General features: G+C 44.4%; 3 protein-coding genes across 7 annotated transcripts; 1 reads left to right on the forward strand and 2 right to left on the reverse strand.

The window, feature by feature from the left end:
• Positions 1 to 294: 294 nt before the first annotated feature.
• Positions 295 to 2,146, reverse strand: LOC120793962 (paternally-expressed gene 3 protein-like). Its single transcript, XM_040134435.1, has 4 exons — positions 2,011 to 2,146; positions 1,826 to 1,887; positions 458 to 1,423; positions 295 to 378 (listed from the first exon to the last, which is right to left on the reverse strand). Exons 1-3 carry the CDS (start codon positions 2,031 to 2,033, stop codon positions 459 to 461), a joined length of 1,050 nt encoding a protein of 349 aa, XP_039990369.1. The 5' UTR covers positions 2,034 to 2,146; the 3' UTR covers positions 295 to 378; position 458.
• A 6,726-nt stretch (positions 2,147 to 8,872) lies between these two features.
• On the reverse strand, positions 8,873 to 10,252 carry LOC120794652 (D(5)-like dopamine receptor). Its single transcript, XM_040135895.1, has one exon. The coding sequence runs from the start codon at positions 10,250 to 10,252 to the stop codon at positions 8,873 to 8,875; it is 1,380 nt and encodes a 459-aa protein (XP_039991829.1).
• A 2,540-nt stretch (positions 10,253 to 12,792) lies between these two features.
• Positions 12,793 to 68,788, forward strand: LOC120794554 (serine-rich coiled-coil domain-containing protein 2-like). 5 transcript variants are annotated; one of them, XM_040135714.1, is made up of 15 exons: positions 12,793 to 13,048; positions 34,219 to 35,618; positions 36,420 to 36,587; positions 36,782 to 36,958; positions 37,048 to 37,121; positions 38,295 to 38,459; positions 46,901 to 46,991; positions 48,027 to 48,111; positions 49,637 to 49,732; positions 50,224 to 50,338; positions 51,455 to 51,538; positions 51,737 to 51,823; positions 52,685 to 52,810; positions 55,299 to 55,404; positions 68,065 to 68,277. In XM_040135714.1, exons 2-15 carry the CDS (start codon positions 34,262 to 34,264, stop codon positions 68,157 to 68,159), a joined length of 2,826 nt encoding a protein of 941 aa, XP_039991648.1. In that variant the 5' UTR covers positions 12,793 to 13,048; positions 34,219 to 34,261; the 3' UTR covers positions 68,160 to 68,277. The 5 variants fall into 5 exon arrangements, with proteins under 5 accessions (XP_039991648.1, XP_039991649.1, XP_039991646.1 ...); XM_040135715.1 differs by lacking the exons at positions 55,299 to 55,404; positions 68,065 to 68,277 and adding exons at positions 58,429 to 58,514; positions 58,976 to 59,748; XM_040135712.1 differs by lacking the exon at positions 55,299 to 55,404 and having other exon boundaries at positions 68,065 to 68,788.
• Positions 68,789 to 144,179: the final 75,391 nt, after the last annotated feature.

Genomic DNA, 144,179 nt, shown 5'->3' on the forward strand with positions numbered 1-144,179 from the left:
AGCTATCCAGGTGAAACATTGCTTCTTTTAATCTAAAGATTTGAGATCAGAATTAGGACTGGACACTCACTGCAAAGTCGTTTTAAAAAGCTCAACCTGGCCCTAGTGACTTCAGGGTTTTAAAATTAAGTCAGAGCTAAGAGTGGGTCCAGCCCTTCAAGTACTAGATTAAAAAGAAGTCAGCATTGAAGCTGTACAGGAGTAGTGTGCTGTGCTGACTGAAGTCAAGCTGCATCATTTAGTCAGGACATTAACGAGATGTCTAAGGCAGAGTCAAAAAGCCCACAAATGTTGTCAGTTTGGTTTTGTTTTTTATTAACTTTTCAGATACTCATCCACATGTGGACATGGTTACAAAGATCTGTCACCAAGGTTACCCTGCAAGACATGGAGGATAATATCAGTCTCAATGACACTACAAAGCACATGGTAGTTCAGACTTGCGTTTGCCTTGTACCTTAAGCCTTTCCCCCTTGGGACCTGGTCATTGGTGGAAAGTTGCTCGCACCCTTGGCGTAGGAGGGAACAATGGGTGGCTGAGGGTACTCTGGGGAGTATTTGGTGTGGGAGAGGACCTCTCTCGCTCGCTGGTAGCCGTTCCTGGACTGGATGATGTAGGATGAAGGCGGCAGAGGGGACGTCTCACTAGTGCTCTGCGGCTCCTCTGCATTCGAGTCCCAGGCGCTGAAGTCTGGGAAAGGACGAGACGGCACCCAGCTGCTTGGACCGTAGGCTGAGGCGTAAGCTTCCCCTGCAGGCTGCTCGTCCCAAGAAGGTGATCCTGCACCAGATGGGTATCCGTAAGGAACGGGGCCGTCGCCAAACCCCAAGGAGGTAGGCTCGTTGGCGTAAGGAACGGGGCCGTCGCCAAACCCAAAGGAGGTAGGCTCGTTGGCGTAAGGAACGGGGCCGTCGCCAAACCCAAAGGAGGTAGGCATTTTACCAGCATTGTTTGCAGGGTATGCAAATGACAGAACTGGAGAAGCCTCGTAGACTGGGCTGGAGGTCACCCTATAGGAGCCCACATTTGGCTCTCCAGAAGTGCTGGAAACAGGCTGGGGTTGCACAGAGAAGCTGGGAGTCTTCCCAGCGCCAACGGGAGGGCTGATGTACCCTGCACCTTGGGATGGGACTTCAGGAGCACTGGCAGATTTGTCAGAGCTTGAGTCGTAAGACACGATAAACCTGTTCGGCTCATAATTCAGCGAGGAGACTGCAGCCACACTGGGAGCTCCCACTCTGGATGGAAACTGGTTTCCAGTTTCAAAGCTGGGCTGTTGGGGGGCTACTTCAGGCTGCTGACTTTTAGCAGATGGTTCATGCTGCAGGGACACCAGGGGATGACGTGAGCCTCCAGACTGGAGGTTTGATGATCCAGGACCACTGCTGGCACTCCAGGTAGCCGTGTAGGGGTATTTGTAGTCTATATAAAACAGTTGGACAGGAAGGAAGTATCAGAATTAAGTTTCTAGTCATGAAACTTTACATGCAAATAAACCTTTTCTTTAGCATTTTGATGACTTGCTTGAATTCAGAACCCCTTGAAGTTTTAGCATTTTCTGATAATGAGAACCAGAGGAACTAAATCCCTCTTGGATTTAGAACAAATCCAAAGAATCAGTGTTTGAAACAGTGCCAATGCAAGAAGGGCTTGTGTTTTTTGTATTTACTGGTTTGAGTTCAGTGTAATTAAGTTACTTTAATAAAATTAAAAGCAAAAAACCTGCTGAGTTTTGTTATATTTTTGGACTGTAGCCACCATGAAACTCAGTTGTTTTTGTTCTCTTTACTTCCTTGAAGTTAAGGACTGTCAGCTTCAATTTACCTCCTTTTGTTGCAGGAAAACAAGCACCACTGCTAAATAACAGCATACAGATCCAAGAAACCCTGAAATACAGCATTAGAGGAAGTTATTTCTGCTCCTAAAAGGTTAAATTGAGATGGAACTTTAATGACTGCTGGCAAACGTGAAAAACGCACACAAAAAAAAGACAACAACATTGAACTGACCTTAGAGAGAGTCCCAGCACCATGTTTGACTCAAAACAACAGCAGTTACACGACAACAGCTTGTCCTCAGCAGCCTGGTGACAGTTGCAGACAGAAGCTTTGTACTGTGAGCTGCATGTAGCTGCTCTGGTTTTATACCGGTGCTGCATATGGTCTCTGCTCTAATTAAACTCATTAATGACACCTGGAGCCAAGTCAGGGCCTGCAGATGCTCTCACTTTGGCCGTCAGTTAAATGATGTGGACTAATTGAGTAAAAAGTGCAGTAGTTCACTATAAATGTTGTGGGTCAAAGAATAAAGTGGCGTTAACCAAACATCATAAAGTGCCTCACAATAAAGGGCAAAAGCAAGATATAAAATCCAGACACAGTAAAAGAGTAATAAATAAGATAGGGGGGGAAGAAATACAGATTTGGAGTCCAACAGGAGAGAGTCATAAAGTTTAGGAGCCACAAGGTAAAGAACCAGGTGTTGGCAGCTGTTAACATATTTAGTTAGAGTTGTTAAAAGGAACGAGCGGGTCACGGCGGCGGTGGAAGACGTTTTCAGATCCTTTACTTGAGTAAAAGTCCTGCGTACTGAAGCCTGCTGAAGTAAAAGTACAAACGGATCATCAGCTAAATGTTCTTTAAGTGTCAAAAGTAAAAGTATCGTGATCAGATCATTGATCCTGAGTCACGGAGGCTCCGGCAGCGTTTTACTGCCGGAGCTGCTCCAGGTGGAGCTGCTTTTAGCTACGTCAGAGACAGGGAGAGAGTTCAGTCCACTGGTTCCCAACCCGGGGGTCGGGCCCTTCCAGGGGGTCACCAGGTGAACCTGAGAGGTCGTCGGATGCTTAGCGAGAGAAGAAAGAAGAAGAAGAACACAGGGTTCTGTCTTCAGTTTTTGGACTTTGCTCTTCTCTTTGATTTTGAGTTAAATATTGGATCATTTCACCTCTTTTGGAATCAGAAAGTTACTCAAATGAAACTGTTTGGTAGAACTTCTACAACTCATTGACATCTGAAACATGACAAAGAGACACAACTACTCTCTGGTGTTGTAAGGGAACACAAGCCAGAAATGCTGGGAACCAGTGGGAACCAGTATGCTGATAATCTCTGAACAAGGTTCGGTGTTCAATCGAGTGTTGCTTTGTATAAGATTACGCAGTTTTATAATCTCATTGTGCGGTTTTTATGTAAAAATTTTAATCTGGAAAGCAACTAGTAAGTAAAGCTGTCATAGAAACGTGTTGGAATAAAAAGTGCAATATTTCACTCGTCGCTTCAGAAAAGAAGAAGCGGCTCAAAACTCTACTTAGGTACAGTACTTGAGTAAATACACTTAGTTCTGTTCAACCACTGGTTTCTGGCTCAGTTTTACCAAACGTATAATGAGCTCAACATGAAATAAACACATTAATGGGATTATTTTTTATGCAGGAGTTTTAAGGCAGATAAGAGGATAGTTTGTGTGTGATACCACTTATGATCTCAACAGCGTGCGAAGGAGTTTTTTCCTCCGCCACTTTCAGGTGTGGCGCTCACCTACAGAACCAGAACGCAGGCTGACTGGGACTGACTGGGACCGATTGGACAGCAGGTGTGGTTAATGAGTTTCGTTGGTGCAGACAGCAGGTGGAGCACCACCATAAGACCAGCCGCTAACACTGTCACCTACTCTTCTTTTGAGAGTTCAGCATGGCGTTTGCGTCTGAGGTGAGTTTCCTTGTTTCATGCGTAAGGGTTCAACGTTACGCGAAGCAGTCGTCCTGTGTAGTTTCGGGGGTGTAAACTTGAACCTTGACGGGGTTTCCTGGGTTCGTTTCTTGCTCTTTGGTCGCGGTGCTGCTTCCCCTGCAGTGAAAGCTGGTAAGTCTCCCAGTTGTCTCCTGTGGTTTGTAAAGACTGGATAGATCAATGAGCAGCTGACACATCATCGGAGGTCTGCGGACCATGAGGAGACCGTGACGTTCCTCGGATTGATATCAAATCACATCTTCCACGCAGTGGTCCATCATTTGAGCTCCGACTGGAGCTCTTTAATCGCGTCCCCTGGTTGTGTCCCCTTTCTGCAACGGTCTAGCACCCACGCCCAAGAGAACTGGTGCCATCAAGTTTCACTTGCTGTGTTCAACCGCTAATATGTGGATTAACTGTAGTAGATCAAAAGGCACATTAACCTGCATTTTTCGCACATTAACCTGCAGAGTTCTTGAAGTTCAGTTGGACTTTTCACTGCACTTGTATAGAAACTTGACTGTCTTACTGTATCAAGACAACATGATTCGAGCCTCGACTACCGAGCTTTATTTGCTCTTCTACTTAAGCATTCTTTTTTTTTTTAACTCTCCTATTAAAAGCTGTGAAGTGACTGAAAGGTGTCTCTGGTAGTAATGAGATCTAGCAGCTGAATCTGGGCCCCCTCCCATGTCGCTCTGCTGTGGAAAAGGGCAGCTATTGTGCTGATAGGGCAACGCTGTGCTCTCTCTTACAGCTGAGAACAAGCAGGCGAATCAGATACTGCAGGTTTGAGAACTTCAAGCATTAAAATATCAGAATTTGCAGCGGGATGATGACGTTTGTTAAATAATGTAGCCAACGGTGGATAATTAAGCCCCTGGTTAGTTTCAAAGAAGTGAAATCTCCGGCGCTGCCTCTGACAGTCACATGACCCTTGTGTTGGTGTTTGCACTGCATCACCATCTACATTAAATCACAGAGAGCTTGAGCAGGGACTTTTCCATCTGGAGCGAAGCAGTAAGTTTCCTGCGACACGCTCACCCCTGCCTCACGTTGTTTGGAGCTTTTCTTCCTCTTGTAGAAGCGTCGCTGCAGCCGCACGGCAGCGAGGTCAAAGGTCAGGGAGCAAAACGGTCAACGCAACCGGCCCCAAGAGCCGTTTCTAACACACACTCCGCTTTCATCTCCGGGAGAAGGCGGCCAGGATTGTGTTGGCGCCGCTTTCATTCGCTCTCTGAAGCTCAGTCTGACTGCAACACCGGCTTTTAAATGACTGTTCAGTCGCTCCTCAGTGACGCACTGAGACGCTGGATGATAAAACAATATTTATCCTCTTGGGGATGTTTAGGTTGAAAGAAAAACACACAGTTTTCAGAAATCCAGTGTTAAACAAATTTCATCTTGTGACATTCTAGTTATATTTCAAAGACATTTATTTTTTTTTATTTCTTTAAAAACCTCCTCCATCCTTTCTTCGTGTCCTCCCTCTCGCTGCCTCAGTGTCTGGCACCAAGTTGAATGCTAATCAGCTCTGACCTCTCCATCTGGCTCCAGTCACAGCACTGCACCTGTTCTACCCAGGGCCACTTTCATGAAGCATCCTGGAAAATATAGTGTTGGTCTGTCTTTTTTCCCTCAGATCAGAGGCTCGGTCCTCACGATATGACCCTGTGTGTCCCTTCAAAGTGACATTGAAACATGCTCTACAAAATAAATGTCTCTAGTCTGTGTCCTAGCTTCTGTTACTCGCACAACTTCACATGAAAATTATTAGTAATAACTGCACTTTACTGAGCCCGCTGCCATGCTAGCAGCTCTGTGTGGCTCTGTGTGGCTGTCAACATGTTCATAATAACAAGGGTAACATGCTGATGTTTAGCAGGTACAATGGTAACCATGTTCATAACTATCTTAGTTTAGCGTTTTAGCATGCTAATATTTGCTAAACAGCACTAAACTGTCATTAGTTCTGCAGGTATTTGGTCATAAATCGAAGTAATGGCTCCATCCTGATGGGAACATGAATGTCTCAACCAAAGTTCATGTCGAAACTTAACACATTTCACTCTGAACTGAAGTGGTGGACTGACCCACCGACAATCAACCAGCTGAGCGTGGCTGCAAATGCCGGAATTAATACCAAACTCAGTGTTTTCAGTAGAGTGAAAGAAAAGTAGCAGCTACTGTGACGGTCATGGTCTGGTATTTTGTGGTCGCTGCACTCGTCACGAATGACGCGCCAGAATGAGCCCAAGTACACCTGGAGATCAGATTTCAGATGACGTCAGTGACCCGTCACTGGCCCATCACTGGCCCGTCACTGGCCCATCACTGAGCCAAATCTGGCAGCCAAATTTTCTCAGGCTGGGGCCAGGTCACATTTGATCCAGACAGCAGCCAAGTCTCAGCCACAATTCCTGTGTCCCGATGTGTGCGTTAGTCACAAATCTGTCCTCTACTAACTGAAAATAAAGTTAAACAAGAGATATTACCCATAGTATATTTTAGTTATTTTTAAAAATATCAAAACCTGGTCTGAAAGTGACAAAAAAAAAACTTGGAAACAATCAAAACTGGGAATGTCTGGACCCAGGCGGCTAGAAAATGTACATGCTTGCTTAGAGCAAGACTGTAGAGAAACTTGCAAACAGTTTTCCCAGGTGATATATCCTTGTACCACCGGCAGGTTACAGTTTTGTACCAATCCATCAAGTAGACGTCGAGCTAAAGGAAATTAAAGGAGCACAACAGTCATTCGACTTTTTCCTCTCAGGACCACGAATGTCTAGTCTCTAAGGACATTTCACCGCAACCCAACGTTAAAACCGGTACCTGGTTTTAATGCTGTGGCCGATCGGGAACTTGAATATCTGTGGAAAGTTTCGCAGCCGTCCATTTGATCACTGTAGCGATATCTCACCCTGAACCGCAGCGTCAACCGAAGCCCTTCGGATTCATCCTCTGGGGATCACGAATGACTGTGAGAACCTTGATAACAGTCCGTGCAGCGTTGGTTTGGATATTTCAGCGTGGCCAGAGTTTTGGATTGACAGACAAACGCGGCCATCCATAGAGCCGTACTGGCCAACATGGCTAAAATGACATGTTCTTAGTCAGCTAATGATTTAAAAACACAGTTTTTAAGATATCTGGTGAAACGTAAACATGGAATAAGAACCAATTCCGTCTGATAACGTTTGAGTCTAAATATGCCCTCGAGATTCAGTTTTATTTTGCTGTTGTTCTCACGAGCTGTGGACCTTCAACAACGCCGCCTGTCCTCTACAGTTTCCGGGCAACAGTTCGGCATTTGTTGAGTGCCGCCGGCCGAGAACCGGCAGACAAAACCCACGTGAAGGACCCTCGAGGGGGTACGAGAAAGGCCGTCCGAAATAATCCAGCAACCTTAGGCTGAACCGCGCTGAAGCATTTACCACGCTCACCGTTGGACCTTCACCACCCACTTCAGTCTGAATGGACACAAACACTCGAGGCGCCGCGTCTGATCTCTAGCTCCACTCAACGTTTCATCCGGCTCGGAGCCTCCGCAGGCCCCACAGGAGGTGGACGAGCGCTCAAACAGAAACCGCCTGCAATTACCCGAAGGGCCAATCAAGCATTTAAACTAATGACGCAATGGTTATCACTTATCCATCGATCAAAGGCCGGCTCAGGGAGCACTGCGGGGCGGCGGCCGAGCCAGCCTCAACCCTCACATCCATCAACGTTGGCTCCGCTCGATCCCTAGGGTTAGGGTTAGGGGCTACGCGGACAAGTGGCTTTTACTGCCGCCGACAATCAGCCAGGCTGAGAGCGTACGGTACAGGCCGTGACGCGTAGCTCGTGAACCCGCAGTCGGGGCTGGGTGATGTGGTTGAAACTGGCATCAGCGTATTGAGTGGGAATATTTTTGTAACGCCGACGTAATGTCACTTTGGGGCAAACGTTAGCAAAAGTAGTAACTAAAGTAGTTCAACTGATGTTCTGTGCAATTTACCGCCTCCGGCTTCTGTGTTACAAATGATTAATGTACAGATTCTTGCGTTTTACCTCTTCGTTTGTTGGACAACAGAAGAACAACAGAGGTTTTGAGGGTCTGACCCCGTTGAGGGGATAAAACCAAGCCTTTACGACAGGATGAGTCCGGTGTTCGACTGAACTGTTGCCCTCGAGTTTGACCCGGCAGGTGTCCCCTCCAACGGGAACGTCTCCCGTCGCCGTCGATCAGATCAATAAAGAGGCCGCTTGATATTTATGTCACCGACGTTGTGTTGATGTGTGTGACGTCACCTGCTGCAGCAACTTTCAAATCAGTTTTTCTTTTTTTTTGAGAATTGACTCACCGTTTACAGCACGAGACCGTTTATTAAAGAGCCGAGGTCCAATAATAGACACCGCTGCATGTATTTGACACACATTTCAGTTTTCGACAGAAATATATCACATTTGATTTGTAACAGATCCGGGTGCTGTGGCGCAGAAAGTTCGGATCTTCTCGCAGCTCAAAGTCTCTGAGCTCGAACGTCAAAAGAGACAGACGCGGGGACAGCAGAGAGCTCAGAACATGGATCTGAGGGGAAAACGAAGCAACGTGCCTGTGTGAGAAAACGACTACACCTGAAATCTGTCTGCGCGCTGCGAAGCTCCTCTCCAGAAAAACGCAGATAAGTTGGGTCAGTGGCTCCCAACCTGCCGGAGGTCCAGCACCCAAGAGAGGCCCCCAACGTAAATCCGCCGGGTCAGAAGACGACGACCAAGAACATGGAAGTAAAAAAACATTTCTGCTGCCCAACATCATGTCAGGTTTTTCTGTGTTTTCTCAAATCGTCGCTTCCCTGTCGTACAATACGTGTGTGTCTGTTTGAACTCACTGGGCCTCTGAAAATCCCTCACATCAAACCTTTTTGCTGGAACTCCTCGTGTCCACACTGAGACCACCACTTTGCGTTGGGGGACTGAAATCCAGGAGGGCTGGGAGCATTTTGGCATCTGCACCTTTAATAGTATCGTCAACAGGAGGTCAAAGGTCACCCACTTAACGCCTTGCTCCCTGGCACATGGTGCGGAGGGAGGCCCCGGATGAACAGTAAAACTGAACGGGGCCCCTGCATCATGCAAAAAAAGGGGGCCAGTGTGCTCACGAGTCCTGGATCTGACCCGGGATAACATAACAGTCGGAGGGTCCGGACGAGTTGAAGGGCATCATGTCTAAAGAAATCTCTGCCTCGCATTCATACTGCAGGATGGCGGGAAGCAGTAGGTTCCCGCGGTTCTGGGAATCGTCTGAAATCACAGACCCTCTGTCAAAGTTCTGCTCCAGACCTCCTCCCGTGTGAGGCGGCGGCGGCGGCATGCTGGGGGCCAGTCTCTGCGCCCCGGGGCCCGGCACGGCGCAGGCTTCCTTCTGCATGGTGGTGTCGTGGTGATAGGACACCAGCTCGTTGCTGAAGTCCACCGTCTCCACCGTGGAGGCGGAGCAGTATTTATTACAGCCCAGGATGGTGGAGAAGGCCTTCCTGAAGTCGGCGTTGAAGGCGTAAATGACCGGGTTCAGGGACGAGTTGGCCCAGCCGAACCACACGAAGATGCTGAAGGTGGTGTCGCTGACGCACGGCGGCTCTCCGACCTTGTCCAGGGCGCAGAAAGGCACCACGCAGTTCAGCACGAAGAACGGCAGCCAGCAGAACACAAACACCCCCATGATGATGGACAGAGTCTTCAAAACTTTCGTCTCTCTCTTAAAAGACGTCTTCAGCGAGCTCTCGTCGTGCGTGGACGCGCGGGGGCCCGCCGCCCTCTCCAAAGAGGAGATCCGCCGGATCTGGGTTTGCGCGATGCGGAAGATGCGCGTGTACGTCCCCACCATGATCACCACGGGGATGTAGAAGCTTATGAGGGACGAGGAGATGGCGTAGGTCCGGTTCAGGCTGGCGTTGCAGTTGTCCGGGTTGTGCGCCGTCGAGTCGTCCGCGTCCGCGCGGTGCCAGTTGAGCTGCACCGGGATGAAGGAGATGAGGATGGACAGAGTCCAGGCGACCCCGATCATCAGGAAGGCGAACCTGCGCGTCATCTTGCGCTCGTACCTGAACGGGCTGGAGATGGCCCAGTAGCGGTCCATGCTGATGACGCACAGGTTGAGGATGGACGCCGTGGAACACATGATGTCGAAGGCGACCCAGGTGTCGCAGAAGCGGCCGAAGAGCCAGACGCCGGCGACCTCGGACACCGCCCTCCAGGGCATCACCAGCACGGCCACGAACAGGTCGGACACCGCCAGAGAGATGACGAAGGAGTTGGTGACTTTGGAGCGCAGGTGGCGGAATTTGATGACCGCGGCGCACACCAGAGTGTTGCCCAGCAGGGTGGACACGATCAGGACGCACAGGACGCAGCCGGTCAGCGCGCGAAGGCTGAGACCTCCACCGGGCCCGGGGCTGTCCGCTCCCGCCGTGACCACCTGGTACCGGCCCCGATGGTGCTGCTGGTGGTTTTGGCTCTCGTTGTAAACACTCTCCATGGGTGTCCGGTCCCGACGCCTGCTCACGAAACTGTCGCTTCCATCCTCTCTCCACCGTCACCTGCCGCGCGCCTCGGCTCCGGACCCCCTGCTCAGGCGTTTCCAACGCGCAGACAGGAAAAAGCTCGCGGAGAAAATCCACCTGCGGTCCCGACAAACCAAAGCCGGCAGCGCGGCGTTCCTGCGGGAGACGCGCCCGGATCGTCCGGTCTCCCCGCTGCTGTCCGCTCACACTGACCGAGGCTGCACGCGTCGACCCTCAGCGCCGCAACGCAGCCTAAACTGCGTTTACCCGCTCCAGCCTTCAACACATTCAGCCGCAGAAAAGACCATTACAACGCATTAGTCTCACTGTCTCCTGGTCTGTTCTCTCCCTGCTTTGATCGGTTCCTCCGAGCCTTTCAGTCCAAAGAGCCAGAGCACGACGCGGGGAGCTCTAAAAACAGCTTTAAATAATAAAGCAACTTTACTTTGTGTGAGGAAGCAGCAGGAAAAACTAAACGTATAAAAGGAAAAAGAAAACTTCCTCTGTAAACTCACTCCGCAAATAATTAATGAGGCCGGAGAATGTGAGACACGAGTCTGCCTGCATGAATAATAAAGCAAATACAGCCGGAATCAAGACAGGAGACTGGAGGAGAGGAGAACTGACAGGCTGCAAAGAAACAGACGAATCCAAGGATCTGACTCCTGATAAAACACCAGGGATTTCGGTTGTCGGACTAGAACAAGCTCCAGCTCGGCAACTGGTTGCGTTGCTCGGGAGGAGACGCTTCTGGGGTCCCACCGGGTCCGCTTCACCCGGTGCTCGTGTCTTCCTCCGCATTCGTGCAACTGGTCGGGGCGCAATTCAGGACCAACGGAGGAGACGCGTTTTAGTGTCGCTCGGCAACAGACGGCGAGGTTTACCGGTGTCACTCGGGCTGAAAACCGCAACACCGGCTTGGACCGGTGGCCCAGTGGCACCGGGTTAACGTGACCCAACACTGGGTCCGTGCCGAGCTCACCCTCCCCTCGCTGCCCCCCCCAGCCACCGCTGATGATCCGGTGGACGACGCGGGGCCTTCGGAGCAGGCGAAACTCTGCCCCCTGGTGGGCGAAGACTCGCATCACACACACACATGCTGATTCCCCTCGTCATGGGACAGTTTTATTTTATGTCCTGGAGGGAGACCTTCTGGTCTGCTCTGCCCAGGACGCCTCAGTGAGTGTGGGACACATTTAATTCAGACCCGAGCCAGGATGAGAGTTGGACATTAATGTTACTTCCCTAGAAAAATCCCACCTCATAAGTGTGTCGTTTTATTTCCCCTCACCGAGATGAGGTATAAACTTATGAGGTATTAACTTTAGCCAACTTTTATCACTATTTTCCTTTCTCACAAACGCAGGATTTCATTCCAAGCCGCAGATCTCTTCTGGAAAAACGGCTGTCGCCACGTCCCCGCTCTCCAAATGTGGACGAGATGGTACTTTAGTGTTGTACTTAGAGTCCACGTTAGAGAGCAGAGATTAAAACCCCTACACAGGTGGATTCACATGGAGGAGCGTGGGGTTTTCTTCTAGAAGGTGAGAAAAATCACATGTGAAAACAACAGTATCACACTGTCGTAACCCACAGATAAGCTCTTTTTTTTCTTCATGTCGATGGAAGCACATTTCTGCCCAGGGTGTCATTTAAAGTGTCCGGTTGTGGCCCCCGTGTTTTTCCTCCGCTGCAGAACCAGCAGGAACCAGTCGGTGTTTGACTGGCACCTGACTGATAACAGGCCGTTTCATGAAGAGTTTCCAGTGTTCGGATGCGAGACTTTAACTTTTGTAGTGGAGTATTGTAAAATTGTGGAATTGCTCTTTTCTTTTTCTTTTTTTAAATTGAAGTAAAGGATTTGAGTTCTTCCCTCCAACACTTGTGTTTTGGTAAAACGTGCATTAAGGCCCTTTAAAACTTTACATTTGACCTAAATCATCTACGCTGTTTCACTTTACATGTTTTAGCCGCTTTACATTTACGTTTTCTTTTTTCTCATTGTCCCAGCTAAAGGTAACTAGATGCTAATCAGGTGAACAAACAGGTGCGTTTTTGATTTGACTTTTTATCCAGATTCACGCGTGAGTCTGGTCACGAAAGGGTTATGTTTACAGCGCGGAGGTGACGTCAGTGTCAGCTGTGTGTGTGTGTGTGTGTGTGTGTGTGTGTGTGTGTGTCTAGATGATTCAGCAGCAGTCAGTCAGCCTGGCGCGTCCGTCGCACACGTGCAGCAGAGACGTACTTGTGGCGGACAAACGACTTTTATTTTGACGTTTTGCCTGTAACAGGGCACGAGGAGGAAAAAGGCGACCCCCCCCCCCCCCGTGCAGGTGACAAATATCCGTCGGAGACCCCGTAGTCCTGGGAAGTGTTTGGTTCGCAGAGGCCGCAGGAGCAGGAGCAGGAGCAGGAGCAGGAGCAGGAGCAGGAGCAGGAGCAGGAGCAGGAGCAGGAGCAGGAGCAAGAGCAAGAGCAAGAGCAAGAGCAAGAGCAGGAGCAGGAGCAGCGTACCGCACCGCACCGCACCGCACCGCACCGCAGAGAGGCTGCCTCTGCCTCTGCCGCTGCCGCTGCGTCCTCCTCGCATCTCCCCCTGGATTCGAGCATTATTCAGCAGGACTTTTTAGCGTCCGCTGTCCACCGCCGGACTCTCTCCTCTCGGATTTAACCAGAACCCACCGCGACTGGCATCCACCTGGTTTCGTTCACAACCGTCTCGACCTCGGCATTTCCGCATTTCGACGTCTGATGCTCCGTCTTCCCGGCAGGTGAGTTTCAGTCTCCTCGGTTCGAAAACCCGAACACACCGAGCGAACGCCGGCATTTGACTCTCGCCTCAGCACAGCCATGTTCATTTACACCGACACACACAACATCCCACGCATCAGCCGTGACTTACATAACCGCTCAAAGGGGGACACACACACACCTCCCAGCGGCTAGCTAGCTGTCGATGAAAATCGAGGGTTTTCTTAACGAGCTTCTGTATGACAGTGCACAACAGTCGACCGCTACATAGCCTGCTGCATGAGCTAAACTATGCTGGCCGGTGGTAGTGACTTTATATTATTCCGTGGTATCTTATAACGCTCTTGGATGATATTCCCCTCATCTGTTATCTATTATCGACCATCTAGAATATTTTTAAATCCCGTACGAACCCAGTTTTCAAGCCGCATGACAGATCCAGTGAGTCCAACGTCTTGTTTATGAAATAACATACAGGACACGCTGTTTCCCTGATCTGGTTCAGTCCAGCATTGTGCAAGTAATTTATCATTAGGCACATTTTATTTTATTTTACTGCCTGTAAATCTTAATAAAGGGTCAGGACAAATTTAAAATAAAATACATGTACAATAATATTTGAGCTGAAACAACTTATTGATTAATCCCTTAGTTGATTGACAGAAAACTTATCAGCAACAATTTTTATTTTATTTATTTATTTATTTATTTTTACAATTGATGAATCATTTCAGTCATTTTTCAAGCGGAAATGTCCAAACTGGTTTCCACTTCTCCGATGTGAGGATTTGATGCTTTTCTGTGTCTCATATGAAGGTAAACTGAACATCTTTGGGTTTTGGACTCTTAGTCTAACAAAACAAATAATCTTATGATTTTTGGAGAAATCGTATTGCGATTTTATCACTATTTCCTAACATTTTATAGACAAAACGATGAATTGGATGAATCGAGGAGAAAATCTGTAGATTAATCAATAATGAAATTAATTGTTAGTTGCAGCCCTAGTCAGTCTTCTGAGGGACTGGGTATTTGAACAGTAGATTCTGTGGTTGTTGTAGATGTAGAGTTATTAGGGCGGAGGCTAATGATTATTTTCATCCGTCGTTTTTTTGAGTATTTGATCCCACTAGAGTCGTGTTAAATTTCCCACAGAGAGAGAGAACCGGTGTTTTAGTGACGTTAGCGACGGTGTGAGGAATCTTCCCGGGGCCAATGACTGTTTTCAGCCTGTGGACATTCCACATGGGAACGGTCACATTCCTCACATCTTTAGCTCCATTGTTTCCGTTCCTTGGTTCCATTTGGTACAATTCTTCAGTTCCACTGGTTTCTTTCTAATGCTACCAAAGTGGCCTCTCACCAAGGATCACTGCCAGTTGTGTGGGATGGAGCACCTACCCAAGCACAGAACCCGGTTCTCCGTGGTGGTGTTCGATTGTTTGGTTTTTTTGTACATCTTGGGCCCCTTTGGTTCCAAACTTTACATCCATTTGGGTCTCATTCTTTCTTACCTTTATTATTTTTTGCTTATTGTTTCAGTCCTTTAGTTCTTTGTTTCTCCAGATTATGTTCTCTCGTTCTTGGGCTTCACTGGTTGTGCTCTCTGGTTGTTTTGGTCTTCATGTAGTTGTTTTGGTCTTTGGGTTCTGTGCTCCAGTTGTTTTGCTCTGTAAGTTTTGTTCTGGTTTTTTTCTGCAGGTTCTGTCCTCTAGTTGTTTTTGTCTCCAGGGTCTGTCCTCTGGTTGTTTTCTTCTGCAGGTTATCTCCTCTGGATCTTTAGTTCTACAGCTTCTGTCCTGTAGTTGTTTTCTTCATTAGATTTTGTTTTCTACTTGTTTTATTTTGCTGGATCCGTTCTTCAGATCTTTTGCTGTGTGGCATCTGTCCTCTAGTTTTGTTCTTGAGGTTCTGTTCTCTTGTTGTTGGTTCTGCTGGTTCTCTAGTTGTTTGGTTTTCCCCTCTTCAGTTTTGTGGTGCCCCTGGTTTGACGTCCCCTAGATCTTTTGGTTCTGTCCATTTGGTTTTTTCACTGACAGTAGTTGAACTGAAGCTGCTGCTCATCTGGTGTCGGTCCAGAGGGACCCTGCTGACATTGTGACCGATCTCTGTGTGTGTGTGTGTGTGTGTGTGTGTGTGTGTGTGTGTGTGTTTATTACAGTCTGGAGGGGGTCCAGTCAGTCTTTCCATCTGTCTCTCTCTAATGTTTCTCCTCTGAGTGATAATTCGTCCTCTGGCTGCCTGAATCCCTGCTGAGATGAAGAATCAGTTCTTCAGCAGACAACCGACTCCATAAACGACCACAGAGCAAAAACTGAAAAATAATGGTACAATACAACACAATGAAGTCAGAATCCGGTATAACTTCACAGCTTTGAGGGAGTAAAGAAAAAAACTTGCTGTAGTTTCACTGGTTTTGTGGGGAGGGGGGGCACAGGCGATGAGTGTGGGTCCAGCTGATCAAAAATTGATTGTTTCCAGACTGTTCTCAAAGAGCAAAAACATTCCATTTGGTGAATAATTTATGCATGAAGTGCTGTGTTATAACTATAGTCAGAGTAGGGATTTAACTTTTTTTGTCTTCTGTTTCTGGTAAATCACAAATTTCCCCAGGCTGTTTTCCCCAAACAGTAAACATGCCTTCCTCCAACAATGATTAGGGTTCAAACGCAGATAACTAGAGTTATTCTGCCAGTTCCAGTAAGTGCATGTAATGGGCCACTTTTTTGCCCAGCGTCCATGTTAGTAGGAAGCTCACAGTCTCCAAAATCCGAAGGTTTTTTCACGACAGAACACAGCAAATTTCCTGTTAACTTCACCTTATGTTATGGAGATGTTTGACTGGCTATCTGGCACCAGCAGAAAGAGTAGGGTTGACAAAATTAAAAGATTTGGTAATTTGGCATTTTGAATGTGCACATTGATATGTTTTTAGCCATTAGCTTTCTAGAAGAAGTTTTCAGCCAGTTTCCACTGGAACCATTTCAGGAACTCAGATATATAACCTGCATTTTAAAGCCCAACTAATACTTTATATTTGAGTTTAAAAAAAAATCTGATAATAATGTATCGGCCAAAAGTTTTTTTTTTTTTTTTTTTTTAACATGAGCACATTTTTTTGATAAGGATCCCTTAAATTTGGTCATTTAAAAAAAAAAAAGTGACCAAGATATGTACTGAGCAGAACAATTTACATTCCTGACATTTCTAGCTTCTGACATATATAACAGATATGCTGATGCTAATACATCTTCTATCAGCATTGGCCACTGTATTAGTCATGGTCTAAATTTAGGTCATCAGCTTGAGTTTCTGTTGCCAGAAAAGTCCCTCTTCCGGAGGTGGTGCTTTTCGATGGTCTAGTGGTGCTTTTTTTAAGGAATGGTTATTGACATCAAACCTGCCATAAATTATATTTTTTGGGGTGACAGCTGAAACAATGAACGCAACATTGACACATCTAATTTAAGTTGATATAGTTATTGTTAGTAAACTGCTTTTTCCACATCCAGCAGTTACAGAGCAACACGATCCTTCATCTGTAGCGTTGTTTGTGTCCACCTGATGAATCTAAGACCAGTATTCCCTCTATTTTAGCTCTATGTTTGGTCTCCACCAGCTCCTGAATTGTTACTGTACTGTCATTGTAAAATATCTCAATTAAAGCTGCTTTAAAAACCAAGTTACGTGTAGATTGGTTTCCCCTACAAAGCTAAAAAGAGCAAGATTTAATAAAGTCTGTTTTCTAACTGGTTGGTCCAATCTTCACAGTTCCTCAGATGCAGTGGAAAACAAACAAGAATGCCCAAAATGGACTTTAAGTTCCTAGTTTAGTTTCTGCGACTCCTCAGTACCCGGAACTATTCGGTCTAAAAGGAGCATAACTGATGGATGAAGTTGATCAAATGACCTTTTCTCCTTTTTTCAGGTCATGAAACAAATTCTGTGACATCTGGCATTTTGTTCACGACAGACAAGCAGTCTGTCTGAAACTACGCGTTTCATTTACACTAATATTTTTTGAAACTTAGACCACCTATGCATCAAAACAAGGAGGGGTAGACTTCTCTGCAGCCGTGAACTCTGTTCATCCCAGACAGGAAACTGACGTGTGACAGTGGCAAAAGCTACTACAGTAAAAGGTGCGTGATACAAATGTAAAACCTTAAGCTGTAACTCGTACTATACCCTGTGTAGCAGTAACCCTCTGAAGCTGGAATCAGGGTTTATCAGCTCTACACTGATAAGATCTAACTCTCCATTGATTCCTGGATTAGAGCACTTTATACCAAGTGAAAGTACGGTCCTGAAAGTCTCTGAAATGTTCTGTAACACCAAAAATGTCATTTGAAATCAGGAATTAAGACAGTCCCATGTACATCCGGCATTAACTGTGATACTTTAAACTCGAACCAGTGCTAGTCCATGAAACAGTCTTTAGCTTGTGACACAAATCCAGACTCACTCACATGTAGATAAGGTGACATTAAATAATAAAATGAGCTGATGTGAAGCTGAGACCTCTGTGTCCTCAGGCTTCGTTAGTCGTGGTTTATCAGTGAGAAGCTTCCAGCCTCCACTTTAACAACCTCAGTTTAAAGCAGAACCATCATTAAGCTTCCCGGCTAATGATTAATCCCGTTGAGCCGAGCTGGGGGCTCTGAGAGGTCCAGCTCTCTCTCTCTCCCTGTTGTTCTTTAATGACACGAACTTACTGACTTTTCCTTTTCTACATCACTGCATCTCTGCTGATTCACGGTTTCCCTCGGTAGCTGACTCTCCCTCTTTCTGTTTACCGTCTCTCTCTCTTGACCTCGCTCTCATTCCCCCACTGTGCAACTCTTTGTTTGCTCTCTGTCTTTGTCCTCTCTGTTTATATGGAGGTGTAAGTTGGCTGTAAATGTGGAATTTCAATTATTTGCTGTCGTTCAAAAATCCAAGTGGGGGATAAGAAACAGAGAAAGGCACAGTATGTTGTCAATGAATGAATGAATGTTGACTCTGCGCAGAGACTAAATAGCCCAAATTTGATTTGCTTCATGAGTTATGGAAGCAACAAGACAAAGCGGTCTCCTATTATTGTTATTGTTATTGTTATTTTTGTATTTTTTTCATAGATGTTGGGGATGGATCTGTTCGAGGGAATGGTCGAATAGTTAAGTCTGTTAAACTTACTACAAAAACAAATACACGATAAAAATTGAATGACGATGGCCTAACGTTTGTGTTTGTAAGTGGCCGTGGTATGAGGATTCACAGGAGGAATCAATCTGTTTTCTACTGTAACAATTACCCCACCTAAAATATTCCGTTAAAAAAAGCAGCTAGAAATATATCATCTTGCCAGTTAAGCATTTCATGTACCTTTGCCACATAGATAAACACGATGGAAGAGCAATGGATTCATGTTGAATATTTTCGAACAATAAAAGCTCAATCTTGAGACTTGACTTTTTTTAAAATTTTTTTTTAAAATGTATTTATTTTTTTACCCAAGGAAATTGTATGGAAAATTGTGACGTATTGTTTGATGAATTGGTGAAGGTGCAATGTGACGGATCAGTCAATGAACTCAGCTTGTTATCAATGTAGTTACTACATGATGGTTTAAGCAGTAGCCCCACTCATTGAATATGTGGTCTTGGCTGTGCGACGCAGGGCCGCTGCTCGGTTTCCTTTAAGCTTAATATACCTGACATTGGATGACATAAAAGTGTAGTTATTTGTTTTTGTGTTCGCAGAGGCCCAAACCAACCGGAACTGAAATCATAAGGATCATAACTTTAACGCTGGCCTGTGCTACAGGAGACAGAACGCACTTCCAGGCATCCTGAAATGAAAATACCGGAGTCTGTGGGGGGGGGAAACCTCTTTTGCCTCCTCGTTGTCTTTTGTGTTGCCACATTAGGACGCATTATTCTGTCCTCCCACGATGTTGATGGTCACTGATATAAACAATAGTAAATTTAAGGACTTTTTTGATTTTAATTCGCTACGTAGGAGGTAAAGCTGTGGTGATGAAAAATGTGCAGGCTTCCCATGATGTAAAAGAAAATCCCCTAATAATTTAATCCAGTTATAAAGCAAAGTCATGGAAAAGGTTGAAAATCACAAAGCTGTCGTCCTCCTCTGTCCCGTTTTCCTGTAGCTGCATCCCTTCTCCTCGCTCCTCTGAGTTTCCTCGACATCTGAGAGATAATTGATGCCCTCGGTTTCTCTCTCTGTCCCTCTCTCAGCTGATGGGTGTCGGAGGCAGGAAATGTTTGGTGAATCTCTTGATCTCTCTGTCCGTCCGCTCGTCTCTGAATGGGTGGTGACCGTCTGCTGTGTTTCCTCGATCTGATCAAATCATCTGGGCTGCTGATGATGTTGTTGGGCCAGTTGTATGTGTATGTATGTAATTTTCTAAAGTGGTTTGTGATAATTTTTCTGACCGAAACAAAGATTTTTTAAAATTGATTTTGTGTGTTTGTGTCTCAGCCAGACTAGTTGGTTCCTTTCTTCTTCATAATTCTGGATAATGTTTGTAGCGCTGCAGCTAGCATTTACTTTCAGTATCAGGAAATCTTTTTTTTTTCTTTTTTTCTTTTTTTTTTCCTGAATTCAAATGTAAATACCTTCCTCCAGCCCACTCACACACACACAGGCTACTGCAGTACCATAGAAATAAACCAAAATGTGTGACAGTGAAACTTAACATGCATTAAACAATTACAAACCTATCCGGCAGCCGTCATTGCAGACGGCACAGATGGCTGTGCGTCATCAAACGCCGTAACAACATCGGGAACAAACGATTGGTTTTGATCTCGTGTTGCGGTGGGGCTTAGCTTGATGGCCGCTGCGTTTTATAAAGCTGTGTGACTGATGTGTGTTTGATTTTCAATTGGCTAATTGGCTATGCTGCTTATGTGCAGGCACAGGCGCCTTGCCAGGGTAAGATACACTATACCGTAACCAAAATGATGATTTAAGTAATACATCAATAAATCTAAAGAATCTGACAAGACACTCACTGCCAACTTTCATTATTTGAGTTTTCCAAACTCAATGCTGCAGACGCATTTATTGATACTCAAAAATCTTTGCGTTTTAATACCCAGCCATGCTGCAGTGTGGCATCCCTGTGAATGCCCTGCTCAACGGCACAACAATAAGAGGGGAAAGGGTCTCGTGCTTTTCCTTTTAACCACTAAGAATTTTCTTGGCCGCCTCCGTGTTTAGACCACATTAGCTGCTTCTCCGGGTCTACCCGGTCTTCATGTGAAGTCCTGTTCTTTACAGACTACGCTTTTTGGCCCTCGGATACTCTAACAAGCTGCTTATCGGCCGCAGTAGCTGCTGGATTTCCAGAAGTACGTTTCCTGGCCTGTTTGGATGAAGTGTGGAGGATTAGAGGTGGGACTTTACTTGTCAGGAGTTTAGTCTAGGGCAGCAGGGAGAAAGAGCCGCTTTGTGGCAGATTAATAATGGTGGTGGTGGTGGTAGGAGGGGGTGTATTAGCGGGAGTGGAGGTCCAGAGCTCCCTGCACAACCGGTGATGTTGTCCATGTCAAGCTGCTATGAAACCCAGGGGGGTAGAGGGGGAGGGTACTGGTACTACAGGGCTCCCAGGGGACGAATGCTGCTTTGAACTGTAACTCCTGAGGTCATGCGTTTGACATGACCATCATGTGTTGTAACGGTTGGCCAATTAATATGCATCAATTTATTTTTTATTTATTTTTTTAAAGAAACCATTACTGTTTGCCTCAAAGTGTGAACTCCGTGGCTTCTCCCAGGAAACTGGCCAACGAAAGGCTTCATTGTGAGCGATTTGTGAGCGACCACTCTGGGCTGAGCTGAATCAGACAGATCCTGACACATCTCATCTCATTATCAGTGTAGTTACTAGAGGATGATTTCAACAATCGCCGCACTCCTTTAATTTGAGACCTGCACGTTTTCTCCGAAGGTTAATAAGCTGAATATTATATTTCATGGAAGTATAGAGCTGCAACGATTATTTGATGGATCAGTTGGTCGATCAACAGGAAATTAATTAGCAACTATTTGATAATCAATTAGTCGTCGTTGAAGTCATTTTTCAAGGAAAAATACCAAAAATTGCTGCATTAAGCCTCTAAAATATTAAGATTTTCTGCTTTTTTCTGTTTCACATCTTTGTGAACAGAATATTTTTGGATTTTAGACTGTTGGTCGGACAAAACAAGACCTGGGAAGCTGTCACCTTGGAGTCGGAGAAACTGGGTTGGATATTTTTTCTTCTACTTTCTGACATTTTCTAAAGTAAACCATTAATCGATTAATCGAAAAAATAATCAGAATATGAGTCGATAACGAAAGTGGGCCTAATTGTTAGTTGCAGCCCTACTTTCGACTTCATGTGTTTGAGATGGGAAGCTGAGTTTATGATAAACTTGCTGATCAAGTGTTTCGATCACAAACATAACTGTGCGTTGCCCTGGTTTCTACTTATACATTTGCCTACTATTTATCCAGTGATGTTGGTTTGATGTACACGTACTCAAATTAAAGCTGAGACTTGGCACTTTAATGTAGTAGCCATTGTTTTATTTCAAATTGAATGTGTTGAAGCTCCGAGCCAGAACAACAAAAACTGTGTAACTTCCCAAATACTTCCGGTCTCGACTGTAACACCACATCAAACCAGACCTGCAAACAGGTGAAGTGCACTGCTGTCAGCAGCTCTGAGTGTGGTGGAGGTGAAGCGGTGACTCCTGACTCTGAGATCAGACTGTTGTCAGTCTGCCCGTGGGCGAGGCTCATTCAAGCATGCTGCTGGTTCATTAAGCCATGCTGTGTGTGAGTGAGGAGGGTGTGTGTCTGTTGGATTAATGCCCAACAAGGCAGGGCATTCATGTTGTGTGTGTCATATCTGGCATGAAACTGGGCTCTGTGTGTGTGTGTGTGTGTGTGTGTGTGTGTGTGTGTGTGTGTGTGTGTGAACTCTCTCTCTCACACACACACACAGTGTTAAAGCCTTTGAAACACCATCATGCAACACAGAAACCAGAGTTAGTTATTTGAGGCCATAAATACATGTTTTGTGTGTGTGTGTATAAAAACATCTTGTTGTATTTATTTGGTTTAAACAAACTGCTGTTTTTGAGCAGTGAATTCAAGAAAGGACATAAATTGTATCTAGTAAGCTTCTGTTTGGGGTCTCGCACCCACTTCCATTTAAAATACATGAATGTTACAGCCAGTAAAGTGACACGAGGTGTTCGCTCTTCCTAATAATACAACGGAATCAGGTCTGAATTTTAGTCTGATGAGGTGAAAGGCTTCTTTGTCGTGTGTCTCAGGGTAGACTACAGCAACATGTCTCGATGTGCTGGCTGTTACTTTTTCTGTCTGACTGGATATTTAGGCTAGCGGTGAGCGTCTGGACATCAGGCCGGGAGGAAACCTGTCGCTCATGCTCCACGGATCAAATATCCTCCACGGCCTGATGACGCGCTCGGTCTACCAAACACCCAAACACACACCCTGCTTCCAACCAGCAGCCATGAATAATACAACACACCCGCTAAATGTGGCTTTTCTATTTTGATAAGGAGTCGCACTGACTGAGGCGGAGGAAAACTGTGTCCTTAACTGGCTGAAGACACCGATGATGACTATATTTTCATGCATATTTTCATAGGCAGCCAGTTTTTGAAATACTGCAGATCAGGGCTCCAGACTGTAGAACAGAGTGACTTAACAAAAAGTGTCTTTAATCCTTCGGCCCATTTCAGATGCCAGTTTGTGTCAGAACAAGTTAATTCTTCATTTGTTAAATCACTTTCCAGCCTATTTGTTGACTCATTTCCCAGTTTGCTAATAATACACTTTAATCTATGTAGCATATCTCAAATGATAAACATCATATTTAGGCCCGTACTAGATTTTGTAGACCAATGTAACATGTTAGCATAATAAAAGTCCAGTAATATTTTAGCCAATATTCTTTTTGTTCTACCGAAACACAGAAACTCAACTTTTATGTGTAGATTTGTATAAGCAAAGAGAGATAAAGATAAAAACAGATACTGCGGAAAGATAAGTGTTATTACCGAAGATGGCAGTAGCAGTAAATATAACAATACATTTTGTAATTAAATCATTCGAATAATCATAAATATAAACACAGAAACAAAATATGTTCAACTAGAACTGAGAAAAGTATAAAAAAAAAAAAAAATGAGAAAATTGATGCAGTAGACGCTGAAACAACACATCCTTGATACTGGCTGGTAATATTGGCCGGGAGTATATGAAAAAATAAAAAATGTTAAATAAGTCAGTGTCCTCTAGTAGTTTCTCAAAAGAGGTCGAAATATAAATTGCAGGAGAGTAGATTCAAATTGCTGTAGTACTAATGCACCGACCATAGAATATTAGAATTACTCATTGACACCAGTAAATCAAAATATAGATTGACAGATTTTTTTCTTTTTTTTTTTCTTTCCCACTATAAAACACAAAAGATGCAGGAGGTCGGGGGTGTATTTTCAGTAGTGTCCTCTGATCCTGCTCCCAAGCTTCCTCCGCTCATCAGAAGGTTTGGTGCAGCCTGCGTGTAGTCTGGAAAGCAGACCCCAGGGCAAGAAGAACCCTTAGCTTTCTGCCGGTAAAACCTATCGATCCGATCATGTTCATCAACTCAGAGCTTCTCTATTCCCATTTTTGTGGCTGGACAATCAGAGGATGTCGTTCAGAGAGATTTTAGTGAGTAAATCAAATTGAAACTGTAAAAACAGGAGCCCAGATATCGGATATTGAAAAGTGAGCCTTTCAGTTGAGGACATGGGAAGGGCCCTTTTTTAAAGTTCCTTTGTTTGGCAAATGAAGCAAGCTTATTGTGGTTCCCATTGTGGAACAGGAAATTCAGCACCTTCCAGCATTAATGAGAAATTGAAGAACAAACTGTCTCAAATATTTGCTATATTTAATGACTCATGCTGTCTGTACTCAAAGAAATGTTTAACTGTAAAAATGAACACCCGTCTAAAGTTGAAAATCACGAAGAAGGAATCATGTTGCGTCTTTTTAGTGCAGCTGTGGTTTCTGTAAAGCTGCTGACATGATTTGTACCAGTTGGCAGGAGCAGTACTTGCATAGCTTGATGACACTACAGCAAGGCACATTTAAGGTTTAATGTTGAGTTAATTATTGTTTCTTTTTATAAATGTCTTACGTGTTTTGATTTTTTTAACAAGATGGCAAAAAGAGTGAAGAAATGAAACAAAATCTTGGTAATGATGGAAAAAAAGAGAGGAGGAGGGGGGTTATGTTACTCTGCCCTCTGCTAAGAATGTCTGTCCTCTGGTGATTTGCATCTAGAGAGGCTGAGAGCACAAACGGCACAGAGGAAGAAAACAAGGACAAGACGGAGAGAGTTAAAGGGACAGATGGAGGAAGAGAAATGAGAGAGGGAGGACACGGTGGATGAAGGAAGACAGCTGAGGTTCATCGTTCAAATTGTTCAGAGTCGTTAACAGCACATGAGGACATCAGCATCGGTCCAGACCGGATTGTTTGCTCTGCCTGGCTTTTCGGCCATCTTGCCCTCTGTACCCACAATCCTTTGCTGTTTGGGGTTGGTTCAGATTGTGACCGCACTTCTCAAGAGCAGCACCACAGATCTGCCGTTAGGAGAAGAAGAGTCACATTTGAAGGTGTTCTGCCGCTGATACTTGAGGCCGTCGGAGTCATTTTTCTCACCTGGAAAAAAACGAAAACAGCATCAATTGCTAAACTTATCAGTCTCCAGAATGACAACACACACATACGTGTCCTCACGAGGGCAGTTACATCACATCTGGCCTTTAAACCCTCCACAGTGGTAAGAGTTCACTTTATCTTTGAGAAGGAGCGGTAGGAAGGTATTCAAATGTCATTGTTGAGCAACCAAACAGCTCATATCTTACGTAACAGACCGAGGCAGTGAAATTACTGAAAGTGTTGTTTGTCAGCATCTTATCCAGAATCTGTTGGATTTGATTCACACATTTATTTATACATGCAACTCTCACTGAAAGCAATCTCTGTTTTCCCGCTGATAAGTGGTGAAACGAGATGCAGTGACGAAACATAAATGCAACTAGACGCTGCATAAAGTAAAAAAAAGAAGGAAATAAAAAGACCATATTTAAAAGATGATGGGTAAAAATTCAGTCACATTCAGCCCCTGGTCACGTTTCAGTGATCCATGCAAACTGAAGTTATCGTTTCAGATATGGAGAATATTTTGATATTTTTGTAAAGTAGAAATTGACTAAAAGGGGATTTTCCTCAGTTAGTCAGAATCCGAGGAATTTTCAGAAATTAGACTGCATGGAGCTTGGACGGGGAAAAACCGCCCCCGGACCGAAGTAGGCTGATAAGACATGAGCATAGTTTTCCATCACGGCTTTATAAATGAGAAACGGGCCGTCTTGTTTGTCCAGTTTATATTCTGTGCGGAGTACAGTAATGAGTCGTATGTATTACTCGTAATGAATGAAATGGCAGTGATGGAGGGGATCGACAGCTAAAAGAATAAGGGTGAAGTGAGTCAGGACCAAAGTCAGAAATCAGGTACTAGGTAGACTGGACTTAATGTTTTCTAAAGCCATACCTTCTGTGTCTATGAAAGAAGCCTTTTTTAATTCAGAGTTATTGTCAATCAACCCATGTGGCAGTTGCATGTTTTTCCATCCTGGAAGGGGGTTTCCCTGTTACCGAATCAAGGGTCTGAGGATAGAGGGTGTGATTGGTTGTACAGCTTATGAAGGCTTCCAAAGGAACTCCTCCGGAACTCCTGGCGTTTTATGAGATTTAAAGTGGATAAATACACCCTGGGATGTTTGGCAGCGTCTTCGCTCGGTTGTGTTTGCGATTCGGACTGAGCGTGAGCCAGCCGATCAGGTTGCTATCGATTCATTTATCATTGAGCGATAATGGAAGATGATCCTGCTGCTGTTGGAGCTGCAGAACTTTGGCGAGTGAGCATTTTTATTTTCAGCTGCTGAGAGCTCGTCTTCCGTTATTAAAACATACAGTGGAGGAAACACACAGCAGAAAACTGCTCTGGAATAAGCGTGTGTGTGTGTGTGTGTGTGTGTGTGTGTGTGTGTGTGTGTGTGTTACTTTACCTACCACCCAAGATCGGTGGTGTCCAGTTCCACACGCACAGCGGGATCGGTCCCGGCCATCTGTTGTGCTGCAGGTCCGTCTGTAAGTTCTGCAGCTCTTGGCTTTTCTCAGCCTAAGACTGTTAATGAAGAAATTACCTCACGGGGTGGAAAGACTCAGCCGAGAGCCTGGAGCCGCTTTTAATATGGAGGGAACAGCATCTGTCGGGAGACAAAGGGATGGTTATCGCTGAGAAATAAACCCCGACAGGCAGAATCGTGAGTCGAACGGGACGTGGAGTCTAGCCGAGACACTGTCCTGCTCATTACACAGCAAAAACCTATTAAATCTTCAGCAAGAGTTCGATCTGCAAAACCAATCTGATTCGAGTTCATGTAACTTTACCAAAGCACGATGGTCTTATGGGCACTTTTTGTGCTCTTGTGCTCTCTGTGGTGTTCATTCTAGAGCTGAAATAATTACTCAATTTATCTATTAGTCGACTGACAGAAAACTGAACATCAACAGTTTTGTTTTCGATTGATCATTAAGCAAAAATCCCAAATGTTCTCTGGCTTCAGCTTCTCAGATGTGAGTATATGCTGCTTTTCTCTCTTTATATTTTTGTAAATTGAATATTTTTTGGATTTAGGTCGGACAAAACAAGCAATATTAAGACATTTATTTGATGTTAAGATAATACTAAGCACTCCCTTTTTTGTGCAAAAGCCTGAAAATGACATACCCAGGATAATATTGTTATTACTCTTGAACCCTATTTGATTACATTCATGATCCTGGTTTAATTTTAGGTGCTTTTGAGGTCACTGGACACTGGCACTGGTCACTGTGAAAATTCAAATGTAGGTCAAACGCTACATGGTCGGCCTTATAATTTTTGTTACTGTTACTTTAACTTCTGATTAAATTGATTTTAAATATGAAAACATGGTAAATAAGACAAAAAAAAAATCGAAACTAAAATATGAGGACCCATCTGGATGCATTTGAACTTTTCTGGCTTTCTAGCTGGCAGCCCACGGTTCCTCTCAGCTCAGTGAACAGAGAAATGGAGCATGAGGACATCGATAACTCAGTGTATGACTGAGTGATGTGCAGGCAGAAGGGGAGGAGGGGGAGATGTGGGAATAATAGCAGGCGAGGAGGAGGAGGAGGAGGAGGAGGAGGAGGAGGGGTCTGGAGGGAGAAGATGGGGGTCAAAAGGGAAGGAGAAGGAGGTCAAAGATGGGGGGGAGGAGGAATCGGTGAAAGAAGATGCTTCATAACTGTGAAGGAGAGGGTCGTGGTTTGAATTGGACTGAATCAGATAAAGTTTAAATTTCAACATTTGTAAGTTATTGAATTTATAAATAACTAAAGATTCAATTTACATCTTTAATTAGCTTTTGTTGGCTGAAAGTTGTTTTAGGCAGAGCCAAATTTTACACCTTATTTTTCATCAACTGTTAAGTCGATACGTTTAAGATATTTTTATGATCTGTGATAAAATAGTCTCCTTCACCTCCATAAAATTAGCTGAACGTGAACTTTGAGTGAAGAATATTTTGTGACAGAGAGGTGAATTTTTATGATATGCATAAACTAAGTTAAAAAAAAAAAAAAAAAAAAAAGGAGACTTGGACTCGTGAAATTGACATGACATGAACCCGTTGCAGTCGAGACAGGTCGTCTTTGCTGGTTTTGTCGAACTGCAACAGAGTCAAGTCAAGTCATACAGTGATTTTACAGAGTAACGTCACTCTTCCCCGACAAATGACCTTTGGTCGAGTGCAAGTACGAACACTTGTCTGCAGACAGCAGACCAAGCATTAACCAAGTTACCTATGATGACATAATAGAAACTGTAGTTGCCAGTTCATTTCGAATGAGCAACGGCCAATGGGGAAACCCCAACACTCGGCCAGCCGACCAATGGTGTAACTTCATCACTCAGTCCGTCAGTCAGCCACAGACTTTCGTGTTTGTAAGGCTGGACTCCCTGTCGCGGTTCAGCGTAAAACTGATCAACTTTTATGAAACGAAACAATAAAATTTAGGGAAAAAGAGTCAGTGGGTATCTCAGACAGAAAATGCTGCATATTAAATGAGCATGGCTGTTGTGGCTGTCCTCTAACTATAGTGACGGGGATATTTATCATTTCAACCGGCGAAAGTGACAGATAAAAGCCTGCTAACATGGCCTGAATGTTTTCTGCACTGCTCTTTGCTAAAAATAAATGAATGAGGAGAAATAAAAGATTTGATAAAATCAGAACTTTGGTGATCCTCTGACTTTTCATCTGGCGCCACCATCAGGTCAAAATAATCATTTGTACCAATACATATATACATACATTAGAAACCAATACTTTGGTTAACAACCAAATACCTGCGAAACTAATGACGTTCTAACCACGTTATCAGCCTCAGCCTCTGTTAGCATGCTAAAATGCTAAGCTAAGTTGCTGAACATAGTATACAATATACCTGCTCAACATCATGTTAAAAGTTAAGTCTGGTGTTGTTTGTCTTTTTTTTTGTTTGGTTTTTTTTTTTTTTTTTTAATGTTTTTCTCCTTGTCAGTCTCTCAGCACTTCCTGACTTCCCTCCTCTGTCTGTTGGTCTGAGCTCATTGGTTCCTGCTGAAGTTGTAAATGTAATGTAAACTTTTAAGAAAGTCTCGGTCATTTTCCGAAAGCAGCCGCTCACTGTAGTTTTTTAACAAACAGGAGGAAACAGTGAATGTGTTGGGGACTATTTTCAGCAGCGGATTAATCCACATCTGGTGCTGTAGCGAGTGTTTGGGGCAGCAGGACGGTGTGTGTGTGTGTGTGTGTGTGAGTGTGTGAGTGATTTGAGTCTAAATAAACCACGGTGTGTGTGTGTTTGTTCATGTTGATGAAGGAAAATGTCACCCAGAGCATCAGTGTGACTCACTGATGTGTTTCGATAGTTTCTGGAAACAGTGGAGCTCTGAGGCTCAGAGGAACCAGATACATCAGGTTATACACACACACACACACACACACACACACACACACACAGCTCTGGTTAGTCGGAGACGTTCAGCGTTGGTTTGGCTCTGCAGATGGGATTTAATGACAAGAAGAAAAACACAGAATTAATCTGTAGTGTTTTGGCATTATCATGATTTTCGCCTTCGCTGCTGTTAGTTTACCGGCTGCAGCTTTTCATTTCATTACCACACTCAGTCAGTGAGTGAAATGCTTCATGTCACCACCGTAATCCCAGTTTAGTAGTGTCTTATCCATTAAACAAATGAATGTCGTTGACTTTACACCTAGATTCTGAGTCATTCATTCAAATGGACTCTTGGCTCGTAGCCGGAGAGTGAAAGTTTCAGTGTTCGTGGTGAGACAGGAAGTTTCCCCTGTTGTTCAGAGTCAGCTGACTCATCAAAGTGCGTTTCTCTTATCTAAAGCAAACACGTCATCAGCATATGATTTTGAACGTCAGCAAATCTTCTGATTGCACTGATATGAAAGTATTATATTGCAGTCACTTCGGTGTCATTTTTTCTCCTTGCAGTTGATCGGGAACTTTAAATTGCTCCAGCGCTTCGCTGTGTACTGCGAGTGCAGTGACTGGTTCAAGTAAAGTGAATTAAGTGATTTAACTTTCCCTGTCAGAGGTCACTAACTGACACTTTGACCCCCGTGACCCCGTACCTCCGGCCCATATGTTCGATAGGAAAAGACGCCCTGTTTTCCCAACGTGCCTGAAAGCAACCCTTCACCTCGACCTATTTAAACCTCAGGTTGTCTGCGTGTGTGTGTGTGTGTGTGTGTGTGTGTGTGTCCAAAGACGTGTCTGTGTCATGTGTCTTTGTCATGTGTTGCCAGGTTGTTTTTTCTTCTGTAATTTCTGAAATGAAATTTAAGACCTTCTTTTTTTTTTTTTTTTTGTCGTCATAAACACATCACATAAACAAACACATATTGAAATAAGAATCCCTTGGATTTACTTTGTAAAGAGTTGTGACCAAGATATATCGTAAGTGGAACATTTGAGGGTAAAAAAGTCAACTTGTCAGTGCTCTCTGGTAGACAAACTAGACACTAAAATGCTCTGCCACCCTCCCCAGCCTGTCGAAAGTTTCTTTTAACTAACGCTCAGCTCTGTCACTGATGCTTTTGTGAGTACGTCTCCTTTTTCTCTTTTCTGTAGTTTTCTTTACGCCTCCCTACATTTAATACCGTGTCTTTCCTCCTGCTTTGTTTTTGCTAGTTGTTTATCTGTGCAAAGGATCTTGGATCGCTGTATGAATATAATTAACTATTATTAGTTATTGTTGTTATTTTTATTATTGTTTCTAAATGACCCGTAAATGTTACCTTTCAGCCAACAAATACTCCGTCAATATCGATCAGGAGTGGGAGGAAGAAATCGATTCAGATACGATTCTTATCTTCTACAGATCGACTCCCAGTTTCCAAAAATCTATTTTTGTACCTCGTTAATAGAGCTAGACCAATAAATTGGCCTGGTTTATTTATCGGCCAATATTCAGGTCAGGCGGAGATAATAAGTTGATTTTTTTGTTATTAATTGGATTTCAGAAGACCTGCGTCTGTACGGCGTTGTGGAGAACGAGGGGTTTCCCTAAGTTACTGCTCGAGTGTAGAGTTGTTCTCACTCTTCGGATCCCGTTCAGTTCTCCTCATATTCATTTTTGTACCCTAGAGTCAGGGTTTTTCATACACGCTGGACGTGATTGATTTGCAGATTTTAGATGTGACATTTCATGGTATTCTGGTCCATGTATTGTTCCTCGTGGTACTATTTCGAGTTCTAAAACATGGCTGCAGCATCTATGAGGTCATCATGACTGTAGGTTTTTGATGGCATATTTGAAAACCTGGAATTTGGTTTTACCGAACTCCAGAAACTGTTGATTACCTGTCGGCTAACTGCCACTGACAACTGTCAGGTAACAGTTACCTGTTAACCGGTAACTGGCTGGTAACTGTCATTTAACCGCCAGTCAACTGTCACTCAGCTGTCAGGTACCTGTCACATAACCTTTGGGTGACTGTCCCTTAGCTGTCAGGTTGCTGTAGTGTAACTGTCAGGTAAAAGACAGGAAGCTGACTGGCTAGATTTAAAACCACGGTCATTTTTTTGGCGTCTGTGAACCACAGGCAGGATGGTTCCCGCTGAAGTCTGAACTTTATTTGTCCGGTTTTCAGAGTCTCAGTTGTAGCTGTTGTGAAGTCTCTGACGACTGGAGGTTTCGAGGGCTGTGATGAGTCTTTGTGCTGCTGCTTCTTGGCCTGTGACCGTGACACAGCAATGGGGAAGTTGTGAGTCATCTTAACGCGGCGTCTTCTATGGGAAACACTTGATTAATTTAGCAGAACGTTAAAAACAAATTTAACTCTCGGGTGACTCTTAGGCCAGAGATAAGGCCATTATGCTGCTTGGTCTGGGCCTGTTGGATTATGTAACTTTTGTGAACAATATTCTTATCAGTAGAAACACAGCTGACAAATGTAAATATAACTTCATGATATCAGTGGTTATGTATACATCTGACCTCAGGAGCAGCGCCGTGTTCTCTATGGGGCCCTTCAGGACGTGCAGATGATCGCTTAAAAAAATCCAGTCACAACGTTTCGACTTTTCTCACACTGGAATCACAAGTTTCTCAGCTGTGTAGTGCCTGGCTTTCTTCTGTTGGAGACGAGCCCGTCAGCTGTTTTAACTCAAGCTTCCAGAGGAGCTTGTGATGCTCAGTTTAGTTTAGGATATGTGGCCTTGGGCAGACCAATGACTGGGGGTTTTTATTCAGCTCTTTCAGCGCCATGCCCCAGGACTGCCGGGCTGGAGAAGGATGTGTTCTTGTTTTAATTTGGATTATTTGGTCTGAATGGAAAGATTGCAGAGGAGATTACTTAGTCTCTTTAGCTTTTTAAGCTTTCTATTACTGTAGATTTTTGCTTGTTTGCTTTATGTCGAGTGTCCTTAGGTTACTTTCATCGTCATCTATTGTTATTATCCAACCTCAGCTGTACTTTGTGTTTTGTGTTAGTTTGCAAATGTTAGCATGCTAACGCACTAAACTGCGATGTAGGGCTGCAACTAAAGATTAAAATAGTTAATAAAGACGCTCATTATAATTCCTCACGGCATAGGTTGATATATTTATGGACCTCGTTTAATTCAACCAAGTGTTGAGAACCCAGCGATGTTCACTTTACTCTCATATGTGACAGGTAGAGCATCAAGTTCTCACCTTGGAGAAGCTGGAACAGATCTGGTTTCTCATTTTTGCTCGAACAATGACCGAAATAATCCATCGATTATCAAAACAGCTGCCAATTAATCTTTCTGGCTGATTAATGGGCTAATCAACGCAGCTCTGCACAGATGGTGAACATGGTGAACATTATACCTGCGGAACAACAGCATGTTGACATTGTGAGTATGTTAGCTAACGTTAGCATTTAGCTCAAAGCACAACCCTGCCGAAGTACAGCTCGTAGACTGAATGTGAGGTTTTCCTGCTTTTTTTCTCTAATATCCCAGTAAATTTATTATCTTTGGGTTTTGGACAGTTTGTCGGACAAAACAAGACATTCGAATATTTCACTTTTGGTTCTGGGAAAATTTGATGATCATAATTTAAAAATTTTTTTTAATGTGTTTAAATACAAAGCGATTAATCAGGACAACGGATGGCTGATTATCTTAAAATGAAACTAGTCATTAGTTGCATCCATGTCCTGTTATATACAGTAAATCAGACTGTGATGTTTAACATACTCTAGGAGTTATTTATAGTGAAATGTTGGTGTCTGGGGCCTCGTCTTCTTCTGTTAAAAGACGGACTAAAGTGACACTCCACCCAAAAACACTTTCACACCCCTGTAGACCTGAATCAGGCCGGCTTTGTGTTTTTTCCTGCCTCAGGGTTTGTATCCTGTCTCACCTGTGTGTGTGTGTGTGTGTGTGTGTGTGTGTGTGTGTGTGTGTGTGTGTGTGTTTCACTGTAGTTGCGCACAATCAGGATGTAATGGGTGTGTCTGATTTGCTAGCTGTCATTTTCTGTTGGCGTTGCAGCAACAGCTGATTGTTTTTATTAGGGGTGTGGTGTGTTTGTGTGTGTGTATGCGTGGGAGATAGAGACAGAGGTGGTTAATGTGCTGTCTCCACACTAACCATGTTGACACACACACACACACACACACACACACACACACACACACACACACACACACAGAGCCACATGCCTGAACTCAGCCTGCAGCTCAGTCCAGGTGCCACGCGTTTCAGCAGTAAACGGTCTACGTCAGAGCTGCTGCTTCTGGGTGGATTTTCCCACCGACTCAGGGCTGTAAATGATTCTGTTTCTATAGAGCCTTTCTGTGTGTGTTAGAAATCTCTCCACAACCGTGAACAGGTTCAGGAAAATCTCTTGTTTATTCCCTCTTTTGGTCAGAATTGGTCAAAAAGTTTGATCACCTACAGTATCAACCCAAGCATAATGCTAACTGCTATGGTCGACCTGATAAACTGACCTGATAGTTTCCTGAGGGACAAATGTGTTTCTAGAGAAATCCGGCTCCCTTTGTACTGACTGCCATATTTACCTGCGGAGAGAAATTCAAACCACCCCAGCACTGTGCAAATATCGAACCACAAGCTGCTGTTTCTGTTGTTAAGTCTGAAGTCTAAGAACCATAGCCTCTGTGAAAAATCCCGTAATCGTTCCCTCATGTTTTACCTGCCGGCTGAAGCCATCCCTCAAGATTTGTCTTATTTGACCTTAAAAAGGTCTCACAAAGAATTATAGTTAACTTTCCGATACCTCCACGCACCACATATGCTAATGTGACGGTGTGAGATTATTATTATTGTTGTTGTTGTTGTTTTTTACACCTAACAAGCTGACACCTAAACACAACACGGCTCAGTGAAAGCGAATCACTTCCTTCACTGGTAGAACTTAACAATGTCTGTTCAAGAGTAAAAAAGAAAGGAAAGAAAAGATTGTTCCTATATCAGTCTCCATTTTTTCCCCTTTTCTCTCCTTCCCCTCCAGCTCCTCTTGCTCAGTGTCTCCATGGTGAAGTGGGCAGGGTCTGATGTCAGCCCCTCCTTGTTCTGCTGTTGCCCCTCCCGCCATGCCCGCCATGGTTTCTAGGCTGCCCAAGTTTGGTTCGCGGGCCAAATCCTCCACAGACTCCAACGGCGTTCAGGCGGGTCCAGCTGCCTCCGCGCACGCCGGCATCTTCGCCGGTGCCGGCGCTGCCGCTTCCAGCACCCGCCTCACCAACGGGTTCTACCATCACCCCGGCCCGGCAGGGGTCGACGGCGGTTTGGCCGCGCCCCCCTCCTCTGGTATTAAGCATGGATTTATCAGAGTGCCGACTTCTTTTTCCATGAAATGGAGGAAAGAAAATGGGACGACGGAGGATGGAGGGGCCGATGCGGAGAGAGAGTGGAGAAGAGGAAAGGGCGGGAATGTCGGGCAGAATCGCCCCGGTAACAACATCTATCAGTATTATTCCCAACGGCAACAGGGATCACCGGCGGTGTCGCAGCGTGACGGCAAAAAACCGACGGCAGCCTCCGCGGGGAAGGGGCGCGGTTTTGGCCAGCTTGTGACATCCCCATCCCCACCACCGCAGTCCAGCCCCAGAACTGTTCCTCTTTCTAAAAGTGGATCATACGGTTACAAACCGAGCCAGGCTGCATCCGGGCTGACCAACGGCACAAAGCAGACCCTAAACGGTCTTCCTGGATCTAAACCGCGGAGCGGAACTAATGGTTCTCTAAGGCGGCCACAGAGTTTTGTTCGCCCTGTTGGTTTAAGGCCAGGTTCTGGTCCTGGTTCTCGATCCAGCTCCCCCCTTCAAAAGAAACCGTCAGCCGGCCGCTCACACTCCAGCGAAAGCCTTGGGTCCGCTCCGCCCGTCCAGCTGACTGAAAGCGATCGGTTTCGGTCACGCAGCCTCAACCAGGTCAGACAGCAGCCCTCCCCCACCCTCACCCCTTCCTCCACCTCCTCCTCCTCCCTCCCTCGATCCCCCACTGTCACCCGTTCCTACTCCATCAACAGGGCTGCCGAGCGAAGACTCAAAGAGCTGACGGCTTCCTCCGCTCAGGCTCCGAGAGGCGGCCTGGCAAAATCACCAGAGGGAGGAGGCAACGGTGGAGGGGTCAAAGTTCAAAGTGCGGTCGCTTCAGGGATGTCATGGGTCAGCATTCCCTCCCTCCTACCCCCCTCTGCCTTAAAGAAACCCCTCCTACCCAGCCTTGACCCTGCCTCTAAGCCCAGTGGCGTCAGCTATAAGATGTCACGCCCGTCACTCACCAAGCAGCCCCGCCCGCTCCGGGCGACCCCGGCCAATGTGTCCGGAGGTGACCCTGAAGTAAACCAAGGACCAACAGGATGGAGGAACTCCATCGAGATGCCTTCTACTACAGAAAACAGCCCAGGTATGAGATTATCATCAAGGTCCTGGCTCAAGGTAAAACTGTATGAACATCTCATCCTGTCTCTTCCTTTCACTATTTCTATCTCAACTAATCGTATATCTCATAAAATCTCAACTATGCCATATTTCATCCCTTGTATCTCATTTCTTTTCATGTTTCATTTTCTTTTTTATCTCAAATAGCTAAACTCTCATCACAATTAATTTCATCATGTCTCTTTCCTTTACTTGCTCTATGTCGTCATTCCAATTCTAATGAAATCTCAACTCATCACATCTCTCATCACATTTAATGTCATCCAATCTCCTCCCTTTTATTTCTGTCATTTCTCATGAAATCTCACTCATAAAATCTAAATATTGTCATATTTTATCACTTATATATTATCTCTAATGCCCTCCTTCATATCACATTTCGTCATTCTTCTGAAATCTGTCATCTCATCACATTTCATCTCATACAGTCTCATCTCTTTTGCTTTCTCTTTTCATCTCGCATCTCATCATTCATGTCACAAAACTTCCCATCTATCAATCAGATCGTATTTTTTTCGATTTTCCATCTGACATTTTATCTGAAATGTCTAATCTTATTCCATCTCATCTCATCTCTCATCTCATTTTATCTCTCACATATCACATTTCATGTGTAATCCGATCAGGAACTAATCACATCTTTCATTCAGTGTTTCATTTTCGATATTTTATCTCAAATCTCTCATGTCCACTCTCCTAATCTGTTGATGTGATATATCTAATATCTAATCTTGTTTCATCCCCTTCCCTTCCCCCCTCCCATCAGAAAGTACCCCAGAGGCTCCGGAGCCAGGGGGGCTGTCGACAGAGCCGATATCCCAGACAGAAGTGTCGATTGTGGGGGAGACGCTGGAGGACATGTCCCTGTCCTCAACCTCCTCTCTGGATAGAAACGACACCAGTCAGGAGTATATGGACGACTTTGACAACCTCGGTAGAGAAGTTCAGAAAAAACGCACCGACACTTAACTCTTTTCTAACTTTACGTGGTTACGCGGAAGGCGAATTCTTTTAGAGTTCACTCGGTTACATGCAGCAGATAAATCCAGCATATCATTTTAAATTTGTAAGCATTGATCAGTGTCCTTTACGTGACGGCCGGAAACCAATTACATCTCGTGTTTGTAGGAAACGGAGGAGTTGGCATAATGCTTCTCTCCTCAAAAAATGATGAAGACGACTCAGGGCTCGACCAGTCATGTGCCAGGTTTGATGACGACAAGGTGGACATTAACGGCGTTACCAAGGCAACGGGACTCTGTTTCCTGGACGACGGTATGGACTGGGCCGGCATGAGACTGAGCGGTGAGTTTTATGTGATTAATGCACAGGTCAGGAAAAGTCTAGAAACATTCGGGGAGAACAGATCTTAGAAAGAGTCCGTTTCTCTCCAGGTGATCGAGGGGAGCATCGTCTGACCCAACTCTCGCGCCGGAGAAGTTCTAGTCAGCAGGATTATCACGACCAGGTACCCTAACGACAAGGATCAATAAACACTCCTCTGCCTGTGCATTTCCAACACAGTCCCCGGCTGGAATGACTGTTGACTCCCTGCAAAGCTAAGAAGTTGCATTCTACAGCTGTGAGGTTTCCATACTGATGTGATTTTTTTCGTAGAATCAGAACAATAAAACCTCGTCGGGCAAAGCACAGAATGGAGAGAGTTCATTTCTGCCATTCCAACTTTGATCAGTGCCACCCAAGGGTGCCTTGCTAGCTCGCTATGACATGCAATTATGCCATTAAAATGATGTAATACTACGATTGCGAATACGTGGAATGTCAAGATACTTGACTTATGGGTGCAGCAGTAGCAGTTGGACCCTTCGACCCCACCCATAGGCGCTTGGAACAGGGTGACGCAGCAGTCGCGTTGTTCGCAGGGCGTAAAAGCAGTTTCTAACCTCCAGTCCACCACACGCAGCTCTTAAATTATCCAGCAGCACCGAACAGACGGTTTTAATGAAACACTGACTGAGGTTTCTGCTGCGAGTCCATTAAAACCTGTGCGAGGCAGGAAGCGGTTTCAATAAGAACTACTTTTACTTCTTCCACCTCTGACAGACTTTCTTTGCATAGAACCGCTTGTGAAGTTCAACGTGCTCTGTGGACGGCCGACGAGCTGTTAACGAGACAGCACATATGTAAATAGTAAAACTGTTTGAGACTAGAACATCATAAAAATGGACGAATAAAACCGACACAACGGAATAACATGTATTTTAAAAAATAAAACAAAATAGATAAACGACAATAACAAGTGAAATGGATTAGAGAGACTGGAAAGATTTTACGACTTAATTACAATAAAATAAATGAAATAAATAAAGAATGGCCGTAACACATTCTGATTAATAGCCAGGCCAAAGAGAGAGGTTCCAAGTTTATGCTCAAAGATACCAACACTTTCAGACGCTCACCCCGCGGAAGACAGGGAGGTTGAATTCTCAAAAGTCATAAGGGTAGTGAGCGGATTCACTACTAGAAACGGACTCAGGTACTCACCGGCCTTTCTCCTCGCGTCACAACTCACCTATAGAGACGGCAGGTGGGGGCATCGCTGTGGCATGAAGCGCTTGAACAAAACTGAAGAAAACGTACAAACCGCGTGCCCATCTTTGTCCCCCTTTTTCCCTGCTAGGGTGGTTCGTCCCTGGACCTGTCCCCCTCCGACAGCTGTGGGTCTGGGGGAACCTACTTGTGGGACGAGGAGGGTCTGGAGCCTCTGGGGGGTGCCGTCACAACTGCCTCCAACAGCAACACCACCCACCACATCGGGAGCTTTGACTCGGACCTCAACAGCATCGTAAGGCCATTAATTTGTACGACTATTGATAAACCCGAGGCTGACTCTGTTTGTCTTCTTTAAGCTCTAACGCGACCGTAGCAGTTACAGAGGAAAATCATCACATCCGGCAAATTTAAAACCATCGCATGTGCAATAAATAAATTTACCTTAAAAGAAATATTTTAAAGTCTCGGGCACCACCGAGTGCTTACGTTGAAGAAATGATTAAAGAATGACATGTTGACACAAAGGCAGTTAAAACAGTACGATTAGGGAGAAGCGTTGCTTATAGTTCATGAAAGTGAAAAGAGGCAGTCAGTCTTAACAAAATTCACTTCTACTCTAAAAAGTTTGATATGTGAAGAATAGGCAGCGCTTTAGAAGGTCAAACAAGGATAGATAAAGCTATAATCCTGTGGGTTGCACAAAGAAAACGGTTGATTTGTTGGGTTTGAATACTGATTACATCGGGAGATTGACTTTGTTTTTCTTACTCACAAAGTCGGTCCACGAACGTTGGTAATCACGAGAAAAGCAAAGTCACAGTCAAAAGTCTAATATCCGTGCACTTAATGAAGACAGATCCACTACGCGGGGAGAATTAATAGAAACTTTTCCTGTTAAATTAATAATAAATGTAGGTTTTTTTAAACCTAATTTGGGGGATTTCAGAATTTGACTGATTGACTTTCATAACAGCTTGGGAAAAAAAGAAAAACCTGAGTTAGATCATTTCACTTTGGTAAATTTAAACCGATTGTTTGATTTATATGGTACTATATATAAACTTTGATGGGGTGGTCTAGTGGAGTTTCAGATCGGACCAGAGTGACGGAAGAACAAGGCCGGACAATCACAATCGACAAGAGCTAGTAAAAACAATGACAGAGCTTCTAGTGGAATGAACAAACGTTGCCTGAGGACCGGTTGCGGTTAATTCCATTTAAAAGGTGCATTTTACCTGAAACTAGTTCTGCTGAGATCTGCTGAATAATTGGCTTTGCTAAATACGCTCAGAAGCATTTAGTGGTTTTGCTTGGTTCACTTCCAGTAAAACGCCACTGAACAGAGAGGAGACAAAGTCAGAGAGACAAAAAGTGAGTGTTTAATATTCCAGCAGCATCAGCTCTGTTCTGCCCCTCTGTTCCACATGACGCCGGTTTTTTGGCTTCAGAAACCACCGACCAAAAACGGGTCAGGACCATCCTGTGGTTGGCATTGGAGAGCAGGCGGTTTGGTTCCAATGAGCAGCGTGAAAAGAACAAACCGAACGCCAAACAGGCAGAAACAGGCCGTCGCCGATGAAATGAAACGGCAGAACGTTGGCACTCGTTGCATATTTCTGGAACTAGTCTGAACTTGAGGTCTCGCCAAGGAGCTCAGACCTTCTCCGGCTCTGAACAGTTCTGTAACTGTCAAAGCTGCCGCTTCCATAACCATCTGATTTTCCAACACAAATAACACTTGAATACACAAAAGTCCCAAATGGCCCACTTTGTCTTCAGCGCAGAGGAAATTACGTCAGGTCTGAGCCTCGGTCTGCTTAATCAGATCCGCTTCTTGTCGCTTCTAGTACTAATTGAATTCGGGTTCAGATCCCTTTCATATTATTTGAGTACAAAAAGCAGACAGAACCAAAAGAATTTAAAAAGTACGTTAAAACTTTGCTTTCAGGAATCCAGGATAAAAAGCAGATTTCTCAACGGATCTTTGCTTCTAAGATGATCTGTTCATTTACTGAAAAACCATTGAAGAAAAAAAGCTCATTCAATTTCAGTCTTTCTCTTGAAGAAATCAAGTTCCAGCTTAACTACTCACACGTGAATGTCCGTAACCAACCGGAGACAAAAGACTCTACGAGCCACGGCAGCTGCTGCGCCTCAATAATCATCAGCCCCTTTCACTATTTTACCCCACGATGGAAACAGAAAAACGAAATCCAAACCGACTCCAACTGTCACTTTGACTTCATTCAGACTGATTTTACCTTTTCAGCTGATTAAACTTAAAATGTTTACCTGTCAAAAGCTTGTGGATCCATAGTTTGCAGCTCAGTGAGTCACTTTTACCTGCCAAAATCAGAAATCGAACCTGCATCTCGACGTCACAGGTGTCAGGGGCCGTGCGCCTCCGGACGTCAGGCCTCTACATCAGGCTTCATTATCAGGACCGCCCAGGTCTGAACGAAACCCTCTGGCTCCCTCTTGTGTCTGCGCTGTGAATTACAGCTGCCACCGCAAACCCGTGGGCCTTTACCTGGCTGGCTGTGCTATGCATGTGTGGGAGAGCTGCATGAAGGTGACGCAGCTCACCGTGAGACGGAATAATGTTATCGGAAATTGATACCCATGTCCAGTATGACTACTCTTTTATCAGGTGACTTTCAGCAATTTAAAGTTTTCATGAATTCATTTTAAATGTATATGAATCATGTTGATAGATAACAAGAGTTTAAATAAATGTAAAACTAAATATCTTGTAATTTGAAAGCAATACTATAATAACTTTCTTGTGTTGCTGCTAATACAAGAAAGAAGAATGTGGAGAAATTCACATTTCCCCAACCTCCACATATTGGCAGTAAAAATGATACCAGGCCATTACAGTAAGTTGGTTAATTCATTTAGCAGCCGGCATCACGAAAAAGCAGAAATAAAGAAAAAAGATAAAAATGCTGGAAGAATGAAACAAGATAATACAAACTAAACAAAAGCAAGTCTATAGAAGTGGGTCCAGTCGACGCGGATAGTAAGCTGATATATTAGTGCTCTGAAATGAAGTGGGCCTGTTTAAGAACAAGACGTATCTGTAGTCATGTCTAGTCCGAGGTCATCCCTGAGTTCAACGAAGATCCTGGTCTGCTCCAGAAGGAAACGGGTGCCACCCTCAACACAAACAGTTGATCTTGAATAGTACTAAGCACGTCAGGCTGGAGGGAGGTGCTGTCCTGAGGTGAGACCGCAGCGGGCTCGTCTGTATTTTCAGATCGTGCTACCGTTACGCAGCTGCGAAGCGCGATTGATCGATTGATTGGTTTATTTCCCCCTGGTCTGTATTCCCATTTAAAACTTTTCTTCAGTCGATATCCTCAATGTCTCTCGGACGTAGAAACACAGAACCCTCCCAGTTAACGCACCGATCATATAGGTTTATGTTAAGACTCCATTTTCAGCTTAATTTTCCCAGCAGTGGAATCTTTAGCTTCCGCCTGCTTGGTGATTGGATGGTTTTTGCTGAAATGCAGCATGGGAGTTGTAGTGGACTTCTCTCCTTCATTTTTTTTTTTTTAATTCTTATTTTTTATGTCCACGTGCTTCTTGTATCCCTGGACATTTTCTCGAGTTGTTCATCCGTTATGCCGGTGATTCAGCCAAAACAGCTTCATGTCCATTCGAGCCGGAGAGGCGCTCCGGCTGTCAGCAGGTCGTAGAGGGCGGGCACCCTCCTGACCTGGATGACCTGAGGATCTTCACACGGATCAGGTTGTAGGGTACTTAGGTTGTCAGAATGGCGGTTCACCTGTCAGTCTGCACAAGCCGAAACTAAAGCGCTGTTACTGTCTCCTCTTCAGTACGGTTAATATACTTCCTGAATGATGCTGAGTGGTTGTTAATGAGCTCCCTGTCTTTATGTCACCTTTGCGTTAATGAGCTGTGGGTCATAAAGAGTGATGGACCCTAAAGAGCCTCAGCACCTTAATGACCCGAGGACATTAATAAGCTCTCAACTGAACAAAAAAAAATATTCATGATACTTGATCATCTTTCAATTTGTTGACAATGTGATTTTCCAGCTTGTGAATTTGTCTATAAAAGTGCAACACAAATTGACCAGCAGGGGTCAGTGTTACGTTAAGTACAGTTTGTGCTCTGTGTGTGTGTGTGTGTGTGTGTGTGTGTGTGTGTGTGTGTGTGTGTGTGTGTGTGTTTTTGAGAGGGCTCAGGGCTACAAGTCTGAAACTGTTAACCCACTGTTACACACCAAACAGTTGGTCCTCGGGTCAAACAGCCTGAAGTCAGTGGAAGGCTGTGTGTGTGTGTGTGTGTGTGTGTGTGTGTGTGTGTGTGTGTGTGTGTGTGTGTGTGTTTTGAGGAGGGTCCGTTCGAAAAAGGCTGCTTTTTGTTTGTCGGTGTGGTGCTGCCAAGTCAAGTGAGAAGGCTGGGGAATGACGGGTCGTGTGTGCGCGGCTTCCATACAAGGCTGGAACATTGATTGGTTCCGAGCAAAGAGGAGGAGGAGAAGTGAGAAGAGGGAAGATGAGAGGCAGAGGAGAAGAAAATTAGGAGAAGGAGAGGATCAGGGCAGGAGGTGAGACGAGGAGAGAGATGGGTGCAGCAGAGGAAGAGGAGAGGTTAAGAGACGGTGTCGATCTCGTCAGTGAAAACTATGATGAAAAACGACCTATTTTCATGACAAAAACAAGCCTAACTAAACAAAAAATAACCACCGTAAATGAATCCACTAAGAATAACTTAACAGTAATGTCTTATTTAAAAACCTGCACTCGTCTGCTGAATCACACGTCGTATCCTCCTGATTAGCCTAGTAACACAGTATCCTCTGCCACCCCGAAATAAATCTTCCTCATAGGTTATGCATTTCTTTTACTGCACTAAAAGGCAGCCTCTTGTATTTCAGTAACGGCCCGTGTCTGCCAGTAATGTTACCGGTTCTCGGAGGCTAAAAAGTTACACGCTTATGGAATAAACTCAGCGACTGTCTTGCTGAAAACAAAGGACGGAGCAGCGAAACAGCAGGGGCAAACTATCCATACATGCAGGCAGTGTGCTGACATCTCCAAAAATCAACCACCTTTGTGCGTTTATAGTCTCTCAGTAGGAATCTGTGCAGGATTAATGTGAGTTGTCGACAATCTTAATCTGCGTCTAGATTTCCCCTCAGGGAATATTTGTGCATGAATCTTGGCCAGTGTTTTGGCTGCTCCTCTCAAATTAAGTCCAGACAGCGAAAAGTATTTTAGTGAACAGGTGAGTGAATCCAGCTTCTGAACGAGTAAATAACGACAACTGGATTTCCACACGGCCACTCTGGATGAGAACTACTGAAGTCTGGCATCAACAGGCTGACGGTGCCTTTTGCAAAGACCTTACAATAGATGTGAGCAACACCTGTAACTAGGGGAGTCCTGATCAAGGTTGTCAAGCCCTGGTCCCAATCACAGTCCCTTAATATCGGGTATCTGCCAATATCGAGTCCGATCCCATACTTCAAGTACATTTACCTAAATGATGATTAGATGTGTATCTGACACAGTCTGTTTCTGAAATAACAGCTGTATTCCTGTTCTGCTTCCTGGTTCCGGTTCAAAAAAATTACATACATAAACTTAAATTATTGTCAATCATTTTTTATTATCATTATTAAGAGTTTAACTGAAAAACAGTGACGTCCTCCACAGATGATCTTTGGCTGAGAACAGACACAGAAACCGACAACAGACCAGTTTCATATTTTTTATTTTTTATTTTTTTTCTGTCCTAAAGTTGCTCACAGAAAATTAAATCAGTGACGGCGGATATGACCTGCCGCCGCTGCCGTTTGTCATTCTAACCGGTGAAAGTGACGTCGGCAGGCGCCTAAAAACGAGAAGCTGCTTCCTGAAGGTTTTCTACACTGAGCCTGGGCGTCAGAGCGGAGACATTCACCGGTGCAACCGAATAATCTTTCACGTTCACACACTCTCATTTTCACCCGCATATGCAGGCAAATGCCGACGGTAGCGCTGACTGTCATTGCGGAGAGCGGCGCTGCAACACCAGCAGGCTGAGGTGGACAGAACAGTACGGAAAGGAATTAAAAAAATTAACAAAGCACGATGAAAATGAGACTGAAATACTACTGTTAAAAAGGAGACTAAAACTAACTTGATTGTGGCTAAAACTAATGTGGATTTTTGGTCAAAAGTCTAAACCTAAGGTGCTGGAACTACCAGTGTTAGGACATGAGAGAAGAGAGAGATTAGTGGAGGAGAAGATGAAGTCAGGGAGAGAGCAACGAGGAGAAAGACAGGAGTAAAGGTGAAAAAGAGAGGGCAGAGGAAAGAGATTTAAAGAAGAGAGCAGGACAGACAAGGGGAAAACAAGAAGGGACAAAAGAGAAGTAATGAGGGAGGATAAGACGAAAAGGTTGGAGGTGGGAGGAAAATGAGGAGGAGGAGAAAGAAACGTGGTGATTAGCAGGAGCAAGGCAAAGAAAAGGAAAAAGGAGAAGAACTAAGGTGAGAGGAAAGTAGATGAAAAGAGAGTAGATGGGAGTAGAGAAGCAAAGCAGTAGGAAGGGAGGTGAGGACTAAGGAGGGGAAGGGTGAGAAGAGGATGACAGGAGAGAAGACGACAAAAAGGAGGAAAAGAGATAAGAGCAGGAGGAGAGAGCAGAAAGAGGAGATTAGGCGGTAATGTGTTGATGTGGATGGCTGCTCTCAGCCAGCTGGGACAAGCTGAGATTCTGTGTGTGTGTGTGTGTGTGTGTGTGTGTGTGTGTGTGTGTGTGTGTGTGTGTCTGTGTGTGTGTGTGTGTGTGTGTGTGTGTGTGTGTGTGTGTGTCTAACTACAGCGGTTACTCAGGGTGAACGTTTGGTTTCCTCTCAGCTCACTATGCTGTGACTAAGCCTTCACAGGAAGGAAACAACGAAACAAACTTGTGTGTTTGTGTGTGTGGAGTCAAACTCTCTCTCAAAGCAAAGTTTGCTCCAATTTACCAGTTAAGGAGGAAACTTTTGAGTCATGTTGAAATTTGTGAAACCTGCAGTTCTACTTGGGAAAATTAAACAACAAAAAAAAAGTGATGCCACCGTTTTTCTAGGAGCATTCTCAAATTTCTTAAATTCTTTCTCAAATTTTCTGTCACCCTCTATATTTCTGTAATCCAGTGGTCCAACACTGCGTTAGTCCGTTTCTGAATCCTTTCTACCTTCCCTCCTCTGTCTGTGGCTCTGAGCTCCAAGTCCATTGGTTAATATATATATAATATATAAATAATATGTAAATAACAATATATATATATAGGATTTATAAGAGATTTATAATTAAATATATATTATTAAATATATATGTCATTTTCTGAAACAAATTAAAATGTCGATCTGATGACGATGTCAGTTGAAAGGTCAGAAGTTATTCCAGTTCATCCCTGACGTCTGCACCACATTTCATCACAATCCATCCAATGGCTGTCGAGAGATTTCACAAAAACCCAAACGGGAGCCTCATGGTGGCGCTAGAGAGAAAGTCAGAGGATCACCGAGATTAGTAAAATGAGACATTTCAGTCTGGACCAAAGTGGCGGACAGAACGACAGACTGACATTACCATCAACAACATGTCAGTAGTGTTGTAAACACTTAATTTTCAGTGTCAGAGTCAGAGCTTTCAGCTTGCTGCCTTTTTGATATCTGTTACTAGATGGAAGTAAGTTAAAGTTGAGTGGCTCTTTAAAATTGAAACAAACAAAGACCTGCAGCCAAGATACTGTACACATCCTAGTATGAAGAGGAGAGAGAGGGAAACAGAACATCAGTAAAAGAACGTCAGGATAAGTGACATTTCGGCAGATGTTTGAGTAAATTTAAAACTTCAGCTATAAAATACTGAGGAAGTGAAGACAGTCCCAAAACAAGTTAGTTCAACAATCGGTCCTGTGTGTCCAGCTGAATAATATTTCATTCACCCATAATTACAGGGAAGACAAAGAATAATCATGATTCTAAAGTGCTAGTTTTTGTTTTTCAGGCTCTTGAAGTTTCAGAATGCATCTCTAATAATCCCTCAGCCTCTGCCTCCCTCCCTCTCTGTCTCTTTCCCATTGTCCAAACCTACAAAAACCTCAGACTGCCGTGGATCAGCAGGGCACAGATGACCTTCCTGCAATGAGGGGAAGGACGTTGTCTTCTGCCGCCATCGTTCAACGTCTAGCTTCTTTTTTACAGAAGAAAAAAACATTGATTTGGTTTTGATTTTTACGCCTTTGTGTGTGTGTGTGTTTGTGTGTGTGTGTGTGTGTGTGTGTGTGTGTGTGTGTGTGTGTGTGTGTGTGTGTGTTCGTTCAAGGATGTTAGTCTGTGCGAGGTAGAAAAGAGCTGTACTGTCTCTCACCACCTTAAACCTTTGGTTTGCTGCTAAAACGTTTCATAATTTTCTGTCAACAAAAAATGAAATTGCTCATCGTTGAGTAGCATAAAGTCCACTGTCTAGTGTATTTGTCATTTTGTAGTGTGGTTCAAAGGATCATATGTCTTAGATAGTAGACCCGAAGTGATTCCTCTGAACAGCGTGAAAACCAGTATATCTTTTCTATTTTATCATTTCTTTTGGACATGGTTTACTGGCCTGAGTGGCAGAAATGCGGACACACATTTACCGCTACATATAAACATAGCAAAGACAGGAAATATGATACCGGTGGTAACAGACCGTGCGTCCGTGTCTCCGTGTCTCTTTCAGGACATCTTGAACAACCTGGACTCCTGCGATCTGGAAGATGATGACCTCATGCTGGATGCAGACTTAGCAGAAGACGCCTCACTGCACAGCGGTACGTCAGACGTCATGACGCCACGTAAAGTAAAATTATGGATCCCGCCAAGGTTTCAAAAGAGCTGCGATGTGTGACACAGTCTGCTAAAGAAACAGCCTTTTCCTATAAATGTCCACGAGGCGAAGTAACACACGCTAACCGGCAAATTCAGAGCGCTTAGTTATTGAATTTTAAAAACAAACCCCAACAGCGTGACAACACCTCACTGAGTTCATCCCAGACCGACCGAGAACCTGACAGTGAACTGATTTAAACTGCTGAACGTTTTAAGTCAGGTATCTGCAAGGTGTCCTCTCACGCTTGTAGTCAGTTTCGTTTCAGTCCGAGCCTTGAAGCGCTTCAACTGTCGGTTACCTAACATTGGCTTTAAGAAAATCAACTGTATTTCTACAGCAGGTACATCTGAAATACCTTCTCTTTGGATTATCTTATGAAACGGATCCTAAACAGTTTGGTTTAGCTGCTGAAAAACGTTGAGTCCCAATTAGGAGCTAAAGTAGTTTGATTCAGGTTAGCTAACAGTCACTATGGGAACTAACACTGGCTTGGTTCAGATTAGCAGCTAAAAAAGTTCAGTTAAGCAAACGTTCCAGCGTAGGAGCTAAACAGCTTTGCTCGGGTCAGTAAACAGTTCAGTGAAGCGGCTAAAACAGTTGAGCTTCACTTTCGGATTCTGGTTTAATCAGTGAAAATCTCTCTCCTTGTAGAAAAAAAACAAACTTGTATCATGTGTTAGGAATTGAATGCATGGCAGTGGGGTTTGCTCCGCCCATCCCTGACCCCCTACACCCTTAATTTTAATTTTTCTCCATGATGTTTTGATGCAAACCTACAAATCCTCCACTGCGAATTCTCCTGCTGGAAAACAACATCTCTGGTTCCTGCTTAGAGTTCATCATTATGTGGCCTGCAAGACCTAGTGCTCATTATGTGATATAGCTCTGGTCTTTATTAGGTTTTTGGTACTCAAAATAAACTCGTTTCATTTGTAAAAACCCCTGTTTGGTCATGCTGCCGGTCTGAACTCTGCAGATGGAGACGGGATGTCCCACATGGCTCAGTGGAGGAGGAGACAGCTCTGCTGGGGAACGCAGGATGTTCACAATGACAATGAAAGGTGAGGGAAGGTGCTTTTTGCTTGCCCTGAACTCACCTGCAGAGTTGAAGTTAGTTACAGGAGTGTTGATGGGGCTTTAATAAAGAAAATGCTGCTCAAAAATATTATGAATAAGTTTCCAGAGATTTTAAACTCTTGTAGAAGTATGTCAATGTATTTTGCCAGAAAACACTTTGGAGACTTTTGCTAGGTTTCTAGTATCTTCCTGACTACAGTGTTGTAGCGCTGCCAAAGAAAGGAAAGGCCAGCGGGTCAGAGATCAGCAGTTTTCTTTCTGTAAGTAGCATGAATATTATCAGCAAATATTACCTTTTCACCCACTAAGAACAGGGTCAGAGAGGGTGATTTCAGAAGGTCCTGGATTCACCAAAACATCAGGTTTCGCTCTCTTTTTTTTGTGAGCCTGAATATGAACGGCCAAATTTGTGGCTGATTAACGAGCTTGGCGGGGCTGGAGGGCAGGTCACAGGGCTACTGGAATAATAGGTTTCTAACTGCTGGGATCATGAATGTGTAGAGTTCATTCTGTGACAGTCTGCACAGACACAGACAAACACATGAACAGGAGCAGGTGCTGCCATAACCTCTGCTCCTTTAGAGGAAAGAAAAGTTCAAGTTTATGTGTGAAACATGAATAAGAGATTTTACTGATACACCATGGAATAATTTAGCTGCGTCTTGAAGGTTCAGTGACTCTCTAAAACAATCTCTAAAGAACAGTAATTGTGGTGCACAGCGGCCTTTTTTTGGCTTCACCTTTTCATAATTCACTTCTGTGTGTAGGATGCACAGGTGTACAGGAGCTTTAAGTACAATACAAGAGCGCCCCGCACCTTTTAGCATCCTAACCAAATCATGGAAAATAAACGGGGCTGTAAAAAACCTTCTGCGTTGGTGTGTTCGTCAGTGTGCGTTGTCAGCCACGCACCTGAATCAAAAGTCCCATGCCGATAGAAATGTCAGACGCCACAGTGCTACTCCATATCTCCAGCATTAGCGGGCTACAAACTATTCAGCGCTCTCATCGTCAAATACGCCCGTGGCACCGCAAGCCTCACTGATGCACACTTGGCAGCGTTTCCATAAAAAATCAGGGACTGGGCAGAAAGTTAGGGAAAGTTATCCAGAGTGTCGCTGTCTGCGTCTGCTGCCGTTAATGTGGCAGCAGACTTACATTTTTGGGGCGTCTCTGTTTCGTTATTTGAGATGAAATTTTGTCAGTGTAACTTCAAACTAACACACTTAAATTAACCTAATATATTTTTAAGAAAAATGAAAATAAACAGGTTCGGGTCACGTTGTATTATCGCATCTTTGACTAAGATTGTTGCCCTTGCATCTAGATACATAGTGAAATGTCTGAGAGGGAGACATACACTCCCCTCACTGCAGGACCCTCCAAACATTTTGGCTCATGACGCAGGATTGTAGCAGCAGGGCAGCAAGAGCAGAATAAAACAAGTGTCATGGTACTGAAAGTGATCACTAGGCATCCTGTTCACAAGCTTTTCCCTCGTCCCCGCAGTGACTTCCAGTGTTACAAGCTAACTGAGGATCCTGGGAATAAGAGGATGGACATGACCAGGGACAGTGACCTCATTCTGGCCCTCTGTCCTTCAAGGTGATTCAGCACAAAACATCTTCAGGATCTCGATACACTAAAGCCAGAGCCCACAGCTTTCTAGATCAGTACTTGAAGGTTGGAAGCAAACTGTTTCATGTGTGATCTTCCCTGTCAACAACTGAAATAATATTATTAATTTTTAATTCCTGGTAGTTCTTTGACAGTCAGCACTGGTATAATATTCATTCTGAGTTCCCACACTCTTATGTAGCTCGATCGTTTTCCCCTACTCAGTTTATCAGTGGAGTTTTACAATAAAACTAAAATAAAATCTCAGCTTACACAGAAATCTGTGAGATGTAGACACGCCGAACCGCATATGTAAACGTTTTTGACACCAATACTTTGTCATTTGCACCAAAAGCAGTTTAGATGTGCAGTATTTTATGCTCCCTCCTGAGCACAGCAGACTGAGGTGCATTGACCAGGTGCTGTGATGAGTAGTAATTGAAAAACCCTTCCTCTGCGTCCGTCCTTTTCCCTCTCAGGTCCCCCTACCTGTCTCCTGGTTCTCCTGGTTTGGGTCTGGATGTGGAGGAACTGGCTGAAGACTGTTCTGCAGTCCGATCACAGCTGGAGTACCTGCAGAGGTTACTGCTGCAGGTGAGAGGGGAGGAAGATGAGCAGAAAAGCTCCGATGGTGATAGCGCACTGTGTTCCTACCGCAACCACGGCAGCTATCAACAGATCACAATGTGCAGGATTTCCATTTTGCTGTGAAATTCAGTTTTCACAGATGCATAGTTCCTTTGTTTTTAATGTCTTCGTTGTTCATTTGTGAGGCTTAGTCAGAGTTGCCAATGATTGCAGAAGTAGATTGAAGCTAAATGGCTGTTCTGGTATAACACTACAATTTTGTCACTCTTAACAAATGCCATGAAAAGACCAGAACCAACACTGCGTCAGTGGACTTCCCTCCTCTGTCTGTGGCTCTCGGCTCCGAGTCCACTGGTTCCTACTGAAGACGTAAAAAAGCCCAGTAATTTCCTCAAACAGCTGCTCACCGTAGTTACGCAAACAAGAGGAGCGAACTGAAGCAAACTGAAATAGATTTCTGATGCTTTGGTGTTTAAACCTTTATAAATTAAAGTAAAATTTTAGCAGCAGTGCGTTAGCTCAGTGTGACAGACTTACGGTTTCTGTAATTCAAGAGCTTCATGGTTTCTTAAGCCTCTTTCCTTCTTGCACAATAATCTGAGTTCATGTCAGGGCCTGTTTTGTGTGCAAAGGTGTGTTGGCGGTGGCTTCTACCAACTGTACAGACATCAGCTCAAGCCAGCAAACAAAACATGCACTGAGCTTTGTGTTATATCTTCCTTTTCTTCTTGTCTCAGCCGTTTATAAATTGGGGTCATAAAATTTAAGGATAAGTGCAAGTTTGTGGATGCAAATGAAACATTTTCAACTCTCACAGTCGAGTGTCTCTTAATTTTCACCGCTCATGGCAAATTACCGTCTATTTGCATCCTTAACCCTCTTATCATTGGCTGGAAATTTGTTTTGCTTTCACACACTTTAAAATCATCCCGAGGTTTTTTCAGCTCAGCGTGACAGAGTATAATTTCCACAGATCTTTCTCCATAGCTGTTTAGAATGTTCACAAGTGAAAAAGTCAAAAGGTTGTAATGTTCTTATGAATGGCAGCTTCTGCATCTTGTGTGATGTTAAGACACGAAGCGTGTTCTGATAACGTATACTCTGGACGTGTGTGTGTTTCAGCAGGAGGATGTGGACGATGTCACTGTGACCACAGACACACCGATGGCTGAGGACAACGACTCGTCCCGCTGCTCTGACACACAGGTCAGCATGTTTCAACCTTTACTTAAACACACCAGGTCGGCGCAGCAGCAGCAGCAGCCTGCTCCACTTCGTATGGAAAAAACTTTCTCCAGTTTTCAAAGTTACCGGCTTCCCCTCAAACCGCCTCACCTGTGATCACCTACACCTCCCAGACTGGCTTTCCACAGCCCTAACAGGTGCATGCGTGTGTGTGTTTAGGTGCAGGCTCTCCTGCAGGAGGTGCAGCAGCTCAGAGAGGAGCTGAGGAGCCGAGACCGAACCATCGCACAGCTCACACTGCAAATGGTCTGTGACTCTGTCTCTCGACACTCTCTCTGTTTTGCACGTTTACATTCTAACTGTGCAAATCTGACCATGCTAACTGCATCACGGTAACATGTGGTTGATGTGACTGTAAATACCATGACGCACCAGGAAATTTGGCCTTTTCCTTTATAATATCTGGGTTTATTAGATCGTAACACTGCAGATCAACAGGCCCGCTTCACGGCAATATTGGTTTTTTATATTATTAGTGTATCAATATGATCCTAACGCGCTAATAATACATTGACGTCAATATGTTAGCATCCAGTAGGCATTAAGAAAAGCATCTATGTTAGCATGCTAACATCATCATTAAGCTTAATCACAGCTGTGTTTGACAAAGTCCAGCTTGCACTGATACAAAGCCACTGTGCACAGATTTAGGAAACAACACGGCCTTTCCTCTGGCGCCGTCATCAGGCCAAACTTTACGCTTTTTGTCCCTCTAGAGGAGCCTGAGGCGTGTCCGTTTTTAAAACCACCACCGGTTGACATCACTCAGAAGTTGTGTGTTTAGGAAGTCAGGAGTGACACTCTGGCATTCGTGTGGATTAAACACATTCCTATTTGATGGCCAGATAACACAGAAACCATAGCAACATTAACATGGTAGGACAATATTTATCAGGCACAGTGATAGTGCCTCCATGGTGGGAAACTTCTGTACATCATACATTACCTGATATTAATATTATGAATAACAACTGTAATAACAACAGGAATGATGCGCCGGTCCGTTGGTGATTTGAGCGAGAAATGGTGCAGAATTCGGCCACTGACTTCCAAGAAAAGAGAAACTAATGAATTCATGAATGTGTGTGTTTGTGTGTGTGTGAGCAGACTGTTCCCACGGTGACGGCCAGGTGTCATTACCAGGAGATGACAGGAAGGATGGATCGTCACACACAGACGAGTGTGACGGAGAGAGAGAGCGTGGCCTCGCAGACACCCTGGAAAGAGCACACTGTGAGGACACGCCACACACACACACACACATTACACACATGCACATCACACACACACACACATTCATGCAGAGATGTAGTCCAAAGTGCTTCAGAAGACAGGATTAAAAACAGTATTTAGCAGAAAAAAACGAGCAATATAACAACAACCCTGAAACTGTATAAACATAAAACTAAAATAAATGGAGAATGTGTGTTTCAATAACCAAGGTGATGGAGGTTTGCTGCTGTTGCGATCTGAACGGCCTCCCACAGAGTCTCCAGGGGCCATATTAGTCCACCTCTTAAAAAAACATCTGAGAACCCACTTCTTTTCTTTGGCTTTCTCCTGATTTTATTCCTTGTTTTGTTTTGTTTTTCTGGGTTATATAATTAATTGTCCTGATTTTAAATACAATTAGGTCCATAAGTATTTGGACAGTGACACTATTTTTCTAATTTTGCCTCTGTACGCCACAACAGTGGATCTGAAACAAAGCCATCAGGATGTGATTGACGTGTAGACTTTCACCTGTAATTAAAAGGGGTTTAACAAAAATATCACATTAACTGTTTAGGAATCACAGCCATATTTATACAGAGTCTCTCATTTTCTGGGGCTCAAAAGTAATTGGACAATTGACCTACAGTCAGTGTCATGGTCACGTGTGGCCTGTTCCCTCATCATTTCATGACAGATAAAGCAGATGAAAGGTCTGGAGTTGATTCCAAGCATTGATTTAGCATATGGTAGCCGTTCATGAACTCTTAATATGCAGCACAAAGAGGAGTTGATGCAAATGAAGGAGGCCATCAATAGGCTGAAAAACACCAAACCTACCAGACAGATGGAAGAAGCTTTAGAAGTGGCCAAATCAACAACTTGGTACGTTCTTTAAAAAAAGGAATGAACTGGTGAGCTCAGCAACACCAAAAGGCCTGGAAGACCGCAAGTTGGAAGACAACTAAAGTGGATGATCACGGAATCCTTTCCTTGTTGAGGAAAAACCCTTCAAAACATCTGGCCAGGTCAAGAACACTCTGGAGGAGGCAGGTGTATCATTGTCAAAGTCTACAACCAAGAGACGCCTTCATGAATGAAAATACAGAGTTCACCACAAGGTGGAAACCACTGGTAACACCCAAGAAAAGAGAGACCAGATTAGACTTTGCCAGAAAACATTTAAAAAAAAAACAAAACCTGCCCAGTTCTGGGACAAGATCCTTTGGACAGATGAAACCAAGATGAACTTTTACCAGAAGGATGGGAGGAGAAGAGTCTGGAGAAGGAAAGGAACGGCTCATGATCCAAAGCCACCACATCATCTGCCAAACGTGGTGGAATCAGTGTTATGGTCTGGACATGTATGGCTGCCAGTGGAACTGGGTCAGCGGTGTTTATTGATGATGTGACTCCTGATAGAAGGAGCAGGATGAATTATGAAGAGTGTAGTTCTAAACCATCTGCTCAGATTCAGCCAAATGCTGCAAAACTGACAGGACGGTGCTTCACAGCACAGATGGATAATGACCCAAAACATGCCGCGGAAAGCAACACGAGAGTTTCTCAAGGCAAAGAAATGGAATATTCTTCAATGGCCAAGTCAGTCACCTGACCTCAACCCAATTGAGCATGTTTTTCCCTTACTGAGGACAAAAGTGAGGGTGGAAAGACCCACAACAAGCAGCAACTGAAGGCAGCTGCGGTAGAGGCCTGGCAATGCATCTCAAGGGAGGAAACTCAACATTTGGTGGTGTGTATTGATTCCAGACTTCAGCCAGTCATTGACGGCAAAGGATTTTCATCCAAGTATTAAAAATAATCCTTAGAATTATAATTGTTGGTTTGTCCAATTACTTTTGAGCCCCAGAAAATGAGGGACTCTGTATAAATATGGCTGTGATTCCTAAACAGTTAATGCGATATTTTTGTCAAACTCCTTTTAATTACAGGTGAAAGTCTACACGTCAATCCCTTCCTGATGGCTTTGTTTCAGATCCACTGTTGTGGCGTACAGAGGCGAAATTAGTAAAATAGTGTCACTGTCCAAATACTTATGGACCTAACTGTAAGTCTCCTCTGTCTCTTTTTCTTCTTCATGTAAAGCAGCGTAAGTGTTGTCCAAAGGGCTGTGACTATAAAGTTTGCTTGCTTGCTGTCATATGAGCCTTCACAGCCCGGCCGGTTTACTGAAAGGGTTTCTGGGTAATGCAGTCTTCAAAATTCACCCAGCTGCCTCTAGCTGCCCTTGATGGGGCAGGGGGTTTCTGGTGTTGTACTATTGTTATTATGCAGTGTTTGTGTTTCAGGAGTTTTTAGCTCAGGTCTCCTGTCTTTGGATCCAGGATGTTTCCTTTTTAAGACGTCCGTCTCCCTTCTAGCTTGTTCTTTTTGTCTGTCTCTTTGTCTCCATGTCCTCTCCTCTCGTCTTTTTTCTCTTGATGTCATGAATCAGCACCCTTCCCCTCTCTTTGTCTCTCTTTCCCCTCCTCTCTTTCTCTCTCCTCAGGCCTTTCCTCCTGTTCCTTTCCTCTCTCCACCCTGGCAGTATCAGCGCTCCAGGCCTTACAGGGGGAGGCCGAGGCCCAGCATCCCCTCCCACCTCGCTAGAAAAAGTGAGTCATATGACCCCCCCCCAGATGCCACCATTACCCAGTCCACACTATTGACTCCTCTCTACATCTCACCTTCATCTTCCTCCTCCTCATGATCAGCAAAGCTGAACAATATACCAGTTTGCCAAACTTTTGTAGATAATCCCACTCATCTTGTTTTTGATTAAGGGATTGGATCCAGACATCCAAATCATCCTTATTTAGTAGATCCTTGGTAGGACTCATTATTTTTGTAAGTATGTATTTTGTAACTATTTATTTCAAATAACGGGGGGGAAAAAAACAATGAAAATTGAATAAAAACAATAAAACTGCAAAGAATCAGGGTGAAAACCAGATTATAACAATACCTCCTGGAGCAGAAACATGATGTAGTAGTGATTTTGTTAAAGTTTTGTTAAAATTAAAAAACGTACGCTAAAAGGTGCCCTCTGCTAGCACAAATTAAAACCTTTAGCCGTACGAGGGATTAAAATCTAAGTTAAAGTCTGATCAAAAAGTCAAAAACGCTTGGCTTTAATTGTTAGCTGTCAAGGTAAGTTGAGCAACGGGTAAAAGTTAAAAGTAGAATCTTATCAATTTAAAAGCTGTGAACGGCAAATTTGGTATTTTTACTTGATTTAGGTTTCGTTGTCAGCTTTTTGTCGGTCCACTAAATTTCTGCGGATGATTATTTAGCAAGTTTTACTAAAAAAGAAAAAAAACTGCATCTACATTTTGCCAAGACCAGAAGACACGATATTTTTCTCTTTAGAGTTAATCACTGTGATAGATGAGGTGATCGTGGTCACAGTTTCAGAAAAGTTCTCGTACACCATAAGGTCTCATTGACAGGTGCGTAGGATCAAAAACTCTTGACTTGAAAATGGAAGCAAAGAGTCCCGCACGCTGCCCATCGCTTGAACGCGTCGCGTATTTGAGGCAGCGTCTCGGTCTTCCATTTAAGTCACTGCTACACTTTTACCCGGGCTGTTCCTGCACAGAAGAGTCCAAGGTTTTCCTTTAATACAAATTCTTTTATTTAAAGAAAATACAAAAGAGTCACCAAGGACCCAGATTTGCACAGTCTAGTCTGTCTGGCCTATTTAAAAAAAAAAAAAAAAAAAAGTAGCATCAACTTGATTTTCTAAAACTCCAACAATCCATGAAACCAAAAGTCGACAGGTGAAGGGTCAGAGGTCAGAGGAGATGTTTTTATTGGAGATGTGGCTGCTCTGCTAACACATAATGACTTGAATGTTATGCTCAAAATTACAGTTATCTGAGACACGACGGCACTGAATCAGAACTCCAGATTAAAAGTTTCTACGTGACATTGAAGGTTATTTTAATTTATTCATGACAATGTAGATTAGCGGAGCAATTTTTTGAGGGGAACTTGAGGGGAGACTAAGTTCAAACACGAATGGAATCTGCTGATCAGTTTGGGTCTGCTCGCTTCACTCCGAGTAAGTTTTATGTGTAAGTTTTTTTAACCTCTCATTTCTTCATAACATGTTCATTAATCTTCTCTGGAATCAGCCCGTCTTGTGTTTACTTCCCCTTCGTCTTTTGGACCTAAATTCCTTTTCACACTTTCTGGATTAGGTTGTTGGTTTTCAGCTCTCTTCCCGGCTCCCTCGTCCTTCCTTCCAACCTTTCTTTCCGCTTCATCCCAACTCCATTACAGCCCGTCCACACTGTCCCGTCTCACACTGAGGACAGACAGATCGTGGCCTTCTGTACGTCTGAGAAATCATGTCTTTGCTTGAAACTCTTGAGAAATCTGTGAGTGAGTTGTGTTGTTCTTGTGGTGTATTTTCTCCTTTAACTGTCCCCCCTCTGTCCTCTCTGTGTGTGTTTCTGCCTCTCCTCTCTGCCCTCGTCAAAGGAGTGGAAAAACTAGTGCTTTACTTCAGTGACACAGCATGGTACAGTAGAAACTTTTTTTATCTTCCTCATGCTCCTCTTCCTCCTTGTCCTGATTCCTCCCCGTCTCCTAATCCCGTCCAACCCATCCGACAAAGGAAATTCACTTTTCCCTTTTGTACTAAAACAAGTCAAACCTTAAAGGTGTTTATTTTTGAGCACTAGGGAGTTTAACAGCTCCACATTCAGCTGAAAACCAGCACCATCATAGCTGTGTGTATGTTTGTATGAAGTTGTTCTCTATTGTTGGTTTGTTGGAAATATGTTGTCACCTGGACTCCACAGCTTGTTTGAGACACACAGACTGAACCAGACAGTCAATGTGCCACAAAACCAAAACTAGGAGCTAAAAGAGGCTGAGCAGCCCCTCACAGCTGCAGAGACGGAGAGAGTTCTCCTGTGAGGTCTAGACGAGTGCATTTTATGATCTTTGATCCTCTGTAAATATCAAAAATATTTGCGTGTAATGAAAAGCCTACATTTAAATAGTGGATGAGTCAGAGGCCTGGTTCTCTCTTCTGCTGGGGCCAATAGAGGCGACAGTGTGATTACAGCCGAGCGCAGAGGCTGTTTTGAAAACCACCGACCACTTTTTTGTGGTTAGGTAGTACCTGTCGCTCCAGTGCTGAATTCTAATGTTGAATGTGGTCAACAGTAGAAGGATGACTGGCACTAGGGACGTTCACTATCAGCTTCTCGTCCTTAAAGACCCCCCCCCCCCAAAATGCAATGATGTCTTAATTGTTAACATTTTACTATCATTACATTGTACTTTCAGGAAATGAATGCTGTAATGCTACGTTACAGTGCTTCAATACACGATGTGGACAGTTTTTATCTGTCTTATTTGTTTTTATTTTCATTTATACTTTGTATGTTTTTTTGTTTGTCTTTCCTTACTTCATTGTCCTTACTTTGTTTTTTATTTTATAAAGTAGTAATCAATTTAACAGAACATTACGAGATAAAATCAAAGTACAACCAAAATTTGATAAGACAATCTCATCTCAGTAGCTGCTGTGGTACTTTCACTTGTATAACACGATCTTCCTCAGCAGATGGAGTTTTCCTAGTTTTAATGTTATTGTAGATGTTTAAATTTCCATTTTTCTGAAGGCTTGTAAGGATGTCTCGTCCATTGCGGCCATCTATGCCATCTATACGATGTAAGGCTCCGGAATAGCTACTGAATGGACCTTGTGGTGAGATTCTTTTGTTAACTGCTTTTTCCAAAGTCGAGAATAAACTTAAAAAACTAATCAGAACCATTATTATGAAGCTGAACGAACAAATCAGATGATCAGAACCTTAAAGACTCAAACTGACTTGGCACAAATATAATAATAATAATGTAAGTAGATAAGTATTCATACGTAAAATTGATAAGTATCTTTCCGCTTCAGGCCAGCTGTCTGGGCTGTTTTACCCACGATTCATTGCTCCCTGAAGGTCAAGTCCCACCTTCCCCTTCACACTCAGAGGAGTCCCGTAAAGTCCAGACGCTCGTTAGAAGGCGGCGGCGAGCTAAAATTATCCTTATAAATGGCTCTTAAATTTTCTATTAGATTAGGCGCACTTCACTTCAGATTGTTCAGTCAATTGAAGCAGTCAAACCACTGGAGATGAGATCACTCAGGACTCCTTCATTTCCTCACCATGACAGAGTGAAGCCGCTACGTCTCCGTTCGGGGAAATCGTGTCCGGACATGGCTGAGGACTGAGGTTGTCGTGATTGCCGGTTAACATACTGACCTTCGTGAATTTGATGACACTGGGCTCCACGTGAGACACGCGCCTTTTACCGCACCTTGAATCCTCAGGGTAACGCACGGCAATGTCTGGTAACGGCGTTGGATCGCCAGACTGTTTGGCAGTAGTTGAAAACCCCCAGTCAGCAGTCAAATAAGCAGGCCTGATTTTACAAAGGGTCCAGGATAAAGCACAGGTGGTGAACTAGTGCAGGTGCAGCCTACAGCCTGTGACAGAAAGGTGTTCAACTGTTTACATTTAACAAATCCGGACCAGCAGTTGGTTTGTCGTAGCCTCTGTCTCCGTAGGTTTAATGACTGTGGAATAGGTCGGTGGTTTTATCCTAAATCCCTCTCATTTAAAGCCCTTCAACCTCTCAACCTCTGTATAAGTTTGGTCCCATTTATAAAATAAATAAAATAATGCACAACCAACTTGCATTACTAAGCAGAATACCCCCACAACCCAAACATGGGCATGCTACCCTACAAAAACTAAACCCTGTGAAAGAACGAATCCCTTGCAGAACACCTTAGTGATCTCACTTTGTGTTTGTGAGTCTGTGGTCATCAGCCTGTTCTCTTGATACGTTTACTTTTTTGATTTTAGTGCTGCTCCCTGTATTAAAAGACCAGTCGGTCAATTTGGCAGCGGCGTGCAGGTTCGACTCATGGGTTTATATTTGGATCACAGATTATGTCTTTATACTAACAGATACCGGGAGTTAATCTCGGCCTCAAACAATATAATGTTGTCATTAATACAAAATTTTAATCTGCAGTAAGTACATTGGATATTGACTTCATTTACTCTTAATGTTCATCTATGCCTCATTGTTTTAAAGAGTAAAACATCAGCAGTACTCAGATCAGTTGCAGTTGAGAAATATTTATCACACATACGTGTACGTACAATAATAGAACGCGTCCATTATTGCCATTTTATTCTTTATACTCAGCCAAAGATCATCTGTGGAGGACGACGCTCCGCTCTGTTACACCTCTGTGGTGTTTTTGCAGCCCCAATAAGTCCAACAGAGTGAGACTTCTTCTCTCTGGCAGTTTCTGGAGGAACCTTCTCCACCTTCTCTTTCATTCGTATCACATCAATAATTTAAATTCATAAACTTTACAGGTTGAACCGAGACCTTTCAGCGCTTGAGTCAAGTAGCTCATGAAAATTAAGGTGTGTCAGATTTAGTACCTGCGGCTGTTATTTCAACGTGTCATGTTCATGATCGTTTAGGTACTTGTTGTATAAGAACCGGATCAGGACTTCCTAACGAATAATGAAACAAAGACGAGAACAAACACTTTGAAAACCATAAAAGGAGGAAGATATTCGCTGCACTATGAGATGACGCTCGCACACTTCCGTTGTTATTCCCTGGCTTCACTAACACTTAGAGTAACCGAACTAATTCGCTTCCAACCTCATGTCTATTCATTATTGTTCTAATTTCGATAATTGAGCCGATTGATGATGTGCTGTGAAGTGATATTATTCATCTAACAAGGCTTCAGGGGCCAGTGACAGGACAGCAGAACGGCAGGGTGGAGGAGGGGTTTGGGTGGATCAGCACTTCGTGTGCCAAAACAGTGTGTGTGTGTGTGTGTGTGTGTGTGTGTGTGTGTGTGTGTGTGTGTTACTGCGGGGACGTCCTATAAGTCGTTGTCAGGGAGGCAGAACACTGAAAAAAATTTGGCAGTTAAGTGATTCCCTCTGTCCAACACAAGGTGAATCCTCCTTGAGAACAGCTGCATGTGGTCGAGGACACTCTCCATCTCTCGTTAATTTCTCTCTCCTCTGTGGTCGCTCTCCCATCCCGTTTATCTCTTCTTTCTGTTTCCTCATCTCCTTCCTCCTCCCTCCCTTCTTTCCTCTCCTTCTCCTCTACTGTCTTTTCGTTCCTTTCTGTCTCTCTCTCTCCTTTTGCACATCTTTCCACCTTCTTTCTCTTTCTGCCCTTCTCTCCCTCTCTTTAATCCATCCGTCCATCCATCCATCCTGTCATGCATTGTTTATGAAGGATGGACACGGACACCCTTTGAGACATTGGAAACGTCCCTGAAGGAGACACGGGAACAGACAGGCTGTAGTACATCTGTCCGCCACCAGATGTCATTGTTGACCAGCGAATGTTTCCTTCCTCCAAGAGGAGTTTTCCGGCTTTAAGTTCTACTGAGAACCTCCGGATGTTTTCATGTAACACATTCAGTATATGAATCAGCATATCAATTTAAAACAGACATTCACCAGTGTCCTGACTTTAAATTGTATATGTCTGGTGAAAGAAAAACCGACGACGAATTGACGCGGTAACAAGTATTGTAAACCTGACGTACAGTTATTGGCACCCCTGAGTTTTAAGTACAGAATTTAGAAATTCTTCAGAAACAAATCCAAATGAACCAATTTTGTATAATCAAAATATTTTAATAAAATGTCTAAGGTTACTGGAAAAAGAGGAAAATATATTTGGATAGTTATCAGCTCCCTTTTGATGAATTTAAATTAGTTCCTAAAACAAAATAAAAAGCAACTCAGATTCACCTGTGCTTAACTTCCAGTGTTCACATGAACTGAATCAATGAATGAACGATGATTTTAGAGCATAAAAAGGGGCAAGGCGATCGCCAAAGACCTTGAAGTCCCCGTCTCAACAGTTTGTAACGTTATCAAGAAGTTTCAAGGTCGTAAAACTGTGAAGCTGCTTCCGGGACGTGGTGCTAAGAAGAAACTCGGTGAGAGAAGTCTGTGAAGGTTGATGCGGATTGTGGGAGAGACACCACGCGAAAATTCTAAAGAGCTTCAGGCTGATCTGGATCAATGCGGTGTGGTGGTTTCAGCCCATACCAGCCACCCACAAAAAGGCAAGCTACTGTTTGCAAAAACTCTCATAGATGAGCCACAGTCTTTCTGGGATAGTGTTCTATGGACAGAAGAAACCAAAGTAGAGCTCTGTGGGAATAAACTGCATCGTTTTGTTTATAGGCGATGAAATGAAGCCCGTAAGGAAAAGAACGTCCCACCTACAGTAAAACATGGTGGAGCTTCTATCAGGCCGTGGAGCTGCTTTGCTGCCTCTGGTTCTGGAGTCTTTGAATGTATCAGAGGAAAGATGAAATCAGAAGATTACCGAGGCTTTCTAGACAGAAATGTGTTACCCAGTGTCAGAAAACTGGGTTTCAGGTGAAGGTTTTGGGTCTTTCAGCAGGACAGCGACCCAAAGCACAAATCCAGCAGCACAAAAGAATGGTTGAAAAGGAAAAGGTGGACCGTTTAAAACTGACCATCAATGAGTCCTGAACCCCAATCCCACTGAAAACCTCTGGAGAGAGCTGGAATCTGCCGAGCTTAATTTTTTTCCCAGAAACTATTAAAAACACATCAGTGATTCACACTGTTGCACTGGGTGACTTGTTCCTCCTCCACCATCAACACACACACATTAAACATTAAAACTGATCCGTGTACACCGTCCTGCTTCTGGAAAATACGCACTTGAGCACCAAACATAGTTGATCATGAGCCCGCAGACTAAAACTACAGCTTTTTAACTTGTCTGCTAATTTCAAATCTAAACGCTTTCTTCCAAGGATTTATCTCTTTATTTGGTTGGTTTTGGAGGTGTCCACCACCCTATTGTACTTATTATTATTATTATTATTATTATTATTCAAATCAGTGCTCATAGCTGAATGTCCTCCATTTCTGTTTTGTATTGCACTGTGGGGGAAAAAGTGTCCATCAGCAAGTCAAGCAGATTAAGTTTGCAGACTTGCCAGTTTTGAGCGTTACCCTATCGTCATATTTCAGTTTACCATATACGGTACCTCTAGAGTGCTTAAAGTTTAGTGCTGCAACTAAGAAATATTTTCATTGTCTCCTAATGTGTCAGTGAAGGGTTAGATTCCCCGAGCCCAGTATGTCCATTATGTCTTTAAAGGTTTTGATTTGTCTGACCAACAGTCCAAAGTAAAGCTGAAATGATTAGTTGAATAACTGATTAGTCACTCAACAGAGAATTAACAAATTCATTAATCGTCTCCAGATTTGTCGGACTTTGGCTGGTATAAGCTTTTTAAATCTTAGGATTTGCTGCTTTTCTCTGTATTTAAAAAAAAAAAAAAAAAAAAATTTTATGTAGCTGTTTTATTATATGTCTTGTAATTTGAATATCCCCGGTTTTTTGACTTGCTTTGGAAAATTATGAACATTTTTCACCACGTTTTGACATTTTACAGATAAAACAATCAACTGAGAAAATCATTGGCAGAGTAATCAATAATGGAATTAATATTTAGACCAAAAACTAAAGATATTCTGTTTACATTGAGAAAAGCAGAAGGTATTTATTCACTTTAGAGAAGCTACACCCACCTTGATAAATGACTTAATCGATGACCTAAATTGTCGCTCATTAATTTTCTGACAATCAATTAGGCGTCAAATCGTTTCAGCACGATTAGTTATAATTTACTATGGAATTAGGACGGAGCTGAAGACTGGCTTTTCAGTTTTACTTTCACACAGCTCTGGTTTCCTTGGATTTCAGATATGTTATACAGTTTTGGTGATTCGCTTGGGTTTGGTCCTTAATCGTAGGGTTGGTAGTTTGATCCCACACGTCCTCCTGTCCTCACGTTTAGGTGTCCTTGAAAGTAAAATGCTGAACCTCAAATGGAAAACCATAAGTCACTTTGGACAAACGCGCCTGCCAGACAAAGCTAGTCGAATGTCAAGTCATGACGACTATACCGCTACAAGCAGGAAAGAATGTTCCTGCTGCGTTTTTTATTATACAAATACATATAATAAGTAATAAAGCTAATAAGACTAAAGCGAATGCGAGACACAGACATAGAGCAGCCTACATTTGGTTTTTGTGTCTTCTAATGTAGAATAGGCCTGGTTATCAAACCACAACACTTTTTGGTATCGCCCAACATGTTTGCGTAGCACAGAGTATCAAAAACTACTGAAAGATCGCCAGATTTCTGGTTTAGTAATTCTCTGATCAGATTGGTCCTGTTTTATATCAAGGTTTGGCTAGTTTCTGACTATTTTTTTTTTTGGAAAACTGCACGTACGGCTGCTCGTGTTTTAGCTTCTTCTGATGAATGAAAAAAGCATTTTTTGAAAAATATGGCTATTTTATTAATTCTAAAAAAGAAGGTATTGATTGGCATCGATACTGAACGTCGGAAAGATGGGCTGCATCAATGCTAGTTACTGAAAAGTTTAAAATAGCCCTTGTGCTAAATCAACCGGACGTTTTTTTTGGAAAGAAAGAGAGAGATTTGTTAAAAGTCAGGACATGTTTGAAAAAATGAGGTGTGGCTGTCCACTTACTTTTTGTTTTCTTATATCAGTCATTGTGTCCATATACTTCCTGGAAAAGTCATAGGGAAGTAAAGACAACGTGAAGACAACCAATGTCCAAAAACATCCTCACTTTTCAAAATATCCTGACATGAAAAAAAAAAAATTGTCTGCACTTTCCAGAAGCGTCCTGACTCTCTAGGTCTACAGGTGTAATCGGTCCTCACGAGGACACAAGAACAACGGCGCGTCATTCAGCTGTATGGAAGACGATGGGCCTCATGTTGCTTTCCACACTTTAGTCCTGCAGCCTGCTCTCATCTGCAGCCTGACGGTCTGATTTGAAGAAAAAGAAAAGCTGAGCAGTGAAATCCAACATGTGCTACCATCTTAGCTCACTGATCCTGGCAAACGTCTGTGGAGTAATAACTGGTCTGCTGTTACCACCCTGGTGTTCTTATCTGCCTCAGTTTGCTCCTGTCCTTCACTTACTTTACAGTCTTCACTCATATGTCTGTGATTTATTTATGCCTCTTATAGCTGTGGGCTGAGAGTTTTCACAGAAAACTTCACTGCTAATAATGATGAACACACTGGACCTGAGCCAAAGAACGTTCCACTGGCTTCTAGACTTGGAGGCAAAGTCCCACAATTTCAGTTTGGGAAATGAAGACTGTTGGTATTTTGGGAAGTGAGGAAATTTGTGTAAAGTGAGGAAACCTTACCCGATGGCCTGCTGCTCTCCGTCGACTCCGGTCACTGCTCAGTCTTAACCCTGCTTCACTTAAATTCTTCACTTAAACTTACGCTGTCGACCACTCGGTTTTAACCAATCCTCTTGAAAAACAGGCTCGTGTCAAGGACACAGCTCTTGATTGGTTTGGCTGCTACATTTCTGATACGAGTGTCTCTTTGATTTTCTATTTACGCTTCCACTCGGCCACATTTTTCAAAAACACTGTATTGATTTTCATGTGTACACTGACGACACACAGCTGCAGTATATGTTCCCCCTCAACCCGGTGAGACTGCAGATATAGCCCAACTCCTCAACTGTGTCTCTGACCTCGGGAGCTGGATGGCACAGAATTCCCTTCATCTAAATGAGTCGGACCTTCTCCGACCTTCTCTGCTCACCTACAACCCAAACTTGGTTGTTTGTCATCTAGTAAAAAGGAGTCCGCTTGCCATCTAGGGCTTACGATGGACTCGGACCACCATTTAACAACCAGGTACCCGTGGTGGCACAGTCACGCTCCTACGTCTGAGGACGATATCTCAAATGGAATCATTTTCAACTGCTCCGGATCTCGAAAGAGTAATCCATGCCACCCTGTGAATTTAAGATTGTAACGTTTTGTGCTCATACATTTTAAGGCTTTGCATGGTCAGGCCCCCTGAGATCCTCAGGCTGGGCCTCCTCACTGTTCCTGCCTTTTCTGCCTGGTAGCCTCGGGTTTGGAAGCTTCTGGAAGCCCCCGGCTGAGTAGGCTCAGGCTAAACAACTCTGTAGCGTCGTCTAAATCCCTTCCTGAAACTCACTTTTATCAGATAGCTTTTCATAAATTGTAACCATGTCTGCATTCCTGTTGTGGTCTAGCTGTGTTTGCTCTTGATTGTTTTATCGATACAGTATATTCTGTCTTCTTACTGTAATGTAATTTGATTTAGCAGTTTTACCGATCTACTCTGTTTGTTTTTACTGTCCAGCACCGTGTAACTCCGTTTAGGAAAGTGCTGTATAACCACAGCTATGACCTCGGCCAGTGAGGTTATGTTTTTGCCCGTGTTTGTTTATTCGTCAGCAGGATTTTTTTCCTCTGGATTTGCAGCGATCACGGTGGAGGGATGGGGCAGGGGCCAGGGAGGAACCCTTGACATTTCATTTGATTTAATCAACCACGAATTTGAATTTTTTTTCTCTGAAGTCTGGTGTATGTTGTTTGAAACTCTGCGTTCTACCGAGCGCCATCCGCTTATTTATTTGTTTATTTCTACTTATTTGGAAGGCGAGACTTTGTGGAGCGAGGACATTTGAGGACAGAGCCGATAGTTATAACGGTGGAAGCTGTAAAGAATCAAACCGAGGAACTACACAATGTTCTGCGGTGAGCACATTTCGCAGCAGCAGAGAGATAAAACAGCATCATGTCCAGTGTTTGTTTGTTTGATTCAGAGAACAAAACACATACAGGACTAATAAAGCAGGACACGCACAGATCAAAGCTGACGACGCAGATCAAAAGCGACAGACACACAGAAAAACACACACAGATCAAAGCAGTGATGCGCAAAATGACCAGTCCTCTGAAAGAATCACTTGTTTTTTCCTCTTCCTCTTCCTCTCTGTCTCGAACTCTGATTCTTTCTCTTCTCACCTCCATCATCGTCTCTCTCGAATATATTTAAACTAGCTGAGCACGAGAGGGAGATCAAACTTCGTTTCTCAGCATCTGCGTGTGATTCAGTGACTTATGAAGCAGTACAGCTCAAAAAGAAATAAAAACTGGAGTCAGAGATATCCGACAGCCTGGCCCCTGTTTGGGGTACGTGGATACATCCAGATAAGACTGTTGGTGGTCTGACACAGGTCTGGCTTTTTGAAGCTGGTTTCAAATTTATCTGGGCCTTAAGCTCAAGCCTGCAAAAGTGCAGCTTATGGACAGTTTGCTGGATCGTGACCAAAACGCTTTACACTGAACCACATACATGAGCTTATGTTTGCTGTATACATGATGGAATATACCACATAATAAAAGTTTTTACACTAAAAAAGGAACCAGCCAGAATGTAATCTGGGATTCTGTGAGCAAAAAGACACAAACTCGATTCAAAGATTGTGACTGGTACAAGAAAATGGAGCCAGAACTAATGGCGTTTAATTTGACATTGAAATGGGAATCTGTCATTTGAACATTAAAACGTATTAAATAACTAGAAAAAGTAATAAGAGACCATCGCCAAGGCCAATGTCAAACAACGTACATCAGACTTCAGATACAAAAAAAAATTCAAGTTCATAGCAAATGATCCGGCCCCCGAAATGTAATGGGTTCTTCCCTGGCCCCCGATCCATCCCTCCACCAGGTTCGGAGCAAATCGGTTCTGTACTTCCTGTCTAATCCTGCTGACAAACAAACACGGGTGACCATGTAACCTCCTTGACGGAGGTAATTAACAGCATCCCTCACTTTGCTGAAAATTGTTCATGCAGTTAATGCTGCTTCTTAACATCTTTTACTAAGGTTTCATTTTGCAAGAGGGCTGATGATTATCACTGCAAAGTCTCTTGTGCGTCCTTTGGGCAGAACATCACTCACAGTCTGACCACATTCCCCGCTGCTCCCCTGCTCCTCCCCCGTTCCTCCCACTCTTTTTCAAAGATGGAATTCCGCCGTTTGGTAATTTGGTTTTACACGTCTGACAGAATAATCTCGACTAAGAGGTCCACTTACGAGCTTTTTTGGAGCTATCAACCGCATTACATGGTCTTTCTAAGTAATTACTCTTAGTTCTGCGTATTTCAAAGTAAGATTTAACATAAATTCACACAAACCCGCTAACACACATTAAGCCTGGGGCTTCTGGGGCCCCAGTTGGCAACCTAGCCTTCATCAGCGGTTTGATGTGTTTTAGAGAATATGCTTCCGAATGACTGTTTCTCGCTTTGTATTTCAGTCACAGATACTTCACTCTTCCAGCCAGGAAGCCCAGAAACCACTGATGGACCGAGTCTCGACGTCACCGCCAACCCAAGCTCCACCTCCATCTAAACCCTGCTCTGAGATTCCTGCTGATAGACTCCCGGACTGTCCAGACGCCAACAACACCGACTCCACGACCGAGGAAAGATCGATGAAGAAGGAGAGGAGGGGAACCTACAACAGATCCCTGAAGCTCCCCCAGCCCTCCAAACTCCACCTCTTCCTGTCGCAGACCTCCAGACCAGACTCCAGCTCCGGCTGTGCCTCCACCGCCGCCCCGCCCGCAAAGACGAGAGCGCCCAGGCAGCTGTCGACGCCTCGTGACCCGGAGAGCAACGGCACGTCCGGGGTTAAGCTCAAAACACTGGCCTTCACCTCCAGCTCTTCACGCCTGCGCATGCCAAAGAGCCACTGAGAGCGCTGTCGGTCTCGAGCCACCTTCCTAACACGCAGCGACTTGAGCCAACCAACCACAGATTCCCCACAGAGCGTGTTTTTCTCTATTTCAGCCATGATCGATCCTAAACTCTGCCTCCAAACTGTGGCTACTCTCATAAAGAAACGCGGTACTGTGTGATCAAGCGGCTCGAAAGATCACCCCATAATTTAAGCTGTAAATGAGGTTGAAATATATACAGTTAACTTATTTATTGTCAACACTTTGAGTACTGTGGTCGATTTAATAAAGGTTTAAAAAAATTTGGTAACTCTTAATTTTACAGGTCCCGTAGTCATTAATTTATATGGAACTTTAAATTCATAGGCAGGTTCCTGGAACGGACGACGTCATTCGGAACCAATCATGAGAAAAGTGCAGAAAAAACAAAGTGAAACTTGTGCTCTCAATTGGGCCTAATTCATCACCTGCATGCCATGAGCCTTGTTTGTACCTTCCACACTCTCACTGTGGATCACTTAGGTTCAGTGCAGTTTTATTTAAATTTTCTGCTGAGATATGTGGGCATGATTGTTATTCGTTCTACAGGATAACAGATGTTTGCCTTAAAAACTTTGATGCGGTTGCTGTCATCCGGTTCACAAAGGTTCGGCTTCGGGTTTCTGGAGCGCTGCGTCACGTTTTCGTCGTCTTTGTCTTTTCAAACTTGTGGCTGACTTTCTCACTGCCGTCTACAAGCAGGGAGGAGGCAAATTATATGAAATTATATTAAATCAAGAGCACAAATGTTTGTTTTTTTTCCTCCACGATAGCTCCCAGGCTCAATAGTGTTAAACTGGTTCACTTCCAAATATTTAATTTCCATTAACTGCTGCATTTACCACAGATCAGAGCAGATCAGCTTGGCTTGGAAAAATGTGAAATTTGTCTCCAGGCAAATATATAATCAAACATATAGAAAGAATAAGGCATTTTAGAAATAAATGCATTATAAACAAATACTTACTTTAGTTTAAAGTGAAAAAATCCAAAACTGCTGATAAACTAACCTGTCTCAGATCGATTTTGCTCATAATTGATATATCTGGGAAACGTCCTCGCAGATTGTTAGGAAATTACAGGGACCAGTAAAATAAAGTGTTACCAAAAGCTTCAAACTTAAAGTTATGCTAATATTATATTTATTTCCATTAGAAAAGAAGCGAAAGAGAAAAAAAACAGAGGTATTCTGAGGCCGGGTGGTTCCTTTATTTCTCGGTAGGTGATACGCCTATTCACTCGCTGTGTGTTAGGAACCACTCTTATTCTTTGTTCGCCCGATTGACTGACTTCCTTTCTGACTTCATGCTGGAAACGGCCGCCAGTGTGGAAACAAGTCGAACCTGGCTGCTCCTCCACCCTCCAACCTCCACCCTTCATCCTTCCCTTCCCCAAAATCTCCTCTAGCAAGTCTTCCTCGACGGGGAGTCGCCCAAGCACCGCGACCTCCAACCCAAAGGCTGGATCCTTCCATCTACTCATCCGTCTGCCTGTTCATTTTAGACTGACTGGCTCAAACGTGCCGCTCTGAAAAACAACACGTCTCCAAGGTTAGACAATCCAACTTTATTTGTGTTCCATCTCTGACAAAATGAGCTCTTTATCCTCTCACTGTCCGCGCCGTCTGTTCAATTTGCGCTTCACGTTCGGTTCGACGTGTCTTTCGCAAAGCGTTTCCCTATCGCTGCTATTCATCGAGAAAACCTCCTGCCTCCACTATTAATGATTAGGCTGCTTTGCTCCCGTATGAGTTGTTTTTATAAAAACCATTTCAAAGCCGTTGGAAGACTTCAGGTGGACAAACGAGGAGGTTTTTTTTTCTTAATTTGCGACGAGGTGCGAGGTTTTTACCAAACGGCAGTGATTTGAACGGACGCTCAACAGCCGAAGACCGGGTGAGGTTAAAGGTCTCGGTCTGCTTCAAACGAAGTCTGCAGTGGTGGAATGTAAAGTACATTTACACTTTTGAGGTGGTTGTGCTTTAAGTAAGTATTTCTGTTTCATGCCACTTAATACTTCTACTCCACCACAGTTCAGATGGAGCTATTTAACTTTTCACTCCACTACATTTATCTGACAAACATTTTTCAAACAGAACGTGATCAGTTTCTAAAATATCATTGTTATGGATTAAATTATCCCAAAAGTATTTAAAGCAGTGGCTGTTACCATCACCCCGACCGACTACAACCTAAGAGTACCTACCCAAAAGTGTTACATAATTACTCATGCATTTACACGGTTACGTTTTAATGCCTCAATAATAAAGGTCCAGCAGTATAGTAACGTAACGCTGACAGGGGCCATCCTGCACAATGAGGACTTTTTGACACTTTTGACACTTGGAGTACATTTTGTCGCCAATACTTCCGTACTTTCACCTTAAAATTTTGAACGCAGGACTTGTACTTGTAGTGGAGTATTTTTACAATGTGGCATCGCTTTCCGTGATCCGAATACTTCTTCCACCGCTGCTTGACAGATTATCTAGCGACGTCTGAAACCACTTTTCCAACGACGGGATCAGGTGGTGGCTGCATCCGATGGTTTTTATACCTTCCCTAAACTGACAAGCCGACGGTTGATGCAGGGCTTGGTTGGGGTTTTTGTTTTTGTTTGTTTGTTTGTTTGTTTAGATGCTTCCATCTCTTTTTTTTTTTTTTTTTTTTTGTAACATAATGAATATCTTACACTGGTTATTACGATTAATTTCAACACGACTACAAAGACACACAGTGATTGAAGAGAGGTCAAGGAGGCAGAAACATTTTGACCTCGGACGTGGCTGGACATCGCGAGATACGGACTGGTTCGTTTGAAGCACGCCGAGGCCCTAAACTGACCGGCCTGAAGGCTAAGATCAGTGCAGAAAATCAGTAAATGCATACACAAGCAAACACATTGTGTCTTTTAGTATCACTGTTCAACAGAGGAGGAGCAGTTTGCATGAACAAGCACTAAAACTTTACCTCTCTTCTGTCAATCGTTTTTAAGAGTTACACATTGTTCCTTTTCTGAACGCTGGTTATCACATTTTGGACTGAAATAAGCAGTCGGGAGACATTAGCAGGATCCACAGCCTCCCTCCTCACGTTAACATCTCGTCGAGATCACACCTCAAGTCAAAAGGAAATACAGTATCTGGATTTCCTCAGAAAAATGAACACACTGACATTTACTCTCGACTGACGAATCAAACACTCTGACATTTAAAATAGGATCTCATTTATATTAGTCAGGAGATAGACTCTTCCACCCAGCGCTGCTTGCTTTGATATTATTAACAGTATATACAAAAGAATATGCAACAAAGTCGCAGGTTCGAGCCCCAAAAACAGACACATTGTCCTGCCTGTGTGCCCTTGAGCAAGAGCGCAGATCGTGTTGAAAATATATGCAAAAACAATCTTAGCGTAGTTTCACATTTCATGCAGCTGAGGGTGGTTCGTGATTCTACAGACAATCCCGTAGCCGACGCCGAAACGTTCTGCCGGTAATAAAAAAAAAATCACATGCTTTTAATTACAAGCAAAGTGGAAACACGGCTTGTGTGTGTACTCAGTTTTGATAAGCTCGCCGAAGTCTCTGCACCTTTGGATACGTGAAACATCAACGACAAACAGTGAAAGAACAACAACAACAACAACAACAGCTGGTGTGAAAAACAAACAGCAGCAACAGTAATTTTAACAACTGTCCTTTTTTTCTTCTCTTGCCAAAGATTTCACAGGTTCCAGCTTCTCAGAGGTGAATATTTGCTGGTTTTCGTGGCCTTCTTTGATATTACCTTTGACCTTTGGGTCTTGGACTGTGGGTTGGACGAAACAGGATATCAGAAAGTTTCAGCTATAAATTTTTCAATATCTCTCATTTAAAAAGCGTCATGGAAAAAGAAACGAACAAAGAACAGAAAAAACTAAAAATAAAACCAGATGATAGGTGAACCGACAGCTGGTGTAGAAACCGATTACCTGTCAAAATCAGTGTCTGAATAAATCTGAGTTGAGAAACGCTCCGTTATTTATCCAGAGCTCCTTATTGGAGTAGTGGCTACCGGGTGCGTGTGGCGACTCAGGTCTGCAGGTCACCCGCAGGTCTTTAAAGTGTCTGGATGCTGACCATGTAAATGACGTGATATTTGAGGAACGAATTCCCGTGGCGTGACTGCTGTGACCCGCGTTCACAGACCGTCCAATCAGAACGACGTGAAAAGGCACGGAACGCTTTGGCCGACACACGGCGCAGCACCGGTTTTGCAGACATTTTAAACGTTGCCTTTCTTCTCCTGTCACTGTCTCCCCCATCTAGTCCCGTGTTTCTTCCTCTATTTTCTTCTCTGTTACTCTTACTCTCTTTCTCTCTCTCTCTCTCTCTCATCCTTTATTTTAACCAGCTCGTCCCATCATCGTGTACTCCCACAGATATGACCAGGGAGGAGGAGGAGAAGAGAGGACGCTGTCGGCTCTAATTGGCCTTTTTATTTTTTATTCAACCGGCTTTCTTCTCCTCTCCTCTGCCTCTGTTATCTCACCACTCATCTCAGATTTCTGGCCCACTCCTCTGCTTTCTTCTGTCTTTCCCAAAACGGGATTACCAACGGGGCAAAGCGAGCGACTGCCCAGGGGTCCCAGGTCCCCAGGGGGCCCCCAAAGTCCCTATGTCATTTGGGTCTGAATAATTTCATTAATTGCACAGAGTACTAAGAAGTTAGCACCGCTAGGGTAGAATATCAACTATGACGGGTCCTCCGTCCTCCATCTTGTGTCCCCGGTCTTGTAGAAGGACTGAACTGTTTTAGTGGTTGTGTTTTACGAAGTGGCCTCCACCCCCACCTCAGCTGAGGTCCCGTTCCTCCATCACAGGAGAACTGTGAGGCTGCAATCAGCAGACATTTTCATTAGCGACGCATCTGTCAGTTGGCTTCTTTAACAACGGGCCGATTGTTCAGGTGAATAAAATGTCAGGACGTGAAACACGGAGTGAAAACGCCTCATAATCCCCGAGCTCAAGTCAACGGCCTGAAACACGTCGGCTCCACTGTGGCGGGAAATGAGCACATGTTTATATTTGAGAAGCTGGAACCAGTGACTTTTTAGCATTTTGTTCAAAATAGTTTCATTTTCTCTCAGACAACTAATTGATTGATCAACCTGTGATCGGGGCTTTAGAGCCCTGGTTTGGTTTCTGGGTGTCAGGAAATAATGAAACTGTCATTTACAGGGGGGGTCAATGGGGGCCCCACATCAAATGTTTGCCCTGGGGCCCCTCAGGAGGTTGATCTGGCCACGGTCCTCCTGTCCCACCTCATTTTTTCCCTTCCCGCACCTCCTTTCCTTTCCTACCCCCCCGCGGTTCCTTTACTATCACCTTATTTCCTTTCTCTTTTCTTAATACCACACCAGTATTTTGGTCCAGGTCTCTTTCTCACACACACACACACACACACACACACACACACACACACACACCTAAGTGCGACAGCAGGTACCACTCGGGTGTTATAGATAAACCCAGTTGCCATGGCAATACAGCTGGGCAGCCACAGCAACAGCACCATGGGGATTTAGACGGTGGTACTGTGATTCGCGAGCGTGTGTGTGTACGTGTGTGTACGCATACAAACACACACAAAACCTAAAACCAAAAAGAACACATTCCTCCCAGATGTTTGGGCTCCTGTTTTCTCATTTGTTGGTTCAAATCCCAGTAATCCCAGTAATCCCAGTGTGTGGATGTACTGGGCATCTCCCAGTACATCCACACACAGTTTGGTTTTACATATCGTGTGTAGACATCCACTTTCTCCTATCCTCCCCTAGCTGCTCCCTTTCCTTTCCTGCCTCCTCATTAAGCCTCCTCCTCCTGATCCCCCTCACGTTCTCCAGCCTCCTTATGTTTCCTATCTCCTCTCCTCCCCTCCTCCCCTTTCTACTTGCTCCTCCTTCCTCCTCATTGAGCCTCCTCTTTATCTTCTCTTCCTCCTCTATTTCCTCCTTACCTCCTCCTTTTCTTCCCCAATTTTTCCTTTCCATCCCTAGCTCCTCATTTTGATACCTTCTCCTTACCTTCCTTACCTCCCTCTTTCCTGCCTGACCTCCTTTTTTTTCCTCCCCTCTCTCCTTTCCTTCTCTTTAGTCTTCCTCCTTAACTTCCCTACCTCTTTGTTCTCTTTTTATCTCCTCTTTTCCTTTCCTGCCAATTTGTTTTTGCTTCACCTCCTTTTTTCCTTCCTTCCCCTTACCCCCTAATGTCCTTATCGCTCCCTTTCCTTGCGTTTCTTTTTTCTCTTCTTCCCTACCTCCTTCTCTCCTTCATTCCTGCTGCTGTCCCACCTCCTTTTTTCTCCGTCTTTACCTTTCCTTCTCCTCTTTTTTTCTTTCTTCCTTTCAAATCATCTTCTTTTAACTTTCCCCTCCCTCTTTCCTTTCCTAACTCCTCCATTTCATACCTCCATTTTTTTCTTCTTCTTTGTCCTCGGTTTTGTACCTGCCCTTTTCTTTCGAACGCCTCCTTCTTTACTTCCTCAATCTCCTACATCCTTTCTTTCCTTGACCCGTTCCTACTCCTTTTTTGACCAACCTCCTTGTTTCTTCACTTTTTTCTCAACCTCCTCCTCCCATGTCTTTTCTCCTTGTTTCCTTTCCTATCTCATAATTTTCTTAATTTCCTTCTTCCCTCTGCACCTCCTTTTCACACCTCCTCCTTTTCTTTCCTTCCCTACAGCTTAATTTTCTAACTTTGTCCTCTTTTTGCTTTTTTCCTCCGTACTTCCTCTTCTACGTCCTCCCTTCCTTCTCTTCCACGTCCCCTCTTCTCAACTTCCTTTTTTCTTTACCCACTTTTTTGTCTCTCCTTCTCTGCCTCCTCATTATTCACATTTCTCATCTCCTTTTTTCTTTCCTTCCACTTTTCCTTGCCCACCTCCTCCTTCATATTTCCACCTTCTCATTTCCTTCACCCCGAGAAGAAACCCTCGGGGTTAAAACACTGACACCGTGACCGTGTCTGCCAAACCTAAACTTTATTGTCCGTCAGCGGCAGCGGCTGGTTTGTGTCCGTCCTGTTAATGAGCGCTGTGTGTCATCAGCAGCCTCCGGCAGACAGGAAGGCGGGAGGATTTTGGGGGGAAAACAGGAGCAGATTATCGGTGTCTTAGCCGAAGCTTACGCTGGATTTACCAGGTGCATATCCTCGCCCCAGAAGAAACTCTTAAGAGCGGCTGCTGGCTGGTAGCGAGCTTAAAAGCTGAAGGTCGTTTCATCTTAAAGAGCGATTTATGTATGGAGAGAAATAACAGTTAATCTACCTCCCAGCAGCCCGCCGTCCAATTAAAATCTTCCTCTGATGAAACAGCTGGAAGCAGCTGCTTACATCCAAACAACAGCGAAGAAGTCGCTATATGACGTACTCTAAAAGTTGTCGCTTTAAAACTCCGGACTGGACAAGAGTGGTCCTTGAGGAAGACATGTACTTAAGTAAATGTACGTTGACATAGTTTAAACTTTACGTTTTAAATTTGATACGTTTGTATTTATTTTTTACAGTTTGCTTTAATTTATTTTTTATCTTATTTAATTTCAGATAAGTCTTGATTTAAGTTAGGTTCAAACTGAGCTCTGCTTATCTCAGATGCAGTATATTGGTATCAGTGTGTATGTGATAAGTCCATTTCATTGCATTCGGATCCAGTATCGAATCCGAATCTTATCAAATCCCTTATCGAATCTCCGTAGGATTCCTTTTCAGAGAGCAGGAAGCACATTCACCAGAAAAGCCAAACTCTTCATTTTAGCGGTTGCAGAATTAACATTAGTCAGCAATCAGTCATTTTAACCATAGTCAACTAAAGGTGAGAAGCTGCTACCTGTGTGTTTTCCGTTTCTCTTTGCCAATAACAGAGGAAACGCGAAGGGCTTGATCAGAGATTCGTTAGCGTCGGACCTTAACTAATCCGGGTATTTTGTATTTTTGGGGGAACCAGATCTGACCTGGAGCTGGCTCTTGAAACAAATCCTTCAGAAATACCAGATGTACACTCAGTGTTCACTATATTAGGTACACCTGTACAGTCCAGTGCAACAGTTCTGCCAAAGATTCTCCGTTTATGATGCTAACAACGCTCATTTTTTGTTGACGCCGTCTCGCAGGTGTCACTTCAGTTCTACGCTGTAGCGCTGAGCTCGTAGCCGGTGGTGGTGTTTGACCGGACTGCATTATATTCAGAGGGGTTTCTAACAATCTGACCCCCCTAAACGGGGACGACAAAAATCAGAGGCTGATCTCAATGTAATGTAGTCCAGTGCAACACCACCTTTGATTACGACCCAAGTGATAAACATAGAATTAAATTTTACACATTTCCAACAAAGACTGAACATCGTGATCTTTGTAGAATGTATGGCAGGGCTGTTGCATTGAATAGCAACAGGTTGTACAGGTGTACCTAACAAAGTGGCCACTGACTGTAGATTTGAGACAGCGTTGTTATTACGTGTCCACCAGAGAGAGAACTGCCAAGTTTATTTTTGCACTAAAATGTCCTGCTCACTTCATATCTTCTCACAGCTCTTTAAGAACCACGTTTAAATGACATTCTTATGGATCATGTTAGTTTATGTCGTTTAATAATGATTATCAACCAGTCAATTATTGTTGATTTTTTTTTTTCTAAAGTCCAGTATAATTCAGGCTCTGTTCTGTAGAAGAGACTGTATCTGATAACCAGTGTTTATCTGGCCCCCTGTTATATTCTAATGTGGCTGGAAAATGACAGGATTGATGGCTTTTTGTTCCTGCGTTGTTGATTCAACTGTCTACATGACATGAAATGTGATCAGACGAATGTTTTCAGCCCAGGAAAGGGTTTTGCTAAAGAGAATGACTGAATAGCCTCAGGTGTCCCAAACCAGCTTTTAATGACACCCACGTGGTGCCATATCGCCTCTATCTGACATGTTCCTTTAGAGCTGCGAGATTTCTCAGACATACGACGTTCGTCCCTTTTTATAATCCCCGCTGTAATGAATTACAATGTGGGAAATTTTGCTCGGGCGTCTTTTGCGATAACTTTATGCCGTGTCACGGGGCTCTTAAAGTGGAGCCGTTTGTCTTCTTCAGATCTGATCTCTACTTTCCAGCGGGGGCGGGGATGGCACGCTGGGCAGCGTTGATTCATGCGAGTGACAAAAAACCCAGCGGGGTGCGTTCACGGCCGAGCTTCAGCTGCTTCGCTTAAAATTCATCACCACAATCAGCTGAACTGAAATGAACAGAATAGAAGCAAGACACGAAAGTAAAAGAGGAATATTGATTTAAAATGAAAGAGAGGGGAAAAAAATTGAATCTTTTCCTGTCCTTCAAACAAGGTCAAAGATTTTCATATCAGAGGATTCATCGTTTCACAAAAAGATTTCTCAACAAGGAAAAAACTAAAAAAACGAAATCGTTTAGTTAGTCTCAAAGTTCTGAGTTATCTAAATGCGAAGCTTTAGCCTCCGTATCTCCTCTTTCGGCTGTTATTTAGATCGTGAAAAGGTCGTAAACAGCTGGTTTACGACAGGACACTTCACAGTGTTCGCTGCTCAGACGGGACGAGTCTCCGTATGAGAGCAAGGCTTTATAGGACTAAGTTTCCAGTATAATCAGATTCCTTTTCTATGACCATCGGCACGTCACAACTCATCAACCAACTCAAAAACTGGCCTTCGCTCTTCTCCTGATCAAACCCTTGATTATCTGAACTTCATAGCACCTGGAAACACCTGGACTTGCTCCCAGTTGCCTTGCTTCATTCCAGAAAAGCTGAAAACCACCAGTCGGGCAAGTTTGCTGCGCTTTAACTGGAAATAGACCCTAGTCCAGTAACTCAAACCACTTTAGCTTGAGCACTCCTTCGCATATTCGTCCCCTCACGCTGGTCTGACGGAACAGGTACACATCAGTTTTTACCAGCTCTGCTGCTACACTGGCAACGAAACAGCTCACATTTCACTCACCTGTAACTGCCAGCCAGAGTGTCGTTTATTTGGGGGGGGGGTTTGTGTTTGTTGTGTAGGCCTGGCCTTCCACCCTTCCAGGTGGTCAACTTCCTGCCCCCGAACACCTGTCAGTTATCTTGAAGCTAATACATCTGTAAAGGCCCCATCCCTGATCCACATCTGTTGCTGCTGTTGTTTTTGTTCACCTTAAAATGTCCCCAGCGTCACCGAAAACCAGTTTCGGACGGAGGAATTAATCCCTGAACGTCACCACAAACAGACAAATTATTCCTAGAACGTTTCCTTCTTTATTAATTGCTTCCTTTGACAAGATTTGAGTGTCGGACTTTTAACTTCAGTTAAAATCTGAAGAAATTTTTCCCCGCAGACATGTTGAGATGCTCTGCCGAAACGCTCTGTCTGCGCCTGTCTGATACACATCTGCAGGGCAGCTGGATGTGACGGAAACACAGATGCAGGAGAAAGATAGAGCCACAGATCTCTCCTCCGCTTTCCTCTCCTGAGCTCATGCCTTATCTCCGAGCGCTGTGTCTTTCCACTCGTCGTACTGATCTTCACGCTGCGCTGTTTCCACCCCGTATACAGCTGTGTGATCCTCTGTTATGTAAAGTACTTGCACTTACTACTTATTTTTCTTTTGCTGTTGTCACTCTCAACCGTTTAAATTTCAGATTTCAGGTTGAAAGTGACCATTTAAATACTTAAAAAAAAAAAAAATACAATCAGGTTTTACCAGGCTTTGGAGTCCAAATAGTCACTGAACACTGAAATGACCTGAAAAAGTTTTGGTTTTAACTCAGCAAACGATTAAATATTGTAAATTCTCAAAGCTGGTATTCAAATTATATCCGGTCAATGATCGGCAAAGCCTATAATAAAGGCCGGTTATAAAACATTGACGGGGATGGAGGGGTCACATAGTAAACTCATCACAATGTACATTTTGACAGGACAAATTCCGTTTTCATTCCGTGATCAACCCCAGTCGTGTCGACTTTGCCGCTTTTTCTATCACTGTTAAGTTACTATCAATGAATCTCAACACTTCCCAAAGACCTTTCACATTAAAAGTCTCGTAGGCAAGGAGAGGTAATCCGTCTGAGCTGCCAAAACCCTTTTAATGTGAAATATCTGGGCAGGAAGTGTTGAATTTCATTGACAGGACGTTGACAACAATCACAAAAGATAGAAAAAGTATTACGAAAACAGGAGCAGGTTTTTTGCCAGTTTTGATTCTCGGCATTCAACCGTAGCGTTTCCTCCAAAAAAAGGCTTAGAAAGAAATAAAAAATCTTAAAATGTGACGTAATTGTCCATAAGCTAATGTACTGAATACATAATTGAAGGCCTCATTGTCCCTACTGCGCGTCGTCTGTCATGAAATTCCTCTTAAAAAGTCTAAAATTGAATTTGGGGAACGCCCCGAAAACCCCGGACCTTCTTGTTGATAACGAATTAGTGCTGTGGAAATGTGCATTATGCTGAATCTATCAAGTGTCAGGTCAGAAATCCCTTCCAGTCATTTCCCACGGGTTCTCCTGTATTTGAGGTAAATAAAGGGTTGAGAGACACAGTGAGACGTTCAGCAGGTGAAAGGTCAGAGTTTCCGCCATAAGCTGCATTGTTGTCGATAATATTTCGATCGCTGTATCTACACGTATTTAAATGGACATTTAATATCATGTTGTATCTCCACAACTCAACCTTAGATAATCAGAATAACGTACTCTACTCTTCATGTCTGTACAGTATCTGCAATATTCAATCCTCCTACAGTATATCCACTCTGCTGCGTCCTGTACTGTACTCTCTCTGTGTGTTGTGTGGGGAAATACTCTTATTTTGAAAACTTGAAGGACAGGTATTTCATGTTGACAGACATCCTGCCATTTCCTGTGTCACTTGCTGGTTTTGCAGATTTAATTTTTGTGCAATACTTCTGCAGAACTCAGTGTTTTACCTCGCTGCCGTGCTAACTCCTATTTGTGTGAAACTGTACAAAGTCTTATCCTCTGTAATTATTGTTGTTATGATTATTATTATTGTTATTAACACTGAATTGTGAGCTTGTAAAGCTTCTCAGTCTGAAAATGCACTTTAAATGACACGAGACGATGCGGGGCTTCGCTCAGCTTGGATCTTGAAGGCAAAAATGTCTCAACTGCTGCGTTGACTTTGAGTTTTGTTGTGTTTTTGTGGTGAAACTTTGGCCCGTAAAGCTGTGCCTCTGGATTAATCCTGCGTTCGTGTCATATGGATACGAAGCCGACCGATGTTTCACACTAGAGCAATAACGCTTCTTAAGATTTGTTCAGGTGAAACCAACGAATCTTCATCTGATTTATTTTGTAATCACATCTTTCACACCACCACGCTTCGCAGATTCACGACTGAAATTAAGCATTTTACAAATCACTGTGGTGTGTGCAGGACAAAAATCCCTCCATCGGTAAACTGGCTAACGAAGCAAAGTAGATGAGGTTCCCTGTCTCATCTCTTCATATCACTGTACGATTCCTCTGGAAAACCCTGCGTACGTGAGGTTCACACACTGTCACCACACTTTGTTTTCGTAAACACCAGGTTACGCAAGGAAACGAACATATGCGTAGTTTTGGTTGATTCGGTTTTGTGACGCTAGCGTTTCGTTTAACGCGCACTCCGTTGCGGACACACGTAAAACTGCCGTCACGGCGTCCTGAGAGTGTGAAGCCAACATTGAAAACGTTTCCGTATGATGTAAACGCAGCGTGTTTTTCCAGGACCTCCGTTAGCTTGGCTCCCATCAGTTGAGACTTTGAACCCTGCTCTCATTGATCGATACAGATGCAAAGAAAAAAGAAAGCAGGAAGGTCACGGTTGCAAAGTTTAATATCTGCTCTGTTGAAGCCTGCGTGACTGATGAATTTAATATCAAACCTGCTTAATATATCCTGATTACCTGCATCAGACCCGTGGGCGATCGAGTGCAGAAGGTTTCATTGGACTGAAGCTGAGCGCGACCGACGTCTGTGTACCTGTCATGATTGGCCGATACAGCTCTCTGTTGCTCATTGGTTATTATATTTATGGTCCTCTTCTGTCATTGGCTGTGATGTCTCTGATGCTGCTGAGAAGCCGAATGCTGAAATAAAAATAATCTACACCAAAGCCGAGTTTGTGGAGTCTGATTCACTGATCAATTCCTCTCTTTTTCTATACGCGACAGTCGGAGGCATCGGGTTTTCAGGTCGTCCGTCCGTGCGAACGTCCCGTTCTCGTGAACGCGACGTCCCAGGAACGCCTGGAGGGAATTTTTTCAAATACGGCACAAACGTTCACTTGGACTCAAGGACGAACTCATTAGAATTTGGTGGTCAAAGGTCAAAGGTCAAGGTCACTGTGACCTCACAACACACGCTTTTGGCCATAACTAAAGAAGTCATAGGCTAATTATGATAAAATTCACTTAATACCTTTTATTAAGTTCTTCACTACATACGTTATATGAGTCTGGACAGACATGGATGTAGTAAACTGCAACTTGACTGGTTGACGGAGGCATAGATACCCGAGGCGGTTGTTCTACTTTTCTTTTTATTTCTGGGTAAATGTGAAATTATTTTTTTCCCTTTTGATTTCATTGGTCAAATCAGACGGTCGCCATCAAAACGTCTCGTGTGATTTATCTGATCTAGTGACCGAGCCCGGTCGCTGTTCCCAGAGATCATTCATAAGGAGCCGTTTGTATACGTAGGTCGTCACTTTCCTGTCAAGTGTTGATTTGTTTGATACGAAGATCAGAGAGAATCATTTTTTAGTATTGAGTTCAATAACTCCTGATTTGTTGGTAGCAATAAAAGGGTGTTAGAAGAACAAGAAACTCGTATTTCAGCGTATCACCTAGATGGATATCATAAAGTCCTTCCAACGTCAACCATCTGCACAGGAAGTTTTATTGATGGTAGATCAGTGTGACACCACCCTGTTGTTGTAGCCATGATGAATTAGTGCTTCACAAATGGACATAATAGTGAATTCAGCTACTTTTCCTTCAAATGGTCGGGTTGTTGCCTGTTATTGTCCAGAACCACCTAGGAAAAGTTGGAGGGTTCTTTAAAACCCTCAGTGCCAGATCGCTGCAATTTGAGCCATTGTCTGTGGCGCATGGTCTTCAGCACTGTGTGTGTGTGTGTGTGTGTGTGTGTGTGTGTGTGTGTGTGTGTGTGTGTGTGTGTGTGTGTGTGTGTGTGTGTTTTACTGAACGTCCAAGGTGAAGCTGCTGGTTAAAGAGTTTTTCTCTGAAAATACAGAGAACTACTTATAAAAAGGGCTCGTGTAGACTGCGGGCTGTGTGTCGGGTCTGTGGACTCAAACCGGAGCCAGAGCAGACGCGGCCTCATCTCCAGATCGGCAACACTGACCGTTGCTGCTTTATTTCTTGTGCGAATGTGCTGAGGGCTGTTCATTAACCTTCCACTCTGATGGAAGATTCTGCCGTTGCCCAATCCTTTTTCATTCTAGATCGAAAGAAAGTCTTTACAAAAAAAGAATCAGATTTTGAAGTAAAATCCTGAAGGTTGGTGTTTCATCACCGGCATTAATTAACATGGTGCTTTTACGCCAGCTTGACCTGTAAACGGATCGGACACAGACGTAAAACGATAAAATAAACGGCGAAAAGAAGGAAAACTGGCTCAGAGGAAAGACGGACGTTTATTTAAATCATCAGGTGAAGCTGCAGGAAGGCGTGTTCAAATGTTTCACAGCAGACAGACAAGTTTGTCTGATACTGAAGACTGAACTATACACACACACACACACACACACACACACACACACACACGCAGACTAACTGCATTGTTTTGCTGTTTAGACTTTGAATGAACCTGAAGCAGAGGAGCTGCACTGAATTATAGTCAGCTCCCTCCTGACAGAGCAGAGCCTGATAGTAAAACTCTGTGTGTGTGTGTGTGTGTGTGTGTGTGTGTGTGTGTGTGTGTGTGTGTGTGTGTGTGTGTGTGTGTGTGTGTGTGTGTGGGCTCAGGTAAGTGTAGTAAAGTTAGTCTGACATCCCTCCTGATTAATTTCCTTCCTGTCTGAATTCTCCAGACTGGAGATTTTCATCCGACTGTTTCCTGCTGCTGAAGATTAAACAACAAAAAAACCAAAGGGTCACACACACACACACACACACACACACACACAACACACACACTCAGCTGGTTGTAATCCCCCTCACACTCGGCAGGAAGCTCGCCTCTTCTTGCATCTCCTCCACCAAGGACAAATGCTACAAAATAAAAGCTCACAGTTTGCCAGTCGGTGGGGGTCGTTAGTCCTGATCGTCACGATCCCGTGACCCTGCTCAGGTTTAGGGAAGCTTTGGGGTTTGGGTTCAAATGACTGCAACGCTGACTGCTGGTTGGAGACGAGCTGCGGCCTCCCAGGTCCAAGCCAGTGCTTTGGCTGCACAGAGCTGAGTCATCCTGAAGTTCCTCTGATGTGTTCTCTGTCCAACTTTCTCCTCAGTGTCTCCACTTCCAGGGAACTCTGACTTTAGTCCCCCCCCCTCCATCGGGGACCTCTGCCAGCTGTAACTCTGTCTAGACGCCGGGTGCCTCCTGACAGCCGACTGCTCATCCTGACCTCAATACGCGTCCTGGGCTCTCAGGGCGAGCCCTCGCCCCGTCCCACGCAGACGTCCCCCCCAGTCTTCAGCGGGACTTCAATATCTGAGCCTGATGGTGGGATAACGCTGAAAAATGTTCCCATTTGTCCCCTGACACCCTGGACGCAGCAGGACGGATGGTCAGCTGGGACGCCGCTCCATCTTGATGCCGAAGGCCGAGCTGAGCGACAGCGAAGATGATGAGGATGAGTTTGTGTTATGGAGACAGACGTCCGCTCCTTGAAACTGAGGAACAAACGTCTTCGCGGCCAGAGGAAAGTATTTGTGTTTTCATGGTTAAGATCCTTCCGACCGGTCAAACGTCTTTTACCGGACTGATTCCTCTCCACGTGTCGTCCCTCATCAGCTTCTGGTGTAATTAAAGGTAAAATGATGAAGCACATGATTCCCTCTCTTTATTTAGCTCTGCTCAGGTGATGAGAAACTCTGATTAGACCCCGACACATCTGACCGGAACAACCCGCTACCTGTTCTGTTTGCTCCACCCGAGGCGACTACAGCGCTGGAACAGTCTGAGCCGGTCTCATGTTCAGCCAGGTGCGTGTGTGTGTGTGTGTGTAGGAGGCTCACATGTTAAAAGTGTTCATGTGTGGGATGTTGCGTGGGAATCGTGGGATATCTGAACGATTCTAAACCCCCGAGCTGAATGAGGACAGCAGAGCGAAAACACATCTCCCCTCCGCTCTCATCTCGCCCCGAGCTACTGAAAAGAGAAAACTGGAGATGAAGCTGTTCTTTTTTGTTTTTTTTTCCAACCTGCTGTGGAAATCTGGGCGGCAGCATCCACATTTTTCACATTCTATAATTATGGAAAAGAAGAAGAAGAACTTACCATTTGCCTCCACCTTCATGCGGGACAGAGTCGCGGTTGGTAGTTTGGTCCGCCAGCCGAAACATATCCGTAGGTTTGGAGAGCCGCCGGCGCCGTTTGTATTATGTACGTCATGTAGACGTGGGTCTGCAAGTCCCAGGATGTCACTTAGCATTGAGCAGCTGATGCTAACACGGTCAGAGAGGTGCTTCTTTAGGTTCTGCAGTCAGTTAAACATCGAAATGGCTGCACGAGGCTTCTTTTCACATTTTTCGGTATCTTGCATAAAACTCTCCGCTCGAAGCTCCATTATTCGATATGTTGTCATTTCATTCAGTCGCGAAGTCGCCCGATAATCACTGTGTATCATCCAGCTGAACGCTGTGCTGATTTTAGCCGTTTCTGTATTAGAGGAAAACTCCTGTAGGATTCCGGTGGCGCCAACGCCGCACTCTCCACCTCCGTTGTGACTGCGCGAGCCTCCTTCCGCTTTCCAGGCGACCACGGTGGACGCTGGTCGTAAACTCTGGACCTGCAGGGGGATCTGTCCGGGGCAGCCAGCCGGTCCTGCGTCTCACACGGGTCTGACAGATCAGACGAGCTTCTCTTTTAACCAGTTAATCAATTCGCTTATTTCTAGCCCAGTTTAAAATACAGATTGTGCTGTAGCATGTGCATATGTGACCCTAAGCCAGCGGCACCTTCTGTACATGGACACTATTTTTTTTCCGGCTCTGTATGAGGTGGTTGACAGTATAAAGATGACAGGAAGTGAGGTAAGGGAGAGCGAGGAAGGATCTGCAACAAAGGTCGGACCTGGTCCCAATCAGGCCACAACACTGTGATCAGCCAATAAACCAGAAATGTGGGCAGCGATGCAGAGATCTGGAGGCAGGCTATTTATTTTCACCGTTGGCAGACCAGTACTGTACGAATCCTCCTCGCGCCTCCCGCTTCCTCCCTTCCTTCTTTTCCTGCCCGTGAGAATGATCGTTTCATTTTTTGCTTTCCCTCCGTTTCTCCCCGCGGTAAACGTTTCCCCTTGTTAGCTCCGGCTGGACATTTTCGTGGAACAGGGGGAGGAGGAGAGAAAGATGAAGCGCGGCGCCGTTATTTGCCACATTACGCCAGAAAGACAAACATCCTCCCATCAGCTCATCATTACTGCCTCCGGCTCCACATTATGAAAACCGCTACCGTGGCCTTTCTGAATCCTGAGCCCCCACACAAATAATTCCATTAAAATGATCTTTAAATCGTGACGAGAGAAAGAAAAGCGGCACTGTCGTCTCCAATAGCAACAGACGAGGCGCCATCATCATCATCGTCCTGCCTGTCTGTATATTTCTGGCCATGAGGCCGTCTGGTAATGCGCAGCATCGAGGTGAACAGACGTGTTTTTAATGAATCCGGTTTAGCCGCTGCCGGATGTGACGCCGTCAGTCTGCACCGATTATCAATGAAAACACGTGAGTTTAATGAACCGTGTGAACTCACAAACAAATGCTACTGAGGCTTTTCGGAGCACTTTGGTCCGAGCCCCGTGTCTTTAGAAGCCACACTTTATTTACCGGTTTACACGCGGACAAAGACTGAGACTGACTTCGAGCTTGCGGCGAAGAGGAGAAGAGGGCGACGTCTGAGCGCGAGGCCTGGGACAGAAGAAAAAGAGAAGAAGAACAATGGAGGTATTTGGACAGCAGGGTCAGGGAGGTAGAACACGAGGACGTCCTCTCTTGGACACGGTGGTGTGCCAGCGGATGATACAGCCTTAAAAAAAATGACCAAAAAAATAAATGAAAGCATTTTCAGATGTCAGATTGTTTTTAATGCGGGAAGCCCGAGTAACAGAAATGGAGTTTCCTCCGTCACACTGACAGGCAGCTGTCGCTGCGTCTCCCTGACGCTCATGAGTTCGTTTCGCGCACCTGATTGATCCGCAGAGCAGACCAGAGCTTCACCGAAGAAGGAAGTGGGCTGCAAGCAACGGGGAAGTTTTTGCTGTCGCTACGTAGCCGCCGACTGACTTCAGCATCAAACCTCCTTCCTTTACTCCCTGAGATCTGTGTCCAGAGGTGGAAAGCGACGCCGATGTTAACTCCTATTTCTATCGCTTCTTCTCCTCCACTGAAGTTAGCATGCTAACCGGCTAGCCCCGGCCCGTGCCGACTCGTAAAACCGCTCGGCGACGGTGTAACGTCCAGTCTGTCCTCCGTCTGCCCTCCGGTCTCCATCCCGCCGACCCTCCCGCTCCTCTGAAAGGCCCGTTTCGGGCTCTGAGTGACGAGGTCAGAGCTGAGGCGCCGCGTATCGACGCCGCACGCTCGCGAACAGTCTACTCCCCACAGGTTGGCTGGATAAACATCTGCTTTTTCCAGCTGAACCAGGCGGAGGAGCCTGGAAAACGCGTCAGTATCAGCGGATTTTAGTCTCACGTCTTTCCTCTCTTCTGTACTGGTTTCCATCTCTACTTCCCTCCCTTTTAATGAGCAAACCTACACACACACACACACACACACACACAAACTGTGACATTTTCATCAGGGAAGAGCTTGACGCTGCTGCTCCCGACTCGCTCTGACACCTTCTAAACCACCTAGATTTTAAAATGCAACCACACACACACACACACACACACACACAAAAATCACCTGAAGAGCATGAAAACAGCTGAATCTCTTTTTCTTCGTCCCCTTTACTGGACGTCTGTTAGGGAGTGAGACAGACAGTCCGGCTGAAATCATTATTTTTAAATGGCAAAGAAAATAGAGACGATAGAAAGTTGTCTTCTGAACTTTAACTTCTTGTTCTCCTCCTCTCTTTCTCCCACTCTTCTGTCCTGCCCTCCACCTCCTCCTCCTGGTTTCTCTTACCTCTGCTTCTCCTACTCTCGCTATTCTCTTAACAAGCTAGTTAATTAACTGAGAGGCAGGCTGGAGGGACAGATTGTGTGTGTGTGTGTGTGTGTGTGTGTGTGTGTGTGTGTGTGTGTGTGTGTGTGTGTGTGTGTGTGTGTGAGGGGATTCTCTTCTCTTTTTCAAATCTTGAGCTTTTTATTGCTTCGAGTCCCTTAAATCTGCAGCAGGTGACTTTTATGATCCTTTATTTTGAAGGAATCAAAATGAAGGACTGGGTTTTGCTCCTGTCTAAACGAAACCCGTCTCTAACTACCAACCACCCACGTCCGGTAACTGGTCTATCCTAAGAGGACAGCTGGAGCTCTGAGCCGTCAGTCCGTATCCGCCAGTGAGGGAGGTCTTTACAGGTCCAAGATTCTGGATCGGATCCCAAACAGAGCGGCAGAAAATGTGCATGACGAGCATAGTTTACCGCGGTAGACCGATCTGAAAGAGACCAGATGGCTGTCAGACCCGATCCAAATAGACCCATGAGTCCTGAGACCAGAGGCTGAAACGGAAGCCGATGAAACGTGGTGGTGAAACAAAGTCTTTTCAAAGTCTGACGCCGTGGGTCCCCCCTGAGACGGACTTGGGACACCTGAACTATAGTTCCCCTAATCTGAGGGTTTTGGGGAGGTAAACAGGAAGTGTTGCCATGGAGAGGGTGAGTCAGCTGTGGATTACAATGGGCTTTCTGTCTGTTTTTGTAGATTTATCTGCGACGGAGTTTGGGGACAACGATGTACTCGGAAAGTTGAAGTCACACTGCATCTGCGTCAGTGTGTTCAGATCTGACTGAGTTACGGCTCCGGGAATGGGTACGTCGGCGTCCTCCATCGGCTGCGTGTCACAGCCACTGGTGAACTAGTTACAGATGAAGACGCGTCAGATGCACGAGATCACGTGTCTCTTTGTCGCGTCTGTCCGACAGAAACCACCAGGCTTCGGTGCAGCCGCCGGTTATGGGATGATGGTGCAGATTTCACTTCAGCACAGTAGAGTTTCCCGTCATTTTTTTTCCCACCATTTTCTCTCCCATAAGACCAGCACAGGAGTAACAAGAGCCATCTATGCTTTCTCCCTCAATTAAGAAGATGTGAGGCAGGAAATAGGGCTGCTGGGAAAAGAAATGACAGATCTTACAGAACATTGTCCATTTGTCAAGAATCAAAGCTAAAGCAAAATGGTTTTGTTTGTGCATTTCAGAGAATTAAAGGTTCTCTCTGTGCTTTTTTCTTCTTTTTCTTCTTTTGGATCTCTTTGAGACCTTGGCCTTTATTTGATAGAGGCCGGTTGCAGTGTGACGGGGAACAACGGGTGCGAGGACAGAGTATGACACGGAACAGAGGTCCCTGACCGGGAACATTGCTTTCAGAATACGCGGTATGTTTCTTAACCAGCGGGTCACCGGGACGTCCACAGGCCGAAGTGTTAAAATACGATGAAGGGAAACTACTCAGCCCAGTCGCTCTTTGTGTTTCTATCCATGGAGCTGGAAAAAGAGCGGAGCGTAGCGGCGGCGAACTGGACGTTCGCCGTGTTAGCTGCGCTTCTTGTGAGTCGCCGAGGCTGTTGGCCAACAACGCGATAACCCGGGATAAACTCTCCATGCGGGGACATGGAAACACAAGAGGTCGCCAACAGTTTATCATGAGGTAAAAAAGACGGCAGGACGCTGTGAGACTGAACAGCTTTGCTCTTCAAAATGAAGCCGAGTAAAAACAAAGAACGGCAGCGTGAGGCCTGAAGTATTGTCGATAACGTTGAGTTTATGACAGATTCTGAGGATTTTTATCAGCTGACGCTGTCATCCGAGCTCCACGTCCGATTGTTCTCTCTACGAGGGCTGATGCGGCTCGGACCGACCCGTGTAAGTCCAGGTTCAATTATTTTGGGATTGAATATAGCAGAAGGTCTTTTGGTTAAGGTGAGGTTTTGCCCGTCCTCCGGCTCCTGCTGGGAGATGCGGAGGCGATATAAGATCCCTCCGGCGTGTTCCGGGTCTGGGGGCCCAACCTGCTGGGGGATGTCTTGGCTCTGGGGATCAGGATGAGGAGAGCAAACGTGGGATCAGAGGGTGTAAAGGTTCAGGTTCGCTGTACTGAGATGGAAACAAAACCCTTCCCACAGGAAGGATCCACAGGATCAACTCAGCCACGACATTACAACCAGTTACAACCAGTTACAACCAGTTACAACCAGTTACCAAAATAACCGACGACGATGTGGTGGAAGTTTCCTCTAACGAGTCAGCAGACGTTAGCACGGATCTGTTGCTGCAGCTTCTCCACTGGAGCACGTGTGTGTGTGTGTGTGTGTGTGTGTGTGTGTGTTGTTTTCCATAGGGAGTGTGGATAGTGTGCAAGTGTGTGTGACGGGGTTTAACTGAGCTGATGTGACTGAAACAAGAGGGAGCAAGTGTGTGTGTGTGTGTGTGTGTGTGTGTGTGTGTGTGTGTGTAACAGATTTGGGATTAGGGATGAGGGCTGCACCGGTGCTGGTACCAAAACACACTCTCTCTAAGTGTGAGTGTGTGAGTGTGTGTGTGTGCGTGTGTGTGTGTGCGTAGACAAGTCAGTGAGGGACATGGGAGGATTTTCCCTCTTCAGTTTTTCTCAGCACCTGATGACACAACTTGGGAAGTAGAAAAAAACAAAAACCGAAACAAGATGAGAAAACCAAGAAGGTAGGTTGTGATGGATGCTGGGAGTTTTACAAGAGATTTAAAATAAAAAAAATTTTTCATTTTAATCCCGTGATGATTTTTAGAACTTTTTTCCTGAAGCTTCTGATTCTGTTCTCTGTCTGGAGAAGAGAAGAGAAAGAAGAAAGAGAAGAGAAGAAGAAAGAAGAAGAAACAACAAAAAAAAACAACGGAACGAGGTTGGGGAGCATGAGCAGGGGGGAGTGAGGGATTCAGCCAATGACAATTACATTGAGTTCCCGAGTTCACGACGGTTTCCGGGTGTGGTTTTGGTGGAAGATCAGAGATGAAAAAGATCAAAAGATCAATTTTAAAAAGTCCTTAAAATATTATTTATCTTTAAAACACATTTTTCTTTTTTTTTCTTCCTCTTTCTTTTCTTTCCTCTTCTTCTCAGGTTCTCTTGGTCCACACAGGCAGTTCAGCCAGGCTTCCAGGCAGGGACAGCCTGTCAGAGCGCCGAGCCAGCAGCTCAGGCCCAGGCCCCCCCTCAGGCTCCCAGCTCTCGGTCCAGCTCTCGGTCCAGCTCTCGTCCAGCTCTCGGTCCAGCTCTCGGTCCAGCGCTTTTGCAGCTTGTGCCCGAGTTTCTGGTTTGGAGTTTAGTTTCACTGCTGCGCTCGTGTCTGGACTTTAGCGTTTACTGGTCCCTTTACAGCCACGATGCTGCTGTTTTAAGTGACTGCTGACGCAGACTGAACCTTTCCTGTTGTGGCTGCTTCACATTAAAAGCTCTCCACAGATGATGCGGCGGGATACTTTTATTGTGAAAAAGTTCTAGGAAAAGCGGTGTGTTAATCGACATTAGACTGCGCAGTGGAAAAAAAACACTTTGGGGCCTAATTCTCTCATTTCTTCCTCGTCTTCCTCTTCCTGATCTAACAGCGTGGGGGGGTCAGTGGAGGCCAGCAGTCCTCAGCAGCTCCCTGTTGCCGTGAGACTCACGATCCCTGAGCCAGCCCACTTTTAGCGGTCCAGCTAATCCCCGCTCAAACTGCAAATCCCTCTCGAAGTGATACCCCCCCACCCACGGTCCCCTGGACGACCGTCCCGTTATGGAGGCTGAACACGCCTCCCCCTCCCGTGGAGAGGCTGTAGAGGCGCACTGGATCCTCTCTGGCCTCACCGGCAGATGTTCACATGGGTTGGTGGCTGCGTTTTTCCACGGGGAGGAAAAGTGTGACGAGCGTGCGGACGAACCACTGAAGCAGGACTCGGGGGGGGATCTCTTTTTTCTCCTCCTCCTTCCATTTCCTAACTTGAGTTGTGCCGCTCGTCGCAGCTTTCACTGCAGCAGCAGCTGTTTTCTGTCCCCTTCTCATTTCCCACCCACTCTCTGGGCAGACAATTCCTGTTGGAGGAGCAGAGCAGTGAATGGAGCCATGATATTAACTGCTTTCCACGTTCGTGCTGTCCCTCCATATTTTCGAATTGTTTACCTCGAACCTGATGCGATCGTGAGGCGCTTGTGACTCCACTCCTTTTTCCGAGGGCTGTTGCAGCCTGTGGCTCGAGTATTAAGACGCCGCTGTTCCTTATTGTGAATGCGATGAAGGTCGGTGACCTATGAAACGTTGGATTTTCATATACCTGCTGACTGTCGGAGGGAAATCGTCACTTTCCTTTACTTGCGTGACACCAGCACGGTGTAAAGAGCCGTGTGCTGCTCTGCAACAGTTTTATTCTTTAGAGGAATGAATGAAAACTTTAATACAAAAAAAAAGCGCCTGACATCTTGAATATAAAACCTGATCCTGCGTTAAACCAAAAGGAGAGTCTGCTAACTGCCGGTAGACCGCCTGCCGCCCCCTCCCTGATAGGACACAACCCACATGTCCTCAGAGCCAGTGTTTCTCTACCTGGTAGTGAACCGAAGAGCAGCGTGTCTATCGACCATCTGCCCACTCAGTCACGCCAAACATCTGCAGTGTGAGCGGGCGTCTGGCCTCTTTTCAGACACTAACAGAGAGGACAGAGTGTTTACTGACCTCTCATTAGTTAATTAGCATCTACAGATGCACGGTTCCAGGTACTGGAGCGTTAACAGAGCAGAGGCAGCGTGCGACACGCTCGCCGAAACCTGCCGGGCTCGGCCTGAACCCAAGCGCCGCAGCAGGGATCATCGTCCGATACCCCCGGATCCGGCAGCTCTCGGAGGTCTCTGCCGTCGTCGAGAGAGAAAACGCTCCAGGAGCGATATTTTCGAATCCCACGAAAGCTCGGTCTGCCAAAACCGGAGCTGCTTCGAATCCAATGATCGTGAAACGGAAGCAGGAGAACAACAGTCGCCCGGTGCATCTGTGGCTCGACGCGGCCTTTACCATGATTCAATCCATTAAAGAAATATGAAAATGAGCAGATGGATCCAAAGAAGGGAGAGTTTGGTCTCACCGTATCAGAGCAGGCGGCTTGACACTGTTTTGGATGCAGATGGAGGCAAGAAGCTTCACCTGGTAGGATCCTGTTCAGCCATTTGTTATTTCTCCCAGAACGACCCATACGAGCATTTTCTGATCTGATACTGAAAACATCCGCCGAGTCCGAGTCCCGTGTCCAACCGGGATTTAAGCTTTCTGGCCTCAAACAAAAAACAAATCCCGCAGAAAATTCAGTATTTTTAAAAGCCCACTGACGAAGACGGATACAACAGCAACAGGAGCAGTAACCACTAAACGAAATGTGGGACAGACAAACTGATATCACACAACGTACTGGACCAGGTTTCTATGGTATTCTGAGGGTTTTAGGATGCAGGACTTCCAGAGCCTTAATCCGGAACGGTCTAAGGTCCATTCCATTTACAATGGAGGAAATTCCCCCCGGTCCGACTACACTTTCAGCACATATAAGGACATGAGGTGTGAACAAATTGAACGCGTAGGAGAATCACTGGGTTCCTGTTGCGCTTTGTCCTTCGTGACCCCCCCAGCAGACTAGGATGGACCCCAGACTGTATATCCGTCCCAGAGACGTGGAATGAGACCCTGACGTCTCGTTCCGCCGACGTTACTGCGACGCCGACCGCCACTGCTCTGGACGTGCGGGGGACAAGTCCAGCGTCTCATTATTGTATTTGCCGTAGGAAACAGGAAATGTGAGGAAGATGAGAAATTTGTTAGGAAGCCGAAGAACATGAGGGAAAAAAAACGAGCATGTGAAAGGAAAATTAAATGAAGATTATTTTACCATTTGATTGGTGGAAAAGTAAAAAAATCCCTCAAGTGTCCAGCTCATATTTCTTTTTGGCTCCATTTCAGTTATTTATACCAATAATAACAAGAATCCTTGATATTTATCAGTGTCTCCAGTTTTATTTTTACTTGTCTGATCACCTGTTGGTTCATTTTGTCAGTTTGATAAGGTTAGATGAAAAAAAAAAAAGAAGCTTTTAAAAGGTGATGGAGGAAAAACGAACATGGCGGACGAGGACGACGCGGGAGCTTCACGGATCAATCAATCAATCGATCGATCCGATCGATCCCAACACACGTTGTTCTCCCCGCTGCGGACGGATGAAGGAGCTTCCGCTCACCCGGGTCCAGGCCCATTAATTCAAATCATTATATCAGGAAGTACTGTTGTGTACTGTTGGAGAAATGTGATGTCTTCAAAACAACCGTCCTGCTGGTTTTCCGTCATGAAACAGGTATTGAATCTGTGTTCCATTGAAAAGGGTTTAAAAAGCAAACAAACCGGCACAGACCTGATGCCGGATGGAAACGTTTGATTTTTTTATCTCCCTGATCTGACGGCTGGAGTCACATTTTACCTTCGGCATTAGAAAAACGTGTCTTCTGTCTGGTGAAAATGTCCAAAATGAGAGAGACGGTCTCGTTTCAGCCGGACGCTAAAATTAATTCTTAATGTTACCTGATAAATTTCAGGTCATTTTACTCGACCTTTACAGGAGCTAAAAATCTGGTTTGAGGTCTTTAAAACACTCCAGCAGACTGATCACTCTTCCTCATCTTCGCTCGCTCTCTCTTGCCCTCATCATTACACACACACACACACACACACACACACACACACACACACACACACACACACACACACAATTAAGACAGGAGGGAGAAAGAGCCTCCGGTGCCTGTAAATCTGCTGTGATCGGTAATTAGCTCTGCTGAGCAGGAAGGAAACAAGTAAGTCGAAATAAAACGGCGATGAATGAAAACAGCTTTCCCACGGAAATAGAACCTGCAATCATCCTCTTAGCAAGTGTGTGAAGAAATGTCAACACTTCAGTTTCCTCCCGTTTCCTTCAGCTCCGCCGTCGCAGTCAGAGCCACGTTAAACCTGTGCGTCATGTTTCTCCACCTGCTGGGTTCAGAGTTCAGAACGGTACCTTGCCCTCACCCATGCGGCTGCGTGTCACGGAGCCCAGACGATTGCTCCATTAATCGGTTCGTCGACGGAGGGGTGACCTGTCGATTGAGTCTTTTTCAAGCAAAAATAGCGAAACTTCTCGGGTTCCAGCTTCGCGGTTGTGAAGGATTTTGCTGCTTTTCTTCATCTTAAACGTGTAATGTTCATTTACTGGATGAACGAGCGATCTGAAGACATTAATCGGGGATTTAGATCATTGTAACGGGTATCTCATCCACTGTTTTCTGACACTTTTAAAGCAAACAGTTCATTAATTCACTCAGGAAATTATCAACGGATTAATGGTTAATGAAGATAATCGCTAGTCGCAGCCGTAGTGGAGTGAAATCCTTTGGACGAGACTGACGGCAAAATAGAACCGATGTGAGGAAAATGCACATTTTTGTCATTTCACAAACAAAGCCAACGTCCTCAAATTTTAAAAGTATAAGTCCGGCGATATTCTGTGTTTTTTTATTATTCTGAACAATGAAAATCAACACCAGCAATAAATTGATCCACTATATCCTAAGTATTCCAAACCTGATATATTGTCCAGATCTGTGAGTTTATTTAGACTCAGTCCCACACACATAGCGTCCTGCTGCCCCAGATACTCACTACAGCACCAGATGTGGATTAATCCGCCGCTGAAAATAGTCCCCAACAAATGCACCGTTTCCTCCTTTAAAAAACAAAACAAACTACAGCGAGCAGCTGTTTGAGGAAAATGACTGAGCTGAGAGCCACAGACGGACTGACACACTGTCGGTTCGAGTCTTTCCATGTCCCTTGTTGACGACGAGAAAATTACAGACGTCTAAACCCAAGCACAGGTGCAAGCACTTTGCCTAAATAAAGTTTGTGTCAGTCGGGTCTCACTTGACAGAAGTTTCCGTCCTGTGGTAAAGTGCTGAAGAGTTCATTTTCTAATGTTTTCCTCCCACTCTGTGCTGAACGCAGTGCACCTGAGCCGGCGAGTTGCGTGACCTGAACTCCGCAGAATCAAACCCAGCAGAGACGAAAACCTCCGCCGTCGCCTCACCAAGTGTTTAGGTGCTGAAAAGTGACGCGTCGCATGTTTCACTCTGACCGACGGACCGTGGGACGACGCCGGACGGAGGCGCCGGAGAAGAACTGAATCTGAGCGACGACACCTTTTACTTCCGAGTAGCAACGAGCCGCTACAAAGGTAAGGAAGCTGAGAGAAGGCGGGTGCTGTGACTGGCGCCGTTGCCGGTCGCTGCCCCGACACGGTGAGCTGACGTCGTGTGAGTTGTTCCTTCGTGGTCGGTCCCGTGGTCTTTGGTCTCGGTTTGCCGTGAGTCTTTACGCACGGTTCCGGGGTTTGAGTGTGGAGAGGTCTGTATGTGTCTAGACAAGAGAAGACGTCGGTGCCGACGGGTTCCGCTTGTGTCGCCGGTGTTTGTTCCCTCAAAGTCCTGTATTTCAATCTCTCAGTGCAAACTGTGCACTGTCCCCTCAACATGCTTTTTTTTTTCTCCTCACATGAAGCCGGCAGACCCTCGGTTTACTGCCCTTCCTCCGATGCAGTTTTCCCAAACTCTAACACGAGAACCGTCTTATCTGCTCATTGGGAGACAACTGGAGAATGATACAGTCCCTTCGTCAATCAACGCAGTCGCTGTTGGTTCGCTGCAGTGGCAGCTTTTTTTTTTTTGCCTTTTGTGCAAAGTAACAACCTGTGAAAAATCCGTGAAGTTGCCCCGAGGTCCCCGAGGGTCCGCTCCGGGAAGTGACCTCCTGTCAGGACATATGAGGATAGAAACGAACTCTGAATGCGGTTGCGTCCCAACCAGGGCTGCGCTTTCTAAGTGAACATCAGCCCATCAACCGTTTCTTGGTATCGGCCTCGGAAATCCAGTATCGGCGTAACTCCGGGCGAAGCTTTTGTGAATCATCACGATGCATATCTTTGCTGGACCTGAGCCGACCTCTGCTTGACAATGACGGAGTTCATCTCAGAGGAACTGGTGGGACGCGGTGCAACTTAGAAAACATCTTTGCAAACTTGGCCTGAGTACCGCCGCTCCTGAACCCCGCAGGCAACATGGAGTCCAGTAAAACGACTTCAGCTTCTGAGCGGAAACTAAATGGAAGGAAATCTGTACAGACGCCGGTCCTGCCGTGTGAGCAAATCCTTTCTGCGCAGGATGTGAGCGTCTGGTTGTTGTTGGCTGAATGATCAGTGTTGATTTGAAGTGAAATTGGAGTCTCAAGTGTTTGAAGTGTTAAACTCTATTTCGATCCACGTGGGCTGAAGCCTCTTCATGTTTTGTCAGTGCTGCTTTGTGTCTTTTAATTCGTCCTCTTCTCCCATGTGGCTGCACCGAAATGTGTGTGTGTGTGTGTGTGTGTGTGTATGATGCACCGCTGAGGCAACATGATTTACACTGAATTTACATTTAGATGGCTGCTGTTGCTGCTCTGTGATTCTGCTGTGCTGCTGCTCATTGTGGAAGAATCAACCTGTGTGTGTTCAGTAACGCTGAAAACACATGCTGAGCAGCTTTACCACACTGTTGCACATTTTCCTCCTTGTGCCTGAAATTGATTTTTTTGTTTTTTTTCTCCCCGATTTCCAACTTGAACCCTTCTGCTTTTGGCTGCTCAGAGTTAACCGAGGCTCCTGGGGAAGAAAAAACCCCCCAAAACTAAACTCTTTATTTATATATTGAAAAACGAAGGCACCCAGTAACGTGTATTGGCAGCGTTGTCGAAGAGTCGTCTTGTCAATGTGATTGTCTGCCGTGGCCGAGAGTGGATCTTTATGGAGCCGTCTCACCGTGGAAGACGAGTGTAGGGAGACATGCAAAGGAAGAGGCGGTTCTGTTGGTGTTGGTGAGGAGAAGTCTGTTTGTTCTCCATGTCTCGGATCAGTCACCGTCCGGCCGTCAGACAATCATGTTGCAGCTTTGAGTGGAGGTGACAGTTAGTTCGGTAGGGGACACGGACAGATCACGAGACACTGAGCCCCCGTGTGTCCAGACACACAACGCTCACAGTCTCTTGACGTATTTCTTACTTTTTTTTTACCAGCATTTTGCAGGTTAACCATGACTCCAATGTGCTTCTGTTGGTGGAGACGAAGGACTTCGGTGGCGCTCTGCTGAGGAGCGGCTGTTTAAATCCTCAGGTTGAAAGTTGCCGAATCTCAAGTTTGACGTCGGCACTTTCGGCATCTTGTTCTCCTGATTCTTCATCGTAGGTCAAACTAAGAGGTTGTAAAACGCTGCTGCTGTTACCGGACCAGCGCAGGAGAGTTTTTAGAGACTTTTTAGAACGACAGGCTTTTCCACAGATTCAAATACTCACTTCATCTGCTTGTTGTAATGTTATGAGCTGTGTTCAAACATGAGAGAAGGCTGATTATATAGAGTCAGGACTTCCGGAGAGTCCTCTCATGAATCCAGGACCAGCAGAGGTTCAGTCCAGCATTGATTCCAGACAGGAAGTGTGTTTCCGATCTCCCCATTTGATTTGATTTTTGATTCACAAAGTCTAGAATCGCTTCACTTTGATTCGATTCCACCCAACCAGAAATGAGACGAGTACCAGGGGTACACCAGGATTTACCCTGGGAACTTAAATTTCTTCTACACCCAACAAGTGAGCAGCAGCTGTTTCCTTGAATATAAAACCGTTGTGGTCTAAATTGTAAACGCACTTCCAGGTTATCAAACCGTGAACCGAGGATTCATTTTCTTTGGAAATTAGAAAAAAGACTAAAACACGACATCAGTATTTTTTGGGCCTACACGTGGGCCCACCCTCTGGTAGACGTCCAGAGTCAGCACAGTCCTGCAAACGGCAGCAGGTCCACATAGACTGTAACCCATCACCTCACGGTTTATGGGATGAGGGGGACTCAGGACTTCTTTTGAACTTAAAACAAGCTTGCTGTAGTAACTGGATTTCCAGAGAGTGGATGTTTTACACGTTCACACCACCACTCTCAACAAGTAGCCGCTGCACACACACGACATTTAGCACAGATGTCCCCGTTGCAAAGATCAATCTCAGCATTTTAACAATCGATTCTGGATCATATGTGTATGTATGTATATGCACATAGTTAGAAAATGGAGCCCTAATGATGTAACAGCACAGAGGACACAGCGTGAGTCTGATTGAACAATATTGTAATGACTGAGCTGCCTGTGTGTGTGGGTGTGTGTGTGTGTGTGTGTGTGTGTGTGTGTGTGTTGGGGGGGTGCTGCAGCCAATCATGAAGGCAATCTACGGCGCCCGTCTTTCCATCAGTGGGGCCGTAAAAATTTCGGCGACTGTAAAAGGGACTGATGGATTTAAGAGCTGCTGCTGATGATTTTTACTGTCACCATCTTTGTTTTGAGCACCCTGCTGCATACATACACACACGCACACACACACACACACACACACACACACACACACACACACGTGCTGTGACCCAGTATTTAACTGGACAAGCTATCACTGGCTGCTAAAGGAATAATCTGCTGTTCTTTATCTGGCGGCATTAACAAAGTTCAGTCAGTGACCGAGTGCCTACACACACACACACACACACACACACACACACAAACACACACAGTCAGGCACACACACACTCTGAGTTAGCTGGAATAAAATGAATTTCAGTGCAGTGGCTTGAAATTGTGTAATTTTCTGAATTGATCTTAAAACTATCATTTAAAATGTTTTTCAGTACATAAATATGATTTTTTAAAATTTTTATTTTTTCCTTTTTTTTTGAAATAACATATCCAGATCTATTTCATTATAAATGAATAGATTCACTGTAAACGTAACCTTTGCTGACATTTTCTCTTTCAATAAACAAAATCTGTCATTCAAGATGTCTAATTTGGTTTTCAGGATTTTGTTTAGTAATTCTGAGAGACGCCTGAAAATCTCCAAAACCGGTGTTATAGTTACAGACATTTTCGCTCTGCAGCTGAGAAATGTTGATAATGGTGTGCAATGTCGAAACAGTTCAAAACTTAAATGTGTGTGTGGTTTCCAACCGGAGGTACAGTTGTGCAGAAAGTGACATTTTATCAGAGTCAAACCGGTCAAACCACTCACTCGGGGCTCAGATTGTCGCCTGGGGGCACCCTTACCAGCAACCACCTTCGTTGTTCCTACAACTGGCTCGGCCGATGCCGATGTGACACAAAATGGCCGTGTTTTGCGTTGAGCCGGTTAGAAAAACAGGCACTCAGGGCAGAGAAATGAGCAGAAACAGGACCGATGTGAATTAGTTTGGATGCCCGGCAGATCTGCTGCCCGTTAGATTAATCTGTGAGGTGTCACCAGCGCTGAGACCATAAATAAAGTCAGTGTGGACGCCATGAAGGCAGAGACACAGTCCGTCCAAAACAGATTGGATTACCCCCTTTATCACCACTTACTGTTGGCCCGCAGAAGAGGGAAAACTGAATCACCTCTCTGATTACTGTGCAAACGATTCAATTTGACGCTGGTTCGTTGGGGCATTCGTGTTTCACTCAGCCCGGATCTTCGACGAGCTGGACTGAAACTGGCCGTCGACGCGTGCGCGATGACCGCCGAAGGTCACGCCGGGTGGGATGCTGAGTCGGCAGCTGACACCGAAACCCGTCCCCCGAGGACTGGAGCAGTCTGGAATCATTGCTGCCGTATCTCATTTAAGTCTGACTCGGTGTTGGGTCAGTTTTGCCGTCAGCCCTTAAACGTGTGGGTGTTTTTGTTTTGTTTGTTTTTTTTCTCCAAACACTCCTACACACCTCGAGTCTGGCGCCCACATAACACAGATTAAGCCACATATCAAAATCCTTTTCATAATGTGTCATTGACAATAACAAACACAAGAAAACGTATTTTTGGTGCAGCGCGCATCAAACCGAAGACTTTTAGAGCCTCGGCTTCTGGAGGTGGTAGCGTCTCTTTCCTTTCCTCCAGCTGAAGATCCACATTTTCCAGGAAGGTTAACACTTGCAAGATTTTCCTGCTTTCCAAGTTGGAAATTTGTCCTATTTTAAGCCACTCGCGCGCTTATAGCTGCGAAGGTGGAGGCAGGTGAGGAAACTTTTCGAGATTCCTTCATGGGTCCTCTCTTGGGACTGCTGCTTGGACGTATCTTGAGCGCCGTGCTTCGGCGTTCTCATGCTCCGGTTCGGCTTTAAAATGACCTGATCCATCAGTGTCATTAAAAACTACTTCCTCTTCATCAGAGGCCTCAGGTGCATCTTCTTCATCTGCAGAGCTGCAGTTGTCACAACTCCAATGCCAAGGAAAATGCTGCTCAGCACTAAACCTGACACCCAGGTGCTGGGCGTTACTGTGACTAAGCTACGGCGCCACCCTGAGGCCCAACTGGAAAACACAACCTTGCCGTCTATCACTTGTATCCGGCATCCCGTGAAAACAAGAGTTCAACTCCTACATCTACCTCGGGTTCCTGTGACCCTGTAAACGCTTCAGATAAAAACAGTAGAAAAACAAGGGTTTTTAAATCACTTTTGACATTTTGACACCGGAACACTGATAAAGGCAAACGGTTTGAGGAATACCAGGGAGGTGAGTGAAAATGAATGAATCAAATGAAAGAAATGAATGAATCGGACGGGGCGTAATCTAGTCTGGGCCACTAAAGACCTGAGGTTTGCATTTGAGGGTTAGCAGGGTCCTGGCACAGTTTTCAAGAGTGTTGACATCAAGAGGCTGGTTGCCGCCATCGTTTACGTAGATCCGCAGCCACAACTTTACGTGCTTTGTGTTTTCACTCAGATGTCACCAGCAAAGCTCCTTTTTTTTTTGTGGCGCCTGCGTAGGGAGGTTTAGTAACTGGCAGTTTACAGTTAGAACGTTTGAAAATGTAAAGGGGTGAGGAGAACCTCTGCCTCTACATCAGGAAACTGGGAGTTCCACGGTCCCATTTCTCACCACTGAGGCACTTCAGCTATCACATCAGAACTTCCAGGCTTCTGTACCGCCATGACGACCTCCGTCAGTGTAACTCGACCAGTGTGCGCTGCCGGCTTCAAATGACGCAACACTATCTGATGTAATGGCTGATAGGGCAGAATTACTTGCGTAATGTTCATTAATGTTCACAACTTGCACATCAGGGATCGGCAATTAGGATCCGCCGGGGGCCAGTTTTTTTTTCAACACGGCTCATTAGGGGGCCAACATGACACGGGCCCAGTGGACACACATGGGAACACAGACCTGTATGTTGTAATTATGTATGGTTTGTTCATGTCTTTGAATTAAATTAAGAATAAAGTTTATTGATGTTTGTATCCAAAGGCAGACGTCATTTTCCCTGTACCTCTGTGTTAGCAGAGATAAAATGACCCGTGTGATGTTATTGGTTATCGACATGTGATGAGCAGTGGCCTGCCACATTTTTGGGGGGGGGATCTCATATTTATTTAGATTTACACAACCCTTACATTGTTTGGTTGTTTTTGTTGTTTTTTGTTGTAATTATGTACAAGTTTGAACGGGAGACTTGTGCTTTCGTCAGGTGCCAAAGAGTTTTCTTACCAGGACCGTTTTTTCCCCCACGAGCCACTGTTTGCCCACCACTGCTCTACATACAGTAGTTTTGTTGATCATTTTGCAGGACATCCAACTGCCATCCAAGCTCTTTATGGCTCTGTAGAACAAACCCAACCTCAACATGGCTGAAATTAAAGGTATCATGCGGGCGTGCCATGCGCAGTCCTGCCAATGGTTTCACATTATTTCCCTGACCTACGGGTGGCGATAATGCACCGGGAAACATGGTAATGCGCCAGTAAAAACAGGGGAGAGGTAGACTGCAGGCTAGTAAACACGAATGTAAACAATGCAGGCTTCAAAGTTTTAAGAAAAAAAGTTTCGATGTGAATGTTTAATAAGGAACCTCAAGGATTCACACAAGCCGTTTGATAACACTGAACTTTAGTTTGTTTACTAGAAAACTCCACAGGGCACCTTTAATCTTACGCATCCTCCTCCCAACGTTGGTTTTTCCATCTCTACCTGTCTCCTTGTGAGTTGTTTCTTTCCCTCTCGATCTTTCTGTTCCCTGACCTCTGGAGATGTCGGCCGTTGAGCGCAGCTTCAAATCACCTCTGATCACCTTCATCCTTCCCTAAGCCTCTTTGTTTTGATCATCCAAACACAGAGCCCAGCCTCCGCCTCCGACCAATCCCTTCTCTAATCACTGCAAATACTTGTCCAATACAACACCAGAGGAGAAGCCCTTTATACAAACAGAAAACCATCTTCAAGGCCTGGGTCTTGTTTGGCTCATCGCCCCGGATTATGGCTCGATGAGAAGTGGTTACATCAGATCCTCGCTGTTTGAAATCGTACTTAAGGCCAGTGTTGTTAAGCCTGTTTTAAACCCGCAGTGTTAATTGGGATCAAGATTAAATTCTGGGAAAATGCACTCATGCCCATGTATCTGTAGCACAGTATAGTGTAACACACACGGTAGAGTCTCGAAAAGATTTTCTAGGTATCAAGAGGAAGTTTGTGTTGTCCAGAGTGGTCTGTGTAATAACATGCACACAGAAAAAGCACTGTTGCTTTCAGAGTACGTGAGTGTGTGTGTGTGTTTGTGTGTGTGTGTGCAGCAATTATTAGCCAGGATGAGTCACCTAAAAGCCCCTGAGTGTTGCAGGCGGATGAAGAGAAGCTGGTCGAAACCCTTTCAAAGTTCAAAGACAAACATGGTGACGCGGTTCAGAGGCTGCGCAGGGAAAATCGCCAACCTTCCTCAGCACTTAAGCAATTTCCCTGCGGAAAGTTCCCGCACGAAATCTGGTTATGTTCAGACCGGGGATGCAAATACGGAGCAGTTTCCTTAATCGATAGGCGGCCACGTTAACAACCAATATGGAAGTTAGTCGTTCAGAGTTTAGGAAACACACAGGGATCTTTTTCCAGCTGCTCTCTGCCTCTGTTGAACACGGGAGTGTGGCATTAGCATGAGCCTCCGATAGCTAGCTAACCCAACCGCCGCTAGAAAACAGCTCATTGGAATTTTCACAACTTTACGCTGTGGTGTTCTTCAGCACGACGGCCACAGTGAAAACAGAGAGCCTCACTACAACTTATTCCTCCGTTGGATGATGAGGAAGCGCCTTTGTTTTTATTTTTTATTTTCTTGTATAAAACTACAATTACCGCTTCGCGGTTGTCTGCCTCCGCCAACCAGTCCAGTTGCAGTTTACATCCATGTCTGTCCAGACTCATATAATATGCGTAGTGAAGACTTCCGAGGAATTTAATAAAAGGTATTAAGTGAATTTTATCATAATTAGCGTATGAATTCTTGAGTTATGGCCAAACAAACATGTTTTATGAGGTCACAGTGACCTTGACCTTTGACCTTTGACCATGAAATTCTAATCAGTTCATTCTCGGGTCCAAGTGAACGTTTGTGCCGTATTTGAAGGAATTCCCTCCAGGCGTTCCTGAGACGTCGCGTTCACGAGAATGGGACGGATGGAAAGATGGACGGGCAACCCTAAAACAGCAAGAGCCGACGCTGGAGGCGTAAAAGAACGAATAAGGTTCGATAATCGATAAAGTACCGGTACGTAATATCGATGGGAGTAGTAGCGTTGATCAAATTTGAACAATACCCATTCTTACTAACCAGTTAATATTGCAATGGGAAGATTTTAGGTGGCGGTGGAAAAGGTCGTCTAACATTTCTTTCTGTGTTTTGATTCGAGGGTCACACACACACACACACACACACACACACACACACACACACACACACACACACACACACACACACAGAAACAGGAGCACCCAGAGGGAGAGTTTTATTTGGAAAGACGTAACAATTTCTGATGAATTTCACGCAGAACTTGGTTTGGATCCGTGGTTGTGTATCGAGGTGAATCTCTGACTCTTGTGTCGGTTTTCTGACCTGCGTCAGTCCCGGTGGCTATTCTTTGGCAGGATTTAATCCAATCCTATATCTACCAGGTAGCCGGGGCGTGATATGGTCTCGTCTCCTAAAATTCGACAAAAAGCCCGACAGCCGAGTTCCAATCCAGACGTGATGAAGTCAAAGCGTGGATGACTTTTTGTAGAGGATGCTGTTTTCTCCATCCGTATTGTGGGGTGTAATGGGCATCGCCGGTTCCCAGGATTTTGACTTGATTTGTTCAGACTTGAGTGAAGTTAAGGGGCTGGAGTTGAAGCAGGGTTTGCCGAAGTTACCAAGTCGTTAACGTACTGAGCGCTCGCCTCTTCTCGCGCCGACGCATCTGGAAACGCAGCATTATGAAATTCTAGTTAGGTAACGCTTTTCACCCCAAGTGCGGGAGAAAGACGGACCCCAGGACAAGGGAATCTCCACGCCGACAAAAAACACAAGAACGATTTCCCATGATGCTTTGTGAATTTTGTAGCAGATGGCAGCAGCACGTGTCTTGCTCTTAACACAACACTCACATCGTGTGTTAGAAATCAAGCTTCGCTCCTTCCCGCTGCGGCGATACCTGACTTAGACTGCTCAACGCCGCAGAACCGATGGGGAGAGCCGCTAAGCGCCGCGAGCAACGACTGTCAAGCCCAACACGCACACAGCAGAACCGGCCTCCCCTGAATGAATACACAGGCGGGCTCGCTTGTTTTCACACGGCGGTGAGGAAAATGTGCATTTGCATATTTGTGTGAAAGCTGGTGAGGATGTTTGTGTGAGTGTTTATTCCGGTGCGTGTGTGTCCGTGGGTTTCTATGCTCGTGTGCACTTTTATAGGTAGAGGGAGGCTTGTGTTTGTGTGTGTGTGTGTGTGTGTGTGTGTGTGTGTGTGTGTGTGTGTGTGTGTCACTGGAGGAGAAACTGGTATCTGCACAGTGCCTCAGATTCAGCTTCAATGTACAGAGATCAGACCGAGTATGGTGAACACCAGTAAAGCAGACACTGAGCTGGTTAGAGATAAATATACCAGGAACCACCTGAGCTCCAAGATGCTAGTAAACACACTGGGAGACAACTGGTTTGAAATAAACATACTGGGGGCTAATACCAACACCACAATATATGAAAAATTTAATGAAATCATAAATTAAATTAAATCAAAATCATGATTCAATCGTAAATTGTTGTATTTTACAGGCTCATGGTCTTGTGTCCACCATCTGTATATCTGAGTTACTCACAGAAGGTTTTTCTAAAACCTGTTTGTGTGTGTCTGTGTGAATAGTTTACTGGGCTTTCAGTGTGTTCAGCACCAGCGGAATGAAAGAAGACACCGGCGGCCAAATGTGAGGAAGGAATTGATCTTTCTGTCCGAGCCGCGCTCGGTGAGAAAGTAAAGGGCCGCTTACGGCTCGGCCTCATGAATAAAGTTCAGACGGCCCTGAACCGGGAGAGCCGGCTCGCGGTGCAGCTGACCCTCCGCCACATCCTCGCGTTCCCCTACGATACAGAAACAACATGCTGAGCAGGGCTTCGGCTTTGCATGAGTCTGCATCCTGTTTGTCGAAGGTTAAGGAATTCATTGTAGAACGTGACCCAGCGAACATTAACCTCTCAGACTCTCACGCAAAACGTCTGATTCGACGTAATTTATTTCCATAACACTTTGACACGGTGTTTGTAGACACAGTCACCATTTCTACAAGACCCTAAGTTTCAGATTTGTGGGTTTAATATATGATGCAGTGGTAAGACCTTGAAGTCAGTGCTGTTTGAATTGTATGAGGCCAACGCCACATTAAATTGCGATTCTCTCCCACTTGAGGAAGAACAAAGGAAGTGGCGTGAAATCAGAGCGAGACATTTATGCCTTTTCGCAGCATCTATAAATCCTCTCGATTCATAAAAAAACACGGCGTGACTGTGTATCCGCAAGGGAATCTGTCCCTAAATGCTGTTTGTCATTCTGTGGAAAGTTCTGGGTGGCCTGGGTGGTCATGAGTCGTGGAGCTTAGAGAATGGTGGATCAGATGAGATTCATTTTATCCAGGTAGACCAGATTTACAGGAGTTCTTCTCAGTGGTTGATGATACAGCCGCACCATCTCAAAAGAACAGTTTTTAGACAATTCACGCACTGATGCCCCTGCTTCATTAACCCATTAGTTGATAGAACATCGCCCAATAGTAATTCTGATCGTCACTGGTTTTTGTTTAAAGTCACTTATGAAGCAAAAGTACTAAACAGTTACCGGTTCCAGCTTCTGAAATTTGAGGATTTGCTGTTCTCCTCTGTTTTTTTATCATTGTAAATTAAATATCTTTTGGTTTTGAACTGTTGGACGGACGAGACGAAGCAATTTGATGAGGCTACTTTTAGTTTATTAGTGGAAATTCCCGCTGTTTTCTGACATTTATTTGATTATTCTATAGAATCGTCAGATTGGGATTGTCCTGGCCAAGTTTTGACCCTGATTCGAGTCCTTTTAAAAGTGGCTATCTGCCGATCCTGAGTACGATATGGTTATTGTCTAGTATTTACATAAATGCTGATTAAATATGCATCTGACACATTGAAGGTAACGGCTGTAGACGATTTACTTTTCACAAGCTACTTGATCCAAGCACTGCAGGTCCGGATACAAAACTATCAAGTTGATATGATTAAATTATTGATATGATATGAATGAAGGATTAACTGGGAAAGGGTGTGATGCGATCCACTTGAATCAAGACGTCTCCCTCTGTTGGATTTTATGGAGCTAGAAAAACAGTCCACTCGCGGTTGTACAGTGGTGTTCTGCCTTCACAAAAGATCTTTGTCTGAGTACAGACATGAAACAACAGCTCCATTGGTTTCATTAGCTTCTGTCATCAAGTTACTCACAAAATGAACTTTGATTAGCAACAGCTGTCGGAGACGTTTGTCAGAAAGAAAGAAGAAAAACGACGGCAAACGTCCACTAAAAATGAGAAGTTGCCAGCTGGGTGTTTTTACGTTGCTCTTAGAGCGTTAGAATTAGAATTAATGGCCAAACTGGACGTCAGATTGATTCAGAGGATTAACCCTAATGTCTTTGGTGATTCCCTGAACTTTCCTTAGGTGCCACCACCAGGCCAAGATTTTAAGTGGGTTTCCATGAGATCTACTAAGCCTCCAACATGTCATCAGTCGTGCTGGAAACTGTGTAGTACATTCAGCTGGAGGCAATTTAATAGCGAGGAGGGAACAAGGAAAGACAGGCCAAAGCAGAGTCTGATGTATCAGGTAGCTGCCAACAGAAAAACCAGTGACAGCAACGCTCTGGGTTTTTCTTACAGCTTCTGAAAGTTTTAATGATTGTTTGTGTTTCTGCAAGTTTTATGAGTCTCGGTGTCCTTGAAAGCTGCAGGAATGCCATTGTCTGTTTGTAAAAACACCAAAGATTGAAGAGAAAGATCAGAAATTCCTCGCTTCTCTGAAAACGTTTTTTCCCAGATGAAAGATGAAAGCTTTGGGCCTGACTGCAGCTATTAAGCAAAGATCTGGTCTGTGGTGTATGAGGTGTGTTTCACGTGCCAGTGAGTAGAAGCCACAGCTGGAGACTGTCCTGTGACTCGCTTAGTGAGCGGCCACAGAAACAGAGATTCACACACAGACAATCTTTCTGTTTTATGCCTAGCAGGCATTTTGGTCCTGGGATCGTACATCATATCATTCAATAAACAGATATTGAAGGAGGGAGAAGGGAAACTCGGGGCTTAGCTTGGTCGCTAACAATAAATTCACACTGTATTTAAAAGATGTATTTGTGCTATTGACTCATGTCTGCAAACCATTCTTCTTTTGCGGAGGAGTTTATACTCTGAAAGGAGGTTCAGTTAAACTGGATGGTGTCCTACAGCTAACAAGCCACGGTGGATTTGTCCATTTCGGACTCTCTGGTTCTCCGTTCCCTCAAAGGTCTGCTCCGTCAGGCCTGGTTGTTATCGGTCATCGGTGCAGATTTGCAGGTCAAATTTCACCAAAGTTGAACTCGATGCTGAAAGTTGTGTGGATTTTCTTTGTCATGTGAATGAATCCACCACTTGTTTTTTTCCCCATTGGAATGAATTGATTTCACATAAAAACAGACCTATTTTAGTTCCCGATGCACTACGGCGTTGGATCCATAAGAATCATTAGCACAGCTTTGTAATGGACCGTGTTTGAATGACAAAATGCCATTACTTGAGCAAGTCGATGAAGCCAGCAGTGGTGTGTGTGTTCTGTGTTTTAAAAGGGCAAAATAAGGTTTTTCTTGGAAGTGCATTTTTTGCATTATGTGCATGAACATTTTTGTGTTTTTGTGTTTTAACTTGAGCCGAGACAGGATCATCAAACTCAAATCACGAAACTGAAATCTGAACTTAACTTGAACTTAAAGAAGCACAACTTAACAATGACCTAATTTGTGTAGAGATACACTGTGTCCTAACTGACTCACGCTCATCCCATAAACAAGAGGTTTGAATCAACGAAATACTGCAAAATAAAACCAGAGGTTTAATTTTCAAATTCTAGGTTTGAGCCGTGTACGTTTGAACTTCTGACTGCAGCTGCCACATGGTCCGTGCGATGACCTGAGCCCGACCGATCTTTAAACATACCTTCAGGCATGAAGAAGCATCCACTAGTTTATCTGATGTTTGTGTGAGTAGAAATCAAACCGTACGTCTTTAATACCTTCAGTGCGTCCCTCCTTGTCAGTCTCAGGGATACACTCATTTTTTCATCACTGACCAGCAACGTGCTGCTGCCGGTGTTGTTCGGCAACGTTCAGTTGCCGCGCTGACCTCTGGCACCGCTCCGCCTGCGTGCCTGTCCATCCACACTTCACTTCCAAACAAGATAAGAAATAATACCTTGTCCTCATGCGGATTCATCAACCTGAACTTTGATCCACCTTCCAGTCAACCCACACTGGGAGCTGAGACGCAGGAACAATGCTGATCTCTCAGTCGGAAGAACATATTTCTGTGACCTTCTGAACCTGCTGGCTCGCGTCGGGGTTCGGCCTTTAACCCCAATTTGTCTTCCAGAACTGTCTTCGGGTCAAACCAGGGCAGTGCAGTGGAAATGCTGGACCGCTGGGAATGCTAACAGCTTCCAGCACGTGGTATTATTTCCTTTGACAGGATTTTAAACTTTCACAGCCTTGTGTTTGTCATGTTCAGCTTCTGCCAAAGCATGAAGGTAATTATTAGACGGTGGGCTGTAAAAGAACTCCAGTCCCATGCACCTTTCATCTCCATCCCGTCTGCTGTAATTCAACTCAAGTCCCATCCACATAGAAAGCATTTTTTAAGCTGTTGTTGACGTCTGTCACTCGCCTCTGACAGAAAGAACGGATTCCCTACATTTTATAAAATACTTTTTGAATCACACAGATGTCCTGCTGTTATATATTGTGAGCTTATTAGTGGTACATGATTGATCAAGGCTCCCAGTGGCGAGCTTTCCGGTTTCCCTGTAGACAGATTCCCCCTGCCTGCTATAGTGGGTAAGGAAATAAAATCAAAGACTCCATAAATAAATAAAAACTCTGCTGACCTCGTCCTGTGTAATCCTCATGCAGCCCACTTGAAAACTTTTTTTTTTTATCCAGTAAATTTCTTCTGCGTGATAAGTGGGTTTGTCTGGACGCTCTCCTTTCAGCTCCTCAGCTGCTGCTGCTGCTGCTGACAGACGGCTGGAGGCCAAACGGAGGTCGGAGGTCGGAGTGGGTGTGGATCAAACATTTCAGTAGTGCTTAAGCACCGCTCACATCTCGCATTTAATGAGGATCCCCAGTCAGTCTCCATTGTATTTGAAACATGGATTTCTGATACCGGACCTGTTGATGTGAGCTAACTAGTCTCTAAAAGTAAAGTGAAGATGTTTTCAAAATAATGCCATGAATGGTTTTTATTTATCGGTGAACGTCATCCAAAGTGAAGTACAGAGAAAAAACCTAAATCAGATCAGTATTTGCTGTGACCCCCCTTTGCCTTTAAACCCGCACCAGTTCTCCTCAGTCCACCTGCAGACAGTTCTTAAGGTTCTCAGCAGGTAGGTTGTTCCAGCATCTTGGAGAACCTTCCTTCTGACTCTTCGTGTGGTCCCAGACTGACTTTGTGATGCTTAGACCATCTGCTGTAGGACTCCTTGTTCTTCTTGTCTTTGAAAACAGTTCTTTATGACCCTGGCTGCGTGTTTGGACTCGTTGTCCTGCTGCAGAGTGAATCTGGGACCGATCAGACGCCTCCTGATGGGACTGACGATGGAAGTGCCTAAAACCTTTCCACAGTACTGTATTTGAAGGAAAAAGTTAAGTTGATTGTTTGGATCAAAAATTAGGTTTGTATTGTTTAAAAAGTGTGACATCTGCTGTTATATTTTAGTAATAAGAAAAAGTGTTAACCTTATTACAGGACAGAGGATAATTACCATTGTTGGTAGAGTGAAAATGGGAAACCGTAACACTAGCTTTTTATTGAATCCAAATCCAGCATCAAGTACACTTTTGAATAAATGATCAAATCTTAACAGGATGTATTTTTCAAGATTTTTCTTTTTCTTAAACCACCTTTTCTCGGCTGCGAAGGCAGAAAAGCAGCACAATCGATGTCGTCAACCTGCAGCTCCGACCTGGAGACTAGCTGAGCTGCCGACGATAGAAAATATTAATTAAATATGTATCTGATACATTGAAATAACAGATGCTGCTCGATCCAAATACTGGAGGACCTGAATCAGACCTGTTAAGCTTATAAGCTTAAAATATTGTTATGATGCGAATGAGAGTGATTCCCCCAGAGAGGAGGTATGACAACCGTTCACTCGAGGTCGTAGAGTGATGTTATAACGTGATGTTTCTTTTTCCCTGACGAACAGCGGTTGACAGAGTGCATTCGTATGGAACAGCTGACAATCCGCTGCTGAAGGGGACGTTCTGCTTATCGGTAGCACTACTTACTGGGATAGCAAGTAGTGGTCGATGTGTAAGTTGATATTTGGGAGTTACATCCGTTGATATTAATTTCCTTTTCCTTTTCCAAACCCATAACATAAATAAACATTTTTGACGAGATTCCTTCAACTGTGACATTTTACAACTGAAGATTAAACTTGTCATTACTCTCTGGTGGTCAAACCATAGAATGGTGACAGTGTTTGCCACCTCCTCTACTTTAATGTCGGTTGACAAATACACCAATGCCATTATATCTGCAACGAGCTGATATATCTGCCTGGCCAATTTATCGGTCAGGTTATAGCTACAGTCATACTCTCATACTCTTATTAAAAACACAAAATGATCTGTCTTGGGTCCAGGTGACTTTGTTCTTTGGTAGTCTGACAGAGGAACTCCCGATTCCGGCTCACTTTATTGTGTCAGTCTGAATTTTCAAACCAAATCCACATACACACAACTTCAGTACCAAGGAAAATGTGAAGCATTCGTAACGTTGCACATTTCTCTTTTCTCCCCTGCTCTTTATTTCCTGAGTAACATATCTGACAGATATAAACTCATATTAATGTGTAAATTATTGTGATGAGTCCTGAGCGTCACAGCAGACTTGGTATAGGAAGAAAGAAGTCATTAGTTCATCTCTCGTCAATGAAGTCTGTACTCCCAGTTAATTAAACCAAACAGTTCATTACACACAGACAGAGTGTGTGTGTGTGTGTGTGTGTGTGTGTCTGTCTGTGTTGGCACAGGTCAGCCCACAGACGGGGAAAATGAGACGAGGAAGCAGCAAAGCGAGAGGGAAACATTTCTCCTCGACTGTGAAGATGAAGCTATGCAACTGTAAAATTAAATCCTCTGCATGGGAACATTGTTTGTAAAAGCTAACAAAGAAAAACAAACGAGTGTCGTTTGAGATTCATTACTAGCTAGTTAAGTATTCATTCAGTATCATTAAAGTTTCTCAGATATGAGATTTCAGCTCCCATTTCAAGGCACCTGGTGTTTTGGCTTTGTTTGATAGTAGAGACGCAGAGACAGTACAGTCTGATAGACAGGCAGATAGATAGACTTTATTGATCCAGTGAGGGAAGTTGTCATGTAGCAGCAGACTGAGGGTAACAATAGAAGTCAAATTAAATCCGCAACCGCAGAATGGCAGAGCCAGATATTGATAAAAATATACATACATTATACATCGAACCCAGCATTAGCCATAAATAAGAAACAACGGTGGAAAACAAAACACAGCGTGCTCCTGCAGTGCACAGCTACGATACAGGAACGGTAGCGCGCAGATGAGAAATTAGCCGTGAAGTCTGAAGAAAGGTTGGAGTGCAATAAGAACTGTGCAAAACGGCAGGGTATATTTGTCCACCTGTGGTGAATTCAACTGACTGGACGTGTAGACGTATAGACAGGCACACACCGGTCTATATGAGGCCTCGCGGCCGACAACGCACATCCGAGCAAAATCCAAGCCACGAGGTCGAGGGAGCTGCCTGCAGAGCTCAGAGACACGAAGGTGTCCAGGCAGGAGGAGTTAGAGTCGATACCAAAGACATTGATAAACACTTAGATTACAGCCGAATTATATTCTGTAACAAGCAGTTTATTCATTGTTCATATATTCCTTATGAACGCTAAATAAGGGGGGTTAAAGTAAAGTGTTACCAGCTAGCTTGCAAACGTTAGCCAGGTAGCGAATGCCTGTCATCATAACCCACTTGCTCAAAGACTGACACTCAGTCTTCTGGCTCCGTCTTCTGTGAAACCTCAACTGTTTGTCCTGAGTGAATTGAACCCGGCGTCCCCTTTGTTTCTTTGTCAGGACGCCATGTTATACACAGTGGCCTCATGGGAATCTGTTGACTCGTCCCTTGGTGTTTGCTGGAATGTATCTGGCCGATTTAACCGGTAACACGCAATCCTTCTGAAGTTATGCAGACACGCGTCATGTTGCCGTGGACGCCACTGTGAGTCTTCGTCTGAGGCTCCTCCACTGTGTTGGCGCTCTACGGGTTTTCCGACTTTCCTCCACTTTTATGAGTCCTGGAATGTCCTGTCTGTTCCCCCTCTCCACACTCAGGTGTCCTTTATGCGCCTTTGCACCTGAACAACACTGTCTGTCGAAATTTATGGCCGATGTCTCGTTTGTCCACGTACCAGTCACAAGTCGGGTGATGAATGTCTGTATGTTTAAGTGGTCTTCCTCTACGTCCCGTCTCTCCTCGGAAAGTTTATGCGAAGGGACGATGTCAGCTGTACTCTGACCTCTGTATTTAACATACAGGTCATTTATCATCGTGCCTACGAGTGACTGGCAGACGTGAATCCCCTGCGTTTCACTGATAACAAAAATATCACTGGAAACCAATTTCATAAAAGAATTATGTTTTCTTCTCAGGTGGGAAGGTGAGCTTCAGACACTAAAAGGGGAAGCTTTTGTTTGAGGGGAAACGAGTTCTGGTCTCAGAAAATGAAAGGGAAATGTCTTCAGGATATTTATCAAAATTGGAAGGAAAGCATTCTCCTCAGCTTCCATCCTAATGGCGAAAGACTGTTTTTCTCAAACTACAGGACTCAATTAATTCTGCCTTGATGTTCTAAATTAGACAAATTCTCATTTATTTCCCGAGAGTTGGAACACAAATTATTAAGTAATTACCAAAGTAACATTTTACTTCTCTTAACATTGATTCTCTCTTCTTGTTTATCTCCTGAAATTCATTTTCCATTAGTGTAGCTCATCAGTACGTTTCAGCTGACAGCTCTCAGGTCTCCTCTGAACTAAATAACAAAAGAGGTTGTTGTAACCTTCCAAAATAACACATCCAACATGAGGAACCCACGTCCCTACCAGCAGGATGACATTGTTTGTCATTGCCTTTGAAAACCGTTACGAATGACCACTATAAAGATGATTCATATGTTCTCTTTTCCGACACCCCTGCGGTTAAAGGACAGGTGGACAGTTTTTGAAGTCTGTCCGATAACCACGGTGAAACGGGAATACGAAGACTGAAACGAGTTTTGCTTGATGTAATAATTCCTCCCGCTCATACTAGACATTAAAAGATCTCTTCTCAGTGCACTTTCAATGAACGAGACGGGGGACAAAGTCTACAACCCTTGTTCCGACCAGAAATACATTCCACGGTGTATCTGAAGTTCACCGGTCTGGGTTAGACGAGTCAACTGGACCTTACAGAAATTACATTTCAGTAATTATAGAGTTTTCAGTTTGAACTTCCCCCTTTTTCCCTTCACAGCCTTTCCCTGCTGCGCAGTTGCAGAGGGATAGTAACACATACGAACAAAAATATGAAACACACACACAATAAGACAACTAGAGACATTAAAAGTGCTAGTACTATGCCAGCAATATAATTAGTCGGACGCTTCACGTGTGTCTGCTCTGTGCAGCAGCAGAGCACGGGTTGGATGAGAGAGCGGTGGAGTCTTACCACGCGACGACAGGCGAGTTCAGCAGAAAGCCAAAGCACCAATTCGTCAGAATCTCGGATTTAAACCCAAAGCCAAAAGGGAGCCCGATAACATCGACGAGGCAATCTGGTGGCAGCATCTGAAGGTAATGCTCATTCTTTTGGTTCAAAAAGTAAGAGGAAGATCTAGAGATCTAATGCTAAAGATCTAAGTAAGCGTTCTACGGATGCTGAGCCGACGCACGTCTGTTCTTTCTGAAATCTCCGGTGTGACCGGTAACAGCGGGTGTTGTCACGGGTTTATTACCCGGTGGGAAAATGTCCACGCCGGGGCGTCAATCGTGCATGATAAGAAAAACAAAATGATAAGATGTGTGAGGAATGAGGTAGAATTACGATCTCTTAAGATGAATCTACAGATGATATGTGGAAAATCATGGAAGGTTTTGATGTAAGCTACGAAAACGAAAACCAGATGGCCGGATTTGGCCCACAGGCTGCTACTGTTCACCTACCGCTGCCGTTTGCCTCACACTCCTCACATTGGACTAATAATGATATAACATCTGTGTGTTAGCTCCGAAGGACCTCAGTCTTCAAAAGTAAGAATACTTTGTTGTACGTTTTCCGTGGCGCCAGATGTAATCTACACTCTTAAGACAAGGTGGCATCTGTACGTATTCTGACTATTTAAAGGGGGGAACTCGTTCAGTCTGTGTATTATGGAAAGTAACGGAGCATAAGGCTCCACTGGAAACTCAAACTCACTATTTCTTGTGTGTTCTTTGGATTGATGATACGAATGATCCAGCGGTGATGGTCAGTAGGGACTGGGAAACGAACTGGGGTCTCCTGTGTTCAGGTCACACCCTTTCTTGACCCGTCCATCCTCCCCGAACTCCCCCCTTAGAAGTTCGCCAGGTCCTTATCAGGTAAACGTGAACACATTTTAGGCATCTCGTCAAGCGACAAATGCTGCCGTTATCCTGCTGAGGACAGTTTGGTTCTGGGGCGTCTTTGAATGCACCTCAGAGGAGACGACTGCAGTAATACGCCACTGTAAACTGTGACTTGACAAAAAGGGAGAGGTAACTGCTGTAATTGCTCCCTGCGATGGTTTAAAGGAAGTCTCTAAAGAATGTCAAGTCTCAGATTGTGATAGAACTAAATGGTAAGCAATGGCTGCCTGGAAGCCGGAGAATTCAACTGAAACCTGATGGTACAATATCTTTTATCGTCGTTAGTAATGTCATGTACACGTGGATTGTGATAAATATACGCGAAAGAATGTGGCCTGACATCCTTCACAGCTTAAGGCCTCGTAGATTATGAGTTGGCTTTGGTTTCCTCTCTCCAGAGAGCAGAGACATCACACATTTGGTATTTTTGTTGATTGATTTGTGTGTGTGTGTTGTCACGATTTGCTCCCTCGTATATCTGAGCGGAGATGTTCTGTATATTTTCACACAGAGACGGTGAAAGAGACGGGATGCTGCCGTGTCTCCAGGGTTTTGGGGTAGGACAGAGGTTAGAGGGGGAAGTCAGAGGGAGATGGAAAGAAGTGGAAAATAGAGGGTTCGGACATCTGTGTGCCATGTCTGCAGGGTTTACTCCCTGCAGGTGGAGGTGAGTGAGAAAGAAAAGAGAAAGTAACAGATGGAGACGGTGCGGGAGGGCCGAGCGTCACGTCCCGGCGAGGGGGGTTTGTTGATTGTGGAGAAGTGGAGTGAGTCACGTTGAAGGGTTTGTGTAATTTAGAGACGACCTCAGCAGCGGAGGAGGCTCTGAGACTCTGAGAGCTGAAGCGCTCGTCACCCAAACCAAAGAGAGATTTACCTGTGCTAAAGGTCACTGAGATGATGAAGGTTATGATAGGGAAGCAGCACTAACAGCAACGCTGAACTCCCCACGATTTCCATAAAAGACCTCAGGAGGCTTGTAGTTCTGATGTACTGATTCCTATAATGATCTGACTAAACTTAAAAAACTTCTCCTTAAAAATACCTGAGAGTAAATCAAAGGGTGATGGGTAGGGCTGCAGCTAACAGCTACTTTCATTTAATTATTTCCCGGGTTCGTCGTTTAGTCTGTAGCACATCACAGAACAGTGAAAAATGCCCAGGACAGTTTCCTAGAGCTCAAGGTGACGCTTTCAGATGTCTTGGTTGTTTATGCCGACTACTGGTCCAGAAGCTGAAGATATTCACTTTACTATGATATAAGACAAGAATGAGCGGCAAAGTCTCACATTTGAGATGATGGAACCATTTTTGCTTCCAAGATGATCCATTATCAGAATAGTTAAGGCGATTGATTTTCTGTCGATCCGCTAATCGATTGATCCACTGATTGTTGCGGCTGTGATGATGGGTAACTGGCACCGCACAGTAGTTACTGCAGGAGCTGCCAGGATGACCAGGAAATGATCCCGTGCTGTTCTTTAATCATCACAAAGGGTTGGATTGTGTCACTTTGTGTTATTGATCCAGTGCCAGTGAATAACCATACGGCTGTGTTTGACTGTTGTTTTCATTATCAGTTGTTCCAGCAGAAGATTTTTCATTAATTGATCGATTAAGTCGGTTACAGAATGCCAAACATGACAAATTTTCCTCTCATAGCTGTGAAGCACTAAACTGTAGAAGTATGAAAATGGCTCAAATCCATCAATGTTGCGCTTCAAGAAATATGATATATTTTAAACTTTTGGTGCAAATGCTGTGGCAGAGAATTTGTTAAAAGAGACAGACTCAAAAATGAAAGTCATAAATATACCTGCATTAAAAAATACTTAACATTAATTCGGATATATAACCCTGAACATCAATCTATGTATCAGGCTTTCAAATCTACACATGCTGAGGCTTAAAAGTCATAATCAGATAATATAAAATGCAAAAGAGTAGAAACTGAGCTTTATTCTCAGAATGCTTAAGTATTATTCATGAGTTTATTATTATTGAGTTCTATGCTGAAAAGTTAAAAAAATGACATCCGCCTTCTTCATCCACAGTCACAATACTAGAAAAACGCCAAACTCACGCTCTGCTGCCAAACATTGTTCAAATCAACACAACTTTCTTTTAAACCTCCCAAACTTTGGAGATCCCAGAGTCTCCAAACATGTCAGGCTGAATTTTGGAGAAATGTGGACATGGAAAATGAGTTTTATTTAACTCGTTAGAAACATCACATCGCTTCAGTCTAGAGCTGGAACGAGCTGGTGCACAATACTGTGTGTATGCTTGAGTCAGAAGGTTTGAAGGAGAAACGTGAAGCGAAACCAGCGCTTTATTAGCACAGTGACATCTTTTACACTCCGGTTATTCTGTCAGGTGTAGTTTGACTCTTTGCGAGCGCAATGCGGCTTTGATTTGACCCGAGCGTGTGATTACTCACCTCGCAGCGGTCAAACTGCCGTCGAAAGACGACACCATCAGCAGGGGGAATGAGCCGCCGTATTCCAATAATGAAGAACGGCTGAAACGCGGTCAGCTGGTCTGGTCTTTGACCCGTGTGTTTGATGGGTTCTCTGCAGAGCCATCAGGAGCAGAAAGAACAAACCCATCTGCGCGGCAGTAGCGACTGATGCCTCGATGCAGATGTTGGATGTTGAAAGGTGGTTTCAAGGGTTTCTTTTCCTTGAATCAGCCCCGTTTCTGGTAAGGTGTGCTTGAAAACGGGGCTTTCTTTATACTGAGACATTACACGTTTTACACCAAAAGTATGTGGACACCTGAACATTACAGCCACGTGTCATCACTGAACATGTCATGACCCATGGGCATTAATGTGCTGCTTGTTTCAGGTTTCAGGTACCAATACAAAAGTTTCAATATATATATATTATAATATAATATATGTATTAAAAGTCCTGCATTCAAAATCTTTACTAAAATAACAGGATCAAAAGTAAAAGTATTCGCTCTGCAGTAAAACATCTGCTGTGACTGATATATTAGTACATCTGACATCATTAGATTGTTAACTGATCACCATCAATGTGTAATCAGCAATTTGCTGTTGCTGTAGTTTCAGATTAATTTTCTGTTGATCAACTAATCTGTGAAATCGACTGACTGTTTCACCAAAAAACAAAAACAACCAAGAGCTTCACAGTGTGGAGGAATGATAATGAAAAAAACAAAATCATACACAGTAAATAAACACCAACAAATACTCAGCAGTCCAGAGGAAAAAAGAAAAACCTTTCAGTTCATCAGAATCTCAGTTTGATAGTGTTTAAACAAGGTATCCTCAGACAGCCAACAGCCATCATGATGACATTATGTTTGTGTGTAGTAAATCAGTGTAGTCATCACATAGCGATAAGTAAGGATGCGTTGATCAGAATAATCCTTTAAGCGATTAATCACGTATCACTGCGTCCGTCAACCTTTGATACCCGGCCTGTAAAACAATGCAAGTGATGGGAACAGTGGTTATTAAAGTAAGCGAATATCAGATTATGATGTCTGAACTGGCTTTCCGGGCCCACGCTGTTTGCTCTGCTTCTGTGGCAGGCAGCCAAATACAATGTCTGGTAAAGCAGTGAAAGTGGTCCTGGGATCCAGGGATTTATCAACCACTGTGGCAGACAAAAATCTTTCCCTTCCCAGCTGCAAAAGTACACAAATTTGCTTCGTCAAAAGTTTGACCCTGAACCGCAAAACCAAACAAGGCAATCAGACTTGTGTAACGATGACTAAGGGTCCCCGGAGTGGCCAAAATTACTGCGGAACAGCTTGAAGAGCTGCGTTGAAAATGAGCAATGTACGAGCGCAGACGCCTGGAGAATATAAGTGAAGTTTCTGGGCCTGTGTCTCTTTTTTTCCCTCACTGCACCTCATTAGAAGATAAGAGCCGACAGTGGAGCTTCATTAGAGAATATCTGCCTCAGTGAGTCAGTATTTGGAGAACGGTGACATTGTCTAACATTTACTGTCAGAGGTATCTTCATATCAGCCCGCTCTGATATTCCTCCCATCGGTGGCGTTGTAAAAAGGCAGACGCTTGAACAGCTCTCCGGTGGCCCACTCAGCAACGAGCGGAGTTTTAACACTCAGGTAGTTCCACTGCTGTGTGGGAGTAAAAAACTGAAACCAGCTAAAAGGCTTTGGTTCATAACTGGCTTTTTGATACCGGCGTCGGCATCGAATCCTTAAAGTGTCGCTGTGGAAATGAGTCGCCAGATTTCTGCTTCGTCTCATTTTGTCTCTTCATTCCTTGATTGTTTCAGTGTGGCCTTTATCGACAGAGGTCCTTTAAGTGCCAGATCCGTGTGTCCTGTTTTTGTGGATTGTTTTCGCTCCCTCGTCTCTAGTAACACGAGTGCAGTCACATGATCGACCACACTGCAATATGAAGAGTGTGAATGGAGGACTGCAATATCTTCTGTCCGTTCTCACCATTACAACCGGACAACAGCAAACCTTCCCATTTCAGCGGGAGCTGCTTGGGACCTATTCCCACCTGATTTTGCGTAACTCCATTTGATACTTAACTTCTCATTTACACATCACAGAACCATGTTTAAGAAGACAACGGTACCACTGATTGTATAGGGTTGAGGTTCTGTGTCTTTTCAGTGAATTCGAATCCACTTATCAAATCTGGGTCCTTTCAAATCCCTTATCGAATCATTATTAATCATTAAGTTTATCTTTTATCATTTGCAAGTAACCAAACTTATTAACAACTACAAGTATAAGACTCGGTTCAGATCCGGGATCCTCTGTTGTCGGACCCGAAGACAGAAATCCTACCGTTTTCAGTGGCAGATGCTTAATGAGTAACATTAGTGAAGCCTTGATATTTTTGACAACCTGTAGCTCCAACCTGAAAATGAGCTGAGCAGCAAAAGATCTGAAATACTAATTACTGATTGATATTGATTGTTGTGACGCAGTGAAATAACAGCTGGAACATTGACACATTGGAGGTAACGGCTGTAGACGATTTAGTCTGACACACCTGCTTTTCCACAGGTACCTTGATCCAGATACTGGAGCTCTTGATCCAGAACTCTGAGCTCAACGAGCTCCTGGTACTGATTTGAAGCATAAAACGTTTTGGAAAATGAGGACATGATGGACATTTGTCTGGTACTTGTTTCTTCAAAGGGCTACTTGAGGGTTAAGACTTGTTTTTAGGGATAAAGTTAGAGTTAGATTTAGGTTGAGGTTAGGGTGAGATACGTAGCTGTGTAGTGTGGGGGAGTGGGACATGGTACAGTATAGTGCAGAGGAATTGGGATAGAAAAATTTGAAAACAGGTCCTGGTCTGAACAGGTTTTAAGGTCGAAAAAATCCCAACACATACACAACACATGAATGTTTGATTTCCAGGACAGAGAATGAGAACTCCTAAAATTACAGAGATTCACTGCCAGAGAAAAGTCATTACACACTGATGAACAGTCGCTACGTGATGATCTGCTTTGTTTTTTTCTCTCTGCACCGCCTGGAACAGGTAACATGAAAGTAATGTGTTGGCCCTGGCCCCCCAACTCTTCCCTGATGGAATAATTTGGTGTCTTTTAAACCCAATCGTGGTCTTCAAAGACAATCTATGCCATCCGCTGCCAGGAACCACAGGTAGCGAACCGACTTGGAACACAGAACATCAAATATTCAGCATTATCTGCACGAGCCCAGGGGTTTTTACCGCCAACGTGGCTCAGGCGAGAACCAGCGGGACGGAACCGGCCCCCAAACGATCATAAAGCTTTGGTTGGCTTCCAGCAAAACCCTGAACACCTTCCTGTTTGGCAGCAATGAGGAAGGTTTATTTGTGATTATGGGCTCTCTGTGTCTGTACAATTAAACTTCCGAATTTGTCAGCAAGTCTCACAGGCTTCACAGGGAGTGAATTTCACTCATAAAAGGTGAGAAAAACTTTGGATTCAAGCTAGGAAAGTGATAAAAGTGCAGTCAGGCTTTTTAAACACCTCTTGGGAGGCTCATGTGGATGAAACTGAGAGATTTTTGACCTTTATGTGGCTTCATAACATATTTCAGCAACCTGACCTGAAGCCGACGGGTCCTGATAGCGGATTGTGTGTCGTGCCGGGCTTTGGGTATTGTTTTGTGTAAAGCTTTGGTGTCGCTCTGGGGTTGGCTTATTTCCAATTGTAACTTAATGACAACGTTCTCTCGCCTTCGTTCTTTGTCTCCGCCACTCATTTTTGTCAGTGTGTGTCATGCGCTGCATTAGCCTGCTGAGCTAGCGGTCAGCGAAATAAAGCAAATCCCCAAATGATCCAGGGAAGGCGATTGCATTGTAAAGTCTCTCAAAAGTTAGCAGAGAACTTTGTCTTTGAAAAAGAGTAAAACAAAAATATACTCTCGGTCCTGTCCTGGGTCTAGGTTTCGGATCTAGGCCCGTGCAGAACTTTACTTAGTAATCTAGTAGTCAGTTGATTTCGATCCATTGCGCAGAGATTTGGTGAATCCGAAAATCATTTTATGCAGACAGTTCTGTCAAATAGGTAATTAGCTGTTACCACCACTACAAATTCTCTTTTTAGGGTCCCTATGTATTTATACATATGTACAACCTTAACCTTATCCTGTCCTGTACGTACACTATATGTTGGTTTTGATCGTTTTTGGATAATTTTACTATACACTTTAGTGTATTAGGGATATTGTCCTAATTCACGGAAAGTTGATTGATTTCAGTACAGATACAAAAGTGTATCAGCTCTACAATGTAAAATGTTGAAAGTAAACCTGCATTTGTGAGAAGTAACTACACATGACATGAATCCTTAATATTATAGTATCTATGTGGAGTCAAGTCAATTGTGTATATATATATATATATATATATATATATATATGTGTGTATATATATAATATAATATAAAGTCAAAATTTAGCCTCTAAGGGCTTTACAGTCTCCCTCCGATCACATACGAAACCCTCTATCCGTAGAACCTCGATTAGATGAGGAAAAATTCCCCAAAGAAAAAGTCTATAATGGAAATAAAGGAAAACACACCTGCAGCCATCCAGTGCTTTGAAAAAGGGTAAAAACAAATGTCATACTCAGATCACCTTACAACTCTCTTCCGGCTAGAGACCTGAAAACTGAGCCACAGGCCGGAAAAGACTGAGAAAACCGGCACGTATCAGCCGGTTCCACCACTTCACTGAATGTCTACGAGTCGAACAATGAGAGACGCATTCAGTCCCAAGACTCCATGTTTTTTTTTATGGCCATGTAATCATCATCAAATGGAAATTTTATAGATGTCATGTGCATCAATTTAAACACATTTCCCCCCAAATTAGCCTGATGTGTTTGTTTTTCTCTGTGGAAACTTTGGGATCTCCACTAAAAATTTTACATAAAATTTTGTGGGTTTGATCCAGAACATGAGCAGAGATGGAGGTATCAGAGGCATTGACGGGGCTGTAGAGGTCAAACTATGTATGGTTTTATTTTGCTCAGATGAATCCTTGATGTAAAAGAACAATAAAAGAACAGTGGTCAGGCGATGAAACAGCAGCAGAGCGGAGGAATAGATGTTCTGGTTGTGACCGGAAGGCCAACTCGTATAACAGAGCTGCTGCTCTACCTCGGCTGTTCAGCCCAGTTATTTATTCAGAGCTGCAGGGAGAAGAGATTTAAGGGGAAGTAAGATGGGAATAGAAAATAAAGCTGAAGAAAGCTGCCTTCCAGTCCAGGTGTTGCACACGGCAAGCTGTACGTCAAACCTTAGAGATTAAACCCCAGTGGCCACTTCCATAAACACGGTCTAGCTATAACAATAACCTTTTTTAAGGTTTCTCCTGAAAGTGTCAAACACTTCTGAGGTTTCACTGAAATGGAGCAACAGGGCATTGACATCAGTAAAAACTGGAGGCGCAGAATAGAGCCACATAATGACTGCAGAGGTGTTAATAATATTCCGTCCCGCCGATACACGTGCACTGGGGTTGGACGTGTCAGAATAATCCAGTGCAGAGCAATCCCAGCACCAAAAGGGGGTGTTTAACGGCCATCTTTCTGACACAGTGTCAGGACAAACGGAACAAAGACTATCGCACGACCGTTGGCTGGATTGAACTCAGTAAGTCGGTTTACATGAGAAAAATAAAGCCGCACTTGCTGTTTTTCTCTTTAGGTGAGATTCTGTTTTGAACTTTCGTCGATGTTTCATAACAGTAGGTGTAAAGGACAGCCAGATATTTTAGTCTTTATGAGTTTAGGCATCAAATACTGGGTTTCAAAGTTCGTTCTTGACCTTGGAAACTGCAGCTGAGAGACCAGCAAGTCTCCATTTAGTGGATCCACAAGGTCCATTTAGTGGATGTTCTGGACCTTTCGATCATATCAAATCATAATGAATTGTTCAAATTTATGTCTTTTTCTTCCTGAGCAAATTAAAGTTAATTAACTCCCCCTGAAAACCTTGTTTTTGCTGACCTCCAGTGACCTTCTTATACAGGCACCTGTATTTGAAATTTGAAAGATACATAACGGACATTGTGATAAAAATTGTTGTTTCAGTATTCGAAATGTTCGTGTAAATTGATATTATTCCTGAAAACATACTTTTTTTTTTCTACAGTAAATTCCTGGTGGAGCTGGTGGAGACCCCCACTCACACACACACACACACACACACACACAGACGCACCCCCAAGGCCGGTCTTCGTTGCCCTTGATGTTTCTGTTTCTGTTCCTGCTTGGGGTTACACCAGGTGAGATCGATATCTACTGCGAGTGAGCGCAGGTAAGACAGAGGAAAATCAAAACAAGATTCAGTTGATTTAACAGAAAACAGCAGAAACATGAGCAACGTGTGTATGTTCTAGTTTTGTCTTAATAGCCAAAAACTTTATTAAACTTTGTACGATGTACAAAATGATGTTAGAGCCCCGTACGGATGAGATGAACAGCACACGTAAATGTGGGGAAGAAAATATTCCGTGTTCTCGCTGGTAATTTAACTCATCTTTCTGGACAGCATTTTACCCATGATGAAAAAACAGGTCCTGTGACAGACTCAGCAGGACAAAGACCAAAGCCTCGCAAGAGGGGCCTCCGCACAGCCGAAGGGGAGGCAAAGCTACTGTGAGAGACGGATTAGAGTCAAAAATCTTCCTCCTTCTCAGAGTCAGAACTCAGTCTGATCTGAACACACAGACATGAAACACATGTTGGCGTGATTCAGTGGGACGTCCACTTCCCGGGGACAACGTGATCTCTGACGCCCCTCCAGAATAAAGCTCCGGAAATCCACTTAGAAACCAGGAGGAAAAAGAGGCTGCAGAACTCCATTCAGAATCTTCCTGTTTAAGTTTCCTTCAGTGTGGTTGTTCAGTGTCTGAACAACCACACTGCAAACAGGAGCTGGCCACGGAGGATTCAGCAGCTTTTAATGGGACAGTTTGACTGAATGGAAACAAATATCGGCTAAAAAACATGGCTCAAATGAGCATACCTGGTAGCCGTTGTCACATTGGTTCCCACACAGGGGCCTATATGTTGCCGTTAGCACGTTTCCATCTGTCAGATTGGCAAAAACTGATTAAAAATCAAAAAGCAGAGGGACAGGCGGCGACTTAAGCAGAAGAAAGTCAGAGATTCACTTTAAAATCCAATTTAAATGACAGGAGGAGCAGCCGGTTCACAGCTAAACCACGCTACCTCCCCTACAGACAGAAACTAGGCTGCTACAAATGCTCAGGTTGAAAGTAATAATCGGCATAGAGTTGATGTTACCTTTGCCAGGAAGGTAAGATGTTGCAACTGATGCTTACTCTCACTGTTGTCATTAGTCAGTGAAAAAGGGTAAGTGAGGCTGAAAAGCAGTGTTTAGCGAGCACCCGCTGGTAACACCTCCACAGTTTCCGTCTTCCACAGAGCACATCACGTGGTGTCTCCGGCATCGAAGGCCTGCGCTTGCAGAAATGTTGGGATGAACTCACACCTTCGCATGTCGACCTTAACAAGTGAGGAGGAGTCGGGGAGGAAGATGGCGTATGTTGTTTGGTGGTGGAGCTCCTTTCCCCGGAGTGTTCGTCCATCTGATCAACAATTTTCTCTCGTCTGTCTTTTACTGGTCCAACTATTTGGATAATTAGCAGAACTGATATACGGACACAGCCGGTGTAAAAGCAACCCTGCGCCCGAGCTGCGACTCTCTCTTTGAAGATTCACAACGCAAACTCCGAATTGTGTTTTCTGATTCATACACAATTAAAATCCCCGGAGACCTACACTCTGACCAAAAACCCTCCGGCATGCAACAATTTTCTGACAAACACAACATTAGCATCTTAAACACGGAGGGAGAGTTGAAATTAAATGAGCGTGGCATTAAAGATGCATGGAATACAGACCAGGCAGTAAATATCAACTCACCGTGCCATTTTAATATATTAAACTGCCTGAAAGCTGTACGAGCAGGAAGATAATAGAAACAAAGTTTGTTGTAAGTTTAGTGTCTTTATGCAAACAGTGAATCAGGAGCAGTTTGGTACAGAGGCTGAAATAACACTCGGATCATTCACTGTAAGTAAGGCCGTAGCTTTTCAGGGTCCGATTTGGATTTGGAAGGACTTTATCTGCCCACTTCACTGCAGAGATCTGCAGCAACATTAAGGATCATGCAGCCAAACACGTCGTAAACCACCCCCGGTTTTACCGCTGTATCCGAACCAGTGAGAGCCAATGGTAGAGACTTTCCGGTTCAGTTTTTACTTGGTGTGCGGCCGTAGTTGTGTCCATGCCAGGGCCGGGTTCTGGAAGCTGGTTCCATCGTGGATGCGGTTTCAAGTCGGTAAAATGCCTGACCTCACTGAACTCTGCGTCCATCGCGTCCCGCGTGTAATCGTTCATTCGCAGTGTATCCCCCTCGGTCAACAACACAACTGCGACATGCAGCATTTGCAGAAGGGTACTCGCACCAAAGGGTTGGTTGAATATCTCTCTACCGTCCAACAGGTGAGGATGAAGTAATAGCTTGTGTTGGGTTCGATAACCGGAGAGGAATTAGAACTCGGCCTGTCCAACAACAATTTGGCCCCCGGTTAACGTTAGGTGCGTCGTGCTTTCTCTCCACTGACTGATCGATTAATCGACTAGTTGCAGATCTAGACCACATTGCTCACATCTTCCAGGCATCTGCGGCTCCATGTTCTTAATTTTTGCCTGCCAGTCACAGTCGCAGCGCACAGAGGTAAAAAAGCTGCCTTTGTTGCCATCTTCTGTGAATACAACTCCACCGGAGTCGTCAGCGGGACGCGTCCGTGTTTATGTTCAGCGTGAAGGCGAAGTTACGCCTAGTTTCACCGACATCTTGACCTGTAACCACGCCCAGGAGCGGTAGCGCAGTGTAGTGACACACGTGACGTCCGACAAGTCGATTTTATTCCTGTCGCCAGAAATGACAAATGTGTCTCGGGGAGTTTACCGGCGTCGAACAGACGGGAGCTGCTGGAAGCATTCGGACACGACTTCGTATTTTCTGGCCCGTAATCGACAGCCAGAAGAAACCTAAACCAAGTTACTACATGGATTCAACAAGCGTCAACACCTTCTGCGTCTGTCTTTTAATATCGGCCGGAGTTGAAAAGCGCTGGATCCTCTATGTTTCCCAAGACGTTATTTTCCGTATTCCGTCATTATTATCCGTCATTAGTCAAGCTTATCTTTTGAAGTGGCTGAAGACGTGTCTCATTGGGTCACAGCAGGTTTTTTTTATAAATCAGTGGAGGCAGCATGTTCCCTGAAAACATTTTAATGAAAACAGCGAGCAATCTGAGCACATTACCTCTTGACTCTAGCACCAAATTGTCTTCTTTTTCTCCGATCCTGGACTTTGATGCTAATCACCGCGTTGGTCTGCTCTCTGCAGGGAAGTGAAATCAGAGGCATCATCTCCACTCATTTCTGGCTCTGATGATAGAGTGATTTATTACATTTTAAGTGCCTGTCCCACTCCCTTTTCTCACCTTCCTCCCACCTCTTCCATTTCCTGTGAGATTGCCCCGGGCTGAGCGGGGATAAAGGCCCGGGATCATGTAACAGCCTCCAGACATTTGATCACATTTTCTGTCGTCTGTCTCTGTCTTTATTACTCTCTTTCCACTCGGTCTGACCCGACCCGACAGGCTGAATGGCTATCGTTATGTGCTGTAATCTGTAAGAACAAATTAGGTAAACACCGCGAGGAGATGAAGAACAAGGCAGATCAAGCACATGGACAAATTGGTACAGACTGCGGATGTGCACGTACAGTTTGTGACATACTAATCAAATGAAAGACTGCATGGATGTGCGGCACAGGAGAAGCTCAGCTGGTGAAAGTGGGACGTTGTGCAGACCGTCAGTTTTTCTTAACAATTTTTCAATTAGCAGCATCGTAACAGTGATGGTAATTATGGCTCTGGTTACTTTTTGGCTTTTATTGGGCATTTCTGCTTTATTATGACAGGGATGGTGGAGACTGACAGGAGAGGCAGGTGAGAGAGAACAGGGAACTGAGAGCACTCCCAGTTTACACATGACATCTGCTTTTTTTTCCTTCTTTTTTCTCAGCTGACCCCAGCGGGGCTCCGTACAACTGCAAGGCGACTGAATGATTTTTTTTGTCTCCCCAGCTGATCACGTCGCGTCAATTTCAGGAGCCACATTCTGCCCGTTTATTTCAGATCGAAAATTTAAGCTTCGAAAACTAACAGTTTTGAACCGGGACCTTCAGTATATGGATCAAGGTGTGTCAGATTTAGTATCTACAGCTGCTGTTTCAGTGTGCCACGCACACATTTAAACAGCATTCAGGTCACTCTAGCAGTCGGCAGATAACCAATATCAAAGGACTCGGATTGGGGCCAAAACCACCCCGATCGGGACGTCCTTAAAAAACACGTGGGAGAAAAATGTATTAAAATAGAGCAGTACGGTTTCTCAGTGAGTAAAATCGCTGTGTTTCTAGAGTTGTATCCTAAAAAAAAACCCAAGGAGCTGCGCCCACTTCCCGTTGGTTTGGAATAAAAACGACGAAACATGAATAACGGCGAGCAGTGTGGGACCAGTCGTCGCTCCTGCAACCTTTCCACTCTCATTCTTATTTTAAGGCACTGGCATGTGGTGCACTCAGAAGTGATGGCGCGTGTCGTGTTTGTCGCGCTTGTTGGAGGAGACCTGCATATTCTTCTTCTCTGGGTCTTATACCCGCAGCTTCAACTGCGTGCTCCTTGATAGATGGTGACTGTACTAATTTTCTCACTTGAAATGTAGAACGGCCTGAGTGCTGCAAAGCGCACCAGTTATTTATGTGCCTGCCACTCGGCGCCCCACCGGGCCGAGCCTCCTCCTCCTCTTGTTTTGTTCTTTCCTTTCTTTATAGTGAAGCTCTGGTGAGTTTCAGATCAATTATCATCATTATTATTATTGTTATTATTAACAGCTTAAAATAGTTACATCTTTAGAGGGCTTTTTGCAGTAAGGTTAAACTTTTACTTAAGGAGCACTTTGCTTCAAATTGGCTCTTGAATGATTTAAAACACCAAATGCAAAGACCAGCACCACCCACAAGTTCCTGTTCCCCTTCTGCTCTAAAACCAGAGACCCTCCAGGTGTCATCACAACTTTTCTTCTCCTCATCTCGAATCATCGCCCCCCTCTCCTGCCGTGATCTGTCCTTTTCAGGTCCCTCTACACTGATCCTCAGCTGCTCCTGACTCTTCCGTCCATTAGCACGGGGTCATTAAAGTCCCAGCCTGCATCTTTTTCCACATCAGGTAGTGTTAGACGGGATAATAATTAGGCCAACTGTAATTTTTGAGGTTTAAATTTCTTTCCTTTCTTTCGAGTGGCCCTTTCCAGACTCGCAGCCTATTAATCTGACAGCAGTCTAAAGTGTCGGCCTCACGTCTGAATAAGCACCACGGTCACCAGTGGCCGTAGGGTTGAGGCTCATAATACATAACCGCAACAACCACGGTTCAATTCCCGGCTTGTTGCGCGTTACGCCCCAAATGGCTGGAAATGGCCGATGCCGAGGTGAGAGAGCTGCTCTCCATCGGAGTCGAGCCCGAGACAGCCGGGCAGCTTAACGGGACCCTAAATGTCAGACATTACATGTCGCTTCCTGTACCGTCCAGTCTCGTGTATTAGATGCCAAATATTAGCTGGATATCATGTGGAAGTCGCCCACGTCTGACTGACACAACCCGTCACTTTAACGGTTTGACGCGGCAGCAACATTAAATGTCTGAGAAGCGTAACAACAATGGCAACTGCAGCAGCAAACGATACAACAAAACAAGCTACAGCTTCTTGTGCCCGACCTGTTTAGAAAACACGACCTATGTGATGTCAGAAGAAACAGCAGACACAACTTTACCCCTGCTGTTTTAATGCCAGCACGCCATTTCTGCTCAGACATTCTTATATTTGTTCATTACATTATTCTTAAATATTTTCCAAAACTTACAAATTATGCGACACATTTTTAGTTCCTCACTACGACGGCTCCGTAAACTCACCCCTTCAACAGAAATAGGGTTTTTTTCCACAGCAGTCCTGAGCCTTCCGTTTTCTTTAACCTGCATATTCCACTCAAGTCTTTTTGGATACACTGAGGTAGTTTATACATCATTATCATTCATTTATTTATTTGCTGAATATTTACTTATTACTCATAAAACATTTTTTCTAAAAAAAAAAAAAAAAAAAAAAAAAAATCCATCATAACAATTTCCCCTCCTGATGGTGGTGGCATCAGTAAGTGTTTTTTTTTTTTTTGAAAAAAAAAAAATCCTCACAGTTGAGAAGCTGGAATTTGCTTAAAAATGACTTAAACAATGAACTGACTATTAAAATAGTTGCTAGTAGCGCAGAGCCACTAGACACTGGAGACCCCATAAGGGTTTGTTTATTTATGATTGTAGCACACGTTACCTCCTTAAACTATGTGATTATGTCATTTTAGAAACAGCGTCCCGAAGCTGATGGACGACTCTCATTACGCTGATCATGACAGAAATCTGCTTCAAAATGATGATGAAACCCTGAGCAGAAGGTGAATGTACCGAAATCTAGAAAAGCGCAAAGTTTATCTACAGTTTACTGAGCTGCAAGAGGAAATAAAGCATAAAACCATGTTGTGGTCTTGTCTTAGCAGCAGTAACTCAGCCACATTGACGCTGAACCTGCACTGCCAGCCGCCCGCTGACAGCAAGGGAACAGCAAGGGAACTGGACTTCAGCAACACAACCAGCTGAAAAGTTCACGTTCGCTGCCGCCTGCCTTTGGGCAGAGTTAGTCCAAATGCGTCACGTTTCTTCACCATCACTTTAACAATGACGGCCGGGCGCCAAACGTAAAACTGCGGTTCCTCGCACGTCGCCGCCCCCGCTGTCGATGTGTGTACTGGCGCTTGTGAAGCAGCATATGCCGTGTGTTCAAAGCTTCTTTGTCAGAGCCTGAGGTGAGCTCGGGATGCGGGGGGGGGGCTGATTGTGCATTCATAACAGAGCCGCAAGGTTAAAGGAGCATTTCAGCCTTTTCTGTGCAGCATCTGCGACGCCTCACAATGAAAACTGGCATGTCAGGCTTAGTTTTTCTTCTCTTTTCAAGAAGCGCTCTTCAGCTTAGAATGTGGAAAAGAGAGAGAGAGAGGATTTTGATCAAGTTCAGGCCTCTTCACCTGTTATTTGGGGTCGAAAAAGGGTCGATTGAACATTTGTTGACAGCTCTGTTGTGCAAGAAACATTTCTAGGCAAGTGTCCAATTACTTTTGACCTACCTTGGTTTCGAGCACCATGTGTTAAAAGGGCTCTTTCTCCCACACAGTTCTCTCTGTATTGATGTAGCTGAAGCTCAGAGCCAGAAGCACAAGAAAAATGTGTAACTGTCCAGATAATTATGGTCTGGTCTGTCCCGGCCCTGGGCACTTTATTAGGTACACCTATACGGTCCGATGCAGCCCAGTACAACAGCTCTGCCACTGGGCTGCGTTATATTCAGGGGTGTTTTCTAATAGTCCTCCCCCTTCACGTTTGTGAACGGGGTGGGCAAAACAAAAACTAGAAAAACACAAGTCAATATAATACAGTCCACTTCACCACTGCAAACCGCAACCGCAACTTCAACTTCATATTAAAGTCAGATTAATACCATCGTGACGGTGTCAAAACTGAAAGTTATTGTCTTTGTAAAGGTGGAGGTGATGGCAGAGCCGGTAACTGGAAACCAGAGAGCAGTATGCGGTGTCCCTTCCTCCTTTTAGCCGGACAAAAAAAGTTGATTCCTGTATAGACAGAGCACCAGACCAAAGACAAACAGTTCTCTCAACCAATAGAAGAGAAGGTGCAAAAACAACATGGTAGTTGTGGTGTTTTGTTTTCTTTATTTTCTTTATTTTAACAGACACCGGTCTCCGAGGTCCCTTTTTCAAAAATATATTTATTTTTCTCTGATGAATCACAAAAACAGGAAATCATTAACCTTGTCTGTAAATGGTAAAAGGCCACGAGGTCCATTTTTGTTGTCAGTTACCAGTCAACACTTTTTTTTTTTCTCAGGACTTAGCAATGAAATACCAAACAGAATCTGGACCAGTTTGCCCACTGTGGAAAAATCTGATCTCTCATGCGCCATTTGAAGGCAATCATTGTTGCTGCCTGCGGTAGCTATGGAAACCACCAATTTTTTAATCTCGGACAAGCTTTCTGCAAGAGCCTATTACATCAGGCGTTTCATAGTCGGCTGCTGACGATGTAAACAAATGTCGTCCTGTTCACTGCAAACACCTCCCTGCATCACTCACTCTTAGCCCCCCCCCAAACGCCGGTTTGGTGTGAGAGGAGTTGTGTTTCCGATGCAGAGGTGCTCTCTGTTGTCGTTAATGCACAGCTCCTCCGGTGGTCGTTAGGCGGTGGACACCATATGGACCAATTTAATCATTGAAACAGCACACAGGAAACGGCTCCATCCCTCCTGCTCTATTATTCCTGCAGAGAAGAAACTAAAGAGGCCACCTGGGGCGCTCAAACAGTCATCTGCATTTATCAGGAGAGAGGGAGGAAGGGGACGGTCGAAGGAGAGGTGGGGAAGAAAGAGAGCGAGGGATGAAGTGGAGGAAAGGAAACCAGAAAAAAAATAAGAAAGAGGGCAAAAATGAACAAAGCAGAACCCAAAAGAGAAACAGCTAGGCTTGGGCAGCATCACCTTGTTAAGGTATACAGCAGTATTTAGAAGTCCTATAGGTAGAATTTTCAATTCTGTCAACCTGATGTATTGTAAGGCTCAACATGCACCACCGGAGGCCAGTTGTGATACCGACAGGTGTTGGAAGAGGCCGCAGCCGAGCGGAGAAAGATGGCGGCCGGTCAGGTCTCAGGACTCCCTGTTTGGGAATATTTTGGGTCCAGATTCGATGATACAGTTGATCCAGCCACCCCGGACGGAGCCCCGCGCTCTGTTCGCTACAAGAAAGTCGTAGAGAAAGCGGGTAACGCATCAAACCGTCCCTCCGCATGTTCGCATCGAGTGAATATTCAGCGCGGCGGTTAACACAGTCGCCAAAGAACTAAAGAACACAGTCACCCCGCACTACTCCTTCAGATAAAGAAATTGTACATGGTAAATGGACTGCTTTAATGGATGATGATGGTTCAGGAAAGACCAATGAATAATTTAAACTAATTTGGCAGGATTACCGGGTCAAAGATGTTAAATTAGCTTGGGTTGATTAACTTAACCCACATTATGAAATCATTTAAACTAGAGAATACATTTATTTCCTTCTCGATTATGATGATTCGCTGTTCTTGGGTCCATTAAACAAGCTGTTAGTCATGCATCCTTGTTTCTTAACCTGACTGTAGTTCTGTATGTATCATGTAGTCTTGGCTGTACCCAGCTTGAAGTCACGTGACATGATTAGATTTATTGGTTTTTTGGGGGTAACTCCACCTGTTTAACTCCACCTCTAAAACCACTGCCAGTCGTGGGTTTGCAGCTTCTTTAAGTTCCTGCGTCCTTCCTCCTTTTGTTTGCAGCGGATAATGTCATTATACAAACAACCTTTCCAGGTAATGTATCAAAGACCGATGAAATGGCACAATTGTCAAATTCTTCCAAACCCCTAATTTGCTTTGAAAATTTTACAAAGTTTTCATTAAAACAATATTTAAGTGTATAAATGGCCTCACCCCATTCGTCATCTGTTAACTGATCAAAAACTGTGAGGGAGTCAAAGACCAGAGGGCCAGCAGGTGGGAACTGCAGAGTCACACACATAGACACATGCATACACACATGTACACAGTCAGTTTTTTACCTGTCCTGTTGTTTTTCATGCTGATCCTGTTTAATCAGGTTATTTGTTTGGATGCTGTCCCTCTTGATTTAAAAGCCTAACCTGGGGGCCTGCAAATTAGCTTCGGCTAGAAGCCCTACGTACCTGTACATTACACCTGTTGCTCTACATATCTGTATGTAACCACGTTTGTCTGCATGGCCCCTGTTTAGTAAACAAACAAGATAAATAAATAAGAAAAAAAACGTACGGAAATGAAGAATAGCTTGTAGAGTTAACTCTTAGCATCGCATGACATCAACATGTTCACTGGTTTTTGCATGAACCACAGCTGTTTTGAGGAATTGGCTCAAAAACTCGAGCAGGTTGTCCAGTAGTTGCAGGGTTTGCGGTTTCATCCCTGTCTCTGCCTGTCCACTTGCCGAAGTGTGTGTGTGTGTGTGTGTGTGTGTATTGGTGAATGAGAGGCACAGGGGAAAGCGTTTTGGTGCTAAAAGTGCTAATCAAACACTGTCCGTTCGTGGCATCACTCAAAAGAAGCTAAACGGGACCAGAAAACACGAGCAGCACGGGTGTATTCTGACAAATGGATGTCGCGTTCCAAGACAGCGCCCCCATGCGTTTGAATACAGGTTGCTCACCAGGCGTCCACAGAGCACAAGCATTAGAGTCCCTCTTTGTCTGAGCCCCCGGACTCCCTGCTGACATGAATGGCCCAGAAATAACCGGGAATAGTATCCAGCATTTTGAGGAGCTGTTGCATGAACATAGTTGTTTGAGCAGTTCATTTCCAGATCATTTCAAGATTTCATTCACGGTGCGTCTGCTTGAAAACAAACATTCTCTGTTTCTGGCTTCTGAGTTGTGTGGATTTGCTGCTTTTCTCTGCTGTGTATCATTGACCTTAAGTATATTTGGGTTTTGGACCGTTGGCTGGACGAAACAGGCCATTTGAAGACGTCACCTTGGGTTCTGGGAGCTTGAGATGGACATTTTTTTCAGTATTTTCTGACATTTCAAAGATTAAAGGGTGAACTAGTTTTAAAAATATTGACATCGAGACGAATCGATGACCAAAAATAACCTGACGTTTCAACCCTAATCCCTGCCTCTCCTCTGATGGCGCTAAGTGCTTTCTCTGTTTAAGTGAAGCCGAGAGCGAGTGGAGGTCCTGAACGACAGTAGTCGTAGAAGAGATCTGTCGCTGTATCATCGCATCTTGTCAAATAAAATAACCGTTCGTCCACTTAAATCTCCCCCCAAGAAACGGATACCTGACATGTCCTTTTGCTGATACGCCGTGGCACCTTCATCTCCTCCTCCTCCTCTGGGAGTTTTAGTGTCTCTTTATTTCAGTCGAGAGCTCAGCTGGGTCGGAGCGCTATCTCAATCTGCCATTCATGCCTGTCGAACGGAGATTAGAGGCGGTTTCATTTGTCGACGCCACTGCCTTATCGGCGGGTGTAACTCCTTCGGGGGAAGCTAAAGCGCTGCGGGGAGTCTTTTCACCAGATACACAATTATTAGCTTCAGATGTCGGAGGCAGCCTGTGCTCAGAGTGGATGGACGAGAGGTTTCACACTCTGGGAGGAAGAGCCGCCCGCGCTCTTAAAGAAGGCAGTAGGGCAGAGAAGGATCTTCAACACGTTTGCGTCCTGATGGTTTAGAACCACATTTGCTAATAAGAGCATATGCTGCATCTTCACGCGCCAAAAATAAACACACTGACGTTTCCTTGAAAATTCTGGATTCGTTTTAGTTTGTGTGAAATGTTCGGGTCGTCGGTACATTTATGCAGTGATAATGAGGACAGACGTCGGCGTCCATTTAGAGTGTTGACAATCAGTAAAGCACGTATCTACATCTGCACAGGCCGGACACAGCTGTGATTTAGACAGTGGATGGGGAGCGGAGATGCGTCGCCAAGAGCAAAGTCTAATGGTTCAGACCTAACAACAACGTGGCTACCACTAGAAATTTAAGTACAGATGAATTAAACCTGATCTGTAATTATAACCACGACGGTGATTTCACCGCAGAATTTTTTTTTGTACGATAAGAAACACAATCAACAGCCTTAACTGCAACATTCACAGCACCTCTACAAAACAAACAAACAAAATCAAAGTTTAAAAATAACCGGTTGGGGTTTTACGAGGTGTTATGAGCCAGACTAGTCCCTGGCCAGGCTGGTTACCTACCCGGGTCCTTGTCGTCACAGTAAAGCAAGTTAGGGTTAGGGTCAGGAAGTGGCTGCGCCGGGCCAAGGTTCTCCCAAAATGTCCAACTGTTCCTTTAATCACGAGGATTCCTTCAGGGAACATGGTCAGGAACGGCAAAGTAATTCTGTTAATATTCCCTTAACTTTCTTGACCAATTGTGATCAAAAAATGCAGTGAGTGAGACATTTTACGGTCGGAAACAATCAACCTGCCATGACAGAGTTTGTCCACCAAAGAGAACTCTTTGGTGGACAAACTCTGTCATGGAGACGCTGTTTCTAAACGATCTCTCACATAATTTTTTGGCATTTATTGACGGTTCCATTGCTCCAGTCAACACGGACGTTTACATGGTAACATGCCAATCATGACACGCTAAAGGACAGCACGTGAACACATGATGTTTCTTGAGTTTTATTCTGTCTCTTTGCTTCTGTGCCGTGTTTCTGTTGACACTTTTGGAAAAGTCGAAACACGTTGAATTTCTTAATGAAAGTCCCAAAATAACCTGAGGCCCAGTTGCTCAGGCGTTAATAGGATACACTGATTCTGCAAAAGTCTGCTTTTATAAACAGCTGTGTTGTGTTCTAGTGTTCAGCCCAATGCATCTGCCTTCTCATCTCTGCGTTGCCTCGCTTCTTTATCTGGAGCCAGACACCTGCACCACTGCAGACTCTCGAGTTTTTGTTTATTTATTTTCTTTACACGGAACTCGGCCTCCTCCGTTGGTCACTGCGGTCCAGAGAGATGAGGAGTGAGTGAGCGATGGTAGGAAAGAAAATCAAGGTCCAAAGACTGTGAGGAGGGAAAAGCCGAACCTGAAAAAACAGACGAAAGGCTGAATAGAAAACACTCTGCCCAGCAAGGTGTTGACAGGAGATGGAAAGGATAACAAGGCAAAAATTGAAATAGAGCGTAATTTGAGAAGAGACGCTCAAATAGAAAAAAGAAGCAGAAAAAGAAGGAGGATTGTTGATATGACAAAGAGCCGTAACTCCGTTTGAAATATTCATGGTTGCTGGCCGAGGTGTGAACATGCTGCCGCCGAAAGCGTGCTTTTCAGCCGCCGTGCGTTTAGCCGCAGCCACAAAAACATACATTTTACGCTTCCTCCAAACTTTTCCCCGCCACACAATAGTCTGCTCCAGCATGAATAGTGCATGAAAATATGTCTGTAACCTTTTGATAAGTACTGAAAAGAATTGAGAGCAGAAAGCCAAGAATGAACTCTTCACCCTCCTTTGAACCGCTGGACTTCTTCCCATTCAACAGAAGTCTAATATAGACTATACAGAGTTTACAGTATGTTCCAGGTGATTATTTTCTTGTCCAGAATCTCTCCCTGTGCAATTTCACCCCAGCGAAGAACACAACAAAAATGATTTCTGTTTTTGTGAATTGTTTTCCCAGGGCCGGCGTGGCGGACGGATAAAGTAACGCCAACCCCCTGTCCATTTTTTCAGCTGAAGCGAGACTGCCCGGACAAGTTTCACTCTCTTTGACACCTGGACCAACCGTCACCAATCAGGGGCCAGGTGTGCACGGGCTTTTATGTGACGCCATAAGGCACCACCATATTGGAGGCTCTTAACTCTTGGAAAAAGCAGCTGAGAATAACGCGTTTTTTACATTTTTTTTATTCTCGTGCTCGATACAATCCGTGCTCTTTTTGACTGGAGGGGGAGGTGTGCCGGTATTCTGACGGTGACACCGCAGACAGTTTCTAAAGGGTTTTCTAAATTATCGGCAAGTGTTTTGATAATTGATTAACTGTTTACTGTGAAACAATCCCAAACATTCTCTGATTCCAGCCTGTTTTTTCAGTCTAATATGTAGCTGAGACTTTGGTCCATGTCCTCCGCTGTTAGCTCTGCTTGATGCGAAACGCATACTGGGATACCTGTTTATTCCAAGTTGGCACGGCAGTCAGCTTCCAGGGCAACACGTCTGGGCATTTAGAGGGTTTTTGGCTTAATGTGAATGCCGGAGAAATTAGCATTTCTCCGGCCTTGACGCTAAGTCCGTCATGCATACTCCCAACCGGACTTTAGAATCACCCACCCAGCGCGTAGACTGCATCAGATTCACTGGGACTGGCAACATTCGAGAAATACCAAAAGATCTCGTCCTCTGGAAGAAATACGTTTTTGAATGGAAGCATTTTATATATACTTGCATGTGTTTTCATCCGTGTTACAGTTTTAAATATTAGCACATGAATAAAGCATAAAATTGCCATTTTTCGGACACATTTCTTGTCCAGAGAGCCTTTCAGTGAGCTCAGCACTACAGCAGAATAAGCTGCAGCGACCGGATCGGCGACACTGAATGAAAGTCAGAGAAGCTCAGTGCTCCACAAAGCTTTTCCCACCGCTGCTCCCTGCTCCTAGAAAGACTTGCAAAGGGCCCTGTGTGCACAGTATCCTTTTTTAGTGCGGGAGGTCAGGTAATGTCATTTCCACTGCTGCACTTCAATTAACCGAGTCCCTTGCAAACAATGTTATTTGCGATTATTACGGGGCTTGCGTCCTCGTGGGAGAGATAGTTACTGGACCAAAAATCGACTGTATTTCAGCCGACGCTCTCGTCCTCTGTCAAGTCCGGTACTGTCTGGATCAATAGAACGCTCTGTGGAGTAATTTTTGTTTAACCGCCTCCCATTTCGACTCTGGCTGTATATTCTTCCCTCCAAACCAGCCTCCACGAGAGTCTCTCAGTGGTTATTTTCTGGGTTGAAAAAGCTGTTCGCCATATTTCTCGAAAATGAAACGCCTCCCTGGTAATTGTAGCGAGCGTGACGGCATAACTTGTTGATCATTCATTGAAATCGGTGTCCAATGTCCTCAACGTTTTTCTCATACTAATCCCATTCAAGCTTAAACCTTAAGGCAATAAAAATCAATCCGAATCAGCCTCCTGACTGAGGTTTCACGCCGGCCTTTCTGTCCCGTCTCCCTGTCTTCCCCCATCATGTACCATCTCTTTGAAATGACATTAAAAATCTTCTGATATTACCTTATTGCATTATATTCCTTCTCCCTGTCTGATACCATCGGGCCCTGGATGCTAAGGCTGGAATTTGAAACCCGCAGTGATGCTGCAGTCCCCCGCAGCTTGGGCGGAGAGGCTGCAGGGTATACAGACCCGACGACACGAAGCAAATGATTCAATTATCTGATATTATTATCTGCACAGATCGCTCCATCTGACTTCCAAGTCAGGAGCTGTGAAGTTTCTACCTGTATTCAACCTGCGGTGCACAAACACCGACTGGAGGCGCGACAGTTACTTGTTGCTCAATAACACTGTGAGTATATGTGTGTGTGTGTGTGTGTGTGTGTGTGTGTGTGTGTGTGTGTGTGTGTGTGTGTGTGTGTGCGTGCGCGTTCACACAAATAGTAATGAGAAACGTGCATGAAAAGAAACATGCAGCTACTCTCCTTACAATAATAATGATGGTAATAATAATAATGATGGTAATAATAACTAGAAGGAGTGCAGACCTCCACCAGGGTCAGAGAAACCTACACAGGTCTGTAGAAAAATCAAATGTGAAAGGAAGTAGTTTTAATTTACTTGTCATTAAACAGTTTACGTATCATAGTGCAACTCTGTGTGTAATGTGGATTCAGCATTTTCTTCCACCAGATCCGGATCATCGTCTGGATCTGCACCAAATTATACAAAACCCACAGATCTCAACACTGTCAACGTTACGGAAAGTGATGAAGAAATTCCTTGAGCAGCCCTGTTACCCAGATCCGCACCAAAATCTAACGGGTTCCTCCCTGGCCCACGTCCCATCCCTCCGCCAAGTTCGGTGCAGATCGGTTCGGGGGCTTTCTGCGTGATCCTGCCGACAAGTAAACAAACAAAGAAACCATCAAACATACACAGTGAACACACAAACTCCTCGGTGGAGGTAACACTACTACTGCTACTACTGCTAATAATGACGATGATAATGATGAGGATGATGATGAGGATGATGGTTTGGCGTGAGATTTGTGTGTTAAGACCGAACTCCAACACCTGATAGTGAGCTGCACCAAAGCGTTTAAATCGTGAGCTCAGTTTCCAAAACTAAAAGGACGAAAAAGAAGGAAGCAAGAAAACCTGAATGTCAGTTCGGTCAATACTTGTTTTAATGGTCGCTGGCGACCACTTGAATTATTATCATTAATAAAATCAACAACTTCACCTGTTCTCATATGAAATCGGTTGATAGCGGTTAACTCAAAGTATCCTACAGGCATCAACAGATCCTCAGGCAACGAGCCCCCGGACAGAGACATGTAAAAGCCCCCCCCCCTCCTACATAGGAGCAAGACCCCCAGACACGAAATGACTACAAATGATGTGGCTGCCGACGCAGTTCTGCGTCCCTGTACGGTCGTTGTCCGTCTCTTTGCGGTCGTTTTGCAGACCTGTGTGGTCTGGTCCTGCCTCTGGTTCGTACCAGTCCCCAGTTCGTCACGTTCTGCTTCACCCGCCCGAAGCATCAGCGGCAGCCTCGCTCTCCGTCTGCACATGTGGTTTGGAGGTGTCTGCATATATCACCGCTAACAGGCGGCTCCCCCGTCGGCCGGACTCTCCCTTAACGCGGCTGTGAAGTCTTCTGTCCTGATGCATTTCGGTCAGTCTTTCTTTCCCGCCTTTCTTTCTGTCCCTCCGTCTCTTCCTCCCCATCTCCACCCATCAAACCTGGCCTCAACTGTTCACCCCCTCTGCAGAACGGCAGCGCTATCAGTTGCTGTTATGCTCTGGAGGAAATTGCCTCCATGTCAATTTTCGAAATAGGTCGTCATTGCTTTTCCCAGAAAGCTGTGCCCCGACCGGCGTGTTTTGGGTAGATCGCGGCCGTCAAAGCGGCCTGTCGTTGACTTTGACGGCCCAGCCGAAGTGCAAGCAATCTTCATGTTTAGGACACCTTTACAGTCACTCCCCTGCATGTTGATCTCATCCCTGCACAGACCCGTTTTGTGCTTCTCCTCGATCATCACACACGTGTCAAATTTTGCCGATTCACGATTCTTACCGCGTTACGTCCAAGGTTCCTTGTTTTCAGTGATATTTTTGAGTGATAGCGCGGAGCTGTGTTTTAATACACGGATGGGGATGCTCACGCTGAACAAGCGGACAGCTGAGTGGATTTCCATATTGCATTTCCTTCCGCTTCCCAATAAGAGCCCCCCGGTGGTGCTGGTGAGGTTGATATCTGTCTCGAGAACGTAGGAAGGAATGTAGGAGCGAAACTAAATGGCTGTCACTCGGCACAGTGTGGGTAGGGGTGTTAGCATGTAGCCGGCTAGCGCCGAGGTCTGCGGTGAGATGCTCTGCTCCTTTCACCAGGGTTTATGACCTTTGTTTGGGCTCCGTGTAGGTTTCTCATCCTCTAATGCCCAGGCAGAAAAATCGCATGGTTGGTTTTTAGTATGGACCGCAGTGCAGCACCTCCATCCTCTGTTGCCATGGTAACAGCAAGCATAACCACAGTGACCTTAATCATATCCCTGGTGGAGTAAAATCGAAATCCTCTCTGCCTCTTTCTACCTTCTCTTTTGATCTTTTTTCTATTGCTGTGTTCAACTTCCATTTTCTCCCTCTGCCTCTCCTTTCTTCTTTTCTTACCTACGGTTTTCTGCCTTGCTATTTTCTCTTCATCCCTGTTTCTCTTCGTCATTTTTTCTATCCCTCCTCCCTAAATATTTAGCTTTACCACATATCTCACGTCTAATGTTTCTCTCCATTAACTTGTGTCTGTTTTTGTTTATTTCTCTCCCATAGTCTGCCATCTCGTCAAATTTGTATTCTCTCCGTTTTTAAATGAAATGTTCGCACGCAAACAAACAGAGACTATCATTAGGACTGATTTTGTAACCTATTTGCATAAATTGTGGCTGCACGTCTGTGGATGGCCTTTTTGTGGAGTGTCTTTGGTTTTTCATGGGTGGGCAACTGGAGAGACACTTCAGCCATTCACAAAAAGATGATGGTTGGAGTTGTTGTTGTTGTTGTTGTTGAAGAGCAGTGCAGTGTTTTTGCCTTTAGGATGCATCATTATGGTTCTGAAGATCTGTTTTAGTCTTCTACCTGTCTCTCTGTCTGTCTGTCTGTCTGTCTATCTATCCATCCATCTATCCATCCATCTATCTATCTATCTATCTGTCTGTCTACCTGTCTGTCTGTCTCTCTGTCTGTCTGTCTGTCTGTCTGTCTGTCTGTCTGTCTGTTTGTCTACCTGTCTCTCTGTCTGTCTATCTGTCTCTCAACCTGTCTCTCTGTCTGTCTCTCTATCTGTCTGTCTTTCTGTCTGTCTACCTGTCTTTCTGTCTGTCTACCTGTCTCTCTGTATGTCTAGCTGTCTCTCAACCTGTCTGTCTGTCTGTCTGTCTTTCTGTCTGTCTACCTGTCTCTCTATCTGTCTCTCTGTCTGTCTGTCTCTCTACCTGTCTAGCTGTCTCTCAACCTGTCTGTCTGTCTGCAGTGTAATGGCCACTCTCTGAACCCCATTTTAAACATGTGTCTGGATGCTTATTGTTAAGCTGGTGAGTGACAGATTTGTGCTTTTCATGTAGTTTTTTAACTTTGCTCAGACAGAATGCACGGCAGATTTTTGATGCAGCGTCATTACATTAGGCCTGCTACCAGTGATTATCTTCATTATCAGTTCATCTGCTGAGTATTTTCTTGATTGGTCGATCGTTTTTTTTGACACACTGTGAGACAATGGTCAAATAAAGAACCCAAGCTGAGGTCTTCAAATTGCTGGTTTTGTCTAGGCAGAAGTCAAAAGCCAAACGTGTTCAGTTCACTATTGTAAATCAAAAGCAAGGCAGCTTGGATTCACCCGAACTCCAGTTCACAAAAGTTGAAATCAAAGCAAACTGAAGGCAAAGACGCGTCTGCGTGAGGCGAACTCAGTTTGAGTAAAATTAGTTTTTTTGTTTTTTCTTTTGGACAGAGCCTGGTTAGCTGTTTCCACCTGCTACCAATATTCATGCTAAGCTAGTGTACTCCTCCATGTTTATCTATTAGATTGGTTTGAATTTTGAGGTTGACCGACGGTTTGACCGACTTGTAAATTTTGAATTCAAAAAGTTCGTTACAGTTCGAATATTTATTTTTTCCCACGTGTGAACGAATGGTGGGCTTTTGAATCAAAGAGAAAGCCCTATACTAGGCTAACCTCCTGACTCCAGCTCCCTACACTGGCACAAAAGTGGTGTGGATCTTCTCATCCAACCCTCAGAAAGGAAGCAGAAAAGGTGCGCTTCCCAAAATGTTGACCTCCTCTTCAAATAAATAAGTAAAAATAAATAAGTGGAAGTTTAAAGCTGTGACAGTAAA

This window comes from Xiphias gladius, chromosome 9 (assembly GCF_016859285.1).
Source record: "Xiphias gladius isolate SHS-SW01 ecotype Sanya breed wild chromosome 9, ASM1685928v1, whole genome shotgun sequence".
NCBI lineage: Eukaryota > Metazoa > Chordata > Actinopteri > Istiophoriformes > Xiphiidae > Xiphias > Xiphias gladius.

Coding starts and splice junctions, on each gene's coding strand:
- LOC120793962 (XM_040134435.1), bottom strand. CDS start 2,033: ATGGTGCTGGGACTCTCTCTAAG. Junction 1,888..2,010: donor GTGCTGGGACTCTCTCTAAG/GTCAGTTCAATG, acceptor GCTGTATTTCAG/GGTTTCTTGGATCTGTATGC. Junction 1,424..1,825: donor TTTTCCTGCAACAAAAGGAG/GTAAATTGAAGC, acceptor TGTTTTATATAG/ACTACAAATACCCCTACACG.
- LOC120794652 (XM_040135895.1), bottom strand. CDS start 10,252: ATGGAGAGTGTTTACAACGAGAGCCAAAACCACCAGCAGCACCATCGG.
- LOC120794554 (XM_040135712.1), top strand. CDS start 34,262: ATGTCAGCCCCTCCTTGTTCTGCTGTTGCCCCTCCCGCCATGCCCGCC. Junction 36,588..36,781: donor GGACGACTTTGACAACCTCG/GTAGAGAAGTTC, acceptor TCGTGTTTGTAG/GAAACGGAGGAGTTGGCATA. Junction 51,824..52,684: donor CACAGCTCACACTGCAAATG/GTCTGTGACTCT, acceptor GTGTGTGAGCAG/ACTGTTCCCACGGTGACGGC.